This window comes from Mustela lutreola, chromosome 16 (genome assembly GCF_030435805.1).
Source record: "Mustela lutreola isolate mMusLut2 chromosome 16, mMusLut2.pri, whole genome shotgun sequence".
NCBI classification, from domain to species: domain Eukaryota; kingdom Metazoa; phylum Chordata; class Mammalia; order Carnivora; family Mustelidae; genus Mustela; species Mustela lutreola.
In genome coordinates this window covers 63,567,816-63,711,564 of record NC_081305.1, presented here as the reverse complement: position 1 = coordinate 63,711,564, position 143,749 = coordinate 63,567,816, and the positions used below count along the sequence as shown (strand labels likewise).

The 143,749-nt window shown below is 51.0% G+C and overlaps 1 pseudogene; it reads right to left on the bottom strand.

Annotated features, from left to right (window-relative positions):
- Positions 1–111,883: 111,883 nt before the first annotated feature.
- On the bottom strand, positions 111,884–112,000 carry LOC131818995 (U6 spliceosomal RNA; annotated as a pseudogene).
- Between the last annotated feature and the right edge of the window lie 31,749 nt (positions 112,001–143,749).

Genomic DNA, 143,749 nt, shown 5'->3' with positions numbered 1-143,749 from the left:
AGGAGAGGTGACAGGATCCTGCACATCGGCCGTACACTGAATAGGGAGCTTTGGGGGACTGTCCCCACTCCTTCCCCTTAAAACCCGCGCCACCTCCAACTTCCACATCCTGGAGGAAGTCGGCATCTGACTCCCCGTTATTTCGGGGAGCTGTTTCTGCGAGTTTAGGTTAGGCGCCCGGTGGCTAGAGCATGTATGCCCCAGGGACATGTGGCCAAGGAGCTGCTGTCTCCTTGGCCAACAGGCGGAGGAAAGGCATGCTTTCAACCCAGACTCCTTTCTTAGAGTGGAGTATTCCACTGCCATACTCATCCACTCCTGTCTACTTAGCAGCCAGGCTTCCGTCCTGTGCACTGGGAGCGGGTGACACTTGTATTACCACCAGTCGCTGTGCCTCTAAGGGACGGCTCTCCTGCTTTGCAACCGTTTCCAGACCAGAAGGCCATCGGCTCCTGCTCTTCTCCCAGGGCATCGTGCTGCACTTTCCACAGATATGCTCCTGGGGAGTGTAGTGTAAAACGTGTCCCTTTCCTTAAGGCTCTTTCCACAGGCGCAAGCGCGCTTCTCTCTCAGGCAGAGGGGATGCCCAGGCATAGAGGATTTCGCTCAATGCGGGTTTATTACACAGCTCAGGCAACAGGAGAATCCCTCCGACCCGACTCTGATTTCCCAAAGAATGCAGTGCTATCCCAGAGGGGATGCCAGGGCAAAGAGGCTTTCGCTCTATTCGGGATTCTCCCATCCTGCTACGAATACTAGGCTAAGGCAAGCAACAAAAGCAGCCACAGAACGGACTGATTTCCCAGCGACTGCAAAGTTTCACAGATGTTTACAGCTTGGCACGAACCGCACTTCACTGCTTCTTCCTCAGATAGGCTTTGGGTGTTCACTCCGTCGCGGCAGGGATGAAGAGTCGCAGGAGAGCTGGTCTCTTGCGACTTGCTATCCCGGGCTCCATGTTCGCGTCCTGGGTTCACCCTGCCAGGCCCAATTAAGCAGACACATCCACAACGCTGCAGTAGCGTGCGTAGCCTAGGATGGCACTCTATGCACACTACCATCTCCCAGTGTAGGCATCGCTTGGACTTTTACTCTGGCGCTCAGGCGTACTCGCAGACTAGGCCAAGGCTTTCCCCACAGGAAAGGATAGGTGACAGGATCCCTGCACATGGCCCGTGCACTGAATAGGGTGCTTTGGGGGAGTGTCCCTACTCCTTCCCCTTAAACCCCGTGCCTCCTCCCAGCTTCCACATCCTGGAGGAAGAAGGCATCTGACTAACATTATTTCAGGGAGCTGTTTCTGTGAGTTCAGCGTAGGCGCCTGGTGGCTAGAGCATGTCTACCCCAGGGACAGGTCGCCCAGGAACTGCTGTCTCCTTGCGCCCAGAGGCCCAGGACAGGCATGCTTTCTACCCATCCTCGTTCATAAGAGAGGAGCACGTGCCCTTAGCAGCCAGGGTCCGTCTCCTTAGCAGCCAGGCTTCCGTCTCTCTGCTCTGGGAGCCGGTGAAACTTGTATTGCCAACGGCCGCTGTGCCTTCCAGGCAGGCTCTCCTGCTTCTCAACCCTTTCCAGACCAGGAGGCCAACGGCTTCTGCTCTTCTCCCTGGGCAGCGTGCTGCACCTTCCACAGACATGCTCCTGGGGAGTGCAGTGAAAGACGCGTCTCTTTCCTTAAGGCTCTTTCCACAGGCACAAGCGCAATTCTCTCTCAGGCAGAGCGGATGCCCAGGCAAAGAGGATATCGCTACATTCGGGTTTGTTACACCGTGCTGTGGAGACCAGCACAGCGAAACAGGAGTGTCCCACAGACCCGACTCTGATTTCCCAAAGAATGCTGTGCTTTCCCAGAGGGGATGCCCGAGCAAAGAAGCTTTCGCTCTATGCGTTTTTCTCCCATCCTGCGAGGAATACAAGGTAAGGCAAGCAGCCACAGCAGCCCACAGAACCGATTCTGATTTCCCAGAGACTGTTGTGCTTTCGCATAGGTTTTCAGCTTGGCACAAACCGCACTTCACTGCTGCTTCCTCAGCAAGGCTTTGGTCATTCTCTCTGTCGCGTCAGGGAAAAAGAGCTGTGGGAGAGCTGGTGCCTCTTGGGCCTTGCTTTCCCGGGCTCCATGTTCGGGTCCTGGGTTCACCCTGCCAGACAGAACTAAGCAGACACAGCCACAATTCTAAGTTGCGTGCGTAGCCTAGGATGGCACTCTATGCACACTACCATCTCCCAGTGTAGGCATCGCTTGGCGTTTTACTCTGGCGCCAAGGCTGATTCTAAGACTTGGCCAGTGCTTTCCCCACAGGAAAGGAGAGGTGACAGGATCCTGCACATCGGCCGTACACTGAATAGGGAGCTTTGGGGGACTGTCCCCACTCCTTCCCCTTAAAACCCGCGCCACCTCCAACTTCCACATCCTGGAGGAAGTCGGCATCTGACTCCCCGTTATTTCGGGGAGCTGTTTCTGCGAGTTTAGGTTAGGCGCCCGGTGGCTAGAGCATGTATGCCCCAGGGACATGTGGCCAAGGAGCTGCTGTCTCCTTGGCCAACAGGCGGAGGAAAGGCATGCTTTCAACCCAGACTCCTTTCTTAGAGTGGAGTATTCCACTGCCATACTCATCCACTCCTGTCTACTTAGCAGCCAGGCTTCCGTCCTGTGCACTGGGAGCGGGTGACACTTGTATTACCACCAGCCGCTGTGCCTCTAAGGGACGGCTCTCCTGCTTTGCAACCGTTTCCAGACCAGAAGGCCATCGGCTCCTGCTCTTCTCCCCGGGCATCGTGCTGCACTTTCCACAGATATGCTCCTGGGGAGTGTAGTGTAAAACGTGTCCCTTTCCTCAAGGCTCTTTCCACAGGCGCAAGCGCGCTTCTCTCTCAGGCAGAGGGGATGCCCAGGCATAGAGGATTTCGCTCAATGCGGGTTTATTACACAGCTCAGGCAACAGGAGAATCCCTCCGACCCGACTCTGATTTCCCAAAGAATGCTGTGCTATCCCAGAGGGGATGCCAGGGCAAAGAGGCTTTCGCTCTATGCGGGATTCTCCCATCCTGCTACGAATACTAGGCTAAGGCAAGCAACAAAAGCAGCCACAGAACGGACTGATTTCCCAGCGACTGCAAAGTTTCACAGATGTTTACAGCTTGGCACGAACCGCACTTCACTGCTACTTCCTCAGATAGGCTTTGGGTGTTCACTCCGTCGCGGCAGGGATGAAGAGCCGCAGGAGAGCTGGTCTCTTGCGACTTGCTATCCCGGGCTCCATGTTCGCGTCCTGGGTTCACCCTGCCAGGCCCAATTAAGCAGACACATCCACAACGCTGCAGTAGCGTGCGTAGCCTAGGATGGCACTCTATGCACACTACCATCTCCCAGTGTAGGCATCGCTTGGACTTTTACTCTGGCGCTCAGGCGTACTCGCAGACTAGGCCAAGGCTTTCCCCACAGGAAAGGATAGGTGACAGGATCCCTGCACATGGCCCGTGCACTGAATAGGGTGCTTTGGGGGAGTGTCCCTACTCCTTCCCCTTAAACCCCGTGCCTCCTCCCAGCTTCCACATCCTGGAGGAAGAAGGCATCTGACTCCCATTATTTCAGGGAGCTGTTTCTGTGAGTTCAGCGTAGGCGCCTGGTGGCTAGAGCATGTCTACCCCAGGGACAGGTCGCCCAGGAACTGCTGTCTCCTTGCGCCCAGAGGCCCAGGACAGGCATGCTTTCTACCCATACTCGTTCATAAGAGAGGAGCACGTGCCCTTAGCAGCCAGGGTCCGTCTCCTTAGCAGCCAGGCTTCCGTCTCTCTGCTCTGGGAGCCGGTGAAACTTGTATTGCCAACGGCCGCTGTGCCTTCCAGGCAGGCTCTCCTGCTTCTCAACCCTTTCCAGACCAGGAGGCCAACGGCTTCTGCTCTTCTCCCTGGGCAGCGTGCTACACCTTCCACAGACATGCTCCTGGGGAGTGCAGTGAAAGACACGTCTCTTTCCTTAAGGCTCTTTCCACAGGCACAAGCGCAATTCTCTCTCAGGCAGAGCGGATGCCCAGGCAAAGAGGATATCGCTACATTCGGGTTTGTTACACCGTGCTGTGGAGACCAGCACAGCGAAACAGGAGTGTCCCACAGACCCGACTCTGATTTCCCAAAGAATGCTGTGCTTTCCCAGAGGGGATGCCCGAGCAAAGAAGCTTTAGCTCTATGCGGGTTTCTCCCATCCTGCTACGAATACTAGGCTAAGGCAAGCTGCCACAGCAGCCCACAGAACCGACTCTGATTTCCCAGTGACTCCTATGCTTTCGCAGAGGTTTACAGCTTGGCACGAACCGCACGTCACTGCTGCTTCTTCTGCAAGGCTTTGGTCATTCTGTCTGTCGTGGCAGGGAAGAAGAGCTGTGGGAGAGCTGGTGCCTCTTGGGCCTTGCTTTCCCGGGCTCCATGTTCGGGTCCTGGGTTCATCCTGCCAGGCTGAACGAAGCAGGCACAGCCACAATTCTGCAGTAGCGTGCGTCGCCTAGGATGGTCCTCAATGCACACTACCATTTCCCAGTGTAGGCATTGCTTGGCCTTTTACTCTGGCACTCAGGCGAACTCGGCGACTAGGCCACTGCTTTCCCCACAGGAAAGGAGATGTGACAGGATCCCTGCACACCGGGCGTACACCGAATAGGGAGCTTGGGGGACTGTCCCCACTCCTTCCCTTTAAACACCGTGCCTCCTCCTAGCTTCCACATCCTGGAGGAAGTCGGCATTGACTCCCCGTTATTTCAGGGAGCTGTTTCGGCGAGTTCAGCGTAGGCGCCTGTTAGCTACAGCATGCCTGCCCCAGGGCCAGGTGGCCAAGGAGCTTCTGTCTCATTGCCCAACAGGCTCAGGACAGGCATGCTTTCTACCCAGACTCCTTCCTCAGAGTGGAGCACGCGCCTCTGCCCTAGTCGACCCTCATGTCTCCTTAGCAGCCAGGCTTCCATCTCTCCGCACAGGGAGCGGGTGACACTTGTCTTGCCACCGGCCTGCTGTTCGTGCCACGGCAGGCTATCCTGCTTCCCGAGAGTTTCCCGACCCCAAGGACAACGGCTCCTTCTCTTTTCCGGGGGCGGCGTGCTGCGCCTTCCCCACACTTGGCTTCTATCTCAGGCAGAGGGGATGTTAGGGCAAAGGGTATTTCGCTCCATGCGGGTATCTTCCACCGAGATGTGGAGACTAGCTCAGGCAAGCAGCAGCAGCATCCCCAAACCCAACTCTGATTTCCCATGGAATGCTGTGCTGTCCCAGGTGAGATACCCAGGCAATGAGGCTTTCGCTGTATGCGGGTTTCTCCACCCGCGAGACTTGGCTCAGGCAAGCAGCAGCAGCCCGCAGAACATTTCTCAGCGAATGATGTGCTTTCGCAGAGACTTTGGCTTTTAGCGAACAGCACTTCACTGCTGCAACCTCAGCAAGGCTTCAGTCGCGTCAGGGAAGAAGAGCTGCGGGAGAGCTTGTGCCTCTTTGGCCTTGCTTTCCCGGGCTCCATGTTCGCGTCCTGGGTTCACCCTCACGAGCCGAACTAAGCAGACACAGATACCACCCTATAGTGGCGTGCGTAGCCTAGGATGGCATTCTATGCACACTACCCTCTCCCAGTGTAGGCATCGCTTGGCCTTTTACTCCGGCGCACAGGTGGACTCGCGGACTAGGCCAGTGCTTTCCCCACAGGAAAGGAGAGGTGACAGGATCCCTGCACACCGCCCATACACTGAATAGGAACTATGAGGGACTGTCCCCACTCCTCCCCTTAAACCCCGTCCCTCCTCCAAGCTTCCACATCCTGCAGGAAGAAGGCATCTGACTCCCCGTTATTTCAGGAGCTGTTTCTGCGAGTTCAGGGTAGGCGCCTGGTGGCGAGCACATATCTGAACAACGGACAGGTGGCCAAGGAACTGCTATCTCTTTGGACCCAGAGGCTCAGGACAGACATGCTTTCTGCCAAGACTCCTTCCTAAGAGAGGAGCACGCGCCCTGCCCACCTCATGCCCTCCTGTCTCCTTAGCAGCCAGGCTTCCGTCTCTCTGAACTGGGAGCCGGTGACACTAGTATTGCCACCTGTCGCTGTTCCTGTCAGGGCGGGCTCTCCTGCTTCGCAACCGTTTCCAGACCAGAAGGCCAACGGCTCCTGCTCTTCTCAATGTTCCAGAGACATAGTCCTGGGGTGTGCAGTGAAAGACGTGTCCCTTTCCTTAAGGCTCTTTCCACAGGCGCAACCGCGCTTCTCTCTCTGGCAGAGGGGATGCCCTGGCTAAGAGGATTTCGCTCCATATGGGTTTGTTACACCGTGCGGTGGGGACCAGCTCAGCCAAACAGGAGCTACCCACAGACCCGACTCTGATTTCCCAAAGAATGCTGTGCTTTCCCAGAGGGGATGCCCGAGCAAAGAAGCTTTCGCTCTATGCGGTTTTCTCCCATCCTGCGAGGAATACAAGGTAAGGCAAGCAGCCACAGCAGCCCACAGAACCGATTCTGATTTCCCAGAGACTGTTGTGCTTTCGCATAGGTTTTCAGCTTGGCACAAACCGCACTTCACTGCTGCTTCCTCAGCAAGGCGTTGGTCATTCTCTCTGTCGCGTCAGGGAAAAAGAGCTGTGGGAGAGCTGGTGCCTCTTGGGCCTTGCTTTCCCGGGCTCCATGTTCGGGTCCTGGGTTCACCCTGCCAGACAGAACTAAGCAGACACAGCCACAATTCTAAGTTGCGTGCGTAGCCTAGGATGGCACTCTATGCACACTACCATCTCCCAGTGTAGGCATCGCTTGGCGTTTTACTCTGGCGCCAAGGCTGATTCTAAGACTTGGCCAGTGCTTTCCCCACAGGAAAGGAGAGGTGACAGGATCCTGCACATCGGCCGTACACTGAATAGGGAGCTTTGGGGGACTGTCCCCACTCCTTCCCCTTAAAACCCGCGCCACCTCCAACTTCCACATCCTGGAGGAAGTCGGCATCTGACTCCCCGTTATTTCGGGGAGCTGTTTCTGCGAGTTTAGGTTAGGCGCCTGGTGGCTAGAGCATGTATGCCCCAGGGACATGTGGCCAAGGAGCTGCTGTCTCCTTGGCCAACAGGCGGAGGAAAGGCATGCTTTCAACCCAGACTCCTTTCTTAGAGTGGAGTATTCCACTGCCATACTCATCCACTCCTGTCTACTTAGCAGCCAGGCTTCCGTCCTGTGCACTGGGAGCGGGTGACACTTGTATTACCACCAGCCGCTGTGCCTCTAAGGGACGGCTCTCCTGCTTTGCAACCGTTTCCAGACCAGAAGGCCATCGGCTCCTGCTCTTCTCCCCGGGCATCGTGCTGCACTTTCCACAGATATGCTCCTGGGGAGTGTAGTGTAAAACGTGTCCCTTTCCTCAAAGCTCTTTCCACAGGCGCAAGCGCGCTTCTCTCTCAGGCAGAGGGGATGCCCAGGCATAGAGGATTTCGCTCAATGCGGGTTTATTACACAGCTCAGGCAACAGGAGAATCCCTCCGACCCGACTCTGATTTCCCAAAGAATGCTGTGCTATCCCAGAGGGGATGCCAGGGCAAAGAGGCTTTCGCTCTATGCGGGATTCTCCCATCCTGCTACGAATACTAGGCTAAGGCAAGCAACAAAAGCAGCCACAGAACGGACTGATTTCCCAGCGACTGCAAAGTTTCACAGATGTTTACAGCTTGGCACGAACCGCACTTCACTGCTACTTCCTCAGATAGGCTTTGGGTGTTCACTCCGTCGCGGCAGGGATGAAGAGCCGCAGGAGAGCTGGTCTCTTGCGACTTGCTATCCCGGGCTCCATGTTCGCGTCCTGGGTTCACCCTGCCAGGCCCAATTAAGCAGACACATCCACAACGCTGCAGTAGCGTGCGTAGCCTAGGATGGCACTCTATGCACACTACCATCTCCCAGTGTAGGCATCGCTTGGACTTTTACTCTGGCGCTCAGGCGTACTCGCAGACTAGGCCAAGGCTTTCCCCACAGGAAAGGATAGGTGACAGGATCCCTGCACATGGCCCGTGCACTGAATAGGGTGCTTTGGGGGAGTGTCCCTACTCCTTCCCCTTAAACCCCGTGCCTCCTCCCAGCTTCCACATCCTGGAGGAAGAAGGCATCTGACTCCCATTATTTCAGGGAGCTCTTTCTGTGAGTTCAGCGTAGGCGCCTGGTGGCTAGAGCATGTCTACCCCAGGGACAGGTCGCCCAGAAACTGCTGTCTCCTTGCGCCCAGAGGCCCAGGACAGGCATGCTTTCTACCCATCCTCGTTCATAAGAGAGGAGCACGTGCCCTTAGCAGCCAGGGTCCGTCTCCTTAGCAGCCAGGCTTCCGTCTCTCTGCTCTGGGAGCCGGTGAAACTTGTATTGCCAACGGCCGCTGTGCCTTCCAGGCAGGCTCTCCTGCTTCTCAACCCTTTCCAGACCAGGAGGCCAACGGCTTCTGCTCTTCTCCCTGGGCAGCGTGCTACACCTTCCACAGACATGCTCCTGGGGAGTGCAGTGAAAGACGCGTCTCTTTCCTTAAGGCTCTTTCCACAGGCACAAGCGCAATTCTCTCTCAGGCAGAGCGGATGCCCAGGCAAAGAGGATATCGCTACATTCGGGTTTGTTACACCGTGCTGTGGAGACCAGCACAGCGAAACAGGAGTGTCCCACAGACCCGACTCTGATTTCCCAAAGAATGCTGTGCTTTCCCAGAGGGGATGCCCGAGCAAAGAAGCTTTAGCTCTATGCGGGTTTCTCCCATCCTGCTACGAATACTAGGCTAAGGCAAGCTGCCACAGCAGCCCACAGAACCGACTCTGATTTCCCAGTGACTCCTATGTTTTCGCAGAGGTTTACAGCTTGGCACGAACCGCACGTCACTGCTGCTTCTTCTGCAAGGCTTTGGTCATTCTGTCTGTCGTGGCAGGGAAGAAGAGCTGTGGGAGAGCTGGTGCCTCTTGGGCCTTGCTTTCCCGGGCTCCATGTTCGGGTCCTGGGTTCATCCTGCCAGGCTGAACGAAGCAGGCACAGCCACAATTCTGCGTGCGTCGCCTAGGATGGTCCTCAATGCACACTACCATTTCCCAGTGTAGGCATTGCTTGGCCTTTTACTCTGGCACTCAGGCGAACTCGGCGACTAGGCCACTGCTTTCCCCACAGGAAAGGAGATGTGACAGGATCCCTGCACACCGGCCGTACACCGAATAGGGAGCTTGGGGGACTGTCCCCACTCCTTCCCTTTAAACACCGTGCCTCCTCCTAGCTTCCACATCCTGGAGGAAGTCGGCATTGACTCCCCGTTATTTCAGGGAGCTGTTTCGGCGAGTTCAGCGTAGGCGCCTGTTAGCTACAGCATGCCTGCCCCAGGGCCAGGTGGCCAAGGAGCTTCTGTCTCGTTGGCCAACAGGCTCAGGACAGGCATGCTTTCTACCCAGACTCCTTCCTCAGAGTGGAGCACGCGCCTCTGCCCTAGTCGACCCTCATGTCTCCTTAGCAGCCAGGCTTCCATCTCTCCGCACAGGGAGCGGGTGACACTTGTCTTGCCACCGGCCTGCTGTTCGTGCCACGGCAGGCTATCCTGCTTCCCGAGAGTTTCCCGACCCCTAGGACAACGGCTCTTTCTCTTTTCCGGGGGCGGCGTGCTGCGCCTTCCCCACACTTGGCTTCTATCTCAGGCAGAGGGGATGTTAGGGCAAAGGGTATTTCGCTCCATGCGGGTATCTTCCACCGAGATGTGGAGACTAGCTCAGGCAAGCAGCAGCAGCATCCCCAAACCCAACTCTGATTTCCCATGGAATGCTGTGCTGTCCCAGGTGAGATACCCAGGCAATGAGGCTTTCGCTGTATGCGGGTTTCTCCACCCGCGAGACTTGGCTCAGGCAAGCAGCAGCAGCCCGCAGAACATTTCTCAGCGAATGATGTGCTTTCGCAGAGACTTTGGCTTTTAGCGAACAGCACTTCACTGCTGCAACCTCAGCAAGGCTTCAGTCGCGTCAGGGAAGAAGAGCTGCGGGAGAGCTTGTGCCTCTTTGGCCTTGCTTTCCCGGGCTCCATGTTCGCGTCCTGGGTTCACCCTCACGGGCCGAACTAAGCAGACACAGATACAACCCTATAGTGGCGTGCGTAGCCTAGGATGGCATTCTATGCACACTACCATCTCCCAGTGTAGGCTTCGCTTGGCCTTTTACTCCGGCGCACAGGTGGACTCGCAGACTAGGCCAGTGCTTTCCCCACAGGAAAGGAGAGGTGACAGCATCCCTGCACACCGCCCATACACTGAATAGGAACTATGAGGGACTGTCCCCACTCCTCCCCTTAAACCCCGTCCCTCCTCCAAGCTTCCACATCCTGCAGGAAGAAGGCATCTGACTCCCCGTTATTTCAGGAGCTGTTTCTGCGAGTTCAGGGTAGGCGCCTGGTGGCGAGCACATATCTGAACAACGGACAGGTGGCCAAGGAACTGCTATCTCTTTGGACCCAGAGGCTCAGGACAGGCATGCTTTCTGCCAAGACTCCTTCCTAAGAGAGGAGCACGCGCCCTGCCCACCTCATGCCCTCCTGTCTCCTTAGCAGCCAGGCTTCCGTCTCTCTGAACTGGGAGCCGGTGACACTAGTATTGCCACCTGTCGCTGTTCCTGTCAGGGCGGGCTCTCCTGCTTCGCAACCGTTTCCAGACCAGAAGGCCAACGGCTCCTGCTCTTCTCCATGTTCCACAGACATACTCCTGGGGAGTGCAGTGAATGACGTGTCCCTTTCCTTAAGGCTCTTTCCACAGGCGCAACCGCGCTTCTCTCTCTGGCAGAGGGGATGCCCTGGCTAAGAGGATTTCGCTGCATATGGGTTTGTTACACCGTGCGGTGGGGACCAGCTCAGTCAAACAGGAGCTCCCACAGACCCGACTGATTTCCCAAAGAATGCTGTGCTTTCCCAGAGGGAATGCCCAAGCAAAGAAGCTTTCGCTCTATGCGGTTTTCTCCCATCCTGCGAGGAATACAAGGTAAGGCAAGCAGCCACGGCAGCCCACAGAACCGACTCTGATTTCCCAGCGACTCCTATGCTTTCGATTAGGTTTTCAGCTTGGCACAAACCGCACTTCACTGCTGCTTCCTCAGCAAGGCGTTGGTCATTCTCTCTGTCGCGTCAGGGAAAAAGAGCTGTGGGAGAGCTGGTGCCTCTTGGGCCGTGCTTTCCCGGGCTCCATGTTCGGGTCCTGGGTTCACCCTGCCAGGCTGAACGAAGCAGGCACAGCCACAATTCTGCAGTAGCGTGCATAGCCTAGGATGGCCCTCAATGCACACTACCATCTCCCAGTGTAGGCATCGCTTGGACTTTTACTCCGGCGCTCAGGCGGACTCGCGGACTAGGCCAGTGCTTCCCCACAGGAAAGGAGAGGTGACAGGATCCCTGCACACGGCCCGTACACTGTATAGGGAGCTATGAGGGACTGTCCCCACTCCTTCCCCTTAAACCCCGTCCTTCCTCCATGCTTCCACATCCTGGAGGAAGACGGCATCTTACTCCCCGTTATTTCAGGAGCTGTTTCTGCGAGTTCAGGGTAGGCGCCAGGTGGCAAGCACATATCTGAACAACGGACAGGTGGCCAAGGAACTGCTATCTCTTTGGACCCAGAGGCTCAGGACAGGCATGCTTTCTGCCAAGACTCCTTCCTAAGAGAGGAGCACGCGCCCTGCCCACCTCATGCCCTCCTGTCTCCTTAGCAGCCAGGCTTCCGTCTCACTGAACTTGGGAGCCGGTGACACTAGTATTGCCACCTGACGCTGTTCCTGTCAGGGCGGGCTCTCCTGCTTCGCAACCGTTTCCAGACCAGAAGGCCAACAGCTCCTGCTCTTCTCCATGTTCCTCAGACATACTCCTGGGGAGCGCAGTGAGAGACGTGTCCCTTTCCTTAAGGCTCTTTCCACAGGCGCAACCGCGCTTCTCTCTCTGGCAGAGGGGATGCCCTGGCTAAGAGGATTTCGCTCCATATGGGTTTGTTACACCGTGCGGTGGGGACCAGCTCAGCCAAACAGGAGCTACCCACAGACCCGACTCTGATTTCCCAAAGAATGCTGTGCTTTCCCAGAGGGGATGCCCGAGCAAAGAAGCTTTCGCTCTATGCGGTTTTCTCCCATCCTGCGAGGAATACAAGGTAAGGCAAGCAGCCACAGCAGCCCACAGAACCGATTCTGATTTCCCAGAGACTGTTGTGCTTTCGCATAGGTTTTCAGCTTGGCACAAACCGCACTTCACTGCTGCTTCCTCAGCAAGGCGTTGGTCATTCTCTCTGTCGCGTCAGGGAAAAAGAGCTGTGGGAGAGCTGGTGCCTCTTGGGCCTTGCTTTCCCGGGCTCCATGTTCGGGTCCTGGGTTCACCCTGCCAGACAGAACTAAGCAGACACAGCCACAATTCTAAGTTGCGTGCGTAGCCTAGGATGGCACTCTATGCACACTACCATCTCCCAGTGTAGGCATCGCTTGGCGTTTTACTCTGGCGCCAAGGCTGATTCTAAGACTTGGCCAGTGCTTTCCCCACAGGAAAGGAGAGGTGACAGGATCCTGCACATCGGCCGTACACTGAATAGGGAGCTTTGGGGGACTGTCCCCACTCCTTCCCCTTAAAACCCGCGCCACCTCCAACTTCCACATCCTGGAGGAAGTCGGGATCTGACTCCCCGTTATTTCGGGGAGCTGTTTCTGCGAGTTTAGGTTAGGCGCCTGGTGGCTAGAGCATGTATGCCCCAGGGACATGTGGCCAAGGAGCTGCTGTCTCCTTGGCCAACAGGCGGAGGAAAGGCATGCTTTCAACCCAGACTCCTTTCTTAGAGTGGAGTATTCCACTGCCATACTCATCCACTCCTGTCTACTTAGCAGCCAGGCTTCCGTCCTGTGCACTGGGAGCGGGTGACACTTGTATTACCACCAGCCGCTGTGCCTCTAAGGGACGGCTCTCCTGCTTTGCAACCGTTTCCAGACCAGAAGGCCATCGGCTCCTGCTCTTCTCCCCGGGCATCGTGCTGCACTTTCCACAGATATGCTCCTGGGGAGTGTAGTGTAAAACGTGTCCCTTTCCTCAAAGCTCTTTCCACAGGCGCAAGCGCGCTTCTCTCTCAGGCAGAGGGGATGCCCAGGCATAGAGGATTTCGCTCAATGCGGGTTTATTACACAGCTCAGGCAACAGGAGAATCCCTCCGACCCGACTCTGATTTCCCAAAGAATGCTGTGCTATCCCAGAGGGGATGCCAGGGCAAAGAGGCTTTCGCTCTATGCGGGATTCTCCCATCCTGCTACGAATACTAGGCTAAGGCAAGCAACAAAAGCAGCCACAGAACGGACTGATTTCCCAGCGACTGCAAAGTTTCACAGATGTTTACAGCTTGGCACGAACCGCACTTCACTGCTACTTCCTCAGATAGGCTTTGGGTGTTCACTCCGTCGCGGCAGGGATGAAGAGCCGCAGGAGAGCTGGTCTCTTGCGACTTGCTATCCCGGGCTCCATGTTCGCGTCCTGGGTTCACCCTGCCAGGCCCAATTAAGCAGACACATCCACAACGCTGCAGAAGCGTGCGTAGCCTAGGATGGCACTCTATGCACACTACCATCTCCCAGTGTAGGCATCGCTTGGACTTTTACTCTGGCGCTCAGGCGTACTCGCAGACTAGGCCAAGGCTTTCCCCACAGGAAAGGATAGGTGACAGGATCCCTGCACATGGCCCGTGCACTGAATAGGGTGCTTTGGGGGAGTGTCCCTACTCCTTCCCCTTAAACCCCGTGCCTCCTCCCAGCTTCCACATCCTGGAGGAAGAAGGCATCTGACTCCCATTATTTCAGGGAGCTGTTTCTGTGAGTTCAGCGTAGGCGCCTGGTGGCTAGAGCATGTCTACCCCAGGGACAGGTCGCCCAGGAACTGCTGTCTCCTTGCGCCCAGAGGCCCAGGACAGGCATGCTTTCTACCCATACTCGTTCATAAGAGAGGAGCACGTGCCCTTAGCAGCCAGGGTCCGTCTCCTTAGCAGCCAGGCTTCCGTCTCTCTGCTCTGGGAGCCGGTGAAACTTGTATTGCCAACGGCCGCTGTGCCTTCCAGGCAGGCTCTCCTGCTTCTCAACCCTTTCCAGACCAGGAGGCCAACGGCTTCTGCTCTTCTCCCTGGGCAGCGTGCTACACCTTCCACAGACATGCTCCTGGGGAGTGCAGTGAAAGACGCGTCTCTTTCCTTAAGGCTCTTTCCACAGGCACAAGCGCAATTCTCTCTCAGGCAGAGCGGATGCCCAGGCAAAGAGGATATCGCTACATTCGGGTTTGTTACACCGTGCTGTGGAGACCAGCACAGCGAAACAGGAGTGTCCCACAGACCCGACTCTGATTTCCCAAAGAATGCTGTGCTTTCCCAGAGGGGATGCCCGAGCAAAGAAGCTTTCGCTCTATGCGGTTTTCTCCCATCCTGCGAGGAATACAAGGTAAGGCAAGCAGCCACAGCAGCCCACAGAACCGATTCTGATTTCCCAGAGACTGTTGTGCTTTCGCATAGGTTTTCAGCTTGGCACAAACCGCACTTCACTGCTGCTTCCTCAGCAAGGCTTTGGTCATTCTCTCTGTCGCGTCAGGGAAAAAGAGCTGTGGGAGAGCTGGTGCCTCTTGGGCCTTGCTTTCCCGGGCTCCATGTTCGGGTCCTGGGTTCACCCTGCCAGACAGAACTAAGCAGACACAGCCACAATTCTAAGTTGCGTGCGTAGCCTAGGATGGCACTCTATGCACACTACCATCTCCCAGTGTAGGCATCGCTTGGCGTTTTACTCTGGCGCCAAGGCTGATTCTAAGACTTGGCCAGTGCTTTCCCCACAGGAAAGGAGAGGTGACAGGATCCTGCACATCGGCCGTACACTGAATAGGGAGCTTTGGGGGACTGTCCCCACTCCTTCCCCTTAAAACCCGCGCCACCTCCAACTTCCACATCCTGGAGGAAGTCGGCATCTGACTCCCCGTTATTTCGGGGAGCTGTTTCTGCGAGTTTAGGTTAGGCGCCCGGTGGCTAGAGCATGTATGCCCCAGGGACATGTGGCCAAGGAGCTGCTGTCTCCTTGGCCAACAGGCGGAGGAAAGGCATGCTTTCAACCCAGACTCCTTTCTTAGAGTGGAGTATTCCACTGCCATACTCATCCACTCCTGTCTACTTAGCAGCCAGGCTTCCGTCCTGTGCACTGGGAGCGGGTGACACTTGTATTACCACCAGCCGCTGTGCCTCTAAGGGACGGCTCTCCTGCTTTGCAACCGTTTCCAGACCAGAAGGCCATCGGCTCCTGCTCTTCTCCCCGGGCATCGTGCTGCACTTTCCACAGATATGCTCCTGGGGAGTGTAGTGTAAAACGTGTCCCTTTCCTCAAGGCTCTTTCCACAGGCGCAAGCGCGCTTCTCTCTCAGGCAGAGGGGATGCCCAGGCATAGAGGATTTCGCTCAATGCGGGTTTATTACACAGCTCAGGCAACAGGAGAATCCCTCCGACCCGACTCTGATTTCCCAAAGAATGCTGTGCTATCCCAGAGGGGATGCCAGGGCAAAGAGGCTTTCGCTCTATGCGGGATTCTCCCATCCTGCTACGAATACTAGGCTAAGGCAAGCAACAAAAGCAGCCACAGAACGGACTGATTTCCCAGCGACTGCAAAGTTTCACAGATGTTTACAGCTTGGCACGAACCGCACTTCACTGCTACTTCCTCAGATAGGCTTTGGGTGTTCACTCCGTCGCGGCAGGGATGAAGAGCCGCAGGAGAGCTGGTCTCTTGCGACTTGCTATCCCGGGCTCCATGTTCGCGTCCTGGGTTCACCCTGCCAGGCCCAATTAAGCAGACACATCCACAACGCTGCAGTAGCGTGCGTAGCCTAGGATGGCACTCTATGCACACTACCATCTCCCAGTGTAGGCATCGCTTGGACTTTTACTCTGGCGCTCAGGCGTACTCGCAGACTAGGCCAAGGCTTTCCCCACAGGAAAGGATAGGTGACAGGATCCCTGCACATGGCCCGTGCACTGAATAGGGTGCTTTGGGGGAGTGTCCCTACTCCTTCCCCTTAAACCCCGTGCCTCCTCCCAGCTTCCACATCCTGGAGGAAGAAGGCATCTGACTCCCATTATTTCAGGGAGCTGTTTCTGTGAGTTCAGCGTAGGCGCCTGGTGGCTAGAGCATGTCTACCCCAGGGACAGGTCGCCCAGGAACTGCTGTCTCCTTGCGCCCAGAGGCCCAGGACAGGCATGCTTTCTACCCATACTCGTTCATAAGAGAGGAGCACGTGCCCTTAGCAGCCAGGGTCCGTCTCCTTAGCAGCCAGGCTTCCGTCTCTCTGCTCTGGGAGCCGGTGAAACTTGTATTGCCAACGGCCGCTGTGCCTTCCAGGCAGGCTCTCCTGCTTCTCAACCCTTTCCAGACCAGGAGGCCAACGGCTTCTGCTCTTCTCCCTGGGCAGCGTGCTACACCTTCCACAGACATGCTCCTGGGGAGTGCAGTGAAAGACACGTCTCTTTCCTTAAGGCTCTTTCCACAGGCACAAGCGCAATTCTCTCTCAGGCAGAGCGGATGCCCAGGCAAAGAGGATATCGCTACATTCGGGTTTGTTACACCGTGCTGTGGAGACCAGCACAGCGAAACAGGAGTGTCCCACAGACCCGACTCTGATTTCCCAAAGAATGCTGTGCTTTCCCAGAGGGGATGCCCGAGCAAAGAAGCTTTAGCTCTATGCGGGTTTCTCCCATCCTGCTACGAATACTAGGCTAAGGCAAGCTGCCACAGCAGCCCACAGAACCGACTCTGATTTCCCAGTGACTCCTATGCTTTCGCAGAGGTTTACAGCTTGGCACGAAACGCACGTCACTGCTGCTTCTTCTGCAAGGCTTTGGTCATTCTGTCTGTCGTGGCAGGGAAGAAGAGCTGTGGGAGAGCTGGTGCCTCTTGGGCCTTGCTTTCCCGGGCTCCATGTTCGGGTCCTGGGTTCATCCTGCCAGGCTGAACGAAGCAGGCACAGCCACAATTCTGCAGTAGCGTGCGTCGCCTAGGATGGTCCTCAATGCACACTACCATTTCCCAGTGTAGGCATTGCTTGGCCTTTTACTCTGGCACTCAGGCGAACTCGGCGACTAGGCCACTGCTTTCCCCACAGGAAAGGAGATGTGACAGGATCCCTGCACACCGGGCGTACACCGAATAGGGAGCTTGGGGGACTGTCCCCACTCCTTCCCTTTAAACACCGTGCCTCCTCCTAGCTTCCACATCCTGGAGGAAGTCGGCATTGACTCCCCGTTATTTCAGGGAGCTGTTTCGGCGAGTTCAGCGTAGGCGCCTGTTAGCTACAGCATGCCTGCCCCAGGGCCAGGTGGCCAAGGAGCTTCTGTCTCATTGCCCAACAGGCTCAGGACAGGCATGCTTTCTACCCAGACTCCTTCCTCAGAGTGGAGCACGCGCCTCTGCCCTAGTCGACCCTCATGTCTCCTTAGCAGCCAGGCTTCCATCTCTCCGCACAGGGAGCGGGTGACACTTGTCTTGCCACCGGCCTGCTGTTCGTGCCACGGCAGGCTATCCTGCTTCCCGAGAGTTTCCCGACCCCAAGGACAACGGCTCCTTCTCTTTTCCGGGGGCGGCGTGCTGCGCCTTCCCCACACTTGGCTTCTATCTCAGGCAGAGGGGATGTTAGGGCAAAGGGTATTTCGCTCCATGCGGGTATCTTCCACCGAGATGTGGAGACTAGCTCAGGCAAGCAGCAGCAGCATCCCCAAACCCAACTCTGATTTCCCATGGAATGCTGTGCTGTCCCAGGTGAGATACCCAGGCAATGAGGCTTTCGCTGTATGCGGGTTTCTCCACCCGCGAGACTTGGCTCAGGCAAGCAGCAGCAGCCCGCAGAACATTTCTCAGCGAATGATGTGCTTTCGCAGAGACTTTGGCTTTTAGCGAACAGCACTTCACTGCTGCAACCTCAGCAAGGCTTCAGTCGCGTCAGGGAAGAAGAGCTGCGGGAGAGCTTGTGCCTCTTTGGCCTTGCTTTCCCGGGCTCCATGTTCGCGTCCTGGGTTCACCCTCACGAGCCGAACTAAGCAGACACAGATACCACCCTATAGTGGCGTGCGTAGCCTAGGATGGCATTCTATGCACACTACCCTCTCCCAGTGTAGGCATCGCTTGGCCTTTTACTCCGGCGCACAGGTGGACTCGCGGACTAGGCCAGTGCTTTCCCCACAGGAAAGGAGAGGTGACAGGATCCCTGCACACCGCCCATACACTGAATAGGAACTATGAGGGACTGTCCCCACTCCTCCCCTTAAACCCCGTCCCTCCTCCAAGCTTCCACATCCTGCAGGAAGAAGGCATCTGACTCCCCGTTATTTCAGGAGCTGTTTCTGCGAGTTCAGGGTAGGCGCCTGGTGGCGAGCACATATCTGAACAACGGACAGGTGGCCAAGGAACTGCTATCTCTTTGGACCCAGAGGCTCAGGACAGACATGCTTTCTGCCAAGACTCCTTCCTAAGAGAGGAGCACGCGCCCTGCCCACCTCATGCCCTCCTGTCTCCTTAGCAGCCAGGCTTCCGTCTCTCTGAACTGGGAGCCGGTGACACTAGTATTGCCACCTGTCGCTGTTCCTGTCAGGGCGGGCTCTCCTGCTTCGCAACCGTTTCCAGACCAGAAGGCCAACGGCTCCTGCTCTTCTCAATGTTCCAGAGACATAGTCCTGGGGTGTGCAGTGAAAGACGTGTCCCTTTCCTTAAGGCTCTTTCCACAGGCGCAACCGCGCTTCTCTCTCTGGCAGAGGGGATGCCCTGGCTAAGAGGATTTCGCTCCATATGGGTTTGTTACACCGTGCGGTGGGGACCAGCTCAGCCAAACAGGAGCTACCCACAGACCCGACTCTGATTTCCCAAAGAATGCTGTGCTTTCCCAGAGGGGATGCCCGAGCAAAGAAGCTTTCGCTCTATGCGGTTTTCTCCCATCCTGCGAGGAATACAAGGTAAGGCAAGCAGCCACAGCAGCCCACAGAACCGATTCTGATTTCCCAGAGACTGTTGTGCTTTCGCATAGGTTTTCAGCTTGGCACAAACCGCACTTCACTGCTGCTTCCTCAGCAAGGCTTTGGTCATTCTCTCTGTCGCGTCAGGGAAAAAGAGCTGTGGGAGAGCTGGTGCCTCTTGGGCCTTGCTTTCCCGGGCTCCATGTTCGGGTCCTGGGTTCACCCTGCCAGACAGAACTAAGCAGACACAGCCACAATTCTAAGTTGCGTGCGTAGCCTAGGATGGCACTCTATGCACACTACCATCTCCCAGTGTAGGCATCGCTTGGCGTTTTACTCTGGCGCCAAGGCTGATTCTAAGACTTGGCCAGTGCTTTCCCCACAGGAAAGGAGAGGTGACAGGATCCTGCACATCGGCCGTACACTGAATAGGGAGCTTTGGGGGACTGTCCCCACTCCTTCCCCTTAAAACCCGCGCCACCTCCAACTTCCACATCCTGGAGGAAGTCGGCATCTGACTCCCCGTTATTTCGGGGAGCTGTTTCTGCGAGTTTAGGTTAGGCGCCCGGTGGCTAGAGCATGTATGCCCCAGGGACATGTGGCCAAGGAGCTGCTGTCTCCTTGGCCAACAGGCGGAGGAAAGGCATGCTTTCAACCCAGACTCCTTTCTTAGAGTGGAGTATTCCACTGCCATACTCATCCACTCCTGTCTACTTAGCAGCCAGGCTTCCGTCCTGTGCACTGGGAGCGGGTGACACTTGTATTACCACCAGTCGCTGTGCCTCTAAGGGACGGCTCTCCTGCTTTGCAACCGTTTCCAGACCAGAAGGCCATCGGCTCCTGCTCTTCTCCCAGGGCATCGTGCTGCACTTTCCACAGATATGCTCCTGGGGAGTGTAGTGTAAAACGTGTCCCTTTCCTTAAGGCTCTTTCCACAGGCGCAAGCGCGCTTCTCTCTCAGGCAGAGGGGATGCCCAGGCATAGAGGATTTCGCTCAATGCGGGTTTATTACACAGCTCAGGCAACAGGAGAATCCCTCCGACCCGACTCTGATTTCCCAAAGAATGCAGTGCTATCCCAGAGGGGATGCCAGGGCAAAGAGGCTTTCGCTCTATTCGGGATTCTCCCATCCTGCTACGAATACTAGGCTAAGGCAAGCAACAAAAGCAGCCACAGAACGGACTGATTTCCCAGCGACTGCAAAGTTTCACAGATGTTTACAGCTTGGCACGAACCGCACTTCACTGCTTCTTCCTCAGATAGGCTTTGGGTGTTCACTCCGTCGCGGCAGGGATGAAGAGTCGCAGGAGAGCTGGTCTCTTGCGACTTGCTATCCCGGGCTCCATGTTCGCGTCCTGGGTTCACCCTGCCAGGCCCAATTAAGCAGACACATCCACAACGCTGCAGTAGCGTGCGTAGCCTAGGATGGCACTCTATGCACACTACCATCTCCCAGTGTAGGCATCGCTTGGACTTTTACTCTGGCGCTCAGGCGTACTCGCAGACTAGGCCAAGGCTTTCCCCACAGGAAAGGATAGGTGACAGGATCCCTGCACATGGCCCGTGCACTGAATAGGGTGCTTTGGGGGAGTGTCCCTACTCCTTCCCCTTAAACCCCGTGCCTCCTCCCAGCTTCCACATCCTGGAGGAAGAAGGCATCTGACTAACATTATTTCAGGGAGCTGTTTCTGTGAGTTCAGCGTAGGCGCCTGGTGGCTAGAGCATGTCTACCCCAGGGACAGGTCGCCCAGGAACTGCTGTCTCCTTGCGCCCAGAGGCCCAGGACAGGCATGCTTTCTACCCATCCTCGTTCATAAGAGAGGAGCACGTGCCCTTAGCAGCCAGGGTCCGTCTCCTTAGCAGCCAGGCTTCCGTCTCTCTGCTCTGGGAGCCGGTGAAACGTGTATTGCCAACGGCCGCTGTGCCTTCCAGGCAGGCTCTCCTGCTTCTCAACCCTTTCCAGACCAGGAGGCCAACGGCTTCTGCTCTTCTCCCTGGGCAGCGTGCTGCACCTTCCACAGACATGCTCCTGGGGAGTGCAGTGAAAGACGCGTCTCTTTCCTTAAGGCTCTTTCCACAGGCACAAGCGCAATTCTCTCTCAGGCAGAGCGGATGCCCAGGCAAAGAGGATATCGCTACATTCGGGTTTGTTACACCGTGCTGTGGAGACCAGCACAGCGAAACAGGAGTGTCCCACAGACCCGACTCTGATTTCCCAAAGAATGCTGTGCTTTCCCAGAGGGGATGCCCGAGCAAAGAAGCTTTCGCTCTATGCGTTTTTCTCCCATCCTGCGAGGAATACAAGGTAAGGCAAGCAGCCACAGCAGCCCACAGAACCGATTCTGATTTCCCAGAGACTGTTGTGCTTTCGCATAGGTTTTCAGCTTGGCACAAACCGCACTTCACTGCTGCTTCCTCAGCAAGGCTTTGGTCATTCTCTCTGTCGCGTCAGGGAAAAAGAGCTGTGGGAGAGCTGGTGCCTCTTGGGCCTTGCTTTCCCGGGCTCCATGTTCGGGTCCTGGGTTCACCCTGCCAGACAGAACTAAGCAGACACAGCCACAATTCTAAGTTGCGTGCGTAGCCTAGGATGGCACTCTATGCACACTACCATCTCCCAGTGTAGGCATCGCTTGGCGTTTTACTCTGGCGCCAAGGCTGATTCTAAGACTTGGCCAGTGCTTTCCCCACAGGAAAGGAGAGGTGACAGGATCCTGCACATCGGCCGTACACTGAATAGGGAGCTTTGGGGGACTGTCCCCACTCCTTCCCCTTAAAACCCGCGCCACCTCCAACTTCCACATCCTGGAGGAAGTCGGCATCTGACTCCCCGTTATTTCGGGGAGCTGTTTCTGCGAGTTTAGGTTAGGCGCCCGGTGGCTAGAGCATGTATGCCCCAGGGACATGTGGCCAAGGAGCTGCTGTCTCCTTGGCCAACAGGCGGAGGAAAGGCATGCTTTCAACCCAGACTCCTTTCTTAGAGTGGAGTATTCCACTGCCATACTCATCCACTCCTGTCTACTTAGCAGCCAGGCTTCCGTCCTGTGCACTGGGAGCGGGTGACACTTGTATTACCACCAGCCGCTGTGCCTCTAAGGGACGGCTCTCCTGCTTTGCAACCGTTTCCAGACCAGAAGGCCATCGGCTCCTGCTCTTCTCCCCGGGCATCGTGCTGCACTTTCCACAGATATGCTCCTGGGGAGTGTAGTGTAAAACGTGTCCCTTTCCTCAAGGCTCTTTCCACAGGCGCAAGCGCGCTTCTCTCTCAGGCAGAGGGGATGCCCAGGCATAGAGGATTTCGCTCAATGCGGGTTTATTACACAGCTCAGGCAACAGGAGAATCCCTCCGACCCGACTCTGATTTCCCAAAGAATGCTGTGCTATCCCAGAGGGGATGCCAGGGCAAAGAGGCTTTCGCTCTATGCGGGATTCTCCCATCCTGCTACGAATACTAGGCTAAGGCAAGCAACAAAAGCAGCCACAGAACGGACTGATTTCCCAGCGACTGCAAAGTTTCACAGATGTTTACAGCTTGGCACGAACCGCACTTCACTGCTACTTCCTCAGATAGGCTTTGGGTGTTCACTCCGTCGCGGCAGGGATGAAGAGCCGCAGGAGAGCTGGTCTCTTGCGACTTGCTATCCCGGGCTCCATGTTCGCGTCCTGGGTTCACCCTGCCAGGCCCAATTAAGCAGACACATCCACAACGCTGCAGTAGCGTGCGTAGCCTAGGATGGCACTCTATGCACACTACCATCTCCCAGTGTAGGCATCGCTTGGACTTTTACTCTGGCGCTCAGGCGTACTCGCAGACTAGGCCAAGGCTTTCCCCACAGGAAAGGATAGGTGACAGGATCCCTGCACATGGCCCGTGCACTGAATAGGGTGCTTTGGGGGAGTGTCCCTACTCCTTCCCCTTAAACCCCGTGCCTCCTCCCAGCTTCCACATCCTGGAGGAAGAAGGCATCTGACTCCCATTATTTCAGGGAGCTGTTTCTGTGAGTTCAGCGTAGGCGCCTGGTGGCTAGAGCATGTCTACCCCAGGGACAGGTCGCCCAGGAACTGCTGTCTCCTTGCGCCCAGAGGCCCAGGACAGGCATGCTTTCTACCCATACTCGTTCATAAGAGAGGAGCACGTGCCCTTAGCAGCCAGGGTCCGTCTCCTTAGCAGCCAGGCTTCCGTCTCTCTGCTCTGGGAGCCGGTGAAACTTGTATTGCCAACGGCCGCTGTGCCTTCCAGGCAGGCTCTCCTGCTTCTCAACCCTTTCCAGACCAGGAGGCCAACGGCTTCTGCTCTTCTCCCTGGGCAGCGTGCTACACCTTCCACAGACATGCTCCTGGGGAGTGCAGTGAAAGACACGTCTCTTTCCTTAAGGCTCTTTCCACAGGCACAAGCGCAATTCTCTCTCAGGCAGAGCGGATGCCCAGGCAAAGAGGATATCGCTACATTCGGGTTTGTTACACCGTGCTGTGGAGACCAGCACAGCGAAACAGGAGTGTCCCACAGACCCGACTCTGATTTCCCAAAGAATGCTGTGCTTTCCCAGAGGGGATGCCCGAGCAAAGAAGCTTTAGCTCTATGCGGGTTTCTCCCATCCTGCTACGAATACTAGGCTAAGGCAAGCTGCCACAGCAGCCCACAGAACCGACTCTGATTTCCCAGTGACTCCTATGCTTTCGCAGAGGTTTACAGCTTGGCACGAACCGCACGTCACTGCTGCTTCTTCTGCAAGGCTTTGGTCATTCTGTCTGTCGTGGCAGGGAAGAAGAGCTGTGGGAGAGCTGGTGCCTCTTGGGCCTTGCTTTCCCGGGCTCCATGTTCGGGTCCTGGGTTCATCCTGCCAGGCTGAACGAAGCAGGCACAGCCACAATTCTGCAGTAGCGTGCGTCGCCTAGGATGGTCCTCAATGCACACTACCATTTCCCAGTGTAGGCATTGCTTGGCCTTTTACTCTGGCACTCAGGCGAACTCGGCGACTAGGCCACTGCTTTCCCCACAGGAAAGGAGATGTGACAGGATCCCTGCACACCGGGCGTACACCGAATAGGGAGCTTGGGGGACTGTCCCCACTCCTTCCCTTTAAACACCGTGCCTCCTCCTAGCTTCCACATCCTGGAGGAAGTCGGCATTGACTCCCCGTTATTTCAGGGAGCTGTTTCGGCGAGTTCAGCGTAGGCGCCTGTTAGCTACAGCATGCCTGCCCCAGGGCCAGGTGGCCAAGGAGCTTCTGTCTCATTGCCCAACAGGCTCAGGACAGGCATGCTTTCTACCCAGACTCCTTCCTCAGAGTGGAGCACGCGCCTCTGCCCTAGTCGACCCTCATGTCTCCTTAGCAGCCAGGCTTCCATCTCTCCGCACAGGGAGCGGGTGACACTTGTCTTGCCACCGGCCTGCTGTTCGTGCCACGGCAGGCTATCCTGCTTCCCGAGAGTTTCCCGACCCCAAGGACAACGGCTCCTTCTCTTTTCCGGGGGCGGCGTGCTGCGCCTTCCCCACACTTGGCTTCTATCTCAGGCAGAGGGGATGTTAGGGCAAAGGGTATTTCGCTCCATGCGGGTATCTTCCACCGAGATGTGGAGACTAGCTCAGGCAAGCAGCAGCAGCATCCCCAAACCCAACTCTGATTTCCCATGGAATGCTGTGCTGTCCCAGGTGAGATACCCAGGCAATGAGGCTTTCGCTGTATGCGGGTTTCTCCACCCGCGAGACTTGGCTCAGGCAAGCAGCAGCAGCCCGCAGAACATTTCTCAGCGAATGATGTGCTTTCGCAGAGACTTTGGCTTTTAGCGAACAGCACTTCACTGCTGCAACCTCAGCAAGGCTTCAGTCGCGTCAGGGAAGAAGAGCTGCGGGAGAGCTTGTGCCTCTTTGGCCTTGCTTTCCCGGGCTCCATGTTCGCGTCCTGGGTTCACCCTCACGAGCCGAACTAAGCAGACACAGATACCACCCTATAGTGGCGTGCGTAGCCTAGGATGGCATTCTATGCACACTACCCTCTCCCAGTGTAGGCATCGCTTGGCCTTTTACTCCGGCGCACAGGTGGACTCGCGGACTAGGCCAGTGCTTTCCCCACAGGAAAGGAGAGGTGACAGGATCCCTGCACACCGCCCATACACTGAATAGGAACTATGAGGGACTGTCCCCACTCCTCCCCTTAAACCCCGTCCCTCCTCCAAGCTTCCACATCCTGCAGGAAGAAGGCATCTGACTCCCCGTTATTTCAGGAGCTGTTTCTGCGAGTTCAGGGTAGGCGCCTGGTGGCGAGCACATATCTGAACAACGGACAGGTGGCCAAGGAACTGCTATCTCTTTGGACCCAGAGGCTCAGGACAGACATGCTTTCTGCCAAGACTCCTTCCTAAGAGAGGAGCACGCGCCCTGCCCACCTCATGCCCTCCTGTCTCCTTAGCAGCCAGGCTTCCGTCTCTCTGAACTGGGAGCCGGTGACACTAGTATTGCCACCTGTCGCTGTTCCTGTCAGGGCGGGCTCTCCTGCTTCGCAACCGTTTCCAGACCAGAAGGCCAACGGCTCCTGCTCTTCTCAATGTTCCAGAGACATAGTCCTGGGGTGTGCAGTGAAAGACGTGTCCCTTTCCTTAAGGCTCTTTCCACAGGCGCAACCGCGCTTCTCTCTCTGGCAGAGGGGATGCCCTGGCTAAGAGGATTTCGCTCCATATGGGTTTGTTACACCGTGCGGTGGGGACCAGCTCAGCCAAACAGGAGCTACCCACAGACCCGACTCTGATTTCCCAAAGAATGCTGTGCTTTCCCAGAGGGGATGCCCGAGCAAAGAAGCTTTCGCTCTATGCGGTTTTCTCCCATCCTGCGAGGAATACAAGGTAAGGCAAGCAGCCACAGCAGCCCACAGAACCGATTCTGATTTCCCAGAGACTGTTGTGCTTTCGCATAGGTTTTCAGCTTGGCACAAACCGCACTTCACTGCTGCTTCCTCAGCAAGGCGTTGGTCATTCTCTCTGTCGCGTCAGGGAAAAAGAGCTGTGGGAGAGCTGGTGCCTCTTGGGCCTTGCTTTCCCGGGCTCCATGTTCGGGTCCTGGGTTCACCCTGCCAGACAGAACTAAGCAGACACAGCCACAATTCTAAGTTGCGTGCGTAGCCTAGGATGGCACTCTATGCACACTACCATCTCCCAGTGTAGGCATCGCTTGGCGTTTTACTCTGGCGCCAAGGCTGATTCTAAGACTTGGCCAGTGCTTTCCCCACAGGAAAGGAGAGGTGACAGGATCCTGCACATCGGCCGTACACTGAATAGGGAGCTTTGGGGGACTGTCCCCACTCCTTCCCCTTAAAACCCGCGCCACCTCCAACTTCCACATCCTGGAGGAAGTCGGCATCTGACTCCCCGTTATTTCGGGGAGCTGTTTCTGCGAGTTTAGGTTAGGCGCCTGGTGGCTAGAGCATGTATGCCCCAGGGACATGTGGCCAAGGAGCTGCTGTCTCCTTGGCCAACAGGCGGAGGAAAGGCATGCTTTCAACCCAGACTCCTTTCTTAGAGTGGAGTATTCCACTGCCATACTCATCCACTCCTGTCTACTTAGCAGCCAGGCTTCCGTCCTGTGCACTGGGAGCGGGTGACACTTGTATTACCACCAGCCGCTGTGCCTCTAAGGGACGGCTCTCCTGCTTTGCAACCGTTTCCAGACCAGAAGGCCATCGGCTCCTGCTCTTCTCCCCGGGCATCGTGCTGCACTTTCCACAGATATGCTCCTGGGGAGTGTAGTGTAAAACGTGTCCCTTTCCTCAAAGCTCTTTCCACAGGCGCAAGCGCGCTTCTCTCTCAGGCAGAGGGGATGCCCAGGCATAGAGGATTTCGCTCAATGCGGGTTTATTACACAGCTCAGGCAACAGGAGAATCCCTCCGACCCGACTCTGATTTCCCAAAGAATGCTGTGCTATCCCAGAGGGGATGCCAGGGCAAAGAGGCTTTCGCTCTATGCGGGATTCTCCCATCCTGCTACGAATACTAGGCTAAGGCAAGCAACAAAAGCAGCCACAGAACGGACTGATTTCCCAGCGACTGCAAAGTTTCACAGATGTTTACAGCTTGGCACGAACCGCACTTCACTGCTACTTCCTCAGATAGGCTTTGGGTGTTCACTCCGTCGCGGCAGGGATGAAGAGCCGCAGGAGAGCTGGTCTCTTGCGACTTGCTATCCCGGGCTCCATGTTCGCGTCCTGGGTTCACCCTGCCAGGCCCAATTAAGCAGACACATCCACAACGCTGCAGTAGCGTGCGTAGCCTAGGATGGCACTCTATGCACACTACCATCTCCCAGTGTAGGCATCGCTTGGACTTTTACTCTGGCGCTCAGGCGTACTCGCAGACTAGGCCAAGGCTTTCCCCACAGGAAAGGATAGGTGACAGGATCCCTGCACATGGCCCGTGCACTGAATAGGGTGCTTTGGGGGAGTGTCCCTACTCCTTCCCCTTAAACCCCGTGCCTCCTCCCAGCTTCCACATCCTGGAGGAAGAAGGCATCTGACTCCCATTATTTCAGGGAGCTCTTTCTGTGAGTTCAGCGTAGGCGCCTGGTGGCTAGAGCATGTCTACCCCAGGGACAGGTCGCCCAGGAACTGCTGTCTCCTTGCGCCCAGAGGCCCAGGACAGGCATGCTTTCTACCCATCCTCGTTCATAAGAGAGGAGCACGTGCCCTTAGCAGCCAGGGTCCGTCTCCTTAGCAGCCAGGCTTCCGTCTCTCTGCTCTGGGAGCCGGTGAAACTTGTATTGCCAACGGCCGCTGTGCCTTCCAGGCAGGCTCTCCTGCTTCTCAACCCTTTCCAGACCAGGAGGCCAACGGCTTCTGCTCTTCTCCCTGGGCAGCGTGCTACACCTTCCACAGACATGCTCCTGGGGAGTGCAGTGAAAGACGCGTCTCTTTCCTTAAGGCTCTTTCCACAGGCACAAGCGCAATTCTCTCTCAGGCAGAGCGGATGCCCAGGCAAAGAGGATATCGCTACATTCGGGTTTGTTACACCGTGCTGTGGAGACCAGCACAGCGAAACAGGAGTGTCCCACAGACCCGACTCTGATTTCCCAAAGAATGCTGTGCTTTCCCAGAGGGGATGCCCGAGCAAAGAAGCTTTAGCTCTATGCGGGTTTCTCCCATCCTGCTACGAATACTAGGCTAAGGCAAGCTGCCACAGCAGCCCACAGAACCGACTCTGATTTCCCAGTGACTCCTATGTTTTCGCAGAGGTTTACAGCTTGGCACGAACCGCACGTCACTGCTGCTTCTTCTGCAAGGCTTTGGTCATTCTGTCTGTCGTGGCAGGGAAGAAGAGCTGTGGGAGAGCTGGTGCCTCTTGGGCCTTGCTTTCCCGGGCTCCATGTTCGGGTCCTGGGTTCATCCTGCCAGGCTGAACGAAGCAGGCACAGCCACAATTCTGCAGTAGCGTGCGTCGCCTAGGATGGTCCTCAATGCACACTACCATTTCCCAGTGTAGGCATTGCTTGGCCTTTTACTCTGGCACTCAGGCGAACTCGGCGACTAGGCCACTGCTTTCCCCACAGGAAAGGAGATGTGACAGGATCCCTGCACACCGGCCGTACACCGAATAGGGAGCTTGGGGGACTGTCCCCACTCCTTCCCTTTAAACACCGTGCCTCCTCCTAGCTTCCACATCCTGGAGGAAGTCGGCATTGACTCCCCGTTATTTCAGGGAGCTGTTTCGGCGAGTTCAGCGTAGGCGCCTGTTAGCTACAGCATGCCTGCCCCAGGGCCAGGTGGCCAAGGAGCTTCTGTCTCGTTGGCCAACAGGCTCAGGACAGGCATGCTTTCTACCCAGACTCCTTCCTCAGAGTGGAGCACGCGCCTCTGCCCTAGTCGACCCTCATGTCTCCTTAGCAGCCAGGCTTCCATCTCTCCGCACAGGGAGCGGGTGACACTTGTCTTGCCACCGGCCTGCTGTTCGTGCCACGGCAGGCTATCCTGCTTCCCGAGAGTTTCCCGACCCCTAGGACAACGGCTCTTTCTCTTTTCCGGGGGCGGCGTGCTGCGCCTTCCCCACACTTGGCTTCTATCTCAGGCAGAGGGGATGTTAGGGCAAAGGGTATTTCGCTCCATGCGGGTATCTTCCACCGAGATGTGGAGACTAGCTCAGGCAAGCAGCAGCAGCATCCCCAAACCCAACTCTGATTTCCCATGGAATGCTGTGCTGTCCCAGGTGAGATACCCAGGCAATGAGGCTTTCGCTGTATGCGGGTTTCTCCACCCGCGAGACTTGGCTCAGGCAAGCAGCAGCAGCCCGCAGAACATTTCTCAGCGAATGATGTGCTTTCGCAGAGACTTTGGCTTTTAGCGAACAGCACTTCACTGCTGCAACCTCAGCAAGGCTTCAGTCGCGTCAGGGAAGAAGAGCTGCGGGAGAGCTTGTGCCTCTTTGGCCTTGCTTTCCCGGGCTCCATGTTCGCGTCCTGGGTTCACCCTCACGGGCCGAACTAAGCAGACACAGATACAACCCTATAGTGGCGTGCGTAGCCTAGGATGGCATTCTATGCACACTACCATCTCCCAGTGTAGGCTTCGCTTGGCCTTTTACTCCGGCGCACAGGTGGACTCGCAGACTAGGCCAGTGCTTTCCCCACAGGAAAGGAGAGGTGACAGCATCCCTGCACACCGCCCATACACTGAATAGGAACTATGAGGGACTGTCCCCACTCCTCCCCTTAAACCCCGTCCCTCCTCCAAGCTTCCACATCCTGCAGGAAGAAGGCATCTGACTCCCCGTTATTTCAGGAGCTGTTTCTGCGAGTTCAGGGTAGGCGCCTGGTGGCGAGCACATATCTGAACAACGGACAGGTGGCCAAGGAACTGCTATCTCTTTGGACCCAGAGGCTCAGGACAGGCATGCTTTCTGCCAAGACTCCTTCCTAAGAGAGGAGCACGCGCCCTGCCCACCTCATGCCCTCCTGTCTCCTTAGCAGCCAGGCTTCCGTCTCTCTGAACTGGGAGCCGGTGACACTAGTATTGCCACCTGTCGCTGTTCCTGTCAGGGCGGGCTCTCCTGCTTCGCAACCGTTTCCAGACCAGAAGGCCAACGGCTCCTGCTCTTCTCCATGTTCCACAGACATACTCCTGGGGAGTGCAGTGAATGACGTGTCCCTTTCCTTAAGGCTCTTTCCACAGGCGCAACCGCGCTTCTCTCTCTGGCAGAGGGGATGCCCTGGCTAAGAGGATTTCGCTGCATATGGGTTTGTTACACCGTGCGGCGGGGACCAGCTCAGTCAAACAGGAGCTCCCACAGACCCGACTGATTTCCCAAAGAATGCTGTGCTTTCCCAGAGGGAATGCCCAAGCAAAGAAGCTTTCGCTCTATGCGGTTTTCTCCCATCCTGCGAGGAATACAAGGTAAGGCAAGCAGCCACGGCAGCCCACAGAACCGACTCTGATTTCCCAGCGACTCCTATGCTTTCGATTAGGTTTTCAGCTTGGCACAAACCGCACTTCACTGCTGCTTCCTCAGCAAGGCGTTGGTCATTCTCTCTGTCGCGTCAGGGAAAAAGAGCTGTGGGAGAGCTGGTGCCTCTTGGGCCGTGCTTTCCCGGGCTCCATGTTCGGGTCCTGGGTTCACCCTGCCAGGCTGAACGAAGCAGGCACAGCCACAATTCTGCAGTAGCGTGCATAGCCTAGGATGGCCCTCAATGCACACTACCATCTCCCAGTGTAGGCATCGCTTGGACTTTTACTCCGGCGCTCAGGCGGACTCGCGGACTAGGCCAGTGCTTCCCCACAGGAAAGGAGAGGTGACAGGATCCCTGCACACGGCCCGTACACTGTATAGGGAGCTATGAGGGACTGTCCCCACTCCTTCCCCTTAAACCCCGTCCTTCCTCCATGCTTCCACATCCTGGAGGAAGACGGCATCTTACTCCCCGTTATTTCAGGAGCTGTTTCTGCGAGTTCAGGGTAGGCGCCAGGTGGCAAGCACATATCTGAACAACGGACAGGTGGCCAAGGAACTGCTATCTCTTTGGACCCAGAGGCTCAGGACAGGCATGCTTTCTGCCAAGACTCCTTCCTAAGAGAGGAGCACGCGCCCTGCCCACCTCATGCCCTCCTGTCTCCTTAGCAGCCAGGCTTCCGTCTCACTGAACTTGGGAGCCGGTGACACTAGTATTGCCACCTGACGCTGTTCCTGTCAGGGCGGGCTCTCCTGCTTCGCAACCGTTTCCAGACCAGAAGGCCAACAGCTCCTGCTCTTCTCCATGTTCCTCAGACATACTCCTGGGGAGCGCAGTGAGAGACGTGTCCCTTTCCTTAAGGCTCTTTCCACAGGCGCAACCGCGCTTCTCTCTCTGGCAGAGGGGATGCCCTGGCTAAGAGGATTTCGCTCCATATGGGTTTGTTACACCGTGCGGTGGGGACCAGCTCAGCCAAACAGGAGCTACCCACAGACCCGACTCTGATTTCCCAAAGAATGCTGTGCTTTCCCAGAGGGGATGCCCGAGCAAAGAAGCTTTCGCTCTATGCGGTTTTCTCCCATCCTGCGAGGAATACAAGGTAAGGCAAGCAGCCACAGCAGCCCACAGAACCGATTCTGATTTCCCAGAGACTGTTGTGCTTTCGCATAGGTTTTCAGCTTGGCACAAACCGCACTTCACTGCTGCTTCCTCAGCAAGGCGTTGGTCATTCTCTCTGTCGCGTCAGGGAAAAAGAGCTGTGGGAGAGCTGGTGCCTCTTGGGCCTTGCTTTCCCGGGCTCCATGTTCGGGTCCTGGGTTCACCCTGCCAGACAGAACTAAGCAGACACAGCCACAATTCTAAGTTGCGTGCGTAGCCTAGGATGGCACTCTATGCACACTACCATCTCCCAGTGTAGGCATCGCTTGGCGTTTTACTCTGGCGCCAAGGCTGATTCTAAGACTTGGCCAGTGCTTTCCCCACAGGAAAGGAGAGGTGACAGGATCCTGCACATCGGCCGTACACTGAATAGGGAGCTTTGGGGGACTGTCCCCACTCCTTCCCCTTAAAACCCGCGCCACCTCCAACTTCCACATCCTGGAGGAAGTCGGGATCTGACTCCCCGTTATTTCGGGGAGCTGTTTCTGCGAGTTTAGGTTAGGCGCCTGGTGGCTAGAGCATGTATGCCCCAGGGACATGTGGCCAAGGAGCTGCTGTCTCCTTGGCCAACAGGCGGAGGAAAGGCATGCTTTCAACCCAGACTCCTTTCTTAGAGTGGAGTATTCCACTGCCATACTCATCCACTCCTGTCTACTTAGCAGCCAGGCTTCCGTCCTGTGCACTGGGAGCGGGTGACACTTGTATTACCACCAGCCGCTGTGCCTCTAAGGGACGGCTCTCCTGCTTTGCAACCGTTTCCAGACCAGAAGGCCATCGGCTCCTGCTCTTCTCCCCGGGCATCGTGCTGCACTTTCCACAGATATGCTCCTGGGGAGTGTAGTGTAAAACGTGTCCCTTTCCTCAAAGCTCTTTCCACAGGCGCAAGCGCGCTTCTCTCTCAGGCAGAGGGGATGCCCAGGCATAGAGGATTTCGCTCAATGCGGGTTTATTACACAGCTCAGGCAACAGGAGAATCCCTCCGACCCGACTCTGATTTCCCAAAGAATGCTGTGCTATCCCAGAGGGGATGCCAGGGCAAAGAGGCTTTCGCTCTATGCGGGATTCTCCCATCCTGCTACGAATACTAGGCTAAGGCAAGCAACAAAAGCAGCCACAGAACGGACTGATTTCCCAGCGACTGCAAAGTTTCACAGATGTTTACAGCTTGGCACGAACCGCACTTCACTGCTACTTCCTCAGATAGGCTTTGGGTGTTCACTCCGTCGCGGCAGGGATGAAGAGCCGCAGGAGAGCTGGTCTCTTGCGACTTGCTATCCCGGGCTCCATGTTCGCGTCCTGGGTTCACCCTGCCAGGCCCAATTAAGCAGACACATCCACAACGCTGCAGTAGCGTGCGTAGCCTAGGATGGCACTCTATGCACACTACCATCTCCCAGTGTAGGCATCGCTTGGACTTTTACTCTGGCGCTCAGGCGTACTCGCAGACTAGGCCAAGGCTTTCCCCACAGGAAAGGATAGGTGACAGGATCCCTGCACATGGCCCGTGCACTGAATAGGGTGCTTTGGGGGAGTGTCCCTACTCCTTCCCCTTAAACCCCGTGCCTCCTCCCAGCTTCCACATCCTGGAGGAAGAAGGCATCTGACTCCCATTATTTCAGGGAGCTCTTTCTGTGAGTTCAGCGTAGGCGCCTGGTGGCTAGAGCATGTCTACCCCAGGGACAGGTCGCCCAGGAACTGCTGTCTCCTTGCGCCCAGAGGCCCAGGACAGGCATGCTTTCTACCCATCCTCGTTCATAAGAGAGGAGCACGTGCCCTTAGCAGCCAGGGTCCGTCTCCTTAGCAGCCAGGCTTCCGTCTCTCTGCTCTGGGAGCCGGTGAAACTTGTATTGCCAACGGCCGCTGTGCCTTCCAGGCAGGCTCTCCTGCTTCTCAACCCTTTCCAGACCAGGAGGCCAACGGCTTCTGCTCTTCTCCCTGGGCAGCGTGCTGCACCTTCCACAGACATGCTCCTGGGGAGTGCAGTGAAAGACGCGTCTCTTTCCTTAAGGCTCTTTCCACAGGCACAAGCGCAATTCTCTCTCAGGCAGAGCGGATGCCCAGGCAAAGAGGATATCGCTACATTCGGGTTTGTTACACCGTGCTGTGGAGACCAGCACAGCGAAACAGGAGTGTCCCACAGACCCGACTCTGATTTCCCAAAGAATGCTGTGCTTTCCCAGAGGGGATGCCCGAGCAAAGAAGCTTTAGCTCTATGCGGGTTTCTCCCATCCTGCTACGAATACTAGGCTAAGGCAAGCTGCCACAGCAGCCCACAGAACCGACTCTGATTTCCCAGTGACTCCTATGTTTTCGCAGAGGTTTACAGCTTGGCACGAACCGCACGTCACTGCTGCTTCTTCTGCAAGGCTTTGGTCATTCTGTCTGTCGTGGCAGGGAAGAAGAGCTGTGGGAGAGCTGGTGCCTCTTGGGCCTTGCTTTCCCGGGCTCCATGTTCGGGTCCTGGGTTCATCCTGCCAGGCTGAACGAAGCAGGCACAGCCACAATTCTGCAGTAGCGTGCGTCGCCTAGGATGGTCCTCAATGCACACTACCATTTCCCAGTGTAGGCATTGCTTGGCCTTTTACTCTGGCACTCAGGCGAACTCGGCGACTAGGCCACTGCTTTCCCCACAGGAAAGGAGATGTGACAGGATCCCTGCACACCGGGCGTACACCGAATAGGGAGCTTGGGGGACTGTCCCCACTCCTTCCCTTTAAACACCGTGCCTCCTCCTAGCTTCCACATCCTGGAGGAAGTCGGCATTGACTCCCCGTTATTTCAGGGAGCTGTTTCGGCGAGTTCAGCGTAGGCGCCTGTTAGCTACAGCATGCCTGCCCCAGGGCCAGGTGGCCAAGGAGCTTCTGTCTCGTTGGCCAACAGGCTCAGGACAGGCATGCTTTCTACCCAGACTCCTTCCTCAGAGTGGAGCACGCGCCTCTGCCCTAGTCGACCCTCATGTCTCCTTAGCAGCCAGGCTTCCATCTCTCCGCACAGGGAGCGGGTGACACTTGTCTTGCCACCGGCCTGCTGTTCGTGCCACGGCAGGCTATCCTGCTTCCCGAGAGTTTCCCGACCCCTAGGACAACGGCTCTTTCTCTTTTCCGGGGGCGGCGTGCTGCGCCTTCCCCACACTTGGCTTCTATCTCAGGCAGAGGGGATGTTAGGGCAAAGGGTATTTCGCTCCATGCGGGTATCTTCCACCGAGATGTGGAGACTAGCTCAGGCAAGCAGCAGCAGCATCCCCAAACCCAACTCTGATTTCCCATGGAATGCTGTGCTGTCCCAGGTGAGATACCCAGGCAATGAGGCTTTCGCTGTATGCGGGTTTCTCCACCCGCGAGACTTGGCTCAGGCAAGCAGCAGCAGCCCGCAGAACATTTCTCAGCGAATGATGTGCTTTCGCAGAGACTTTGGCTTTTAGCGAACAGCACTTCACTGCTGCAACCTCAGCAAGGCTTCAGTCGCGTCAGGGAAGAAGAGCTGCGGGAGAGCTTGTGCCTCTTTGGCCTTGCTTTCCCGGGCTCCATGTTCGCGTCCTGGGTTCACCCTCACGGGCCGAACTAAGCAGACACAGATACAACCCTATAGTGGCGTGCGTAGCCTAGGATGGCATTCTATGCACACTACCATCTCCCAGTGTAGGCTTCGCTTGGCCTTTTACTCCGGCGCACAGGTGGACTCGCAGACTAGGCCAGTGCTTTCCCCACAGGAAAGGAGAGGTGACAGCATCCCTGCACACCGCCCATACACTGAATAGGAACTATGAGGGACTGTCCCCACTCCTCCCCTTAAACCCCGTCCCTCCTCCAAGCTTCCACATCCTGCAGGAAGAAGGCATCTGACTCCCCGTTATTTCAGGAGCTGTTTCTGCGAGTTCAGGGTAGGCGCCTGGTGGCGAGCACATATCTGAACAACGGACAGGTGGCCAAGGAACTGCTATCTCTTTGGACCCAGAGGCTCAGGACAGGCATGCTTTCTGCCAAGACTCCTTCCTAAGAGAGGAGCACGCGCCCTGCCCACCTCATGCCCTCCTGTCTCCTTAGCAGCCAGGCTTCCGTCTCTCTGAACTGGGAGCCGGTGACACTAGTATTGCCACCTGTCGCTGTTCCTGTCAGGGCGGGCTCTCCTGCTTCGCAACCGTTTCCAGACCAGAAGGCCAACGGCTCCTGCTCTTCTCCATGTTCCACAGACATACTCCTGGGGAGTGCAGTGAATGACGTGTCCCTTTCCTTAAGGCTCTTTCCACAGGCGCAACCGCGCTTCTCTCTCTGGCAGAGGGGATGCCCTGGCTAAGAGGATTTCGCTGCATATGGGTTTGTTACACCGTGCGGTGGGGACCAGCTCAGTCAAACAGGAGCTCCCCACAGACCCGACTGATTTCCCAAAGAATGCTGTGCTTTCCCAGAGGGAATGCCCAAGCAAAGAAGCTTTCGCTCTATGCGGTTTTCTCCCATCCTGCGAGGAATACAAGGTAAGGCAAGCAGCCACGGCAGCCCACAGAACCGACTCTGATTTCCCAGCGACTCCTATGCTTTCGATTAGGTTTTCAGCTTGGCACAAACCGCACTTCACTGCTGCTTCCTCAGCAAGGCGTTGGTCATTCTCTCTGTCGCGTCAGGGAAAAAGAGCTGTGGGAGAGCTGGTGCCTCTTGGGCCGTGCTTTCCCGGGCTCCATGTTCGGGTCCTGGGTTCACCCTGCCAGGCTGAACGAAGCAGGCACAGCCACAATTCTGCAGTAGCGTGCGTAGCCTAGGATGGCCCTCAATGCACACTACCATCTCCCAGTGTAGGCATCGCTTGGACTTTTACTCCGGCGCTCAGGCGGACTCGCGGACTAGGCCAGTGCTTCCCCACAGGAAAGGAGAGGTGACAGGATCCCTGCACACGGCCCGTACACTGTATAGGGAGCTATGAGGGACTGTCCCCACTCCTTCCCCTTAAACCCCGTCCTTCCTCCATGCTTCCACATCCTGGAGGAAGACGGCATCTTACTCCCCGTTATTTCAGGAGCTGTTTCTGCGAGTTCAGGGTAGGCGCCAGGTGGCAAGCACATATCTGAACAACGGACAGGTGGCCAAGGAACTGCTATCTCTTTGGACCCAGAGGCTCAGGACAGGCATGCTTTCTGCCAAGACTCCTTCCTAAGAGAGGAGCACGCGCCCTGTCCACCTCATGCCCTCCTGTCTCCTTAGCAGCCAGGCTTCCGTCTCACTGAACTTGGGAGCCGGTGACACTAGTATTGCCACCTGACGCTGTTCCTGTCAGGGCGGGCTCTCCTGCTTCGCAACCGTTTCCAGACCAGAAGGCCAACAGCTCCTACTCTTCTCCATGTTCCTCAGACATACTCCTGGGGAGCGGAGTGAGAGACGTGTCCCTTTCCTTAAGGCTCTTTCCACAGGCGCAACCGCGCTTCTCTCTCTGGCAGAGGGGATGCCTAGTCAAAGAGGATTTTGTTCCATATGGGTTTGTTACACCGTGCTGTGGAGACCAGCTCAGCCAAACAGGAGCATCCCACAGACCCGACTCTGATTTCCCAAAGAATGCTGTGCTTTCCCAGAGGGGATGCCCGAGCAAAGAAGCTTTAGCTCTATGCGGGTTTCTCCCGTCCTGCTACGAATACTAGGCTAAGGCAAGCTGCCACAGCAGCCCACAGAACCGACTCTGATTTCCCAGCGACTCCTATGCTTTTGCAGAGGTTTACAGCTTGGCACGAACCGCACGTCACTGCTGCTTCTTCTGCAAGGCTTTGGTCATTCTGTCTGTCGTGGCAGGGAAGAAGAGCTGTGGGAGAGCTGGTGCCTCTTGGGCCTTGCTTTCCCGGGCTCCATGTTCGGGTCCTGGGTTCATCCTGCCAGGCTGAACGAAGCAGGCACAGCCACAATTCTGCAGTAGCGTGCGTCGCCTAGGATGGTCCTCAATGCACACTACCATTTCCCAGTGTAGGCATTGCTTGGCCTTTTACTCTGGCACTCAGGCGAACTCGGCGACTAGGCCACTGCTTTCCCCACAGGAAAGGAGAGGTGACAGGATCCCTGCACACCGGCCGTACACCGAATAGGGAGCTTGGGGGACTGTCCCCACTCCTTCCCTTTAAACACCGTGCCTCCTCTTAGCTTCCACATCCTAGAGGAAGTCGGCATTGACTCCCCGTTATTTCAGGGATCTGTTTCGGCGAGTTCAGCGTAGGCGCCTGGTAGCTACAGCATGCATGCCCCAGGGCCAGGTGGCCAAGGAGCTTCTGTCTCGTTGCCCAGCAGGCTCAGGACAGGCATGCTTTCTACCCAGACTCCTTCCTCAGAGTGGAGCACGCGCCTCTGCCCTAGTCGACCCTCATGTCTCCTTAGCAGCCAGGCTTCCATCTCTCCGCACAGGGAGCGGGTGACACTTGTCTTGCCACCGGCCTGCTGTTCGTGCCACGGCAGGCTATCCTGCTTCCCGAGAGTTTCCCGACCCCAAGGACAACGGCTCCTTCTCTTTTCCGGGGGCGGCGTGCTGCGCCTTCCCCACACTTGGCTTCTATCTCAGGCAGAGGGGATGTTAGGGCAAAGGGTATTTCGCTCCATGCGGGTATCTTCCACCGAGATGTGGAGACTAGCTCAGGCAAGCAGCAGCAGCATCCCCAAACCCAACTCTGATTTCCCATGGAATGCTGTGCTGTCCCAGGTGAGATACCCAGGCAATGAGGCTTTCGCTGTATGCGGGTTTCTCCACCCGCGAGACTTGGCTCAGGCAAGCAGCAGCAGCCCGCAGAACATTTCTCAGCGAATGATGTGCTTTCGCAGAGACTTTGGCTTTTAGCGAACAGCACTTCACTGCTGCAACCTCAGCAAGGCTTCAGTCGCGTCAGGGAAGAAGAGCTGCGGGAGAGCTTGTGCCTCTTTGGCCTTGCTTTCCCGGGCTCCATGTTCGCGTCCTGGGTTCACCCTCACGGGCCGAACTAAGCAGACACAGATACAACCCTATAGTGGCGTGCGTAGCCTAGGATGGCATTCTATGCACACTACCATCTCCCAGTGTAGGCATCGCTTGGCCTTTTACTCCGGCGCACAGGTGGACTCGCGAACGAGGCCAGTGCTTTCCCCACAGGAAAGGAGAGGTGACAGGATCCCTGCACACCGCCCATACATTGAATAGGAACTATGAGGGACTGTCCCCACTCCTCCCCTTAAACCCCGTCCCTCCTCCAAGCTTCCACATCCTGCAGGAAGAAGGCATCTGACTCCCCGTTATTTCAGGAGCTGTTTCTGCGAGTTCAGGGTAGGCGCCTGGTGGCGAGCACATATCTGAACAACGGACAGGTGGCCAAGGAACTGCTATCTCTTTGGACCCAGAGGCTCAGGACAGGCATGCTTTCTGCCAAGACTCCTTCCTAAGAGAGGAGCACGCGCCCTGCCCACCTCATGCCCTCCTGTCTCCTTAGCAGCCAGGCTTCCGTCTCTCTGAACTGGGAGCCGGTGACACTAGTATTGCCACCTGTCGCTGTTCCTGTCAGGGCGGGCTCTCCTGCTTCGCAACCGTTTCCAGACCAGAAGGCCAACGGCTCCTGCTCTTCTCCATGTTCCACAGACATAGTCCTGGGGATTGCAGTGAAAGACGTGTCCCTTTCCTTAAGGCTCTTTCCACAGGCGCAACCGCGCTTCTCTCTCTGGCAGAGGGGATGCCCTGGCTAAGAGGATTTCGCTCCATATGGGTTTGTTACACCGTTCGGTGGGGACCAGCTCAGCCAAACAGGAGCTACCCACAGACCCGACTCTGATTTCCCAAAGAATGCTGTGCTTTCCCAGAGGGGATGCCCGAGCAAAGAAGCTTTCGCTCTATGCGGTTTTCTCCCATCCTGCGAGGAATACAAGGTAAGGCAAGCAGCCACAGCAGCCCACAGAACCGATTCTGATTTCCCAGCGACTGCTATGCTTTCGCATAGGTTTTCAGCTTGGCACAAACCGCACTTCACTGCTGCTTCCTCAGCAAGGCTTTGGTCATTCTCTCTGTCGCGTCAGGGAAAAAGAGCTGTGGGAGAGCTGGTGCCTCTTGGGCCTTGCTTTCCCGGGCTCCATGTTCGGGTCCTGGGTTCACCATGCCAGACAGAACTAAGCAGACACAGCCACAATTCTAAGTTGCGTGCGTAGCCTAGGATGGCACTCAATGCACACTACCATCTCCCAGTGTAGGCATCTCTTGGCCTTTTACGCTGGCGCTCAGGCGGACTCGCGGACTAGCCCAGTGCTTTCCCCACAGGAAAGGAGAGGTGACAGGATCCCTGCACACCGGCCGTACACTGAATAGGGAGCTTTGGGGGACTGTCCCCGCTCCATCCCCTTAAACCCCGTGACTCCTCCAAGCTTCCACATCCTGGAGGAAGTCGGCATCTGACTCCCCGTTATTTCAGGGAGCTGTTTCTGCGAGTTCAGCGTAGGCGCCTGGTGGCTTGAGCATGTCTGCCCCAGGGACAGGTTGCCAAGGAGCTGCTGTCTCTTTGGCCAACAGGCTGAGGAAAGGCATGCTTTCAACCCAGACTCCTTTCTTAGAGTGGAGTATTCCACTGCCATACTCATCCACTCCTGTCTACTTAGCAGCCAGGCTTCCGTCCTGTGCACTGGGAGCGGGTGACACTTGTATTACCACCAGCCGCTGTGCCTCTAAGGGACGGCTCTCCTGCTTCGCAACCGTTTCCAGACCAGAAGGCCAACGGCTCCTGCTCTTCTCCCCGGGCATCGTGCTGCACTTTCCACAGATATGCTCCTGGGGAGTGTAGTGTAAAACGTGTCCCTTTCCTCAAGGCTCTTTCCACAGGCGCAAGCGCGCTTCTCTCTCAGGCAGAGGGGATGCCCAGGCATATAGGATTTCGCTCAATGCGGGTTTATTACACAGCTCAGGCAACAGGAGAATCCCTCCGACCCGACTCTGATTTCCCAAAGAATGCTGTGCTATCCCAGAGGGGATGCCAGGGCAAAGAGGCTTTCGCTCTATGCGGGATTCTCCCATCCTGCTACGAATCCTAGGCTAAGGCAAGCAACAAAAGCAGCCACAGAACGGACTGATTTCCCAGCGACTGCAAAGTTTCACAGATGTTTACAGCTTGGCACGAACCGCACTTCACTGCTACTTCCTCAGATAGGCTTTGGGTGTTCACTCCGTCGCGGCAGGGATGAAGAGCCGCAGGAGAGCTGGTCTCTTGCGACTTGCTATCCCGGGCTCCATGTTCGCGTCCTGGGTTCACCCTGCCAGGCCCAATTAAGCAGACACATCCACAACGCTGCAGTAGCGTGCGTAGCCTAGGATGGCACTCTATGCACACTACCATCTCCCAGTGTAGGCATCGCTTGGACTTTTACTCTGGCGCTCAGGCGTACTCGCAGACTAGGCCAAGGCTTTCCCCACAGGAAAGGATAGGTGACAGGATCCCTGCACATGGCCCGTGCACTGAATAGGGTGCTTTGGGGGAGTGTCCCTACTCCTTCCCCTTAAACCCCGTGCCTCCTCCCAGCTTCCACATCCTGGAGGAAGAAGGCATCTGACTCCCATTATTTCAGGGAGCTGTTTCTGTGAGTTCAGCGTAGGCGCCTGGTGGCTAGAGCATGTCTACCCCAGGGACAGGTCGCCCAGGAACTGCTGTCTCCTTGCGCCCAGAGGCCCAGGACAGGCATGCTTTCTACCCATCCTCGTTCATAAGAGAGGAGCACGTGCCCTTAGCAGCCAGGGTCCGTCTCCTTAGCAGCCAGGCTTCCGTCTCTCTGCTCTGGGAGCCGGTGAAACTTGTATTGCCAACGGCCGCTGTGCCTTCCAGGCAGGCTCTCCTGCTTCTCAACCCTTTCCAGACCAGGAGGCCAACGGCTCCTGCTCTTCTCCCTGGGCAGCGTGCTGCACCTTCCACAGACATGCTCCTGGGGAGTGCAGTGAAAGACGCGTCTCTTTCCTTAAGGCTCTTTCCACAGGCACAAGCGCAATTCTCTCTCAGGCAGAGCGGATGCCCAGGCAAAGAGGATATCGCTACATTCGGGTTTGTTACACCGTGCTGTGGAGACCAGCACAGCGAAACAGGAGTGTCCCACAGACCCGACTCTGATTTCCCAAAGAATGCTGTGCTTTCCCAGAGGGGATGCCCGAGCAAAGAAGCTTTAGCTCTATGCGGGTTTCTCCCATCCTGCTACGAATACTAGGCTAAGGCAAGCTGCCACAGCAGCCCACAGAACCGACTCTGATTTCCCAGTGACTCCTATGCTTTCGCAGAGGTTTACAGCTTGGCACGAACCGCACGTCACTGCTGCTTCTTCTGCAAGGCTTTGGTCATTCTGTCTGTCGTGGCAGGGAAGAAGAGCTGTGGGAGAGCTGGTGCCTCTTGGGCCTTGCTTTCCCGGGCTCCATGTTCGGGTCCTGGGTTCACCCTGCCAGGCTGAACGAAGCAGGCACAGCCACAATTCTGCAGTAGCGTGCGTAGCCTAGGATGGCCCGCAATGCACACTACCATCTCCCAGTGTAGGCATCGCTTGGACTTTTACTCCGGCGCTCAGGCGGACTCGCGGACTAGGCCAGTGCTTTCCCCACAGGAAAGGAGAGGTGACAGGATCCCTGCACAAGGCCCGTACACTGTATAGGGAGCTATGAGGGACTGTCCCCACTCCTTCCCCTTAAACCCCGTCCTTCCTCCATGCTTCCACATCCTGGAGGAAGACGGCATCTTACTCCCCGTTATTTCAGGAGCTGTTTCTGCGAGTTCAGGGTAGGCGCCTGGTGGCGAGCACATATCTGAACAACGGACAGGTGGCCAAAGAACTGCTATCTTTTTGGACCCAGAGGCTCAGGACAGGCATGCTTTCTGCCAAGACTCCTTCCTAAGAGAGGAGCACGCGCCCTGCCCACGTCATGCCCTCCTGTCTCCTTAGCAGCCAGGCTTCCGTCTCACTGAACTTGGGAGCCGGTGACACTAGTATTGCCACCTGTCGCTGTTCCTGTCAGGGCGGGCTCTCCTGCTTCGCAACCGTTTCCAGACCAGAAGGCCAACAGCTCCTGCTCTTCTCCATGTTCCTCAGACATACTCCTGGGGAGCGCAGTGAGAGACGTGTCCCTTTCCTTAAGGCTCTTTCCACAGGCGCAAAGGCGCTTCTCTCTCTGGCAGAGGGGATGCCCTGGCTAAGAGGATTTCGCTCCAAATGGGTTTGTTACACCGTGCTGTGGAGACCAGCTCAGCCAAACAGGAGCATCCCACAGACCCGACTCTGATTTCCCAAAGAATGCTGTGCTTTCCCAGAGGGGATGCCCGAGCAAAGAAGCTTTAGCTCTATGCGGGTTTCTCCCATCCTGCTACGAATACTAGGCTAAGGCAAGCTGCCACAGCAGCCCACAGAACCGACTCTGATTTCCCAGCGACTCCTATGCTTTCGCAGAGGTTTACAGCTTGGCACGAACCGCACGTCACTGCTGCTTCTTCTGCAAGGCTTTGGTCATTCTGTCTGTCGTGGCAGGGAAGAAGAGCTGTGGGAGAGCTGGTGCCTCTTGGGCCTTGCTTTCCCGGGCTCCATGTTCGGGTCCTGGGTTCATCCTGCCAGGCTGAATGAAGCAGGCACAGCCACAATTCTGCAGTAGCGTGCGTCGCCTAGGATGGTCCTCAATGCACACTACCATTTCCCAGTGTAGGCATTGCTTGGCCTTTTACTCTGGCACTCAGGCGAACTCGGCGACTAGGCCACTGCTTTCCCCACAGGAAAGGAGATGTGACAGGATCCCTGCACACCGGCCGTACACCGAATAGGGAGCTTGGGGGACTGTCCCCACTCCTTCCCTTTAAACACCGTGCCTCCTCCTAGCTTCCACATCCTGGAGGAAGTCGGCATTGACTCCCCGTTATTTCAGGGAGCTGTTTCGGCGAGTTCAGCGTAGGCGCCTGTTAGCTACAGCATGCCTGCCCCAGGGCCAGGTGGCCAAGGAGCTTCTGTCTCATTGCCCAACAGGCTCAGGACAGGCATGCTTTCTACCCAGACTCCTTCCTCAGAGTGGAGCACGCGCCTCTGCCCTAGTCGACCCTCATGTCTCCTTAGCAGCCAGGCTTCCATCTCTCCGCACAGGGAGCGGGTGACACTTGTCTTGCCACCGGCCTGCTGTTCGTGCCACGGCAGGCTATCCTGCTTCCCGAGAGTTTCCCGACCCCAAGGACAACGGCTCCTTCTCTTTTCCGGGGGCGGCGTGCTGCGCCTTCCCCACACTTGGCTTCTATCTCAGGCAGAGGGGATGTTAGGGCAAAGGGTATTTCGCTCCATGCGGGTATCTTCCACCGAGATGTGGAGACTAGCTCAGGCAAGCAGCAGCAGCATCCCCAAACCCAACTCTGATTTCCCATGGAATGCTGTGCTGTCCCAGGTGAGATACCCAGGCAATGAGGCTTTCGCTGTATGCGGGTTTCTCCACCCGCGAGACTTGGCTCAGGCAAGCAGCAGCAGCCCGCAGAACATTTCTCAGCGAATGATGTGCTTTCGCAGAGACTTTGGCTTTTAGCGAACAGCACTTCACTGCTGCAACCTCAGCAAGGCTTCAGTCGCGTCAGGGAAGAAGAGCTGCGGGAGAGCTTGTGCCTCTTTGGCCTTGCTTTCCCGGGCTCCATGTTCGCGTCCTGGGTTCACCCTCACGAGCCGAACTAAGCAGACACAGATACCACCCTATAGTGGCGTGCGTAGCCTAGGATGGCATTCTATGCACACTACCCTCTCCCAGTGTAGGCATCGCTTGGCCTTTTACTCCGGCGCACAGGTGGACTCGCGGACTAGGCCAGTGCTTTCCCCACAGGAAAGGAGAGGTGACAGGATCCCTGCACACCGCCCATACACTGAATAGGAACTATGAGGGACTGTCCCCACTCCTCCCCTTAAACCCCGTCCCTCCTCCAAGCTTCCACATCCTGCAGGAAGAAGGCATCTGACTCCCCGTTATTTCAGGAGCTGTTTCTGCGAGTTCAGGGTAGGCGCCTGGTGGCGAGCACATATCTGAACAACGGACAGGTGGCCAAGGAACTGCTATCTCTTTGGACCCAGAGGCTCAGGACAGGCATGCTTTCTGCCAAGACTCCTTCCTAAGAGAGGAGCACGCGCCCTGCCCACCTCATGCCCTCCTGTCTCCTTAGCAGCCAGGCTTCCGTCTCTCTGAACTGGGAGCCGGTGACACTAGTATTGCCACCTGTCGCTGTTCCTGTCAGGGCGGGCTCTCCTGCTTCGCAACCGTTTCCAGACCAGAAGGCCAACGGCTCCTGCTCTTCTCCATGTTCCACAGACATACTCCTGGGGTGTGCAGTGAAAGACGTGTCCCTTTCCTTAAGGCTCTTTCCACAGGCGCAACCGCGCTTCTCTCTCTGGCAGAGGGGATGCCCTGGCTAAGAGGATTTCGCTCCATATGGGTTTGTTACACCGTGCGGTGGGGACCAGCTCAGCCAAACAGGAGCTACCCACAGACCCGACTCTGATTTCCCAAAGAATGCTGTGCTTTCCCAGAGGGGATACCCGAGCAAAGAAGCTTTCGCTCTATGCGGTTTTCTCCCATCCTGCGAGGAATACAAGGTAAGGCAAGCAGCCACAGCAGCCCACAGAACCGATTCTGATTTCCCAGAGACTGTTGTGCTTTCGCATAGGTTTTCAGCTTGGCACAAACCGCACTTCACTGCTGCTTCCTCAGCAAGGCTTTGGTCATTCTCTCTGTCGCGTCAGGGAAAAAGAGCTGTGGGAGAGCTGGTGCCTCTTGGGCCTTGCTTTCCCGGGCTCCATGTTCGGGTCCTGGGTTCACCCTGCCAGACAGAACTAAGCAGACACAGCCACAATTCTAAGTTGCGTGCGTAGCCTAGGATGGCACTCTATGCACACTACCATCTCCCAGTGTAGGCATCGCTTGGCGTTTTACTCTGGCGCCAAGGCTGATTCTAAGACTTGGCCAGTGCTTTCCCCACAGGAAAGGAGAGGTGACAGGATCCTGCACATCGGCCGTACACTGAATAGGGAGCTTTGGGGGACTGTCCCCACTCCTTCCCCTTAAAACCCGCGCCACCTCCAACTTCCACATCCTGGAGGAAGTCGGCATCTGACTCCCCGTTATTTCGGGGAGCTGTTTCTGCGAGTTTAGGTTAGGCGCCTGGTGGCTAGAGCATGTATGCCCCAGGGACATGTGGCCAAGGAGCTGCTGTCTCCTTGGCCAACAGGCGGAGGAAAGGCATGCTTTCAACCCAGACTCCTTTCTTAGAGTGGAGTATTCCACTGCCATACTCATCCACTCCTGTCTACTTAGCAGCCAGGCTTCCGTCCTGTGCACTGGGAGCGGGTGACACTTGTATTACCACCAGCCGCTGTGCCTCTAAGGGACGGCTCTCCTGCTTTGCAACCGTTTCCAGACCAGAAGGCCATCGGCTCCTGCTCTTCTCCCCGGGCATCGTGCTGCACTTTCCACAGATATGCTCCTGGGGAGTGTAGTGTAAAACGTGTCCCTTTCCTTAAGGCTCTTTCCACAGGCGCAAGCGCGCTTCTCTCTCAGGCAGAGGGGATGCCCAGGCATAGAGGATTTCGCTCAATGCGGGTTTATTACACAGCTCAGGCAACAGGAGAATCCCTCCGACCCGACTCTGATTTCCCAAAGAATGCTGTGCTATCCCAGAGGGGATGCCAGGGCAAAGAGCCTTTCGCTCTATGCGGGATTCTCCCATCCTGCTACGAATACTAGGCTAAGGCAAGCAACAAAAGCAGCCACAGAACGGACTGATTTCCCAGCGACTGCAAAGTTTCACAGATGTTTACAGCTTGGCACGAACCGCACTTCACTGCTTCTTCCTCAGATAGGCTTTGGGTGTTCACTCCGTCGCGGCAGGGATGAAGAGTCGCAGGAGAGCTGGTCTCTTGCGACTTGCTATCCCGGGCTCCATGTTCGCGTCCTGGGTTCACCCTGCCAGGCCCAATTAAGCAGACACATCCACAACGCTGCAGTAGCGTGCGTAGCCTAGGATGGCACTCTATGCACACTACCATCTCCCAGTGTAGGCATCGCTTGGACTTTTACTCTGGCGCTCAGGCGTACTCGCAGACTAGGCCAAGGCTTTCCCCACAGGAAAGGATAGGTGACAGGATCCCTGCACATGGCCCGTGCACTGAATAGGGTGCTTTGGGGGAGTGTCCCTACTCCTTCCCCTTAAACCCCGTGCCTCCTCCCAGCTTCCACATCCTGGAGGAAGAAGGCATCTGACTAACATTATTTCAGGGAGCTGTTTCTGTGAGTTCAGCGTAGGCGCCTGGTGGCTAGAGCATGTCTACCCCAGGGACAGGTCGCCCAGGAACTGCTGTCTCCTTGCGCCCAGAGGCCCAGGACAGGCATGCTTTCTACCCATCCTCGTTCATAAGAGAGGAGCACGTGCCCTTAGCAGCCAGGGTCCGTCTCCTTAGCAGCCAGGCTTCCGTCTCTCTGCTCTGGGAGCCGGTGAAACGTGTATTGCCAACGGCCGCTGTGCCTTCCAGGCAGGCTCTCCTGCTTCTCAACCCTTTCCAGACCAGGAGGCCATCGGCTTCTGCTCTTCTCCCTGGGCAGCGTGCTACACCTTCCACAGACATGCTCCTGGGGAGTGCAGTGAAAGACGCGTCTCTTTCCTTAAGGCTCTTTCCACAGGCACAAGCGCAATTCTCTCTCAGGCAGAGCGGATGCCCAGGCAAAGAGGATATCGCTACATTCGGGTTTGTTACACCGTGCTGTGGAGACCAGCACAGCGAAACAGGAGTGTCCCACAGACCCGACTCTGATTTCCCAAAGAATGCTGTGCTTTCCCAGAGGGGATGCCCGAGCAAAGAAGCTTTAGCTCTATGCGGGTTTCTCCCATCCTGCTACGAATACTAGGCTAAGGCAAGCTGCCACAGCAGCCCACAGAACCGACTCTGATTTCCCAGTGACTCCTATGCTTTCGCAGAGGTTTACAGCTTGGCACGAAACGCACGTCACTGCTGCTTCTTCTGCAAGGCTTTGGTCATTCTGTCTGTCGTGGCAGGGAAGAAGAGCTGTGGGAGAGCTGGTGCCTCTTGGGCCTTGCTTTCCCGGGCTCCATGTTCGGGTCCTGGGTTCATCCTGCCAGGCTGAACGAAGCAGGCACAGCCACATTTCTGCAGTAGCGTGCGTCGCCTAGGATGGTCCTCAATGCACACTACCATTTCCCAGTGTAGGCATTGCTTGGCCTTTTACTCTGGCACTCAGGCGAACTCGGCGACTAGGCCACTGCTTTCCCCACAGGAAAGGAGATGTGACAGGATCCCTGCACACCGGGCGTACACCGAATAGGGAGCTTGGGGGACTGTCCCCACTCCTTCCCTTTAAACACCGTGCCTCCTCCTAGCTTCCACATCCTGGAGGAAGTCGGCATTGACTCCCCGTTATTTCAGGGAGCTGTTTCGGCGAGTTCAGCGTAGGCGCCTGTTAGCTACAGCATGCCTGCCCCAGGGCCAGGTGGCCAAGGAGCTTCTGTCTCATTGCCCAACAGGCTCAGGACAGGCATGCTTTCTACCCAGACTCCTTCCTCAGAGTGGAGCACGCGCCTCTGCCCTAGTCGACCCTCATGTCTCCTTAGCAGCCAGGCTTCCATCTCTCCGCACAGGGAGCGGGTGACACTTGTCTTGCCACCGGCCTGCTGTTCGTGCCACGGCAGGCTATCCTGCTTCCCGAGAGTTTCCCGACCCCAAGGACAACGGCTCCTTCTCTTTTCCGGGGGCGGCGTGCTGCGCCTTCCCCACACTTGGCTTCTATCTCAGGCAGAGGGGATGTTAGGGCAAAGGGTATTTCGCTCCATGCGGGTATCTTCCACCGAGATGTGGAGACTAGCTCAGGCAAGCAGCAGCAGCATCCCCAAACCCAACTCTGATTTCCCATGGAATGCTGTGCTGTCCCAGGTGAGATACCCAGGCAATGAGGCTTTCGCTGTATGCGGGTTTCTCCACCCGCGAGACTTGGCTCAGGCAAGCAGCAGCAGCCCGCAGAACATTTCTCAGCGAATGATGTGCTTTCGCAGAGACTTTGGCTTTTAGCGAACAGCACTTCACTGCTGCAACCTCAGCAAGGCTTCAGTCGCGTCAGGGAAGAAGAGCTGCGGGAGAGCTTGTGCCTCTTTGGCCTTGCTTTCCCGGGCTCCATGTTCGCGTCCTGGGTTCACCCTCACGAGCCGAACTAAGCAGACACAGATACCACCCTATAGTGGCGTGCGTAGCCTAGGATGGCATTCTATGCACACTACCCTCTCCCAGTGTAGGCATCGCTTGGCCTTTTACTCCGGCGCACAGGTGGACTCGCGGACTAGGCCAGTGCTTTCCCCACAGGAAAGGAGAGGTGACAGGATCCCTGCACACCGCCCATACACTGAATAGGAACTATGAGGGACTGTCCCCACTCCTCCCCTTAAACCCCGTCCCTCCTCCAAGCTTCCACATCCTGCAGGAAGAAGGCATCTGACTCCCCGTTATTTCAGGAGCTGTTTCTGCGAGTTCAGGGTAGGCGCCTGGTGGCGAGCACATATCTGAACAACGGACAGGTGGCCAAGGAACTGCTATCTCTTTGGACCCAGAGGCTCAGGACAGACATGCTTTCTGCCAAGACTCCTTCCTAAGAGAGGAGCACGCGCCCTGCCCACCTCATGCCCTCCTGTCTCCTTAGCAGCCAGGCTTCCGTCTCTCTGAACTGGGAGCCGGTGACACTAGTATTGCCACCTGTCGCTGTTCCTGTCAGGGCGGGCTCTCCTGCTTCGCAACCGTTTCCAGACCAGAAGGCCAACGGCTCCTGCTCTTCTCCATGTTCCACAGACATAGTCCTGGGGATTGCAGTGAAAGACGTGTCCCTTTCCTTAAGGCTCTTTCCACAGGCGCAACCGCGCTTCTCTCTCTGGCAGAGGGGATGCCCTGGCTAAGAGGATTTCGCTGCATATGGGTTTGTTACACCGTGCGGTGGGGACCAGCTCAGCCAAACAGGAGCTACCCACAGACCCGACTCTGATTTCCCAAAGAATGCTGTGCTTTCCCAGAGGGGATGCCCGAGCAAAGAAGCTTTCGCTCTATGCGGTTTTCTCCCATCCTGCGAGGAATACAAGGTAAGGCAAGCAGCCACAGCAGCCCACAGAACCGATTCTGATTTCCCAGAGACTGTTGTGCTTTCGCATAGGTTTTCAGCTTGGCACAAACCGCACTTCACTGCTGCTTCCTCAGCAAGGCTTTGGTCATTCTCTCTGTCGCGTCAGGGAAAAAGAGCTGTGGGAGAGCTGGTGCCTCTTGGGCCTTGCTTTCCCGGGCTCCATGTTCGGGTCCTGGGTTCACCCTGCCAGACAGAACTAAGCAGACACAGCCACAATTCTAAGTTGCGTGCGTAGCCTAGGATGGCACTCTATGCACACTACCATCTCCCAGTGTAGGCATCGCTTGGCGTTTTACTCTGGCGCCAAGGCTGATTCTAAGACTTGGCCAGTGCTTTCCCCACAGGAAAGGAGAGGTGACAGGATCCTGCACATCGGCCGTACACTGAATAGGGAGCTTTGGGGGACTGTCCCCACTCCTTCCCCTTAAAACCCGCGCCACCTCCAACTTCCACATCCTGGAGGAAGTCGGCATCTGACTCCCCGTTATTTCGGGGAGCTGTTTCTGCGAGTTTAGGTTAGGCGCCCGGTGGCTAGAGCATGTATGCCCCAGGGACATGTGGCCAAGGAGCTGCTGTCTCCTTGGCCAACAGGCGGAGGAAAGGCATGCTTTCAACCCAGACTCCTTTCTTAGAGTGGAGTATTCCACTGCCATACTCATCCACTCCTGTCTACTTAGCAGCCAGGCTTCCGTCCTGTGCACTGGGAGCGGGTGACACTTGTATTACCACCAGTCGCTGTGCCTCTAAGGGACGGCTCTCCTGCTTTGCAACCGTTTCCAGACCAGAAGGCCATCGGCTCCTGCTCTTCTCCCAGGGCATCGTGCTGCACTTTCCACAGATATGCTCCTGGGGAGTGTAGTGTAAAACGTGTCCCTTTCCTTAAGGCTCTTTCCACAGGCGCAAGCGCGCTTCTCTCTCAGGCAGAGGGGATGCCCAGGCATAGAGGATTTCGCTCAATGCGGGTTTATTACACAGCTCAGGCAACAGGAGAATCCCTCCGACCCGACTCTGATTTCCCAAAGAATGCTGTGCTATCCCAGAGGGGATGCCAGGGCAAAGAGGCTTTCGCTCTATTCGGGATTCTCCCATCCTGCTACGAATACTAGGCTAAGGCAAGCAACAAAAGCAGCCACAGAACGGACTGATTTCCCAGCGACTGCAAAGTTTCACAGATGTTTACAGCTTGGCACGAACCGCACTTCACTGCTTCTTCCTCAGATAGGCTTTGGGTGTTCACTCCGTCGCGGCAGGGATGAAGAGTCGCAGGAGAGCTGGTCTCTTGCGACTTGCTATCCCGGGCTCCATGTTCGCGTCCTGGGTTCACCCTGCCAGGCCCAATTAAGCAGACACATCCACAACGCTGCAGTAGCGTGCGTAGCCTAGGATGGCACTCTATGCACACTACCATCTCCCAGTGTAGGCATCGCTTGGACTTTTACTCTGGCGCTCAGGCGTACTCGCAGACTAGGCCAAGGCTTTCCCCACAGGAAAGGATAGGTGACAGGATCCCTGCACATGGCCCGTGCACTGAATAGGGTGCTTTGGGGGAGTGTCCCTACTCCTTCCCCTTAAACCCCGTGCCTCCTCCCAGCTTCCACATCCTGGAGGAAGAAGGCATCTGACTAACATTATTTCAGGGAGCTGTTTCTGTGAGTTCAGCGTAGGCGCCTGGTGGCTAGAGCATGTCTACCCCAGGGACAGGTCGCCCAGGAACTGCTGTCTCCTTGCGCCCAGAGGCCCAGGACAGGCATGCTTTCTACCCATCCTCGTTCATAAGAGAGGAGCACGTGCCCTTAGCAGCCAGGGTCCGTCTCCTTAGCAGCCAGGCTTCCGTCTCTCTGCTCTGGGAGCCGGTGAAACGTGTATTGCCAACGGCCGCTGTGCCTTCCAGGCAGGCTCTCCTGCTTCTCAACCCTTTCCAGACCAGGAGGCCATCGGCTTCTGCTCTTCTCCCTGGGCAGCGTGCTACACCTTCCACAGACATGCTCCTGGGGAGTGCAGTGAAAGACGCGTCTCTTTCCTTAAGGCTCTTTCCACAGGCACAAGCGCAATTCTCTCTCAGGCAGAGCGGATGCCCAGGCAAAGAGGATATCGCTACATTCGGGTTTGTTACACCGTGCTGTGGAGACCAGCACAGCGAAACAGGAGTGTCCCACAGACCCGACTCTGATTTCCCAAAGAATGCTGTGCTTTCCCAGAGGGGATGCCCGAGCAAAGAAGCTTTCGCTCTATGCGGTTTTCTCCCATCCTGCGAGGAATACAAGGTAAGGCAAGCAGCCACAGCAGCCCACAGAACCGATTCTGATTTCCCAGAGACTGTTGTGCTTTCGCATAGGTTTTCAGCTTGGCACAAACCGCACTTCACTGCTGCTTCCTCAGCAAGGCTTTGGTCATTCTCTCTGTCGCGTCAGGGAAAAAGAGCTGTGGGAGAGCTGGTGCCTCTTGGGCCTTGCTTTCCCGGGCTCCATGTTCGGGTCCTGGGTTCACCCTGCCAGACAGAACTAAGCAGACACAGCCACAATTCTAAGTTGCGTGCGTAGCCTAGGATGGCACTCTATGCACACTACCATCTCCCAGTGTAGGCATCGCTTGGCGTTTTACTCTGGCGCCAAGGCTGATTCTAAGACTTGGCCAGTGCTTTCCCCACAGGAAAGGAGAGGTGACAGGATCCTGCACATCGGCCGTACACTGAATAGGGAGCTTTGGGGGACTGTCCCCACTCCTTCCCCTTAAAACCCGCGCCACCTCCAACTTCCACATCCTGGAGGAAGTCGGCATCTGACTCCCCGTTATTTCGGGGAGCTGTTTCTGCGAGTTTAGGTTAGGCGCCCGGTGGCTAGAGCATGTATGCCCCAGGGACATGTGGCCAAGGAGCTGCTGTCTCCTTGGCCAACAGGCGGAGGAAAGGCATGCTTTCAACCCAGACTCCTTTCTTAGAGTGGAGTATTCCACTGCCATACTCATCCACTCCTGTCTACTTAGCAGCCAGGCTTCCGTCCTGTGCACTGGGAGCGGGTGACACTTGTATTACCACCAGCCGCTGTGCCTCTAAGGGACGGCTCTCCTGCTTTGCAACCGTTTCCAGACCAGAAGGCCATCGGCTCCTGCTCTTCTCCCCGGGCATCGTGCTGCACTTTCCACAGATATGCTCCTGGGGAGTGTAGTGTAAAACGTGTCCCTTTCCTCAAGGCTCTTTCCACAGGCGCAAGCGCGCTTCTCTCTCAGGCAGAGGGGATGCCCAGGCATAGAGGATTTCGCTCAATGCGGGTTTATTACACAGCTCAGGCAACAGGAGAATCCCTCCGACCCGACTCTGATTTCCCAAAGAATGCTGTGCTATCCCAGAGGGGATGCCAGGGCAAAGAGGCTTTCGCTCTATGCGGGATTCTCCCATCCTGCTACGAATACTAGGCTAAGGCAAGCAACAAAAGCAGCCACAGAACGGACTGATTTCCCAGCGACTGCAAAGTTTCACAGATGTTTACAGCTTGGCACGAACCGCACTTCACTGCTACTTCCTCAGATAGGCTTTGGGTGTTCACTCCGTCGCGGCAGGGATGAAGAGCCGCAGGAGAGCTGGTCTCTTGCGACTTGCTATCCCGGGCTCCATGTTCGCGTCCTGGGTTCACCCTGCCAGGCCCAATTAAGCAGACACATCCACAACGCTGCAGTAGCGTGCGTAGCCTAGGATGGCACTCTATGCACACTACCATCTCCCAGTGTAGGCATCGCTTGGACTTTTACTCTGGCGCTCAGGCGTACTCGCAGACTAGGCCAAGGCTTTCCCCACAGGAAAGGATAGGTGACAGGATCCCTGCACATGGCCCGTGCACTGAATAGGGTGCTTTGGGGGAGTGTCCCTACTCATTCCCCTTAAACCCCGTGCCTCCTCCCAGCTTCCACATCCTGGAGGAAGAAGGCATCTGACTCCCATTATTTCAGGGAGCTGTTTCTGTGAGTTCAGCGTAGGCGCCTGGTGGCTAGAGCATGTCTACCCCAGGGACAGGTCGCCCAGGAACTGCTGTCTCCTTGCGCCCAGAGGCCCAGGACAGGCATGCTTTCTACCCATACTCGTTCATAAGAGAGGAGCACGTGCCCTTAGCAGCCAGGGTCCGTCTCCTTAGCAGCCAGGCTTCCGTCTCTCTGCTCTGGGAGCCGGTGAAACTTGTATTGCCAACGGCCGCTGTGCCTTCCAGGCAGGCTCTCCTGCTTCTCAACCCTTTCCAGACCAGGAGGCCAACGGCTTCTGCTCTTCTCCCTGGGCAGCGTGCTACACCTTCCACAGACATGCTCCTGGGGAGTGCAGTGAAAGACACGTCTCTTTCCTTAAGGCTCTTTCCACAGGCACAAGCGCAATTCTCTCTCAGGCAGAGCGGATGCCCAGGCAAAGAGGATATCGCTACATTCGGGTTTGTTACACCGTGCTGTGGAGACCAGCACAGCGAAACAGGAGTGTCCCACAGACCCGACTCTGATTTCCCAAAGAATGCTGTGCTTTCCCAGAGGGGATGCCCGAGCAAAGAAGCTTTAGCTCTATGCGGGTTTCTCCCATCCTGCTACGAATACTAGGCTAAGGCAAGCTGCCACAGCAGCCCACAGAACCGACTCTGATTTCCCAGTGACTCCTATGCTTTCGCAGAGGTTTACAGCTTGGCACGAAACGCACGTCACTGCTGCTTCTTCTGCAAGGCTTTGGTCATTCTGTCTGTCGTGGCAGGGAAGAAGAGCTGTGGGAGAGCTGGTGCCTCTTGGGCCTTGCTTTCCCGGGCTCCATGTTCGGGTCCTGGGTTCATCCTGCCAGGCTGAATGAAGCAGGCACAGCCACAATTCTGCAGTAGCGTGCGTCGCCTAGGATGGTCCTCAATGCACACTACCATTTCCCAGTGTAGGCATTGCTTGGCCTTTTACTCTGGCACTCAGGCGAACTCGGCGACTAGGCCACTGCTTTCCCCACAGGAAAGGAGATGTGACAGGATCCCTGCACACCGGCCGTACACCGAATAGGGAGCTTGGGGGACTGTCCCCACTCCTTCCCTTTAAACACCGTGCCTCCTCCTAGCTTCCACATCCTGGAGGAAGTCGGCATTGACTCCCCGTTATTTCAGGGAGCTGTTTCGGCGAGTTCAGCGTAGGCGCCTGTTAGCTACAGCATGCCTGCCCCAGGGCCAGGTGGCCAAGGAGCTTCTGTCTCATTGCCCAACAGGCTCAGGACAGGCATGCTTTCTACCCAGACTCCTTCCTCAGAGTGGAGCACGCGCCTCTGCCCTAGTCGACCCTCATGTCTCCTTAGCAGCCAGGCTTCCATCTCTCCGCACAGGGAGCGGGTGACACTTGTCTTGCCACCGGCCTGCTGTTCGTGCCACGGCAGGCTATCCTGCTTCCCGAGAGTTTCCCGACCCCAAGGACAACGGCTCCTTCTCTTTTCCGGGGGCGGCGTGCTGCGCCTTCCCCACACTTGGCTTCTATCTCAGGCAGAGGGGATGTTAGGGCAAAGGGTATTTCGCTCCATGCGGGTATCTTCCACCGAGATGTGGAGACTAGCTCAGGCAAGCAGCAGCAGCATCCCCAAACCCAACTCTGATTTCCCATGGAATGCTGTGCTGTCCCAGGTGAGATACCCAGGCAATGAGGCTTTCGCTGTATGCGGGTTTCTCCACCCGCGAGACTTGGCTCAGGCAAGCAGCAGCAGCCCGCAGAACATTTCTCAGCGAATGATGTGCTTTCGCAGAGACTTTGGCTTTTAGCGAACAGCACTTCACTGCTGCAACCTCAGCAAGGCTTCAGTCGCGTCAGGGAAGAAGAGCTGCGGGAGAGCTTGTGCCTCTTTGGCCTTGCTTTCCCGGGCTCCATGTTCGCGTCCTGGGTTCACCCTCACGAGCCGAACTAAGCAGACACAGATACCACCCTATAGTGGCGTGCGTAGCCTAGGATGGCATTCTATGCACACTACCCTCTCCCAGTGTAGGCATCGCTTGGCCTTTTACTCCGGCGCACAGGTGGACTCGCGGACTAGGCCAGTGCTTTCCCCACAGGAAAGGAGAGGTGACAGGATCCCTGCACACCGCCCATACACTGAATAGGAACTATGAGGGACTGTCCCCACTCCTCCCCTTAAACCCCGTCCCTCCTCCAAGCTTCCACATCCTGCAGGAAGAAGGCATCTGACTCCCCGTTATTTCAGGAGCTGTTTCTGCGAGTTCAGGGTAGGCGCCTGGTGGCGAGCACATATCTGAACAACGGACAGGTGGCCAAGGAACTGCTATCTCTTTGGACCCAGAGGCTCAGGACAGACATGCTTTCTGCCAAGACTCCTTCCTAAGAGAGGAGCACGCGCCCTGCCCACCTCATGCCCTCCTGTCTCCTTAGCAGCCAGGCTTCCGTCTCTCTGAACTGGGAGCCGGTGACACTAGTATTGCCACCTGTCGCTGTTCCTGTCAGGGCGGGCTCTCCTGCTTCGCAACCGTTTCCAGACCAGAAGGCCAACGGCTCCTGCTCTTCTCAATGTTCCAGAGACATAGTCCTGGGGTGTGCAGTGAAAGACGTGTCCCTTTCCTTAAGGCTCTTTCCACAGGCGCAACCGCGCTTCTCTCTCTGGCAGAGGGGATGCCCTGGCTAAGAGGATTTCGCTCCATATGGGTTTGTTACACCGTGCGGTGGGGACCAGCTCAGCCAAACAGGAGCTACCCACAGACCCGACTCTGATTTCCCAAAGAATGCTGTGCTTTCCCAGAGGGGATGCCCGAGCAAAGAAGCTTTCGCTCTATGCGGTTTTCTCCCATCCTGCGAGGAATACAAGGTAAGGCAAGCAGCCACAGCAGCCCACAGAACCGATTCTGATTTCCCAGAGACTGTTGTGCTTTCGCATAGGTTTTCAGCTTGGCACAAACCGCACTTCACTGCTGCTTCCTCAGCAAGGCGTTGGTCATTCTCTCTGTCGCGTCAGGGAAAAAGAGCTGTGGGAGAGCTGGTGCCTCTTGGGCCTTGCTTTCCCGGGCTCCATGTTCGGGTCCTGGGTTCACCCTGCCAGACAGAACTAAGCAGACACAGCCACAATTCTAAGTTGCGTGCGTAGCCTAGGATGGCACTCTATGCACACTACCATCTCCCAGTGTAGGCATCGCTTGGCGTTTTACTCTGGCGCCAAGGCTGATTCTAAGACTTGGCCAGTGCTTTCCCCACAGGAAAGGAGAGGTGACAGGATCCTGCACATCGGCCGTACACTGAATAGGGAGCTTTGGGGGACTGTCCCCACTCCTTCCCCTTAAAACCCGCGCCACCTCCAACTTCCACATCCTGGAGGAAGTCGGCATCTGACTCCCCGTTATTTCGGGGAGCTGTTTCTGCGAGTTTAGGTTAGGCGCCTGGTGGCTAGAGCATGTATGCCCCAGGGACATGTGGCCAAGGAGCTGCTGTCTCCTTGGCCAACAGGCGGAGGAAAGGCATGCTTTCAACCCAGACTCCTTTCTTAGAGTGGAGTATTCCACTGCCATACTCATCCACTCCTGTCTACTTAGCAGCCAGGCTTCCGTCCTGTGCAGTGGGAGCGGGTGACACTTGTATTACCACCAGCCGCTGTGCCTCTAAGGGACGGCTCTCCTGCTTTGCAACCGTTTCCAGACCAGAAGGCCATCGGCTCCTGCTCTTCTCCCCGGGCATCGTGCTGCACTTTCCACAGATATGCTCCTGGGGAGTGTAGTGTAAAACGTGTCCCTTTCCTCAAAGCTCTTTCCACAGGCGCAAGCGCGCTTCTCTCTCAGGCAGAGGGGATGCCCAGGCATAGAGGATTTCGCTCAATGCGGGTTTATTACACAGCTCAGGCAACAGGAGAATCCCTCCGACCCGACTCTGATTTCCCAAAGAATGCTGTGCTATCCCAGAGGGGATGCCAGGGCAAAGAGGCTTTCGCTCTATGCGGGATTCTCCCATCCTGCTACGAATACTAGGCTAAGGCAAGCAACAAAAGCAGCCACAGAACGGACTGATTTCCCAGCGACTGCAAAGTTTCACAGATGTTTACAGCTTGGCACGAACCGCACTTCACTGCTACTTCCTCAGATAGGCTTTGGGTGTTCACTCCGTCGCGGCAGGGATGAAGAGCCGCAGGAGAGCTGGTCTCTTGCGACTTGCTATCCCGGGCTCCATGTTCGCGTCCTGGGTTCACCCTGCCAGGCCCAATTAAGCAGACACATCCACAACGCTGCAGTAGCGTGCGTAGCCTAGGATGGCACTCTATGCACACTACCATCTCCCAGTGTAGGCATCGCTTGGACTTTTACTCTGGCGCTCAGGCGTACTCGCAGACTAGGCCAAGGCTTTCCCCACAGGAAAGGATAGGTGACAGGATCCCTGCACATGGCCCGTGCACTGAATAGGGTGCTTTGGGGGAGTGTCCCTACTCCTTCCCCTTAAACCCCGTGCCTCCTCCCAGCTTCCACATCCTGGAGGAAGAAGGCATCTGACTCCCATTATTTCAGGGAGCTCTTTCTGTGAGTTCAGCGTAGGCGCCTGGTGGCTAGAGCATGTCTACCCCAGGGACAGGTCGCCCAGGAACTGCTGTCTCCTTGCGCCCAGAGGCCCAGGACAGGCATGCTTTCTACCCATCCTCGTTCATAAGAGAGGAGCACGTGCCCTTAGCAGCCAGGGTCCGTCTCCTTAGCAGCCAGGCTTCCGTCTCTCTGCTCTGGGAGCCGGTGAAACTTGTATTGCCAACGGCCGCTGTGCCTTCCAGGCAGGCTCTCCTGCTTCTCAACCCTTTCCAGACCAGGAGGCCAACGGCTTCTGCTCTTCTCCCTGGGCAGCGTGCTACACCTTCCACAGACATGCTCCTGGGGAGTGCAGTGAAAGACGCGTCTCTTTCCTTAAGGCTCTTTCCACAGGCACAAGCGCAATTCTCTCTCAGGCAGAGCGGATGCCCAGGCAAAGAGGATATCGCTACATTCGGGTTTGTTACACCGTGCTGTGGAGACCAGCACAGCGAAACAGGAGTGTCCCACAGACCCGACTCTGATTTCCCAAAGAATGCTGTGCTTTCCCAGAGGGGATGCCCGAGCAAAGAAGCTTTAGCTCTATGCGGGTTTCTCCCATCCTGCTACGAATACTAGGCTAAGGCAAGCTGCCACAGCAGCCCACAGAACCGACTCTGATTTCCCAGTGACTCCTATGTTTTCGCAGAGGTTTACAGCTTGGCACGAACCGCACGTCACTGCTGCTTCTTCTGCAAGGCTTTGGTCATTCTGTCTGTCGTGGCAGGGAAGAAGAGCTGTGGGAGAGCTGGTGCCTCTTGGGCCTTGCTTTCCCGGGCTCCATGTTCGGGTCCTGGGTTCATCCTGCCAGGCTGAACGAAGCAGGCACAGCCACAATTCTGCAGTAGCGTGCGTCGCCTAGGATGGTCCTCAATGCACACTACCATTTCCCAGTGTAGGCATTGCTTGGCCTTTTACTCTGGCACTCAGGCGAACTCGGCGACTAGGCCACTGCTTTCCCCACAGGAAAGGAGATGTGACAGGATCCCTGCACACCGGCCGTACACCGAATAGGGAGCTTGGGGGACTGTCCCCACTCCTTCCCTTTAAACACCGTGCCTCCTCCTAGCTTCCACATCCTGGAGGAAGTCGGCATTGACTCCCCGTTATTTCAGGGAGCTGTTTCGGCGAGTTCAGCGTAGGCGCCTGTTAGCTACAGCATGCCTGCCCCAGGGCCAGGTGGCCAAGGAGCTTCTGTCTCGTTGGCCAACAGGCTCAGGACAGGCATGCTTTCTACCCAGACTCCTTCCTCAGAGTGGAGCACGCGCCTCTGCCCTAGTCGACCCTCATGTCTCCTTAGCAGCCAGGCTTCCATCTCTCCGCACAGGGAGCGGGTGACACTTGTCTTGCCACCGGCCTGCTGTTCGTGCCACGGCAGGCTATCCTGCTTCCCGAGAGTTTCCCGACCCCTAGGACAACGGCTCTTTCTCTTTTCCGGGGGCGGCGTGCTGCGCCTTCCCCACACTTGGCTTCTATCTCAGGCAGAGGGGATGTTAGGGCAAAGGGTATTTCGCTCCATGCGGGTATCTTCCACCGAGATGTGGAGACTAGCTCAGGCAAGCAGCAGCAGCATCCCCAAACCCAACTCTGATTTCCCATGGAATGCTGTGCTGTCCCAGGTGAGATACCCAGGCAATGAGGCTTTCGCTGTATGCGGGTTTCTCCACCCGCGAGACTTGGCTCAGGCAAGCAGCAGCAGCCCGCAGAACATTTCTCAGCGAATGATGTGCTTTCGCAGAGACTTTGGCTTTTAGCGAACAGCACTTCACTGCTGCAACCTCAGCAAGGCTTCAGTCGCGTCAGGGAAGAAGAGCTGCGGGAGAGCTTGTGCCTCTTTGGCCTTGCTTTCCCGGGCTCCATGTTCGCGTCCTGGGTTCACCCTCACGGGCCGAACTAAGCAGACACAGATACAACCCTATAGTGGCGTGCGTAGCCTAGGATGGCATTCTATGCACACTACCATCTCCCAGTGTAGGCTTCGCTTGGCCTTTTACTCCGGCGCACAGGTGGACTCGCAGACTAGGCCAGTGCTTTCCCCACAGGAAAGGAGAGGTGACAGCATCCCTGCACACCGCCCATACACTGAATAGGAACTATGAGGGACTGTCCCCACTCCTCCCCTTAAACCCCGTCCCTCCTCCAAGCTTCCACATCCTGCAGGAAGAAGGCATCTGACTCCCCGTTATTTCAGGAGCTGTTTCTGCGAGTTCAGGGTAGGCGCCTGGTGGCGAGCACATATCTGAACAACGGACAGGTGGCCAAGGAACTGCTATCTCTTTGGACCCAGAGGCTCAGGACAGGCATGCTTTCTGCCAAGACTCCTTCCTAAGAGAGGAGCACGCGCCCTGCCCACCTCATGCCCTCCTGTCTCCTTAGCAGCCAGGCTTCCGTCTCTCTGAACTGGGAGCCGGTGACACTAGTATTGCCACCTGTCGCTGTTCCTGTCAGGGCGGGCTCTCCTGCTTCGCAACCGTTTCCAGACCAGAAGGCCAACGGCTCCTGCTCTTCTCCATGTTCCACAGACATACTCCTGGGGAGTGCAGTGAATGACGTGTCCCTTTCCTTAAGGCTCTTTCCACAGGCGCAACCGCGCTTCTCTCTCTGGCAGAGGGGATGCCCTGGCTAAGAGGATTTCGCTGCATATGGGTTTGTTACACCGTGCGGTGGGGACCAGCTCAGTCAAACAGGAGCTCCCACAGACCCGACTGATTTCCCAAAGAATGCTGTGCTTTCCCAGAGGGAATGCCCAAGCAAAGAAGCTTTCGCTCTATGCGGTTTTCTCCCATCCTGCGAGGAATACAAGGTAAGGCAAGCAGCCACGGCAGCCCACAGAACCGACTCTGATTTCCCAGCGACTCCTATGCTTTCGATTAGGTTTTCAGCTTGGCACAAACCGCACTTCACTGCTGCTTCCTCAGCAAGGCGTTGGTCATTCTCTCTGTCGCGTCAGGGAAAAAGAGCTGTGGGAGAGCTGGTGCCTCTTGGGCCGTGCTTTCCCGGGCTCCATGTTCGGGTCCTGGGTTCACCCTGCCAGGCTGAACGAAGCAGGCACAGCCACAATTCTGCAGTAGCGTGCATAGCCTAGGATGGCCCTCAATGCACACTACCATCTCCCAGTGTAGGCATCGCTTGGACTTTTACTCCGGCGCTCAGGCGGACTCGCGGACTAGGCCAGTGCTTCCCCACAGGAAAGGAGAGGTGACAGGATCCCTGCACACGGCCCGTACACTGTATAGGGAGCTATGAGGGACTGTCCCCACTCCTTCCCCTTAAACCCCGTCCTTCCTCCATGCTTCCACATCCTGGAGGAAGACGGCATCTTACTCCCCGTTATTTCAGGAGCTGTTTCTGCGAGTTCAGGGTAGGCGCCAGGTGGCAAGCACATATCTGAACAACGGACAGGTGGCCAAGGAACTGCTATCTCTTTGGACCCAGAGGCTCAGGACAGGCATGCTTTCTGCCAAGACTCCTTCCTAAGAGAGGAGCACGCGCCCTGCCCACCTCATGCCCTCCTGTCTCCTTAGCAGCCAGGCTTCCGTCTCACTGAACTTGGGAGCCGGTGACACTAGTATTGCCACCTGACGCTGTTCCTGTCAGGGCGGGCTCTCCTGCTTCGCAACCGTTTCCAGACCAGAAGGCCAACAGCTCCTGCTCTTCTCCATGTTCCTCAGACATACTCCTGGGGAGCGCAGTGAGAGACGTGTCCCTTTCCTTAAGGCTCTTTCCACAGGCGCAACCGCGCTTCTCTCTCTGGCAGAGGGGATGCCCTGGCTAAGAGGATTTCGCTCCATATGGGTTTGTTACACCGTGCGGTGGGGACCAGCTCAGCCAAACAGGAGCTACCCACAGACCCGACTCTGATTTCCCAAAGAATGCTGTGCTTTCCCAGAGGGGATGCCCGAGCAAAGAAGCTTTCGCTCTATGCGGTTTTCTCCCATCCTGCGAGGAATACAAGGTAAGGCAAGCAGCCACAGCAGCCCACAGAACCGATTCTGATTTCCCAGAGACTGTTGTGCTTTCGCATAGGTTTTCAGCTTGGCACAAACCGCACTTCACTGCTGCTTCCTCAGCAAGGCGTTGGTCATTCTCTCTGTCGCGTCAGGGAAAAAGAGCTGTGGGAGAGCTGGTGCCTCTTGGGCCTTGCTTTCCCGGGCTCCATGTTCGGGTCCTGGGTTCACCCTGCCAGACAGAACTAAGCAGACACAGCCACAATTCTAAGTTGCGTGCGTAGCCTAGGATGGCACTCTATGCACACTACCATCTCCCAGTGTAGGCATCGCTTGGCGTTTTACTCTGGCGCCAAGGCTGATTCTAAGACTTGGCCAGTGCTTTCCCCACAGGAAAGGAGAGGTGACAGGATCCTGCACATCGGCCGTACACTGAATAGGGAGCTTTGGGGGACTGTCCCCACTCCTTCCCCTTAAAACCCGCGCCACCTCCAACTTCCACATCCTGGAGGAAGTCGGGATCTGACTCCCCGTTATTTCGGGGAGCTGTTTCTGCGAGTTTAGGTTAGGCGCCTGGTGGCTAGAGCATGTATGCCCCAGGGACATGTGGCCAAGGAGCTGCTGTCTCCTTGGCCAACAGGCGGAGGAAAGGCATGCTTTCAACCCAGACTCCTTTCTTAGAGTGGAGTATTCCACTGCCATACTCATCCACTCCTGTCTACTTAGCAGCCAGGCTTCCGTCCTGTGCACTGGGAGCGGGTGACACTTGTATTACCACCAGCCGCTGTGCCTCTAAGGGACGGCTCTCCTGCTTTGCAACCGTTTCCAGACCAGAAGGCCATCGGCTCCTGCTCTTCTCCCCGGGCATCGTGCTGCACTTTCCACAGATATGCTCCTGGGGAGTGTAGTGTAAAACGTGTCCCTTTCCTCAAAGCTCTTTCCACAGGCGCAAGCGCGCTTCTCTCTCAGGCAGAGGGGATGCCCAGGCATAGAGGATTTCGCTCAATGCGGGTTTATTACACAGCTCAGGCAACAGGAGAATCCCTCCGACCCGACTCTGATTTCCCAAAGAATGCTGTGCTATCCCAGAGGGGATGCCAGGGCAAAGAGGCTTTCGCTCTATGCGGGATTCTCCCATCCTGCTACGAATACTAGGCTAAGGCAAGCAACAAAAGCAGCCACAGAACGGACTGATTTCCCAGCGACTGCAAAGTTTCACAGATGTTTACAGCTTGGCACGAACCGCACTTCACTGCTACTTCCTCAGATAGGCTTTGGGTGTTCACTCCGTCGCGGCAGGGATGAAGAGCCGCAGGAGAGCTGGTCTCTTGCGACTTGCTATCCCGGGCTCCATGTTCGCGTCCTGGGTTCACCCTGCCAGGCCCAATTAAGCAGACACATCCACAACGCTGCAGTAGCGTGCGTAGCCTAGGATGGCACTCTATGCACACTACCATCTCCCAGTGTAGGCATCGCTTGGACTTTTACTCTGGCGCTCAGGCGTACTCGCAGACTAGGCCAAGGCTTTCCCCACAGGAAAGGATAGGTGACAGGATCCCTGCACATGGCCCGTGCACTGAATAGGGTGCTTTGGGGGAGTGTCCCTACTCCTTCCCCTTAAACCCCGTGCCTCCTCCCAGCTTCCACATCCTGGAGGAAGAAGGCATCTGACTCCCATTATTTCAGGGAGCTCTTTCTGTGAGTTCAGCGTAGGCGCCTGGTGGCTAGAGCATGTCTACCCCAGGGACAGGTCGCCCAGGAACTGCTGTCTCCTTGCGCCCAGAGGCCCAGGACAGGCATGCTTTCTACCCATCCTCGTTCATAAGAGAGGAGCACGTGCCCTTAGCAGCCAGGGTCCGTCTCCTTAGCAGCCAGGCTTCCGTCTCTCTGCTCTGGGAGCCGGTGAAACTTGTATTGCCAACGGCCGCTGTGCCTTCCAGGCAGGCTCTCCTGCTTCTCAACCCTTTCCAGACCAGGAGGCCAACGGCTTCTGCTCTTCTCCCTGGGCAGCGTGCTGCACCTTCCACAGACATGCTCCTGGGGAGTGCAGTGAAAGACGCGTCTCTTTCCTTAAGGCTCTTTCCACAGGCACAAGCGCAATTCTCTCTCAGGCAGAGCGGATGCCCAGGCAAAGAGGATATCGCTACATTCGGGTTTGTTACACCGTGCTGTGGAGACCAGCACAGCGAAACAGGAGTGTCCCACAGACCCGACTCTGATTTCCCAAAGAATGCTGTGCTTTCCCAGAGGGGATGCCCGAGCAAAGAAGCTTTAGCTCTATGCGGGTTTCTCCCATCCTGCTACGAATACTAGGCTAAGGCAAGCTGCCACAGCAGCCCACAGAACCGACTCTGATTTCCCAGTGACTCCTATGTTTTCGCAGAGGTTTACAGCTTGGCACGAACCGCACGTCACTGCTGCTTCTTCTGCAAGGCTTTGGTCATTCTGTCTGTCGTGGCAGGGAAGAAGAGCTGTGGGAGAGCTGGTGCCTCTTGGGCCTTGCTTTCCCGGGCTCCATGTTCGGGTCCTGGGTTCATCCTGCCAGGCTGAACGAAGCAGGCACAGCCACAATTCTGCAGTAGCGTGCGTCGCCTAGGATGGTCCTCAATGCACACTACCATTTCCCAGTGTAGGCATTGCTTGGCCTTTTACTCTGGCACTCAGGCGAACTCGGCGACTAGGCCACTGCTTTCCCCACAGGAAAGGAGATGTGACAGGATCCCTGCACACCGGGCGTACACCGAATAGGGAGCTTGGGGGACTGTCCCCACTCCTTCCCTTTAAACACCGTGCCTCCTCCTAGCTTCCACATCCTGGAGGAAGTCGGCATTGACTCCCCGTTATTTCAGGGAGCTGTTTCGGCGAGTTCAGCGTAGGCGCCTGTTAGCTACAGCATGCCTGCCCCAGGGCCAGGTGGCCAAGGAGCTTCTGTCTCGTTGGCCAACAGGCTCAGGACAGGCATGCTTTCTACCCAGACTCCTTCCTCAGAGTGGAGCACGCGCCTCTGCCCTAGTCGACCCTCATGTCTCCTTAGCAGCCAGGCTTCCATCTCTCCGCACAGGGAGCGGGTGACACTTGTCTTGCCACCGGCCTGCTGTTCGTGCCACGGCAGGCTATCCTGCTTCCCGAGAGTTTCCCGACCCCTAGGACAACGGCTCTTTCTCTTTTCCGGGGGCGGCGTGCTGCGCCTTCCCCACACTTGGCTTCTATCTCAGGCAGAGGGGATGTTAGGGCAAAGGGTATTTCGCTCCATGCGGGTATCTTCCACCGAGATGTGGAGACTAGCTCAGGCAAGCAGCAGCAGCATCCCCAAACCCAACTCTGATTTCCCATGGAATGCTGTGCTGTCCCAGGTGAGATACCCAGGCAATGAGGCTTTCGCTGTATGCGGGTTTCTCCACCCGCGAGACTTGGCTCAGGCAAGCAGCAGCAGCCCGCAGAACATTTCTCAGCGAATGATGTGCTTTCGCAGAGACTTTGGCTTTTAGCGAACAGCACTTCACTGCTGCAACCTCAGCAAGGCTTCAGTCGCGTCAGGGAAGAAGAGCTGCGGGAGAGCTTGTGCCTCTTTGGCCTTGCTTTCCCGGGCTCCATGTTCGCGTCCTGGGTTCACCCTCACGGGCCGAACTAAGCAGACACAGATACAACCCTATAGTGGCGTGCGTAGCCTAGGATGGCATTCTATGCACACTACCATCTCCCAGTGTAGGCTTCGCTTGGCCTTTTACTCCGGCGCACAGGTGGACTCGCAGACTAGGCCAGTGCTTTCCCCACAGGAAAGGAGAGGTGACAGCATCCCTGCACACCGCCCATACACTGAATAGGAACTATGAGGGACTGTCCCCACTCCTCCCCTTAAACCCCGTCCCTCCTCCAAGCTTCCACATCCTGCAGGAAGAAGGCATCTGACTCCCCGTTATTTCAGGAGCTGTTTCTGCGAGTTCAGGGTAGGCGCCTGGTGGCGAGCACATATCTGAACAACGGACAGGTGGCCAAGGAACTGCTATCTCTTTGGACCCAGAGGCTCAGGACAGGCATGCTTTCTGCCAAGACTCCTTCCTAAGAGAGGAGCACGCGCCCTGCCCACCTCATGCCCTCCTGTCTCCTTAGCAGCCAGGCTTCCGTCTCTCTGAACTGGGAGCCGGTGACACTAGTATTGCCACCTGTCGCTGTTCCTGTCAGGGCGGGCTCTCCTGCTTCGCAACCGTTTCCAGACCAGAAGGCCAACGGCTCCTGCTCTTCTCCATGTTCCACAGACATACTCCTGGGGAGTGCAGTGAATGACGTGTCCCTTTCCTTAAGGCTCTTTCCACAGGCGCAACCGCGCTTCTCTCTCTGGCAGAGGGGATGCCCTGGCTAAGAGGATTTCGCTGCATATGGGTTTGTTACACCGTGCGGTGGGGACCAGCTCAGTCAAACAGGAGCTCCCCACAGACCCGACTGATTTCCCAAAGAATGCTGTGCTTTCCCAGAGGGAATGCCCAAGCAAAGAAGCTTTCGCTCTATGCGGTTTTCTCCCATCCTGCGAGGAATACAAGGTAAGGCAAGCAGCCACGGCAGCCCACAGAACCGACTCTGATTTCCCAGCGACTCCTATGCTTTCGATTAGGTTTTCAGCTTGGCACAAACCGCACTTCACTGCTGCTTCCTCAGCAAGGCGTTGGTCATTCTCTCTGTCGCGTCAGGGAAAAAGAGCTGTGGGAGAGCTGGTGCCTCTTGGGCCGTGCTTTCCCGGGCTCCATGTTCGGGTCCTGGGTTCACCCTGCCAGGCTGAACGAAGCAGGCACAGCCACAATTCTGCAGTAGCGTGCGTAGCCTAGGATGGCCCTCAATGCACACTACCATCTCCCAGTGTAGGCATCGCTTGGACTTTTACTCCGGCGCTCAGGCGGACTCGCGGACTAGGCCAGTGCTTCCCCACAGGAAAGGAGAGGTGACAGGATCCCTGCACACGGCCCGTACACTGTATAGGGAGCTATGAGGGACTGTCCCCACTCCTTCCCCTTAAACCCCGTCCTTCCTCCATGCTTCCACATCCTGGAGGAAGACGGCATCTTACTCCCCGTTATTTCAGGAGCTGTTTCTGCGAGTTCAGGGTAGGCGCCAGGTGGCAAGCACATATCTGAACAACGGACAGGTGGCCAAGGAACTGCTATCTCTTTGGACCCAGAGGCTCAGGACAGGCATGCTTTCTGCCAAGACTCCTTCCTAAGAGAGGAGCACGCGCCCTGTCCACCTCATGCCCTCCTGTCTCCTTAGCAGCCAGGCTTCCGTCTCACTGAACTTGGGAGCCGGTGACACTAGTATTGCCACCTGACGCTGTTCCTGTCAGGGCGGGCTCTCCTGCTTCGCAACCGTTTCCAGACCAGAAGGCCAACAGCTCCTACTCTTCTCCATGTTCCTCAGACATACTCCTGGGGAGCGGAGTGAGAGACGTGTCCCTTTCCTTAAGGCTCTTTCCACAGGCGCAACCGCGCTTCTCTCTCTGGCAGAGGGGATGCCTAGTCAAAGAGGATTTTGTTCCATATGGGTTTGTTACACCGTGCTGTGGAGACCAGCTCAGCCAAACAGGAGCATCCCACAGACCCGACTCTGATTTCCCAAAGAATGCTGTGCTTTCCCAGAGGGGATGCCCGAGCAAAGAAGCTTTAGCTCTATGCGGGTTTCTCCCGTCCTGCTACGAATACTAGGCTAAGGCAAGCTGCCACAGCAGCCCACAGAACCGACTCTGATTTCCCAGCGACTCCTATGCTTTTGCAGAGGTTTACAGCTTGGCACGAACCGCACGTCACTGCTGCTTCTTCTGCAAGGCTTTGGTCATTCTGTCTGTCGTGGCAGGGAAGAAGAGCTGTGGGAGAGCTGGTGCCTCTTGGGCCTTGCTTTCCCGGGCTCCATGTTCGGGTCCTGGGTTCATCCTGCCAGGCTGAACGAAGCAGGCACAGCCACAATTCTGCAGTAGCGTGCGTCGCCTAGGATGGTCCTCAATGCACACTACCATTTCCCAGTGTAGGCATTGCTTGGCCTTTTACTCTGGCACTCAGGCGAACTCGGCGACTAGGCCACTGCTTTCCCCACAGGAAAGGAGAGGTGACAGGATCCCTGCACACCGGCCGTACACCGAATAGGGAGCTTGGGGGACTGTCCCCACTCCTTCCCTTTAAACACCGTGCCTCCTCTTAGCTTCCACATCCTAGAGGAAGTCGGCATTGACTCCCCGTTATTTCAGGGATCTGTTTCGGCGAGTTCAGCGTAGGCGCCTGGTAGCTACAGCATGGATGCCCCAGGGCCAGGTGGCCAAGGAGCTTCTGTCTCGTTGCCCAGCAGGCTCAGGACAGGCATGCTTTCTACCCAGACTCCTTCCTCAGAGTGGAGCACGCGCCTCTGCCCTAGTCGACCCTCATGTCTCCTTAGCAGCCAGGCTTCCATCTCTCCGCACAGGGAGCGGGTGACACTTGTCTTGCCACCGGCCTGCTGTTCGTGCCACGGCAGGCTATCCTGCTTCCCGAGAGTTTCCCGACCCCAAGGACAACGGCTCCTTCTCTTTTCCGGGGGCGGCGTGCTGCGCCTTCCCCACACTTGGCTTCTATCTCAGGCAGAGGGGATGTTAGGGCAAAGGGTATTTCGCTCCATGCGGGTATCTTCCACCGAGATGTGGAGACTAGCTCAGGCAAGCAGCAGCAGCATCCCCAAACCCAACTCTGATTTCCCATGGAATGCTGTGCTGTCCCAGGTGAGATACCCAGGCAATGAGGCTTTCGCTGTATGCGGGTTTCTCCACCCGCGAGACTTGGCTCAGGCAAGCAGCAGCAGCCCGCAGAACATTTCTCAGCGAATGATGTGCTTTCGCAGAGACTTTGGCTTTTAGCGAACAGCACTTCACTGCTGCAACCTCAGCAAGGCTTCAGTCGCGTCAGGGAAGAAGAGCTGCGGGAGAGCTTGTGCCTCTTTGGCCTTGCTTTCCCGGGCTCCATGTTCGCGTCCTGGGTTCACCCTCACGGGCCGAACTAAGCAGACACAGATACAACCCTATAGTGGCGTGCGTAGCCTAGGATGGCATTCTATGCACACTACCATCTCCCAGTGTAGGCATCGCTTGGCCTTTTACTCCGGCGCACAGGTGGACTCGCGAACGAGGCCAGTGCTTTCCCCACAGGAAAGGAGAGGTGACAGGATCCCTGCACACCGCCCATACATTGAATAGGAACTATGAGGGACTGTCCCCACTCCTCCCCTTAAACCCCGTCCCTCCTCCAAGCTTCCACATCCTGCAGGAAGAAGGCATCTGACTCCCCGTTATTTCAGGAGCTGTTTCTGCGAGTTCAGGGTAGGCGCCTGGTGGCGAGCACATATCTGAACAACGGACAGGTGGCCAAGGAACTGCTATCTCTTTGGACCCAGAGGCTCAGGACAGGCATGCTTTCTGCCAAGACTCCTTCCTAAGAGAGGAGCACGCGCCCTGCCCACCTCATGCCCTCCTGTCTCCTTAGCAGCCAGGCTTCCGTCTCTCTGAACTGGGAGCCGGTGACACTAGTATTGCCACCTGTCGCTGTTCCTGTCAGGGCGGGCTCTCCTGCTTCGCAACCGTTTCCAGACCAGAAGGCCAACGGCTCCTGCTCTTCTCCATGTTCCACAGACATAGTCCTGGGGATTGCAGTGAAAGACGTGTCCCTTTCCTTAAGGCTCTTTCCACAGGCGCAACCGCGCTTCTCTCTCTGGCAGAGGGGATGCCCTGGCTAAGAGGATTTCGCTCCATATGGGTTTGTTACACCGTTCGGTGGGGACCAGCTCAGCCAAACAGGAGCTACCCACAGACCCGACTCTGATTTCCCAAAGAATGCTGTGCTTTCCCAGAGGGGATGCCCGAGCAAAGAAGCTTTCGCTCTATGCGGTTTTCTCCCATCCTGCGAGGAATACAAGGTAAGGCAAGCAGCCACAGCAGCCCACAGAACCGATTCTGATTTCCCAGCGACTGCTATGCTTTCGCATAGGTTTTCAGCTTGGCACAAACCGCACTTCACTGCTGCTTCCTCAGCAAGGCTTTGGTCATTCTCTCTGTCGCGTCAGGGAAAAAGAGCTGTGGGAGAGCTGGTGCCTCTTGGGCCTTGCTTTCCCGGGCTCCATGTTCGGGTCCTGGGTTCACCATGCCAGACAGAACTAAGCAGACACAGCCACAATTCTAAGTTGCGTGCGTAGCCTAGGATGGCACTCAATGCACACTACCATCTCCCAGTGTAGGCATCTCTTGGCCTTTTACGCTGGCGCTCAGGCGGACTCGCGGACTAGCCCAGTGCTTTCCCCACAGGAAAGGAGAGGTGACAGGATCCCTGCACACCGGCCGTACACTGAATAGGGAGCTTTGGGGGACTGTCCCCGCTCCATCCCCTTAAACCCCGTGACTCCTCCAAGCTTCCACATCCTGGAGGAAGTCGGCATCTGACTCCCCGTTATTTCAGGGAGCTGTTTCTGCGAGTTCAGCGTAGGCGCCTGGTGGCTTGAGCATGTCTGCCCCAGGGACAGGTTGCCAAGGAGCTGCTGTCTCTTTGGCCAACAGGCTGAGGAAAGGCATGCTTTCAACCCAGACTCCTTTCTTAGAGTGGAGTATTCCACTGCCATACTCATCCACTCCTGTCTACTTAGCAGCCAGGCTTCCGTCCTGTGCACTGGGAGCGGGTGACACTTGTATTACCACCAGCCGCTGTGCCTCTAAGGGACGGCTCTCCTGCTTCGCAACCGTTTCCAGACCAGAAGGCCAACGGCTCCTGCTCTTCTCCCCGGGCATCGTGCTGCACTTTCCACAGATATGCTCCTGGGGAGTGTAGTGTAAAACGTGTCCCTTTCCTCAAGGCTCTTTCCACAGGCGCAAGCGCGCTTCTCTCTCAGGCAGAGGGGATGCCCAGGCATAGAGGATTTCGCTCAATGCGGGTTTATTACACAGCTCAGGCAACAGGAGAATCCCTCCGACCCGACTCTGATTTCCCAAAGAATGCTGTGCTATCCCAGAGGGGATGCCAGGGCAAAGAGGCTTTCGCTCTATGCGGGATTCTCCCATCCTGCTACGAATCCTAGGCTAAGGCAAGCAACAAAAGCAGCCACAGAACGGACTGATTTCCCAGCGACTGCAAAGTTTCACAGATGTTTACAGCTTGGCACGAACCGCACTTCACTGCTACTTCCTCAGATAGGCTTTGGGTGTTCACTCCGTCGCGGCAGGGATGAAGAGCCGCAGGAGAGCTGGTCTCTTGCGACTTGCTATCCCGGGCTCCATGTTCGCGTCCTGGGTTCACCCTGCCAGGCCCAATTAAGCAGACACATCCACAACGCTGCAGTAGCGTGCGTAGCCTAGGATGGCACTCTATGCACACTACCATCTCCCAGTGTAGGCATCGCTTGGACTTTTACTCTGGCGCTCAGGCGTACTCGCAGACTAGGCCAAGGCTTTCCCCACAGGAAAGGATAGGTGACAGGATCCCTGCACATGGCCCGTGCACTGAATAGGGTGCTTTGGGGGAGTGTCCCTACTCCTTCCCCTTAAACCCCGTGCCTCCTCCCAGCTTCCACATCCTGGAGGAAGAAGGCATCTGACTCCCATTATTTCAGGGAGCTCTTTCTGTGAGTTCAGCGTAGGCGCCTGGTGGCTAGAGCATGTCTACCCCAGGGACAGGTCGCCCAGGAACTGCTGTCTCCTTGCGCCCAGAGGCCCAGGACAGGCATGCTTTCTACCCATCCTCGTTCATAAGAGAGGAGCACGTGCCCTTAGCAGCCAGGGTCCGTCTCCTTAGCAGCCAGGCTTCCGTCTCTCTGCTCTGGGAGCCGGTGAAACTTGTATTGCCAACGGCCGCTGTGCCTTCCAGGCAGGCTCTCCTGCTTCTCAACCCTTTCCAGACCAGGAGGCCAACGGCTCCTGCTCTTCTCCCTGGGCAGCGTGCTGCACCTTCCACAGACATGCTCCTGGGGAGTGCAGTGAAAGACGCGTCTCTTTCCTTAAGGCTCTTTCCACAGGCACAAGCGCAATTCTCTCTCAGGCAGAGCGGATGCCCAGGCAAAGAGGATATCGCTACATTCGGGTTTGTTACACCGTGCTGTGGAGACCAGCACAGCGAAACAGGAGTGTCCCACAGACCCGACTCTGATTTCCCAAAGAATGCTGTGCTTTCCCAGAGGGGATGCCCGAGCAAAGAAGCTTTAGCTCTATGCGGGTTTCTCCCATCCTGCTACGAATACTAGGCTAAGGCAAGCTGCCACAGCAGCCCACAGAACCGACTCTGATTTCCCAGTGACTCCTATGCTTTCGCAGAGGTTTACACCTTGGCACGAACCGCACGTCACTGCTGCTTCTTCTGCAAGGCTTTGGTCATTCTGTCTGTCGTGGCAGGGAAGAAGAGCTGTGGGAGAGCTGGTGCCTCTTGGGCCTTGCTTTCCCGGGCTCCATGTTCGGGTCCTGGGTTCACCCTGCCAGGCTGAACGAAGCAGGCACAGCCACAATTCTGCAGTAGCGTGCGTAGCCTAGGATGGCCCGCAATGCACACTACCATCTCCCAGTGTAGGCATCGCTTGGACTTTTACTCCGGCGCTCAGGCGGACTCGCGGACTAGGCCAGTGCTTTCCCCACAGGAAAGGAGAGGTGACAGGATCCCTGCACAAGGCCCGTACACTGTATAGGGAGCTATGAGGGACTGTCCCTACTCCTTCCCCTTAAACCCCGTCCTTCCTCCATGCTTCCACATCCTGGAGGAAGACGGCATCTTACTCCCCGTTATTTCAGGAGCTGTTTCTGCGAGTTCAGGGTAGGCGCCTGGTGGCGAGCACATATCTGAACAACGGACAGGTGGCCAAAGAACTGCTATCTTTTTGGACCCAGAGGCTCAGGACAGGCATGCTTTCTGCCAAGACTCCTTCCTAAGAGAGGAGCACGCGCCCTGCCCACGTCATGCCCTCCTGTCTCCTTAGCAGCCAGGCTTCCGTCTCACTGAACTTGGGAGCCGGTGACACTAGTATTGCCACCTGTCGCTGTTCCTGTCAGGGCGGGCTCTCCTGCTTCGCAACCGTTTCCAGACCAGAAGGCCAACAGCTCCTGCTCTTCTCCATGTTCCTCAGACATACTCCTGGGGAGCGCAGTGAGAGACGTGTCCCTTTCCTTAAGGCTCTTTCCACAGGCGCAAAGGCGCTTCTCTCTCTGGCAGAGGGGATGCCCTGGCTAAGAGGATTTCGCTCCAAATGGGTTTGTTACACCGTGCTGTGGAGACCAGCTCAGCCAAACAGGAGCATCCCACAGACCCGACTCTGATTTCCCAAAGAATGCTGTGCTTTCCCAGAGGGGATGCCCGAGCAAAGAAGCTTTAGCTCTATGCGGGTTTCTCCCATCCTGCTACGAATACTAGGCTAAGGCAAGCTGCCACAGCAGCCCACAGAACCGACTCTGATTTCCCAGCGACTCCTATGCTTTCGCAGAGGTTTACAGCTTGGCACGAACCGCACGTCACTGCTGCTTCTTCTGCAAGGCTTTGGTCATTCTGTCTGTCGTGGCAGGGAAGAAGAGCTGTGGGAGAGCTGGTGCCTCTTGGGCCTTGCTTTCCCGGGCTCCATGTTCGGGTCCTGGGTTCATCCTGCCAGGCTGAATGAAGCAGGCACAGCCACAATTCTGCAGTAGCGTGCGTCGCCTAGGATGGTCCTCAATGCACACTACCATTTCCCAGTGTAGGCATTGCTTGGCCTTTTACTCTGGCACTCAGGCGAACTCGGCGACTAGGCCACTGCTTTCCCCACAGGAAAGGAGATGTGACAGGATCCCTGCACACCGGCCGTACACCGAATAGGGAGCTTGGGGGACTGTCCCCACTCCTTCCCTTTAAACACCGTGCCTCCTCCTAGCTTCCACATCCTGGAGGAAGTCGGCATTGACTCCCCGTTATTTCAGGGAGCTGTTTCGGCGAGTTCAGCGTAGGCGCCTGTTAGCTACAGCATGCCTGCCCCAGGGCCAGGTGGCCAAGGAGCTTCTGTCTCATTGCCCAACAGGCTCAGGACAGGCATGCTTTCTACCCAGACTCCTTCCTCAGAGTGGAGCACGCGCCTCTGCCCTAGTCGACCCTCATGTCTCCTTAGCAGCCAGGCTTCCATCTCTCCGCACAGGGAGCGGGTGACACTTGTCTTGCCACCGGCCTGCTGTTCGTGCCACGGCAGGCTATCCTGCTTCCCGAGAGTTTCCCGACCCCAAGGACAACGGCTCCTTCTCTTTTCCGGGGGCGGCGTGCTGCGCCTTCCCCACACTTGGCTTCTATCTCAGGCAGAGGGGATGTTAGGGCAAAGGGTATTTCGCTCCATGCGGGTATCTTCCACCGAGATGTGGAGACTAGCTCAGGCAAGCAGCAGCAGCATCCCCAAACCCAACTCTGATTTCCCATGGAATGCTGTGCTGTCCCAGGTGAGATACCCAGGCAATGAGGCTTTCGCTGTATGCGGGTTTCTCCACCCGCGAGACTTGGCTCAGGCAAGCAGCAGCAGCCCGCAGAACATTTCTCAGCGAATGATGTGCTTTCGCAGAGACTTTGGCTTTTAGCGAACAGCACTTCACTGCTGCAACCTCAGCAAGGCTTCAGTCGCGTCAGGGAAGAAGAGCTGCGGGAGAGCTTGTGCCTCTTTGGCCTTGCTTTCCCGGGCTCCATGTTCGCGTCCTGGGTTCACCCTCACGAGCCGAACTAAGCAGACACAGATACCACCCTATAGTGGCGTGCGTAGCCTAGGATGGCATTCTATGCACACTACCCTCTCCCAGTGTAGGCATCGCTTGGCCTTTTACTCCGGCGCACAGGTGGACTCGCGGACTAGGCCAGTGCTTTCCCCACAGGAAAGGAGAGGTGACAGGATCCCTGCACACCGCCCATACACTGAATAGGAACTATGAGGGACTGTCCCCACTCCTCCCCTTAAACCCCGTCCCTCCTCCAAGCTTCCACATCCTGCAGGAAGAAGGCATCTGACTCCCCGTTATTTCAGGAGCTGTTTCTGCGAGTTCAGGGTAGGCGCCTGGTGGCGAGCACATATCTGAACAACGGACAGGTGGCCAAGGAACTGCTATCTCTTTGGACCCAGAGGCTCAGGACAGGCATGCTTTCTGCCAAGACTCCTTCCTAAGAGAGGAGCACGCGCCCTGCCCACCTCATGCCCTCCTGTCTCCTTAGCAGCCAGGCTTCCGTCTCTCTGAACTGGGAGCCGGTGACACTAGTATTGCCACCTGTCGCTGTTCCTGTCAGGGCGGGCTCTCCTGCTTCGCAACCGTTTCCAGACCAGAAGGCCAACGGCTCCTGCTCTTCTCCATGTTCCACAGACATACTCCTGGGGTGTGCAGTGAAAGACGTGTCCCTTTCCTTAAGGCTCTTTCCACAGGCGCAACCGCGCTTCTCTCTCTGGCAGAGGGGATGCCCTGGCTAAGAGGATTTCGCTCCATATGGGTTTGTTACACCGTGCGGTGGGGACCAGCTCAGCCAAACAGGAGCTACCCACAGACCCGACTCTGATTTCCCAAAGAATGCTGTGCTTTCCCAGAGGGGATACCCGAGCAAAGAAGCTTTCGCTCTATGCGGTTTTCTCCCATCCTGCGAGGAATACAAGGTAAGGCAAGCAGCCACAGCAGCCCACAGAACCGATTCTGATTTCCCAGAGACTGTTGTGCTTTCGCATAGGTTTTCAGCTTGGCACAAACCGCACTTCACTGCTGCTTCCTCAGCAAGGCTTTGGTCATTCTCTCTGTCGCGTCAGGGAAAAAGAGCTGTGGGAGAGCTGGTGCCTCTTGGGCCTTGCTTTCCCGGGCTCCATGTTCGGGTCCTGGGTTCACCCTGCCAGACAGAACTAAGCAGACACAGCCACAATTCTAAGTTGCGTGCGTAGCCTAGGATGGCACTCTATGCACACTACCATCTCCCAGTGTAGGCATCGCTTGGCGTTTTACTCTGGCGCCAAGGCTGATTCTAAGACTTGGCCAGTGCTTTCCCCACAGGAAAGGAGAGGTGACAGGATCCTGCACATCGGCCGTACACTGAATAGGGAGCTTTGGGGGACTGTCCCCACTCCTTCCCCTTAAAACCCGCGCCACCTCCAACTTCCACATCCTGGAGGAAGTCGGCATCTGACTCCCCGTTATTTCGGGGAGCTGTTTCTGCGAGTTTAGGTTAGGCGCCTGGTGGCTAGAGCATGTATGCCCCAGGGACATGTGGCCAAGGAGCTGCTGTCTCCTTGGCCAACAGGCGGAGGAAAGGCATGCTTTCAACCCAGACTCCTTTCTTAGAGTGGAGTATTCCACTGCCATACTCATCCACTCCTGTCTACTTAGCAGCCAGGCTTCCGTCCTGTGCACTGGGAGCGGGTGACACTTGTATTACCACCAGCCGCTGTGCCTCTAAGGGACGGCTCTCCTGCTTTGCAACCGTTTCCAGACCAGAAGGCCATCGGCTCCTGCTCTTCTCCCCGGGCATCGTGCTGCACTTTCCACAGATATGCTCCTGGGGAGTGTAGTGTAAAACGTGTCCCTTTCCTTAAGGCTCTTTCCACAGGCGCAAGCGCGCTTCTCTCTCAGGCAGAGGGGATGCCCAGGCATAGAGGATTTCGCTCAATGCGGGTTTATTACACAGCTCAGGCAACAGGAGAATCCCTCCGACCCGACTCTGATTTCCCAAAGAATGCTGTGCTATCCCAGAGGGGATGCCAGGGCAAAGAGCCTTTCGCTCTATGCGGGATTCTCCCATCCTGCTACGAATACTAGGCTAAGGCAAGCAACAAAAGCAGCCACAGAACGGACTGATTTCCCAGCGACTGCAAAGTTTCACAGATGTTTACAGCTTGGCACGAACCGCACTTCACTGCTTCTTCCTCAGATAGGCTTTGGGTGTTCACTCCGTCGCGGCAGGGATGAAGAGTCGCAGGAGAGCTGGTCTCTTGCGACTTGCTATCCCGGGCTCCATGTTCGCGTCCTGGGTTCACCCTGCCAGGCCCAATTAAGCAGACACATCCACAACGCTGCAGTAGCGTGCGTAGCCTAGGATGGCACTCTATGCACACTACCATCTCCCAGTGTAGGCATCGCTTGGACTTTTACTCTGGCGCTCAGGCGTACTCGCAGACTAGGCCAAGGCTTTCCCCACAGGAAAGGATAGGTGACAGGATCCCTGCACATGGCCCGTGCACTGAATAGGGTGCTTTGGGGGAGTGTCCCTACTCCTTCCCCTTAAACCCCGTGCCTCCTCCCAGCTTCCACATCCTGGAGGAAGAAGGCATCTGACTAACATTATTTCAGGGAGCTGTTTCTGTGAGTTCAGCGTAGGCGCCTGGTGGCTAGAGCATGTCTACCCCAGGGACAGGTCGCCCAGGAACTGCTGTCTCCTTGCGCCCAGAGGCCCAGGACAGGCATGCTTTCTACCCATCCTCGTTCATAAGAGAGGAGCACGTGCCCTTAGCAGCCAGGGTCCGTCTCCTTAGCAGCCAGGCTTCCGTCTCTCTGCTCTGGGAGCCGGTGAAACGTGTATTGCCAACGGCCGCTGTGCCTTCCAGGCAGGCTCTCCTGCTTCTCAACCCTTTCCAGACCAGGAGGCCATCGGCTTCTGCTCTTCTCCCTGGGCAGCGTGCTACACCTTCCACAGACATGCTCCTGGGGAGTGCAGTGAAAGACGCGTCTCTTTCCTTAAGGCTCTTTCCACAGGCACAAGCGCAATTCTCTCTCAGGCAGAGCGGATGCCCAGGCAAAGAGGATATCGCTACATTCGGGTTTGTTACACCGTGCTGTGGAGACCAGCACAGCGAAACAGGAGTGTCCCACAGACCCGACTCTGATTTCCCAAAGAATGCTGTGCTTTCCCAGAGGGGATGCCCGAGCAAAGAAGCTTTAGCTCTATGCGGGTTTCTCCCATCCTGCTACGAATACTAGGCTAAGGCAAGCTGCCACAGCAGCCCACAGAACCGACTCTGATTTCCCAGTGACTCCTATGCTTTCGCAGAGGTTTACAGCTTGGCACGAAACGCACGTCACTGCTGCTTCTTCTGCAAGGCTTTGGTCATTCTGTCTGTCGTGGCAGGGAAGAAGAGCTGTGGGAGAGCTGGTGCCTCTTGGGCCTTGCTTTCCCGGGCTCCATGTTCGGGTCCTGGGTTCATCCTGCCAGGCTGAACGAAGCAGGCACAGCCACATTTCTGCAGTAGCGTGCGTCGCCTAGGATGGTCCTCAATGCACACTACCATTTCCCAGTGTAGGCATTGCTTGGCCTTTTACTCTGGCACTCAGGCGAACTCGGCGACTAGGCCACTGCTTTCCCCACAGGAAAGGAGATGTGACAGGATCCCTGCACACCGGGCGTACACCGAATAGGGAGCTTGGGGGACTGTCCCCACTCCTTCCCTTTAAACACCGTGCCTCCTCCTAGCTTCCACATCCTGGAGGAAGTCGGCATTGACTCCCCGTTATTTCAGGGAGCTGTTTCGGCGAGTTCAGCGTAGGCGCCTGTTAGCTACAGCATGCCTGCCCCAGGGCCAGGTGGCCAAGGAGCTTCTGTCTCATTGCCCAACAGGCTCAGGACAGGCATGCTTTCTACCCAGACTCCTTCCTCAGAGTGGAGCACGCGCCTCTGCCCTAGTCGACCCTCATGTCTCCTTAGCAGCCAGGCTTCCATCTCTCCGCACAGGGAGCGGGTGACACTTGTCTTGCCACCGGCCTGCTGTTCGTGCCACGGCAGGCTATCCTGCTTCCCGAGAGTTTCCCGACCCCAAGGACAACGGCTCCTTCTCTTTTCCGGGGGCGGCGTGCTGCGCCTTCCCCACACTTGGCTTCTATCTCAGGCAGAGGGGATGTTAGGGCAAAGGGTATTTCGCTCCATGCGGGTATCTTCCACCGAGATGTGGAGACTAGCTCAGGCAAGCAGCAGCAGCATCCCCAAACCCAACTCTGATTTCCCATGGAATGCTGTGCTGTCCCAGGTGAGATACCCAGGCAATGAGGCTTTCGCTGTATGCGGGTTTCTCCACCCGCGAGACTTGGCTCAGGCAAGCAGCAGCAGCCCGCAGAACATTTCTCAGCGAATGATGTGCTTTCGCAGAGACTTTGGCTTTTAGCGAACAGCACTTCACTGCTGCAACCTCAGCAAGGCTTCAGTCGCGTCAGGGAAGAAGAGCTGCGGGAGAGCTTGTGCCTCTTTGGCCTTGCTTTCCCGGGCTCCATGTTCGCGTCCTGGGTTCACCCTCACGAGCCGAACTAAGCAGACACAGATACCACCCTATAGTGGCGTGCGTAGCCTAGGATGGCATTCTATGCACACTACCCTCTCCCAGTGTAGGCATCGCTTGGCCTTTTACTCCGGCGCACAGGTGGACTCGCGGACTAGGCCAGTGCTTTCCCCACAGGAAAGGAGAGGTGACAGGATCCCTGCACACCGCCCATACACTGAATAGGAACTATGAGGGACTGTCCCCACTCCTCCCCTTAAACCCCGTCCCTCCTCCAAGCTTCCACATCCTGCAGGAAGAAGGCATCTGACTCCCCGTTATTTCAGGAGCTGTTTCTGCGAGTTCAGGGTAGGCGCCTGGTGGCGAGCACATATCTGAACAACGGACAGGTGGCCAAGGAACTGCTATCTCTTTGGACCCAGAGGCTCAGGACAGACATGCTTTCTGCCAAGACTCCTTCCTAAGAGAGGAGCACGCGCCCTGCCCACCTCATGCCCTCCTGTCTCCTTAGCAGCCAGGCTTCCGTCTCTCTGAACTGGGAGCCGGTGACACTAGTATTGCCACCTGTCGCTGTTCCTGTCAGGGCGGGCTCTCCTGCTTCGCAACCGTTTCCAGACCAGAAGGCCAACGGCTCCTGCTCTTCTCCATGTTCCACAGACATAGTCCTGGGGATTGCAGTGAAAGACGTGTCCCTTTCCTTAAGGCTCTTTCCACAGGCGCAACCGCGCTTCTCTCTCTGGCAGAGGGGATGCCCTGGCTAAGAGGATTTCGCTCCATATGGGTTTGTTACACCGTGCGGTGGGGACCAGCTCAGCCAAACAGGAGCTACCCACAGACCCGACTCTGATTTCCCAAAGAATGCTGTGCTTTCCCAGAGGGGATGCCCGAGCAAAGAAGCTTTCGCTCTATGCGGTTTTCTCCCATCCTGCGAGGAATACAAGGTAAGGCAAGCAGCCACAGCAGCCCACAGAACCGATTCTGATTTCCCAGAGACTGTTGTGCTTTCGCATAGGTTTTCAGCTTGGCACAAACCGCACTTCACTGCTGCTTCCTCAGCAAGGCTTTGGTCATTCTCTCTGTCGCGTCAGGGAAAAAGAGCTGTGGGAGAGCTGGTGCCTCTTGGGCCTTGCTTTCCCGGGCTCCATGTTCGGGTCCTGGGTTCACCCTGCCAGACAGAACTAAGCAGACACAGCCACAATTCTAAGTTGCGTGCGTAGCCTAGGATGGCACTCTATGCACACTACCATCTCCCAGTGTAGGCATCGCTTGGCGTTTTACTCTGGCGCCAAGGCTGATTCTAAGACTTGGCCAGTGCTTTCCCCACAGGAAAGGAGAGGTGACAGGATCCTGCACATCGGCCGTACACTGAATAGGGAGCTTTGGGGGACTGTCCCCACTCCTTCCCCTTAAAACCCGCGCCACCTCCAACTTCCACATCCTGGAGGAAGTCGGCATCTGACTCCCCGTTATTTCGGGGAGCTGTTTCTGCGAGTTTAGGTTAGGCGCCCGGTGGCTAGAGCATGTATGCCCCAGGGACATGTGGCCAAGGAGCTGCTGTCTCCTTGGCCAACAGGCGGAGGAAAGGCATGCTTTCAACCCAGACTCCTTTCTTAGAGTGGAGTATTCCACTGCCATACTCATCCACTCCTGTCTACTTAGCAGCCAGGCTTCCGTCCTGTGCACTGGGAGCGGGTGACACTTGTATTACCACCAGTCGCTGTGCCTCTAAGGGACGGCTCTCCTGCTTTGCAACCGTTTCCAGACCAGAAGGCCATCGGCTCCTGCTCTTCTCCCAGGGCATCGTGCTGCACTTTCCACAGATATGCTCCTGGGGAGTGTAGTGTAAAACGTGTCCCTTTCCTTAAGGCTCTTTCCACAGGCGCAAGCGCGCTTCTCTCTCAGGCAGAGGGGATGCCCAGGCATAGAGGATTTCGCTCAATGCGGGTTTATTACACAGCTCAGGCAACAGGAGAATCCCTCCGACCCGACTCTGATTTCCCAAAGAATGCTGTGCTATCCCAGAGGGGATGCCAGGGCAAAGAGGCTTTCGCTCTATTCGGGATTCTCCCATCCTGCTACGAATACTAGGCTAAGGCAAGCAACAAAAGCAGCCACAGAACGGACTGATTTCCCAGCGACTGCAAAGTTTCACAGATGTTTACAGCTTGGCACGAACCGCACTTCACTGCTTCTTCCTCAGATAGGCTTTGGGTGTTCACTCCGTCGCGGCAGGGATGAAGAGTCGCAGGAGAGCTGGTCTCTTGCGACTTGCTATCCCGGGCTCCATGTTCGCGTCCTGGGTTCACCCTGCCAGGCCCAATTAAGCAGACACATCCACAACGCTGCAGTAGCGTGCGTAGCCTAGGATGGCACTCTATGCACACTACCATCTCCCAGTGTAGGCATCGCTTGGACTTTTACTCTGGCGCTCAGGCGTACTCGCAGACTAGGCCAAGGCTTTCCCCACAGGAAAGGATAGGTGACAGGATCCCTGCACATGGCCCGTGCACTGAATAGGGTGCTTTGGGGGAGTGTCCCTACTCCTTCCCCTTAAACCCCGTGCCTCCTCCCAGCTTCCACATCCTGGAGGAAGAAGGCATCTGACTAACATTATTTCAGGGAGCTGTTTCTGTGAGTTCAGCGTAGGCGCCTGGTGGCTAGAGCATGTCTACCCCAGGGACAGGTCGCCCAGGAACTGCTGTCTCCTTGCGCCCAGAGGCCCAGGACAGGCATGCTTTCTACCCATCCTCGTTCATAAGAGAGGAGCACGTGCCCTTAGCAGCCAGGGTCCGTCTCCTTAGCAGCCAGGCTTCCGTCTCTCTGCTCTGGGAGCCGGTGAAACTTGTATTGCCAACGGCCGCTGTGCCTTCCAGGCAGGCTCTCCTGCTTCTCAACCCTTTCCAGACCAGGAGGCCAACGGCTTCTGCTCTTCTCCCTGGGCAGCGTGCTACACCTTCCACAGACATGCTCCTGGGGAGTGCAGTGAAAGACGCGTCTCTTTCCTTAAGGCTCTTTCCACAGGCACAAGCGCAATTCTCTCTCAGGCAGAGCGGATGCCCAGGCAAAGAGGATATCGCTACATTCGGGTTTGTTACACCGTGCTGTGGAGACCAGCACAGCGAAACAGGAGTGTCCCACAGACCCGACTCTGATTTCCCAAAGAATGCTGTGCTTTCCCAGAGGGGATGCCCGAGCAAAGAAGCTTTCGCTCTATGCGGTTTTCTCCCATCCTGCGAGGAATACAAGGTAAGGCAAGCAGCCACAGCAGCCCACAGAACCGATTCTGATTTCCCAGAGACTGTTGTGCTTTCGCATAGGTTTTCAGCTTGGCACAAACCGCACTTCACTGCTGCTTCCTCAGCAAGGCTTTGGTCATTCTCTCTGTCGCGTCAGGGAAAAAGAGCTGTGGGAGAGCTGGTGCCTCTTGGGCCTTGCTTTCCCGGGCTCCATGTTCGGGTCCTGGGTTCACCCTGCCAGACAGAACTAAGCAGACACAGCCACAATTCTAAGTTGCGTGCGTAGCCTAGGATGGCACTCTATGCACACTACCATCTCCCAGTGTAGGCATCGCTTGGCGTTTTACTCTGGCGCCAAGGCTGATTCTAAGACTTGGCCAGTGCTTTCCCCACAGGAAAGGAGAGGTGACAGGATCCTGCACATCGGCCGTACACTGAATAGGGAGCTTTGGGGGACTGTCCCCACTCCTTCCCCTTAAAACCCGCGCCACCTCCAACTTCCACATCCTGGAGGAAGTCGGCATCTGACTCCCCGTTATTTCGGGGAGCTGTTTCTGCGAGTTTAGGTTAGGCGCCCGGTGGCTAGAGCATGTATGCCCCAGGGACATGTGGCCAAGGAGCTGCTGTCTCCTTGGCCAACAGGCGGAGGAAAGGCATGCTTTCAACCCAGACTCCTTTCTTAGAGTGGAGTATTCCACTGCCATACTCATCCACTCCTGTCTACTTAGCAGCCAGGCTTCCGTCCTGTGCACTGGGAGCGGGTGACACTTGTATTACCACCAGCCGCTGTGCCTCTAAGGGACGGCTCTCCTGCTTTGCAACCGTTTCCAGACCAGAAGGCCATCGGCTCCTGCTCTTCTCCCCGGGCATCGTGCTGCACTTTCCACAGATATGCTCCTGGGGAGTGTAGTGTAAAACGTGTCCCTTTCCTCAAGGCTCTTTCCACAGGCGCAAGCGCGCTTCTCTCTCAGGCAGAGGGGATGCCCAGGCATAGAGGATTTCGCTCAATGCGGGTTTATTACACAGCTCAGGCAACAGGAGAATCCCTCCGACCCGACTCTGATTTCCCAAAGAATGCTGTGCTATCCCAGAGGGGATGCCAGGGCAAAGAGGCTTTCGCTCTATGCGGGATTCTCCCATCCTGCTACGAATACTAGGCTAAGGCAAGCAACAAAAGCAGCCACAGAACGGACTGATTTCCCAGCGACTGCAAAGTTTCACAGATGTTTACAGCTTGGCACGAACCGCACTTCACTGCTACTTCCTCAGATAGGCTTTGGGTGTTCACTCCGTCGCGGCAGGGATGAAGAGCCGCAGGAGAGCTGGTCTCTTGCGACTTGCTATCCCGGGCTCCATGTTCGCGTCCTGGGTTCACCCTGCCAGGCCCAATTAAGCAGACACATCCACAACGCTGCAGTAGCGTGCGTAGCCTAGGATGGCACTCTATGCACACTACCATCTCCCAGTGTAGGCATCGCTTGGACTTTTACTCTGGCGCTCAGGCGTACTCGCAGACTAGGCCAAGGCTTTCCCCACAGGAAAGGATAGGTGACAGGATCCCTGCACATGGCCCGTGCACTGAATAGGGTGCTTTGGGGGAGTGTCCCTACTCATTCCCCTTAAACCCCGTGCCTCCTCCCAGCTTCCACATCCTGGAGGAAGAAGGCATCTGACTCCCATTATTTCAGGGAGCTGTTTCTGTGAGTTCAGCGTAGGCGCCTGGTGGCTAGAGCATGTCTACCCCAGGGACAGGTCGCCCAGGAACTGCTGTCTCCTTGCGCCCAGAGGCCCAGGACAGGCATGCTTTCTACCCATACTCGTTCATAAGAGAGGAGCACGTGCCCTTAGCAGCCAGGGTCCGTCTCCTTAGCAGCCAGGCTTCCGTCTCTCTGCTCTGGGAGCCGGTGAAACTTGTATTGCCAACGGCCGCTGTGCCTTCCAGGCAGGCTCTCCTGCTTCTCAACCCTTTCCAGACCAGGAGGCCAACGGCTTCTGCTCTTCTCCCTGGGCAGCGTGCTACACCTTCCACAGACATGCTCCTGGGGAGTGCAGTGAAAGACACGTCTCTTTCCTTAAGGCTCTTTCCACAGGCACAAGCGCAATTCTCTCTCAGGCAGAGCGGATGCCCAGGCAAAGAGGATATCGCTACATTCGGGTTTGTTACACCGTGCTGTGGAGACCAGCACAGCGAAACAGGAGTGTCCCACAGACCCGACTCTGATTTCCCAAAGAATGCTGTGCTTTCCCAGAGGGGATGCCCGAGCAAAGAAGCTTTAGCTCTATGCGGGTTTCTCCCATCCTGCTACGAATACTAGGCTAAGGCAAGCTGCCACAGCAGCCCACAGAACCGACTCTGATTTCCCAGTGACTCCTATGCTTTCGCAGAGGTTTACAGCTTGGCACGAAACGCACGTCACTGCTGCTTCTTCTGCAAGGCTTTGGTCATTCTGTCTGTCGTGGCAGGGAAGAAGAGCTGTGGGAGAGCTGGTGCCTCTTGGGCCTTGCTTTCCCGGGCTCCATGTTCGGGTCCTGGGTTCATCCTGCCAGGCTGAATGAAGCAGGCACAGCCACAATTCTGCAGTAGCGTGCGTCGCCTAGGATGGTCCTCAATGCACACTACCATTTCCCAGTGTAGGCATTGCTTGGCCTTTTACTCTGGCACTCAGGCGAACTCGGCGACTAGGCCACTGCTTTCCCCACAGGAAAGGAGATGTGACAGGATCCCTGCACACCGGCCGTACACCGAATAGGGAGCTTGGGGGACTGTCCCCACTCCTTCCCTTTAAACACCGTGCCTCCTCCTAGCTTCCACATCCTGGAGGAAGTCGGCATTGACTCCCCGTTATTTCAGGGAGCTGTTTCGGCGAGTTCAGCGTAGGCGCCTGTTAGCTACAGCATGCCTGCCCCAGGGCCAGGTGGCCAAGGAGCTTCTGTCTCATTGCCCAACAGGCTCAGGACAGGCATGCTTTCTACCCAGACTCCTTCCTCAGAGTGGAGCACGCGCCTCTGCCCTAGTCGACCCTCATGTCTCCTTAGCAGCCAGGCTTCCATCTCTCCGCACAGGGAGCGGGTGACACTTGTCTTGCCACCGGCCTGCTGTTCGTGCCACGGCAGGCTATCCTGCTTCCCGAGAGTTTCCCGACCCCAAGGACAACGGCTCCTTCTCTTTTCCGGGGGCGGCGTGCTGCGCCTTCCCCACACTTGGCTTCTATCTCAGGCAGAGGGGATGTTAGGGCAAAGGGTATTTCGCTCCATGCGGGTATCTTCCACCGAGATGTGGAGACTAGCTCAGGCAAGCAGCAGCAGCATCCCCAAACCCAACTCTGATTTCCCATGGAATGCTGTGCTGTCCCAGGTGAGATACCCAGGCAATGAGGCTTTCGCTGTATGCGGGTTTCTCCACCCGCGAGACTTGGCTCAGGCAAGCAGCAGCAGCCCGCAGAACATTTCTCAGCGAATGATGTGCTTTCGCAGAGACTTTGGCTTTTAGCGAACAGCACTTCACTGCTGCAACCTCAGCAAGGCTTCAGTCGCGTCAGGGAAGAAGAGCTGCGGGAGAGCTTGTGCCTCTTTGGCCTTGCTTTCCCGGGCTCCATGTTCGCGTCCTGGGTTCACCCTCACGAGCCGAACTAAGCAGACACAGATACCACCCTATAGTGGCGTGCGTAGCCTAGGATGGCATTCTATGCACACTACCCTCTCCCAGTGTAGGCATCGCTTGGCCTTTTACTCCGGCGCACAGGTGGACTCGCGGACTAGGCCAGTGCTTTCCCCACAGGAAAGGAGAGGTGACAGGATCCCTGCACACCGCCCATACACTGAATAGGAACTATGAGGGACTGTCCCCACTCCTCCCCTTAAACCCCGTCCCTCCTCCAAGCTTCCACATCCTGCAGGAAGAAGGCATCTGACTCCCCGTTATTTCAGGAGCTGTTTCTGCGAGTTCAGGGTAGGCGCCTGGTGGCGAGCACATATCTGAACAATGGACAGGTGGCCAAGGAACTGCTATCTCTTTGGACCCAGAGGCTCAGGACAGACATGCTTTCTGCCAAGACTCCTTCCTAAGAGAGGAGCACGCGCCCTGCCCACCTCATGCCCTCCTGTCTCCTTAGCAGCCAGGCTTCCGTCTCTCTGAACTGGGAGCCGGTGACACTAGTATTGCCACCTGTCGCTGTTCCTGTCAGGGCGGGCTCTCCTGCTTCGCAACCGTTTCCAGACCAGAAGGCCAACGGCTCCTGCTCTTCTCCATGTTCCACAGACATACTCCTGGGGTGTGCAGTGAAAGACGTGTCCCTTTCCTTAAGGCTCTTTCCACAGGCGCAACCGCGCTTCTCTCTCTGGCAGAGGGGATGCCCTGGCTAAGAGGATTTCGCTCCATATGGGTTTGTTACACCGTGCGGTGGGGACCAGCTCAGCCAAACAGGAGCTACCCACAGACCCGACTCTGATTTCCCAAAGAATGCTGTGCTTTCCCAGAGGGGATGCCCGAGCAAAGAAGCTTTCGCTCTATGCGGTTTTCTCCCATCCTGCGAGGAATACAAGGTAAGGCAAGCAGCCACAGCAGCCCACAGAACCGATTCTGATTTCCCAGAGACTGTTGTGCTTTCGCATAGGTTTTCAGCTTGGCACAAACCGCACTTCACTGCTGCTTCCTCAGCAAGGCTTTGGTCATTCTCTCTGTCGCGTCAGGGAAAAAGAGCTGTGGGAGAGCTGGTGCCTCTTGGGCCTTGCTTTCCCGGGCTCCATGTTCGGGTCCTGGGTTCACCCTGCCAGACAGAACTAAGCAGACACAGCCACAATTCTAAGTTGCGTGCGTAGCCTAGGATGGCACTCTATGCACACTACCATCTCCCAGTGTAGGCATCGCTTGGCGTTTTACTCTGGCGCCAAGGCTGATTCTAAGACTTGGCCAGTGCTTTCCCCACAGGAAAGGAGAGGTGACAGGATCCTGCACATCGGCCGTACACTGAATAGGGAGCTTTGGGGGACTGTCCCCACTCCTTCCCCTTAAAACCCGCGCCACCTCCAACTTCCACATCCTGGAGGAAGTCGGCATCTGACTCCCCGTTATTTCGGGGAGCTGTTTCTGCGAGTTTAGGTTAGGCGCCTGGTGGCTAGAGCATGTATGCCCCAGGGACATGTGGCCAAGGAGCTGCTGTCTCCTTGGCCAACAGGCGGAGGAAAGGCATGCTTTCAACCCAGACTCCTTTCTTAGAGTGGAGTATTCCACTGCCATACTCATCCACTCCTGTCTACTTAGCAGCCAGGCTTCCGTCCTGTGCACTGGGAGCGGGTGACACTTGTATTACCACCAGTCGCTGTGCCTCTAAGGGACGGCTCTCCTGCTTTGCAACCGTTTCCAGACCAGAAGGCCATCGGCTCCTGCTCTTCTCCCAGGGCATCGTGCTGCACTTTCCACAGATATGCTCCTGGGGAGTGTAGTGTAAAACGTGTCCCTTTCCTTAAGGCTCTTTCCACAGGCGCAAGCGCGCTTCTCTCTCAGGCAGAGGGGATGCCCAGGCATAGAGGATTTCGCTCAATGCGGGTTTATTACACAGCTCAGGCAACAGGAGAATCCCTCCGACCCGACTCTGATTTCCAAAGAATGCTGTGCTATCCCAGAGGGGATGCCAGGGCAAAGAGGCTTTCGCTCTATGCGGGATTCTCCCATCCTGCTACGAATACTAGGCTAAGGCAAGCAACAAAAGCAGCCACAGAACGGACTGATTTCCCATCGACTGCAAAGTTTCACAGATGTTTACAGCTTGGCACGAACCGCACTTCACTGCTTCTTCCTCAGATAGGCTTTGGGTGTTCACTCCGTCGCGGCAGGGATGAAGAGTCGCAGGAGAGCTGGTCTCTTGCGACTTGCTATCCCGGGCTCCATGTTCGCGTCCTGGGTTCACCCTGCCAGGCCCAATTAAGCAGACACATCCACAACGCTGCAGTAGCGTGCGTAGCCTAGGATGGCACTCTATGCACACTACCATCTCCCAGTGTAGGCATCGCTTGGACTTTTACTCTGGCGCTCAGGCGTACTCGCAGACTAGGCCAAGGCTTTCCCCACAGGAAAGGATAGGTGACAGGATCCCTGCACATGGCCCGTGCACTGAATAGGGTGCTTTGCAGGAGTGTCCCTACTCCTTCCCCTTAAACCCCGTGCCTCCTCCCAGCTTCCACATCCTGGAGGAAGAAGGCATCTGACTAACATTATTTCAGGGAGCTGTTTCTGTGAGATCAGCGTAGGCGCCTGGTGGCTAGAGCATGTCTACCCCAGGGACAGGTCGCCCAGGAACTGCTGTCTCCTTGCGCCCAGAGGCCCAGGACAGGCATGCTTTCTACCCATCCTCGTTCATAAGAGAGGAGCACGTGCCCTTAGTAGCCAGGGTCCGTCTCCTTAGCAGCCAGGCTTCCGTCTCTCTGCTCTGGGAGCCGGTGAAACTTGTATTGCCAACGGCCGCTGTGCCTTCCAGGCAGGCTCTCCTGCTTCTCAACCCTTTCCAGACCAGGAGGCCAACGGCTTCTGCTCTTCTCCCAGGGCAGCGTGCTACACCTTCCACAGACATGCTCCTGGGGAGTGCAGTGAAAGACGCGTCTCTTTCCTTAAGGCTCTTTCCACAGGCACAAGCGCAATTCTCTCTCAGGCAGAGCGGATGCCCAGGCAAAGAGGATATCGCTACATTCGGGTTTGTTACACCGTGCTGTGGAGACCAGCACAGCGAAACAGGAGTGTCCCACAGACCCGACTCTGATTTCCCAAAGAATGCTGTGCTTTCCCAGAGGGGATGCCCGAGCAAAGAAGCTTTCGCTCTATGCGGTTTTCTCCCATCCTGCGAGGAATACAAGGTAAGGCAAGCAGCCACAGCAGCCCACAGAACCGATTCTGATTTCCCAGAGACTGTTGTGCTTTCGCATAGGTTTTCAGCTTGGCACAAACCGCACTTCACTGCTGCTTCCTCAGCAAGGCTTTGGTCATTCTCTCTGTCGCGTCAGGGAAAAAGAGCTGTGGGAGAGCTGGTGCCTCTTGGGCCTTGCTTTCCCGGGCTCCATGTTCGGGTCCTGGGTTCACCCTGCCAGACAGAACTAAGCAGACACAGCCACAATTCTAAGTTGCGTGCGTAGCCTAGGATGGCACTCTATGCACACTACCATCTCCCAGTGTAGGCATCGCTTGGCGTTTTACTCTGGCGCCAAGGCTGATTCTAAGACTTGGCCAGTGCTTTCCCCACAGGAAAGGAGAGGTGACAGGATCCTGCACATCGGCCGTACACTGAATAGGGAGCTTTGGGGGACTGTCCCCACTCCTTCCCCTTAAAACCCGCGCCACCTCCAACTTCCACATCCTGGAGGAAGTCGGCATCTGACTCCCCGTTATTTCGGGGAGCTGTTTCTGCGAGTTTAGGTTAGGCGCCCGGTGGCTAGAGCATGTATGCCCCAGGGACATGTGGCCAAGGAGCTGCTGTCTCCTTGGCCAACAGGCGGAGGAAAGGCATGCTTTCAACCCAGACTCCTTTCTTAGAGTGGAGTATTCCACTGCCATACTCATCCACTCCTGTCTACTTAGCAGCCAGGCTTCCGTCCTGTGCACTGGGAGCGGGTGACACTTGTATTACCACCAGCCGCTGTGCCTCTAAGGGACGGCTCTCCTGCTTTGCAACCGTTTCCAGACCAGAAGGCCATCGGCTCCTGCTCTTCTCCCCGGGCATCGTGCTGCACTTTCCACAGATATGCTCCTGGGGAGTGTAGTGTAAAACGTGTCCCTTTCCTCAAGGCTCTTTCCACAGGCGCAAGCGCGCTTCTCTCTCAGGCAGAGGGGATGCCCAGGCATAGAGGATTTCGCTCAATGCGGGTTTATTACACAGCTCAGGCAACAGGAGAATCCCTCCGACCCGACTCTGATTTCCCAAAGAATGCTGTGCTATCCCAGAGGGGATGCCAGGGCAAAGAGGCTTTCGCTCTATGCGGGATTCTCCCATCCTGCTACGAATACTAGGCTAAGGCAAGCAACAAAAGCAGCCACAGAACGGACTGATTTCCCAGCGACTGCAAAGTTTCACAGATGTTTACAGCTTGGCACGAACCGCACTTCACTGCTACTTCCTCAGATAGGCTTTGGGTGTTCACTCCGTCGCGGCAGGGATGAAGAGCCGCAGGAGAGCTGGTCTCTTGCGACTTGCTATCCCGGGCTCCATGTTCGCGTCCTGGGTTCACCCTGCCAGGCCCAATTAAGCAGACACATCCACAACGCTGCAGTAGCGTGCGTAGCCTAGGATGGCACTCTATGCACACTACCATCTCCCAGTGTAGGCATCGCTTGGACTTTTACTCTGGCGCTCAGGCGTACTCGCAGACTAGGCCAAGGCTTTCCCCACAGGAAAGGATAGGTGACAGGATCCCTGCACATGGCCCGTGCACTGAATAGGGTGCTTTGGGGGAGTGTCCCTACTCCTTCCCCTTAAACCCCGTGCCTCCTCCCAGCTTCCACATCCTGGAGGAAGAAGGCATCTGACTCCCATTATTTCAGGGAGCTGTTTCTGTGAGTTCAGCGTAGGCGCCTGGTGGCTAGAGCATGTCTACCCCAGGGACAGGTCGCCCAGGAACTGCTGTCTCCTTGCGCCCAGAGGCCCAGGACAGGCATGCTTTCTACCCATCCTCGTTCATAAGAGAGGAGCACGTGCCCTTAGCAGCCAGGGTCCGTCTCCTTAGCAGCCAGGCTTCCGTCTCTCTGCTCTGGGAGCCGGTGAAACTTGTATTGCCAACGGCCGCTGTGCCTTCCAGGCAGGCTCTCCTGCTTCTCAACCCTTTCCAGACCAGGAGGCCAACGGCTCCTGCTCTTCTCCCTGGGCAGCGTGCTGCACCTTCCACAGACATGCTCCTGGGGAGTGCAGTGAAAGACGCGTCTCTTTCCTTAAGGCTCTTTCCACAGGCACAAGCGCAATTCTCTCAGGCAGAGCGGATGCCCAGGCAAAGAGGATATCGCTACATTCGGGTTTGTTACACCGTGCTGTGGAGACCAGCACAGCGAAACAGGAGTGTCCCACAGACCCGACTCTGATTTCCCAAAGAATGCTGTGCTTTCCCAGAGGGGATGCCCGAGCAAAGAAGCTTTAGCTCTATGCGGGTTTCTCCCATCCTGCTACGAATACTAGGCTAAGGCAAGCTGCCACAGCAGCCCACAGAACCGACTCTGATTTCCCAGCGACTCCTATGCTTTCGCAGAGGTTTACAGCTTGGCACGAACCGCACGTCACTGCTGCTTCTTCTGCAAGGCTTTGGTCATTCTGTCTGTCGTGGCAGGGAAGAAGAGCTGTGGGAGAGCTGGTGCCTCTTGGGCCTTGCTTTCCCGGGCTCCATGTTCGGGTCCTGGGTTCATCCTGCCAGGCTGAACGAAGCAGGCACAGCCACAATTCTGCAGTAGCGTGCGTCGCCTAGGATGGTCCTCAATGCACACTACCATTTCCCAGTGTAGGCATTGCTTGGCCTTTTACTCTGGCACTCAGGCGAACTCGGCGACTAGGCCACTGCTTTCCCCACAGGAAAGGAGAGGTGACAGGATCCCTGCACACCGGCCGTACACCGAATAGGGAGCTTGGGGGACTGTCCCCACTCCTTCCCTTTAAACACCGTGCCTCCTCCTAGCTTCCACATCCTGGAGGAAGTCGGCATTGACTCCCCGTTATTTCAGGGAGCTGTTTCGGCGAGTTCAGCGTAGGCGCCTGGTAGCTACAGCATGCCTGCCCCAGGGCCAGGTGGCCAAGGAGCTTCTGTCTCGTTGCCCAACAGGCTCAGGACAGGCATGCTTTCTACCCAGACTCCTTCCTCAGAGTGGAGCACGCGCCTCTGCCCTAGTCGACCCTCATGTCTCCTTAGCAGCCAGGCTTCCATCTCTCCGCACAGGGAGCGGGTGACACTTGTCTTGCCACCGGCCTGCTGTTCGTGCCACGGCAGGCTATCCTGCTTCCCGAGAGTTTCCCGACCCCAAGGACAACGGCTCCTTCTCTTTTCCGGGGGCGGCGTGCTGCGCCTTCCCCACACTTGGCTTCTATCTCAGGCAGAGGGGATGTTAGGGCAAAGGGTATTTCGCTCCATGCGGGTTTCTTCCACCGAGATGTGGAGACTAGCTCAGGCAAGCAGCAGCAGCATCCCCAAACCCAACTCTGATTTCCCATGGAATGCTGTGCTGTCCCAGGTGAGATACCCAGGCAATGAGGCTTTCGCTGTATGCGGGTTTCTCCACCCGCGAGACTTGGCTCAGGCAAGCAGCAGCAGCCCGCAGAACATTTCTCAGCGAATGATGTGCTTTCGCAGAGACTTTGGCTTTTAGCGAACAGCACTTCACTGCTGCAACCTCAGCAAGGCTTCAGTCGCGTCAGGGAAGAAGAGCTGCGGGAGAGCTTGTGCCTCTTTGGCCTTGCATTCCCGGGCTCCATGTTCGCGTCCTGGGTTCACCCTCACGGGCCGAACTAAGCAGACACAGATACAACCCTATAGTGGCGTGCGTAGCCTAGGATGGCATTCTATGCACACTACCATCTCCCAGTGTAGGCATCGCTTGGCCTTTTACTCCGGCGCACAGGTGGACTCGCGAACGAGGCCAGTGCTTTCCCCACAGGAAAGGAGAGGTGACAGGATCCCTGCACACCGCCCATACATTGAATAGGAACTATGAGGGACTGTCCCCACTCCTCCCCTTAAACCCCGTCCCTCCTCCAAGCTTCCACATCCTGCAGGAAGAAGGCATCTGACTCCCCGTTATTTCAGGAGCTGTTTCTGCGAGTTCAGGGTAGGCGCCTGGTGGCGAGCACATATCTGAACAACGGACAGGTGGCCAAGGAACTCCTATCTCTTTGGACCCAGAGGCTCAGGACAGGCATGCTTTCTGCCAAGACTCCTTCCTAAGAGAGGAGCACACGCCCTGCCCACCTCATGCCCTCCTGTCTCCTTAGCAGCCAGGCTTCCGTCTCTCTGAACTGGGAGCCGGTGACACTAGTATTGCCACCTGTCGCTGTTCCTGTCAGGGCGGGCTCTCCTGCTTCGCAACCGTTTCCAGACCAGAAGGCCAACGGCTCCTGCTCTTCTCCATGTTCCACAGACATAGTCCTGGGGATTGCAGTGAAAGACGTGTCCCTTTCCTTAAGGCTCTTTCCACAGGCGCAACCTCGCTTCTCTCTCTGGCAGAGGGGATGCCTATTCAAAGAGGATTTTGCTCCATATGGGTTTGTTACACCGTGCTGTGGAGACCAGCTCAGCCAAACAGGAGCATCCCACAGACCCGACTCTGATTTCCCAAAGAATGCTGTGCTTTCCCAGAGGGGAAGCCCGAGCAAAGAAGCTTTCGCTCTATGCGGTTTTCTCCCATCCTGCGTGGAATACAAGGTAAGGCAAGCAGCCACAGCAGCCCCCAGAACCGATTCTGATTTCCCAGCGACTGCTATGCTTTCGTTTAGGTTTTCAGCTTGGCACAAACCGCACTTCACTGCTGCTTCCTCAGCAAGGCTTTGGTCATTCTCTCTGTCGCGTCAGGGAAAAAGAGCTGTGGGAGAGCTGGTGCCTCTTGGGCCTTGCTTTCCCGGGCTCCATGTTCGGGTACTGGGTTCACCCTGCCAGACAGAACTAAGCAGACACAGCCACAATTCTAAGTTGCGTGCGTAGCCTAGGATGGCACTCTATGCACACTACCATCTCCCAGTGTAGGCATTGCTTGGCGTTTTACTCTGGCGCCAAGGCTGATTCTAAGACTTGGCCAGTGCTTTCCCCACAGGAAAGGAGAGGTGACAGGATCCTGCACATCGGCCGTACACTGAATAGGGAGCTTTGGGGGACTGTCCCCACTCCTTCCCCTTAAAACCCGCGCCACCTCCAACTTCCACATCCTGGAGGAAGTCGGCATCTGACTCCCCGTTATTTCGGGGAGCTGTTTCTGCGAGTTTAGGTTAGGCGCCTGGTGGCTAGAGCATGTATGCCCCAGGGACATGTGGCCAAGGAGCTGCAGTCTCCTTGGCCAACTGGCTAAGGACAGGCATGCTTTCTACCCAGACTCCTTCCTAAGAGTGGAGCACACGGCCTGCCATACTCATCCCCTGCTGTCTCGTTAACAGCCAGGATTCTGTCTCTCTGCACTGGCAGCGGGTGACACTTGTATTACCACCAGCCGTTGTGCCTGTCAGGGCGGGCTCTCCTGCTTCACAACCGTTTCCAAACCAGAAGGCCAACGGCTCCTGCTCTTCTCCCCGGGCAGCCTGATGCACCTTCCATAGATATGCTCCTGGGGAGGGCAGTGAAAAACGTCTCCCTGTCCTTAAGGCTCTTTCCACAGGCGCAAGGGCGCTTTTCTCTCTGGCAGACGGGATGCCTAGGCACAGAGGATTTCGCTCCATATGGATTTGTTACACCATGCTGTGGATACCAGCTTAGCCAAACAGGAGCATGCCACAGACCCGACTCTGATTTCCCAAAGAATGCTGTGCTTTCCCAGAGGGGTTGCCCGAGCAAAGAAGCTTTCGCTCTATGCGGTTTTCTCCCATCCTTCTACGAATACTAGGCTAAGGCAAGCAGCCACAGCAGCCCACAGAACCGACTCTGATTTCCCAGCGACTGCTATGCTTTCGCTGTTTTCAGCTTGGCTCGAGCCGCATTTCACTGCTTCTTCTTCAGCAAGGCTTTAGTTATTCGCTCTGTTGTGTCAGGGAAGAAGAGTGTGGGAGAGCTGGTGCCTCTTGGGCCTTGCTTTCCCGGGCTCCATGTTCGGGTCCTGGTTTCACACTGCTAGGTCGAACAAAGCTGGCACAGCCACAATTCTGCAGTAGCGTGCGTAGGCTAGGATGACACTCTAGCACACTATAATCTCCCAGTGTAGGCATCGCTGGGTCTTTGACTCTGGCGCTCAGGCGGATTCTCGGACTAGGCCAGTGCTTTCCCCACAGGAAAGGAGAGGTGACAGGTTCCCTGCACACCGGCCGTACACTGAATAGGGAGCTTTGGGGGACTGTCCCCACTCCTTCCCCTTAAAACCCGTGCCACCTCCAAGCTTCCACATCCTGGAGGAAGTCGGCATCTAACTCCCTGTTATTTCAGGGAGCTGTTTCTGCGAGTTCAGCGTAGGTGCCTGGTGGCTAGAGCATGTATGCCCCAGGGACAGGTGGCCTAGGAGCTGCTGTCTCCTGTGCCCACAGGCTCAGGACAGGCATGCTTTCTACCCAGACTCTAATCTAAGAGTGGAGCACGCGCCCTGCCATACTCATCCCCTCCTGTCTCCTTAGCAGCCAGGCTTCTCTCTCTCTGCACTGGCAGCGGGTGACACTTGTATTACTACCGGCAGCTGTGCTTGTCAGGACGAGTTCTCCTGCTTCGCAACCGTTTCCAAACCATAAGGCCAACGGCTCCTGCTCTTCTCCCAGGGCAGCGTGCTGCACCTTCCACAGATATGCTCCTGGGGAGCACAGTGAAAAATGTGTCCCTTTCCTTAAGGCTCTTTCCACAGGCGCAAGCGCGCTTCTCTCTCAGGCAGAGTGGATGCCAGGGAATAGAGGTTTCGCTCTATGCGGGATTCTCCCATAGTGCTGTGAATACTAGGCTAAGGCAAGGAACAAAAGCAGCCCAAAGAACCGACTCTGATTTCCCAGCAACTGCCATGCTTTCGCAGAGGTTTTCAGCTTGGCAGGAACCGCACTTCGCTGCTGCTTCCTCAGAAAGTCTTTGGGTGTTCACTCTGTCGCGGCAGGAAAGAAGAGCCGCGGGAGAGCTGTTGTCTCTTGGGACTTGCTTTCCCGGGCTCCAAGTTCACGCCCGGGGTTCACCTTTCTATGCTGAACTACGCAGACACAGTCACATTCCTGCAGCAGTGTGCGTGTCCTAGCATGGCACTCTATGCCTATTACCATCTCCTGGGGTTACGTAAGGCTTTCCCTTTTGCTCTTGCGCTCAGGCAGACTCGGGGTCTAGGCCAGTGCCTTCACCACAGGAGAGAGGAGGCGACAGGATCCCTGCACCCGGCCCGTGTACTGGGATGGGGAACTGTGGGGCACTGTCTCCACTCCTTCCCCGGCACACCCCCTGCCACCCACATCGGTGCCACACTTGGTGGAATACGGCATCCGACTGCCCATTTCTCCATGGGGTTGTTTCTGCGAGTTCCGGGTATGGCACCTGGTGGCAAGCCCAAGTCTGCCGTTGGGATAGGTGGCCGAGGTGATGCTGCCCCCTTGGGACCAGAGGCACAGGACAGGCCTGTCTTCTGTCCAGACTACTTCCTCAGAGTGGAGCACGCGCCTCTGCCCTAGTCGTCCCCTCATGTCTCCTTAGCATCCATGCTTCCATCTCTCCGCACAGGGAGCGGGTGACACTTGTGTTGCCACCGGCCTGCTGTTAGTGCCACGGCAGGCTATCCTGCTTCCCGAGAGTTTCCCGACCCCAAGGACAACGGCTCCTTCTCTTCTCCGGGGGCGGCGTGCAGCGCCTTCCCCACACTAGGCTTCTGTCTCAGGCAGAGGGGATGTTAAAGCAAAGGGTATTTCGCTCCATGCGGGTATCTTCCACCGGGATGCGGAGACTAGCTCAGGCAAGCAGCAGCAGCAACCCCAAACCCACTCTGATTTCGCATGGAATGCTGTGCTTTCCCAGGGGAGATGCCCAGGCAATGAGGCTTTCGCTTTTTCGGGTTTCTCCCACCGCGAGACTGGGCTCAGGCAAGCAGCAGCATCCCGCAGAACATTTCTCAGCGAATGATGTGCTTTCACAGAGACTTTGGCTTTTAGGGAACAGCACTTCACTGCTGCATACTCAGCAAGAATTCTGTCGCGTCAGGGAAGAAGAGCTGCGGGAGAGCTGGTGCCTCTTGTGCCTTGCTTTCCCGGGCTCCATGTTCGCGTCCTGGGTTCACCCTGACGGTCCGAACTAAGCAGACACAGCTACAACCCTATAGTAGCGTGCGTAGCCTAGGATGGCACTCTATGCACACTACCATCTCCCAGTGTAGGCATCGCTTGGCGTTTTACTCCGGCGCTCAGGCGGACTCGTGGACTAGGACAGTGCTTTCCCCACAGGAAAGGAGAGGTGACAGGATCCCTGCACACCGCCCGTACACTGAATAGGGAGCTATTAGGGACTGTCCCCACTTCTTCCCCTTAAAACCCGTCCCTCCTCCAAATTTCCACATCCTGCAGGAAGAAGGCATCTGACTCCCCGTTATTTCAGGAGCTCTTTCTGCGAGTTCAGTGTAGGCGCCTGGTGGCTAGCATATATCTGACCCACGGACAGGTGGCCAAGGAGCTGCTATCTCTTTGGATTCAGAGGCTCAGGACAGGCAAACTTTCTGCCAAGAGTCCTTCCTAAGAGAGGAGCACGCGCCCGGCCCACCTCATGCCCTCCTGTCTCCTTAGCAGCCAAGCTTCCGTCTCTCTGAACTGGGAGCCGGTGACACTTGTATTGCCACCGGCCGCTGTGCCTGTCAGGGCGCGCTCTCCTGCTTCCCAACCGTTTCCAGACCAGAAGGCCAACGGCTCCTGCTCTTCTCCCTGCTCCACAAACATGTTCCTGGTGAGTGCAGTGAAAGACGTGTCCCTTTCCTTAAGGCTCTTTCCACAGGCGCAGGGGCGCTTCTCTCTCAGGCAGAGGGGATGCCTAGGTAAAGAGAATTTCGCTCCATATGGGTTTGTTACACCGTGCGGTGGAGACCAGCTCAGCCAAACAGGAGCATCCCACAGACCCGACTCTGATTTCCCAAAGAATGCTGTGCTTTCCCAGAGGGGATGCCTGAGCAAAGAAGCTTTCGCTCTATGCGGTTTTCCCCATCCTGATACAAATAGTAGGCTAAGGCAAGCAACAAAAGAAGCCCACAGAACCGACTCTGATTTCCCAGCGACTGGTATGCTTTTGCAGATGTTTTCAGCTTGGCACAAACCGCACTTCACTGCAGCTTCTTCAGCAAGGCTTTGGTCATTCTCTCTGGCGCTTCAGGGAAGAAGAGCTGTGGGAGACCTGGTGCCTCTTGGGCCTTGCTTTCCCGGGCTCCATGTGCGGGTCCTGGGTTCACCCTGCCAGCCAGAACTAAGCAAACACAGCCACAATTCTAAGTTGCGTGCGTAGCCTAGGATGGCACTCTATGCACACTACCATCTCCCTGTGTAGGCATCGCTTGGCCTTTTACTCTGGGGCTCAGGCGGATTCTCGGACTAGGCCAGTGCTTTCCCCACAGGAAAGGAGTGGTGACAGGATCCCTGCACACCGGCCGTACACTGAATAGGGAGCTTTGGGGGACTGTCCCCACTCCTTCCCCTTAAATCCCGTGCCACCTCCAAATTCCACATCCTGGAGGAAGTCGGCATCTGACTCCCCGTTATTTCAGGGAGCTGTTTCTGCGAGTTCAGCGTAGGCGCCTGGTGGCTAGAGCATGTATGCCCCAGGGACAGGTGGCCAAGGAGCTGCTGTCTCTTTGGCCAACTGGCTGAGGACAGGCATGCTTTCTACCCAGACTCCTTCCTACGAGTGGAGCTCACAGCCTACCATACTCATCCCCTGCTGTCTCGTTAGCACCAGGATTCTGTCTCTCTGCACTGGCAGGGGGTGACACTTGTATTACCACCAGCCGTTGTGCCTGTCAGGGCGGGCTCTCCTGCTTCACAACCGTTTCCAAACCAGAAGGCCAACGGCTCCTGCTCTTCTCCCCGGGCAGCCTGCTGCACCTTCCATAGAAATGCTCCTGGGGAGCCCAGTGAAAAACGTGTCCCTTTCCTTTAGGTGCTTTCCACAGGCGCAAGCGCGCTTCTCTCTCAGGCCGAGGGGATGCCCAGGCATAGAGGATTTCGCTCCATGCGGGTTTACTACACAGTGCTGAGGAACCCAGCTCAGGCTACAGGAGAATCCTTCAGACCCGAATCTGATTTCCCAAAGAATGCTGTGCTTATCAACAGGGGATGCGAGGGCAAAGAGGCTATCGCTCTATGCGGGATTCTCCCATAGTGCTGGGAATAATAGGCTAAGGTAAGCAACAAAAGCAGCCCACAGAACCGACTCTGATTTCCCAGCGACTGCTATGCTTTCGCAGAGGTTTTCAGCTTGGCACGAACCGCACTTCGCTACTGCTTCCTCAGAAAGGCTGTGTGTGTTCACTCTGTCGTGGCAGGGAAGAAGAGCCGAAGGAGCGCTGGTGACTCTTGGGACTAGCATTCCGGGGTCCAAGTTCACTCCCGGGGTTCACCTTGCTATGCCGAACTAAGCAGACACAGTCACATCCCTGCAGCAGCGTGCGTGTCCTAGCATGGAACTCTATGCCTATTACCATCTCCTGGGATACATAAGGCTTTACTTTTTGCTCTTGCGCTCAGGCAGACTCGGGGTCTAGGCCAGTGCCTTCACCACAGGAGAGAGGAGGCGACAGGATCCCTGCACACGGCCCGTGTACTGGGATGGGGAACTGTGGGGGACTGTTTCCACTCTTTCCCCGGCACAGCCCCTGCCACCCACATCGCTGCCACATCTTGGTGGAAGACGGCATCTGACTGCCCGTTTCTCCATGGGTTTGATTCTGCGAGTTCCGGGTATGAAACCTGGTGTCAAGCCCAAGTCTGCCCTTGGGACAGGTGGCCGAGGAGATGCTGTCCCCTTGGTACCAGAGACACAGGACAGGCTGGCCTTCTGCCCAGACTCCTTCCTCAGAGTGGAGCACGTGCCTCTGCCCTAATCGTCCCCTCATGTCTCCTTAGCATCCAGGCTTCCATGTCTCCGCAGAGGGAGCGGGTGACTCTTGTCTTGCCACCGGCCTGCTGTTCGTGCCACGGCAGGCTATCCTGCTTCCCGAGCGTTTCCCGACCATAAGGCCAACGGCTAATTCTGTCCTCCGGGGGCGGCGTGCTGCGCCTTCCCCACACTTGGCTTCTCTCTCAGGCAGAGGGGATGTTAGGGCAAAGGTTATTTCGCTCCATGCGGGTATCTTCCACCGAGATGTGGAGACTAGCTCATGCAAGCAGCAGCAGCATCCGCAAACCCAAGTCTGTTTTCCCCTGGAATGTTGTGCTTTCCCAGGGGAGATGCCCAGGCAATGAGGCTTAAGCTCTATGCGGTTTTCTCCCACCGCGAGACTGGGCTCAGGCAAGCAGTAGCAACCCGCAGAACATTTCTCAGCGAATGATGTGCTTTCAGAGAGACTTTGGCTTTTAGCGAACAGCACTTCAATGCTGCATCCTCAGCAAGGCTTCAGTCGCGTCAGGGAAGAAGAGCTTCGGGAGAGCTGGTGCCTCTTGGGCCTAACTTTCCCGGGCTCCATGTCGCGTCCTGGGTTCACCCTGCCAAGCCGAACTAAGCAGACACAGCTACAGCCCTATAGTAGCGTGCGTAGCCTAGGATGGCACTCTATGCACACTACCATCTCCCAGTGTAGGCATCGCTTGGCCTTATACTCCGGCGCTCAGGCGGACTCGCGGACTAGGCCAGTGCTTTCCCCACAGAAAAGTTGAGGTGACAGGATCTCTGCACAACCCCGTACACTGAATAGGGAGCTAAGAGGTACTGTCCCCACACTTTCCCCTTAAACCCCGTCCTTCCTCCAAGCTTCCACATCCTGGAGGAAGACTGCATCTGACGCCCCGTTATTTCAGGAGCTGTTACTGCGAGTTCAGGGTAGGTGTCTGGTGGCTAGCGCATGTCTGACCCAGGGACAGGCGGCCAAGGAGCTGCTATATCTTTGGACCCAGAGGCTCAGGACAGGCATGCTTTCTGCCCAGCCTCCTTCCTAAGAGAGGAGCACGCGCCCTGCCCACCTCATCCCCTCCTGTCTCCTTAGCAGCCAAACTTCCGTTTCTCTGAACTGGGAGCCGGTGACACTTGTATTGCCACCGGCCGCTGTGCCTGTCAGGGCGCGCTCTCCTGCTTTGCAACCGTTTCCAGACCAGAAGGCCAACGGCTCCTGATCTTCTCCCTTTTCCACAGACATGCTCCTGGGGAGCGCTGTGAAAGACCTGTCCCTTTCCTTAAGGGTCTTTCCACAGGCGCAAGGGCGCTTCTCTCTCAGGCAGAGGGGATGCCTAGGCAAAGAGGATTTCGCTCCATATGGGTTTGTTACACCATGCTGTGGAGACCAGCTCAGCCAAACAGGAGCATCCCACAGACCCGACTCTGATTGCCCAAAGAATGCTGTGCTTTCCCAGAGGGGATGTCCGAGAAAAAAGATTTTGCTCTATGCGGTTTTCTCCCATCCTGCTACAAATACTAGGCTAAGGCAAGCAGCCACAGCAGCCAACAGAACCGATTCTGATTTCCTAGCGACTGCTATGATTTCGCAGAGGTTTTCAGCTTGGCACGAACCGCATTTCACTGCTGCTTCCTCAGCAAGGCTTTGGTCATTCTCTCTGTCGCGTCAGGGAAGAAGAGCTGTGGGAGAGCTGGTGCCTCTTGGGCATTGCTTTCCCGGGCTCCATGTACGGGTCCTGGGTTCGCCCTGCCAGACCGAACTAAGCAGACACAACCACAATTCTGCACTAGCGTGCGTAGCCTAGGATGGCACTCTATGCACACTACCATCTCCCAATGTAGGCATCGCTTGGCCTTTTACTCTGGTGCTCAGGTGGATTCTCGGACTAGGCCAGTGCTTTCCCCACAGGAAAGGAGAGGTGACAGGATCCCTGCAAACCGGCCGTACACTGAATAGGGAGCTCTGGGGGACTGTCACCACTCCTTCCCCTTAAGACCCGTACTCCTGCAAGCTTCCACATCCTGGGGGAAGTGGGCATGTGACCCCCCCGTTACTTCAGGGAGCTGTTTCTGCGAATTCAGCGTAGGCGCCTGGTGGCTAGAGCATCTCTGCCCCAGGGACAGGTGGCCAAGGAGCTGCTGTCTCCTTTTCCCACAGGCTCAGAACAGGCATGCTTTCTACCCAGACACCTTCCGAACATTGGAGCACGCACCTGCTATACTCATCCCCTCCTGTCTACTTAGCAGCCTGGATTCCGTCTCTCTGCACTGGGAGCGGGTGACACTTGTATTACCAACGGCCGCTGTGCCTGTCAGGGACGGCTCTCCTGCTTCGCAACCTTTTCCAGCCCAGAAGGCCAACGGCTCCTGCTCTTCTCCCCGGGCAGCGTGCTGGACCTTCTACAGATATGCTCCTGGGGGAGCGCAGTGTAAAACGTGTCACTTTCCATATGGCTCTTTCCATAGGGGCAAGCGTGCTTCTCTCTCAGACAGAGGGGATGCCCATTCATAGAGGATTTCGCTCCATGCGGGTTTATTACACAGTGCTCAGGAGACCAGCTCAGGCAACAGGAGAATCCTTCAGACCCGACTCTGATTTCCCAAAGAATGCTGTGCTTTCCCAGAGGTGATGCCAGGGCAAAGAGGCTTACGCTCTATGCGGGATTCTGCCATAGTGCTGCGAATACTAGCAACTAAAGCAGCCCACAGAACCGACTCTGATTTCCCAGCGACTGCTATGATTTAACAGAGGTTTTCAGCTTGGCAAGAACCGCACTTCGCTGCTGCTTCCTCAGAAAGGCTTTGGGTGTTCACTATGACGCGGCAGGGAAGAAGAGCCGCGGGAGAGCTGGTGTCTCTTGGGACTTGCTTTCGCGGGCTCCAAGTTAACGCCCGGTGTTCACCTTGCTATGCCGAACTAAGCAGACACAGTCACAACCCTGCAGCAGCGTACGTGGCCTAGCATGGCACTCTATGCCTATTACCAGCTCCTGGGGTATGTAAGGCTTTCCCTTTTGCTCTTGAGCCTAGGCAGACTCGGGGTTTAGGCCAGTGCCTTCACCACAGGAGAGAGGAGTCGACAGGATCCCTGCACCCTGCCCGTGTACTGGGATGGGGAACTGTGGGGGACTGTCTCCACTCTTTCCCCGGCACACCCCCTGCCACCCACATCGCTGCCACATCTAGGTGGAAGACGGCATCTGACTGCCCGTTTCTCCATGGGGTTGTTTCTGCGAGTTCCGGGTATGGCACCTGGTGGCAAGCCCAAGTCTGCCCTTGGGACAGGTGGCCGAGGAGATGCTGTCCCCTTGGGACCAGAGGCACAGGACAAGCCTGCCTTCTGCCCAGACTCATTCCTCAGAGTGGAGCCCGCGCCTCTGCTCTAGTCGTCCCCTCATGTCTCCTTAGCAGCCAGGCTTCCATCTCTCCGCACAGAGAGCGGGTGACACTTGTCTTGCCACCGGCCTGCTGTTCGTGCCATGACAGGCTTTCCTGCTGCCCGAGCGTTTTCCGACCCCAAGGCCAATGGCTCCTTCTCATCTCCGGGGGCGGCATGCTGCACCTTTCCCACACTTGGCTTCTCTCTCAGGCAGAGGGGATGTTAGGGCAAAGGTTATTTCGGTCCATGCGGGTATCTTCCACTGAGATGTGGAGACTAGCTCAGGCAAGCAGCAGCAGCATCCCCAAAACCAACTCTGATTACCCATGGAATGGTGTGCTATCCCAGGGGAGATGCTAAGGCAATGAGGCTTTCGCTGTATGCGTGTTTCTCCCACCGCGAGACTGGGCTCAGGCAAGCAACAGCAGCCCGCAGAACATTTCTCAGCGAATGATGTGCTTTCACAGAGACTTTGGCTTTTAGCGAAGAGCACTTCACTGCTGCATCCTCAGCAAGGCTTCAGTCGCGTCAGGGAAGAAGCGCTGCGGGAGAGCGTGTGCCTCTTGGTCCTTGCTTTCCCGGGCTCCATTTTCGGGTCCTGGGTTCACCCTGCCAGGCCGAACTAAGCAGACACAGCTACAACCCTACAGTAGCGTGCGTAGCCTAGGATGGCACTCAATACACACTACCATCTCCCAGTGTAGGCATCGCTTGGCCTTTTACTCTGGCGCTCAGTCGGACTCGCGGACTAGGCCAGTGCCTTCCCCACAGGAAAGGAGAGGTGACAGGATCCCGGCACACTGCCTGTACACTGAAGAGAGAGATTTGGGGGACTGTCCACTCTCCTTCCTTTTAAACCCCGTCCCTCCTCCAAGCTTCCACATCCTGGAAGAAGACGGCATCTGACTCCCCCTTATTTCAGGAGCTGTTTCTGCGAGTTCAGGGTAGGCGCCTGGTGGCTAGCGCATGTCTGTCCCAGGGACAGGTGTCCAAGGAGCTGCTATCTCTTAGGACCCAGAGGCTCAGGACAGGCATGCTTTCTGCCCAGACTCCTTCCTAAGAGAGGAGCACGCACCCTGCCCACCTCATGCCCTCCTATCTCCTTAGCAGCCAGGCTTCCGTCTCTCTGAACTGGGAGCCAGTGACACTTGTATTGCCACCGTCCGCTGTGCCTGTCAGGGTGGGCTTTCCTGCTTCGCAACCATTTCCAGACAAGAAGGCCAACGGCTCCTGCTCTTCTCCCTGGGAATCGTGCTGCACCTTCCACAGATATGCTCCTGGGGAGCGCAGTGAAAAACGTGTCCCTTTCCTTAAGGCTCTTTCCACAGGCGCAAGCGCGCTTCTCTCTCAGGCAGAGGGGATTCCCAGGCATAGAGGATTTCGCTCCATGCGGGTTCATTACACAGTGCTGAGGAGACCAGCTCAGGCAACAGGAGAATCCCTCAGACCCGACTCTGATTTCCCAAAGAATGCTGTGCTTTCCCAGAGGGGATGCCAGGGCAAAGAGGCTTTCCCTCTATGCGGGATTCTCCCATAGTGCTGCGAATACTAGGCTAAGGCAAGCAACAAAAGCAGCCCACAGAACCGACTCTGATTTCCCAGCTACAGCTATGGTTTCGCAGAGGATTTCAGCTTTGCAGGAACCGCACTTCGCTGCTGCTTCCTCAGAAAGGCTTTGGGTGTTCACTCTGTCGCGGCAGGAAAGAAGAGCCGCGGGAGAGCTGGTGTCTCTTGGGACTTGCTTTCGCGGGCTCCAAGTTCACGCCCGGGGTTCACCATGCTATGCAGAACTAAGCAGACACAGTCACAACCCTGCAGCAGCGTGCGTGGCCTAGCACGGCAGTCTATGCCTATTACCATCACCTGGGGTATGTAAGGCTTTCCCTTTTGCTCTGGCGCTCAGGCAGACTCGGGGTCTAGGCCAATGCCTTCACCACAGGAGAGAGAGGGGACAGGATCCCTGCACCCGGCCCATGTACTGGGATGGGGAACTGTGGGGGACTGTCTCCACTCTTTCCCCGGCACACCCCCTGCCACCCACATCGCTGCCACATCTTGGTGGAATCCGTCATCTGAATGCCCATTTCTCCATGGGGTTGTTTCTGCGAGTTCCGGGTATGGCACCTGGTGGCAAGCCCAAGTCTGCCCTTGGGACAGGTGGCCAAGGACATGCTGTCTCCTTGGGATGTGAGGTACAGGACAGGCCTGCCTTCTGCCCAGACTCATTCCTCAGAGTGGAGCACGCGCCTCTTCCCTAATAGTCCCCTCATGTCTCCTTAGCATCCAGGCTTCCATCTCTCCGCACTGGGAGGGGGTGACACTTGTGTTGCCCCGGCCTGCTGTTCGTGCCACGGCAGGCTATCCTGCTTCCTGAGCCTTTCCCGACCCCAAGGCAGACAGCTCCTTCTCTTCTCCGGGGGCCGCGTGCAGCGCCTTACCCACACTTGGCTTCTCTCTCAGGTAGAGGGGATATTAGGGCAAAGGTTATTTCGCTCCATGCGGGTATCTTCCACCGAGATGTGGAGACTAGCTCAGGCAAGCAGGAGCATCATCCCCAAACCCAACTCTGATTTCCCATGGAATGCTGTGCTTTCCCAGGGGAGATGCCCAGGCAATGAGGCTTTCGCTGTATGCGTGTTTCTCCCACCGCGAGACTGGGCTCAGGCAAGCAGCAGTAGCCCGCAGAACATTTCTCAGCGAATGATGTGCTTCGCAGAGGCTTTGGCTTTTAGCGAACAGCACTTCGCTGCTGCATTCTCAACAAGGCTTCAGTCGCGTCAGGGAAGAAGAGCTGCGGGTGAGCTGGTGCCTCTTGGGCCTTGCTTTCCCGGGCTCCATGTTCGCGTCCTGGGTTCACCCTGCCAGGCCGAACTAAGCAGACACAGCTACAACCCTACAGTAGCGTGCGTAGCCTAGGATGGCACTCTATGCACACTACCATCTCCCAGTGTAGGCATCGCTTGGCCTTTTACTCTGGCGCTCAGGCGGACTCGCGGACTAGGCCAGTGCTTTCCCCACTGGAAAGGAGAGGTGACAGGATCCCTGCACACCGCCCGTACACTGAATAGGGAGCTTTGGGGGACTGTCCCCACTCCTTCCCCTTAAAACCCGTGCCACCTCCAAGCTTCCACATCCTGGCGGAAGACGGCATCTGACTCCCCCTTATTTCAGGAGCTGTTTCTGCGAGTTCAGGGTAGGCACCTGGTGGCTAGCGTATGTCTGCCCCAGGGACAGGTGGCCAAGGAGCTGCTATCTCTTTGGACCCAGAGGCTCAAGACAGGCATGCTTTCTGCCCAGACTCCTTCCTAAGAGAGGAGCACGTGCCCTGCCCACCTCATGCCCTCCTGTCTCCTTTGCAGCCAGGCTTCCGTCTCTCTGAACTGGGAGCCGGTGACACTTGTATTGCCACCGTCCGCTGTGCCTGTTAGGGCGGGCTCTCCTGCTTCGCAACCATTTCCAGACCAGAAGGCCAACGACTCCTGCTCTTCTCCCTGTTCCACAGACATGCTCCTGGGGAGCGCATTGAAAGACGTGTACCTTTCCTTAAGGCTCTTTCCACAGGTGCAAGCGCGCTTCTCTCTCAGTTAGAGGGGATGCCTAGGCAAAGAGGATTTCGCTCCATATGGGTTTGTTACACCGTGCTGCGGAGACCAGCTCAGGCAACAGGAGCATCCCTCAGACTGGACTCCGATTTCCCAAAGAATGCTGTGCTTTCCAGAGGGGATGCCAGGGCAAAGAGGCTTTCGCTCTATGCGCGTTTCTCCCATAGTGCTGCGAATACTAGGCTAAGGCAAGCAACAAAAGCAGCCCAAAGAACCGACTAAGATTTCCCAGTGACTCTATGCTTTCACAGAGATTTTCAGCTTGTTCCGAACCGCACTTCGCTGCTGCTTCCTCAGCAAGTCCATGGTTGTTTGCTCTGTCGCATCAAGGAAGAAGAGGTGCGGGAGCGTCGGTGTCTCTTGTGGCTCGCTTTCCAGGGCTCCATGTTGGCGCCGTGGGTTCTCCCTTCCAGGTCGAACTAAGCAGACACAGTCACAACCCTGCAGCAGCGTGTGTGGCCTAAGATGGCACTCTATGCACACTACAATCTCCCGGTGTAGGCAACGCTTGGCCTTTGGAACTGGACCTCAGGCGGACTCGCGGACAAGGTCAGTGCTTTCCCCACAGGAAAGGAGATGTGACAGGATCCCTGAACACCGCCCGTTCACTGGAATGGGGAGCTTTGGGGATTGTCTCCACTCCTTCTCCCTTAAATCCCCTGCCACCAAAAACGCTGTCAAATGTTGGAGGAATATGGCATGTGACTGCCCGTTTCTCGAGGGAGCTGTTTTTGCGAGTTCCGGGTATGGCACCTGGTAGCTAGCCCGTCTGCCCTACGGACAGGTGGTCAAGGAGATGCTCCCCTTGGGACCTGAGGCACAGGACAGGCCTGCCTTCTGCCCAGACTCCTTCCTCATCGTGGAGCACGCGTCCCTACCCTAATCGTCCCCTCATGTCTCCTTAGGAACCAGGCTTTGTCTCTCCGCACAGAGGGCGGGTGACACTTGTCTTGCCACCGGCCTACTGTTCCTGCCATGGCAGGCTACCCTGATTCCCGTCCTTTTCCCGACCACAAGGCCAACGGCTCCTTCTCTTCTCTGGGGGAGGCGTGCTGCGCCATCCCCAGACTTTCTCCTGGGGAGTGTAGTGACAGATGTGTGCAACCACGCTTCTCTCTCAGATCTCAAATACACAACGTAACCCTACACCTAAAGGAGTTGGAGAAAGAACAACAAAGAAAGCCTAAACCCAGCAGGAGAAGAGGAATAATAAAGATCAGAGCAGAAATCAATGAAATAGAAACAAACAAACAAACAAAAACCACAAAAAACCACCACCAACAAAAAAACCATAGAAAAAATCAACGAAATTAGGATCTGGTTCTTTGAAAGAATTAATAAGATTGATAAACCCCTTTACAGACTTATCAAAAAGAAAAGAGAAAGAACCCAAATAAATAAAATCATGAATGAAAGAGGAGAGATCACAACCAACACCAAAGAAATACAAACAATTATAAGAACATACTATGAGCAACTCTACGCCAACAAATTCAACAATCTGGAAGAAATGGATACATTCCTAGAGACATATAAACTACCACAACTGAACCAGGAAGAAATAGAAAACCTGAACAGACCCATAACCAGTATGGAGATTGAAACAGTCATCAAAAATCTCCAAACAAACAAAAGCCCCGGGCCAGATGGCTTCCCAGGGGAATTCTACCAAACATTTAAAGAAGAATTAATTCCTATTCTCATGATACTGTTCCAAAAAAATAGAAATGGAAGGAAAACTCCCAAACTGTTTTTTTTTTTTCCTGAGGCCAGCATCACCTTGATCCCAAAACCAGACAAGGTTCCCATCAAAAATGTGAACTACAGACCAATATCCTTGATGAACACAGATGCGAAAATTCTCACCAAAATACTAGCCAATAGGATTCAACAGTACATTAAAACGATTATTCACCACGACCAACTGGGATTTATTCCAGGGCTACAAGGTTGGTTCAACATCTGCAAATCAATCAAATTGATACAACACATCAATAAAACATATGATACTCTCCATAGATGCTGAAAAAGCATTTGGCAAAGTGCAGTATCCCTTCCTGATTAAAACTCTTCAAAGTGTAGGGATAGAGGGCACATATTATCAATATTATCAAAGCCATCTGTGAAAAACTCACTGCAAATATCATTCTCAATGGAGAAAAACTGAATACTTTTCCGCTGAGGTCAGGAACACGGCAGGGATGTCCGTTATCACCACTGCTATTCAACATCGTACTAGAAGTCCTAGCCTCAGCAATCAGAAAGCAAAAAGAAATTAAAGGCATCCAAATTTTGCCAAATTGGCAGAAGAGAAGTCAAACTATCCCTGTTTGCAGATGATATGATAATGTATGTGGAAAACTTAAAGGACTCCACTCCAAATCTGCTATAACTTGTATAGAAATTCTGTAAAGTGTCAGGAAATAAATCAATGAACAGAAATTGGTTGCATTTTTTTATACCAACAAGACTGAAAAAATAGAAATTAAGGAGTGAATCCCATTTACAATTGCACCCAAAATCCTACAATACCTAGGAATAAACCTAACAAAGAATCTATACTCAGAAAACTCTAAAGTACTCATAAAAGAAATTGAAAAAGACACAAAGAAATGGAAAAATGTTCCATGCTCCTGTATTGGAAGAACAAATATTGTGAAAATGTCTATGCTACCTAAAGCAATCTACACATTTAATGCAACCCCTATCAAAATCCCATCCATTTTTTTCAAAGAAATGGGACAAATCATCCTAAAATTTATATGGAACCAGAAAATACCTCGAATAGCCAGAGAAATATTGAAAAAGAAAGCCAATGTTGTTGGCATCACAATTCCAGACTTCAAGCTCTATTACAAAGTTGTCATCATCAAGATAGTAGGGAACTGTCCCCAAAACAGACATAGATCAATGGAACAGAATAGAGAGCCCAGAAATACACCCTCAACTCTATGGTCAACTAATCTTCAACAAAGCAGGAAGGAATGTCCTATGGAAAAAAGACAGCCTCTTCAACAAATGGTGCTGGGAAAATTGAACAGCCACATGCAGAAAAATGAAATTGGACCATTTCCTTATACCATACATGAAAATAGACTGGAAATGGATGAAGAAGCATAATGTGAGAAAGGAATCCATCAAAATCCTTGAGGAGAGAACAGTTAGCAACCTCTTTGACCTCAGCAGCAGCAACTTCTTCCTAGGAACATCGCCAAAGGCAAGGGAAGCAAGAGCAAGAATGAACTATTGGGATTTCATCAGATCAAAAAGCTTTTGCACAGCAAAGGAAACAGTTAACAAAGCCAAAAGATGACTGTCAGAAGTTATCTGGGAGAAGATATTTGCAAATGACATACCAGATAAAGGGCCAGTATCTATCCAAAATCTATAAAGACCTTATCAAACTCAACACCCTAAGAACAAATAATCGAATGAAGAAATGGGCAGAGGACATGAACAGACATTTCTGCAAAGAATACATCCAAATGGCCAACAGATACATGAAAAAATGCTCCACATCACTCGGCATCAGGGAAATACAAATCAAAACCAGAATGAGATACCACCTCACACCTTTCAGAATGGCTAAAATGAACAAGTCAGTCAATGACAGATGCTGGTGAGCATGTGGAGAAAGGGCAACCCTCCTACACTGTACGTGGGAATGCAAGCTGGTGCAACCACTCTGGAAAACAGCGTGGAGGTGCCTCAAAAAGCTGAAAAGAGAACTACCCTATGACCCAGTGATTGTAGTACTGGATATGTACCCTAAAGATACAAACGTGGCATTCTGAAGGGGCACATGCACCCAAATGTTTATAGCAGCAATGTCCACAATAGTTAAACTATGGAAAGAACCTAAATGTCCTTCAACAGATGAATCAATAAATAAGATGTGGTATATATGTTCAATGGGGTACTATGCAGCCATCAAAAGAAATGAAATCCTGCTATTTGTGATGACATGGATGGAACTAGAGGGTATTATGCTTGGCGAAATAAATCAATCTGAGAAAGACAACTATCATATGATCTCCCTGATATGATGAAGTGGAGATGCAACATAGGCGGTTTCGGGCGTACGAAAAGAAAAATAAAAGAAGATGGGATTGGGAGGGAGACAAACCATAAAAGACTGAATCTCACAAAACAGACTGAGGGTTGCTGGGGGGAGGTGTGTTGGGAGACGATGGTGGGGGTATGGACATTGAGGAGGGCAGGTGCTATGGTGAGTGATGGTGAGTGCTGTGAAATGTGTAAACCTGGTGATTCACAGACCTGTGCCCCTAGGGATAAAAACACATTATATGTTTATAAAAATTTTTAAAAATAATTTTAAAAATCCATTAAAGAAAAAACACATATTGAAAGCCTAGAGCTAATCTCATATTCAATCAAAAAAGTTTGAAAGTTTTCCCCTTAAAGATCAGAAAAAACACAAGTGTGTCCACTTTCACTACTCTCATTTGACATAGTACTGGATGTCCTAGCCAGAGAAACAAGGAACACAAATAAATAAAAGACTCCAAAAGAAAAAAAGGAAGAAGTAAAATTTTCTTTTTTTTGGATAACATGAACTTACATGTAAAAAAATCCTAAAAAATTCACAAAAAATTTTGAATAAACAAATTTAATAAAGCTTCCAAATACAAGATCAATATATAAAAGACAAGAATTTTGTTTTGTTTCGTTTTTTAAATAGTTTTTCATGTCATCCTTGCTCAGTGATCACGCTAATCTTCTCTGCATCATTCCAATTTTAGTATATGTGCTGCCAAAGTAAGCACAAGACAGGAGCATTTTAACACTCTAATGATGAACTATCTGAAGAAATAAAGAGAACAATCTAATTCACAATAGCATCAAAACTAATAAAATACTTAGGAAAAGATTTAACTAAGAAGATGAAAGATCTGTACCACATAAACTATGACATTAATAAAGAAATTGAAGGAGACATAAATGGAAAGATAGCTCATATTTATGAATGGTAAGAATTAACATTGTTAAAATGTCCATACTACCAAAAAACATCTGTAAATTCAATTCCTATCAAAAATCCAATGTTAGGGGCGCCTGGGTGGCTCAGTGGGTTAAGCCTCTGCCTTCGGCTCAGGTCATGATCCCAGGGTCCTGGGATCGAGCCCTGCATCAGGCTCTCAGCTCAGCAGGAAGCTGCTACCTCTTCTCTCTCTGCCTGCCTCTCTGCCTGCTTGTCATCTCTCTCTGTGAAATAACTAAATAAATAATCTTTTAAAAAAATCCAATATTTTTTTTTTACAGAAGTAAGTAAAGAATCCTAAAATTTATATGAGACCATAAAAGACAACAAATAATTAAAGCAGTTCTGAGAAAGAATGAAGAAGCAAAATTACACTTCTTTATTTGAAACTATACTACAAAGCCCTCATGCTCAAAACAATAAAGTATACTGGCATAAAAACAGACCAATAAACAAGTAGAACGGAATTGAGAATCCAGAAATAAATCCTTTCATACAGTCACCTAATATTTGACAGGGGCCAACATATATAATGGGTAAAGATAGTCTGTTCAATAAATGATATTTAAAACTGAATAGTCACATAAACCAGAATGAAACTGGAACCTTATATCACTCATAAATATTAACTTGATATAGATTAAAGACTTAAATGTGATGCATGAAACTAAATTTCCTAAAGGAAAACATAGGAAAAATTCTCCTTGACATTGGTCTTGCCAATAGTTTTTTGGATACCAGGCCAAAAACACAAGCAAAAGAAGCAAAAATAAATAAATGGTATTACATCAAAGTAAAGTTTCTGCATTGCCAAAAAAAAAAGGGGGAATGAAAACACAATCCACAGAATGGAAGAAAATACTTACAAATCTTATATCTGAAAAGAGGTTAATAACCAACAGATACAAATAGAAAAAAATATATAATTAAAAAATAGCAAAAAGATCTCAATAGACTTTTTTTTCAAAAAAGTTATATAAATGACCAACAGGAGCATTAAAAAGTGCTCAACGTAAAAACTCAGGGCAAAGTCATTATGTTGTTGTTGTTGTTTACCTCTGAAAAACACAACAAGATATTACTACCTATTAGTTTATATATTACTTAAAAATTAAAACTAACAAATTTTGGTAAATATTGGGGAAAATGGGGAACTTATGCACTGTGATAGGGATATAAATTTGTATGGAAAACAGTATGGAGATTATTCATATTATTAAAAGTAAAATTACCATATGATTCAGTAATCCCACCTCTAGGTATATATCTAAAGGAAACGAAGTCACTATTCGAAGACATATCTGCACTCTTATGTTCATTATAAAATTGTTAACTCTAAGCAAGAGATGGAAATAACTTCAGTATCCATTAATGGATGAATGAATAAAATAAGTATGGTAAATATATACTATGGAATACTACTTAACCATGAAAAATTAAGAAATACTGCCATTTACAACAGCATGGATGGATCTTGAAGGTATTATACTAAGGGAAATATTTCAAAGATTTTATATATATATTTTTAATTTATGTATTATGATATCCCTTACATACAGAATCTGAAGAAAAAGCAAACTAATGGAAACTTAGAGTTGAGTTGACAAGAGGTGAACCTGGGGTGGAATAAGGTGGTCAAAGGGTACAAACTTGCAACTATAATATGAAAAAGTTCTGGGGATCTAATGTACAGCATGATGATCATAGTTAATAATATATACATACATTTTTATTGTGCTTCCCTTTATTAAACTTTGCATATATCACATTCTTACAAGTTGAAAGTTTATAGCAATCTTGTATAAAAGAGGTCTGCTGCCACCATTTTTCTAACAACATTTGTTCATTTTGTGTCTCTCTGTCACATGTTTGTAATTTCTTGCAATATTTAAAGTTTTTTCATTATTATTGTATTTGTTATGGTTATCTGTGATCAGTAATTATGACCCACTGAAAACTCAGAACTAGTTTACTTAAGGTATATACATTGTTTTTCCTTAAAGACATAATGCTTTTGAACAGTACAGTATAGTGTTTATTTTTTATATGCACTGGGAAACATAATTTTTTATTTGCACTGGGAAGCCAAAAAAAAATAATTTGACTTAGTTTATTGAGATAATCACTTTATTGAGGCGATCTGGAACAAAACCCACAAGACCTCTGAAGTTTATCTCTACTGTACTACATACATAAAAGTCGCTAAGAGAGTAGATCTTAAAATTCCTTACCATACATGCATAAAAAACAGTGGCAACTATATGAGATAGTAGATGTATTAACATTTTTATGTAGATTATATTGCAATACAGATGTATGCCAATTTATCAAATTGTACAAAATTTACACTATGTTAAAAGTTTGCAATGTTATAAGAAACCATTTCTTATATTTACAAATTATAATGTGTCGATTATTTTTCAATAAAGCTGGAAAAAACTTTTTGTAGAATTAATCTATTTTTCAAAAAAGGAAGTAAGGAAGTAGAAACTGCAACTAACTCTGAAATAATAGAATATAAAATCCATTTTAGTTATATACACTGTGACAAAAACTATTACTTAGTTTACAATGAAGGAGTACTTATGAAGCATGAAGGATGGTCTATAAATAAGGCTGAAAGAGCTCAGTTTTAAGGTTTAAATTTAAAATCTTCTTTTGAAATAATAAACTCACCACCCATTTTTCCAAACATAAATGTCTTAACTGCATGAATTTATTTCATACAACTCTATAATCTAGTTTCATAAGAAAGCAGCATGCAAATCTTGATAAGACAGACTTGCTTAGGTTTCTTTATGTTCAACAGTAAAGGATACTTCCCTAAAAAGAAGAAAAATCAGCATATTTATTATGATAATTATTATTCATAATGAGATTCATATTGAATTAGGGAATATATATCCTCAGAGGGGGTAAAGTAAAATAAAATTTATTTTGGTAAATGTGTCTATGAATAGTCAATACAATGCCTCAATATAAATGAATATTATCATTTTGAACAATTTAATTACTATTATTAGAATTATTAAAAGTATAAAAATAGCTATCATTTTAGCATGGAATATGAGACTCTCATGCTCCATGCTTCATTACATCCACACAACAACTCTGTATAATAAGTATTATCATCACCATTTCATGGGTGAAACAACTGAGGCTAACACATTTAGATAACTGGTTTATGATTACATGGCTGATAAAGATGCATCACACTAATTTAGGCTTTATGATTTCAGAATTGTACTCTTTCCACTGCACATTCTATTACTCTGTAAATACTTGGCTTGTTTTCATTTAGTTCTTTAATTTTATTCATGTGGTGATGGCTTAAAGCTTCATTTAAAGGAAGCTTAAAAAATTCATTTAACCAAAAGCTCCCAAGAATTAAAAATGTCATGGATCTAATGTAGACATGGATATCATTAGTTAATGGGTAACTATATATTTTCCACTCTAGTGAGATAACAATCAGAGTATTTTTCTAAGTTTTAGTCTCTGAGTGTTCAAAAGGACTTTGTTAAAATAGAAATATTTAGACAAAAGTGATCAAAAGTCTGGATCAGGTCACCTTAAGATAAATACTAGGAAAATGAGGAAACAAATGGAGATTTGAACACTGAGCTATGATATAATGAATGGTTTAAAGTATTTAGTAGAGCATAGAAAAGCCCTTTAAAGCCTGGTCTTAGCCTAGCATTGCAGCTTCTGGGATATCTGTCTATCATCTACCTATCTATCTATCTATCTAGATATAAATTTGAAAACTTTTTTAACTAAAAGATTTTGAGAAATAGAACATAATTAGCACCATAGAAGATCTGTTTATGATAACAACCTAGCCCCTCCTCCCAGTTTGTTAATATTCACTCTTATTTAATGTAACATTGTGCAAATTACCACTACTGATCTGCCGTTATGAATGAAATAACTATAATCATCTGTTTGCATATCCTGGTGAAAATATTCATTTAGTTCCATGTTGTATTTCTAGGAATGGACCAATTTTTTTTTTAATTTTTAAGTTTTCTAAATATTGTCCAACTTACCTCATATGTTTTTATTATGTGCACTGTCATTCCTTCACATTCTTGCAAGTCATTTTCACTGTTGCCCAATATGGTAAGTGTGTAATAGTATGTCATTCTAGGTTTTAATTTATTTTTAATTTAATTCCAGATTAATAATAAAGATAAACAGTTTTTATATATGAGTGGCTATTTGGATTACCCTTTCTGTAAAGTACATGCTCAAATCTTTTGATATCTTAACGTGTCATACTGACTTCTTTAATAGTAGATTTTCTGAATGAACTTTTAGCTGTGTAGGTCTTCTCTATTTTATTTTGAACTTGTTTTCATTTCAAAATCTTTATATTTATTTTCATAATCTGCTTTTATTTTGCTTTGTTTATTATCTATCTATCTATCTATCTATTTGCATTCAAGAGAGAGCGAGCAAGTGAAAGCGCAGGGAGGGATAGAAAAAGAAGGGAAAAGAATCTTAAGCAGGCTCCAGGCTCAGCACAGAGCCCAACTCTGGGCTCTATTTCACAACCCTGACATCATGACCTGAGAAAAAAATGAAAGAAATAAAATAAAATTAAGGTTAAAAAAAAAAGGAAAAAGAATTGGAGGTTTAATTAAGTGAGCCACCCAGGCACCCCTGTGGTATCTTAAATTAGCTGTCATATCTTTAAAGTTCTAGAGTATCCATTTAATTCATTTATAAAATCTTTCTCAATATCATTTTTAGTTTCAGTTTTTTGTTCAATTTGCTTCCCCTCTCATTTCTTTGAGCAGAGTAATCAAGCCATTATACAATCTTTATTGATCATTTTAATATAATACTTAATCCCATTTTGTCTATCAAATCTTCTTAATGGTTTTTCTTTGTGTGCTTTGTTACATTTTGCTATGTTCAAGACATTATATTTGAAACTCTTATTGAGTAGGGATAATTAAGAGCTATAATAATGGTATGGTCCTCCTTGGCAGGATTTTCTCTTATATCTGAGACTCTACAAGACAATCATATTCCAAATTCAGTGATTGACTTTCTCAGTTTACACAGAAGGCAAGATAGACTATAGTCTTATTTCTGCTTCTCCTTGTGCTTTGGGGGTCTCAACTTAAATTTGGGTTGTACCAAAGTCCTCAAATTTGATTGCTGCTGGATTTTGAATTTTGTTTCTCTAGTATCAAGTGTCTATTAAAAACACAGCTCAGTGTGTTTTAGCAGTTTCAAATGCTCTCATAGCTAAAATGGCTTCAGGCATATATCTCTAGACTCTCATTGTGTTTCGTATTTTGGCCCAGTAATCCCTCACTTATTTTTATAATCATTCTGATATTTTTAACTTTAAAAGCTATTTTGTCTGTATTTTTAAGTTGTCTTAAGTAGGAGTTTTTAGATCACCATTACTAGAAGCAACAACAAATATACATGAAAATATCTGCAGTAGTTTTATCACATCTTTATGGCTTTGAACTTCCATAAGTCGAGGCATCCTTCTCTAATCACTTAGGCAAACTCCAATTTACCCTTTAAAACAACACAAGAATTGCTTCATTTAAGAACATGTTCAGGGATGACTCTTCCCCACTGTTCTTACCAACATTCCCACACACTCTTGGCTACCCACACCTTGTTTATGAACTTTCATTAGGTATATCAGCGTCACCAGAATTTTGCTCTATTGTATTTTTGTCCTTTAGAGCTTTAATTAAATATTAATTCCATAGAAAGTCTGTCCCTTTTCTTTCAAACCTGGGTTAGTTATTTCTTCTCATTCTTTGTCAGAAGTTACTTTATTAGAGAAACTTACAGCTGTATTGTGACTTTGGAGCCTTTACAGTTTTTTGACTGGAAAAATCACCCATCCCTGAGATTTTTACGCCGCTTCCTAGCTGATATTATTCAGAAATCTGTTCAAAACAGACTTTTTCAGGAAGGCCCTTTCGGACCACTCAGTTACAAAACCTCTTCTCAATCACTGCTCTTTTTAAAATGTGCTCATTTAGTTCAAATATGCATCACTATTAAAGAAAAACAAGTACGATTTTTTTCTTTTTAAAGTTGGCTTAGCTATTATCTATCTCTCCCATTAAAATGATTCCTCTGGGCTGGGGTTTTGTGGTGCTCATCATAGGCCAGGCACTCAATAAATTGTCTCTGAATGATTGAATTGTTTGACTCCCTTGCTAGATTCTCAACTTCATGAGGCCAAGGATTGTTCTATTCAGTCCTTCTTTATCCTCAATGTCTTGTATATTGCAGTCACTTAAGTGACTAAAAGGGAAAATCACAGAAAGAAAGAGTTAAAACTACAGAAAAACCCCGTAGGTTCAATAACACAAAGCTTTCTAAAATTATTTGGCCCAAGAATTGAATACTGGCTGCACTTTGATTTTTTTAAAATGGTATTGAATTTTATTTAAATGGAAATACTTGAATGGTAGAATAATAAAAAAAATTGTAAAAGCAACTTGCTCCTTAAAGTAAGAATTATATAGGGCATCTCTTCTAGAAGCAAAATTTTCAAATGTCAAACATCTGAAAGCATAGGAGAAGTAAGAGTGTGAATTGTACTTCAATGCTCTTTTCTTTATATTCAGCAAACAGCTTCATTCACACCTTTCAAATTTTTTCAACTCTTTTGACAAAGCCTTCAGAGGAGTTACTGCTGATGACAACCATCACAGCCTGACAGGAGAAATTTGATAAAGAAAAATAATAGCATGTTTTTCCCAAATTGTTAAGGATATGGTGAAGCTCTGTCGGATTCAAAGGAGGAATGTGCAATTCCATGCTATATATAATAACAACTTATTTTAATAGTGGCTTTGCAATTTTTCAGATATATCCATTTACTGAAACCACTATGAAATAAACAAAAACAAACAAATTAACAGGGGTTCGAGACAGGAATTATCTAATCTAAAAATAGCACATGTTCACAGAATACACAACGCATATCCCAAGTACTACTATGGGTTTCAAGTAATAGTCAAAACAATAGTAAACATGATTCAGACCCTACCAGTGAAATCATAAATGGGACCTTAACTGTAAATCCTTATCTTTAGATCAAAGCAGGTAATTGGGTGCTGAAGATATATTATAGATCTAATATCTTATAGAACTCCTCTGAAATGAGTCATTTATTCCATCACTTTTCCTGCACAGCTGCTGACCCATGTTTTGGTTCCTGGAAATAGCTGCTACCCTGTCATACTTCTTAAAAGCACATATATTGATAACTCTACTCATTCCTCCATTCCTCTGTGACTGTCACTGTGTTAAAATGTGGAGTCAGCTGACTCACTTGTGGTGGTAATAAAGTAGATGAGTTTGCAAAGTATTTTGTTATTTCTAAAAATGCAAAAACCAAATTACATTGAAATCATAAGGGGTGTTTCAGGGAGAGCTGTAGGATGTGGTTTCTTGTGTAATCCACAGAGATTAGCTCCAACACATATTTAAACTCTCCTCTAGGAGCAACCTTAGTGGTAAAACAAGAAGATAAACAGATGTATACACACCCTGGCACAAAATTATCACTTATGTTTGGCTTCCTATTCTCCTCGTGTTACTTATTTATCTGAACTTCTCTCTGAAATCAGGGAACACAGAATCTCAATCAGTTGACATTTTTCTACTGAATTATCCAATAGTCTGATCATATCCCTAAGATTTTTTAAAATTATTTCACTCATAATCCCAAATCTGCTTTGCTTCCTCATCTTAGTACACTGTAATTTGATTTCAAAATGAGGACAGTTGTCAGTAATGCCACATTCATTAATCTATTTTACAATTCCATGTACTTAGAACTATGAAAATATGTTAATAACATCCATTCCAATAAGCCACCCTAAATTTATTATCATGAAACAAGACCTCAAGAAAAAGAATTCAAAATCATCCATGTATTTGCAATTTATTTCAATAAAACCTTTATCAATAGACTTCCCTGTGCACATGGTGGTCAAATTGCTGGTGAAAACCAGCCAGATCTGTTACAAGCTTTCTCATGGCTTCTAGGTAACCCAAGTGAGCCTTTATTGATACTGGGAAGGGATAAAGCAGGAAGGGATAAACAGTGATGTAATAATTGGCTAGATAAAAGTAATGACTCTCATTACAAAGTGAGTATTTTAAAGCAAAAGAGCCTGTTGGGAATATTGTTTTATAAAATAGTGGTTTTTTTTTTAAAAACCTTTAAAAATTCAATTAGTTAGCATATAGTGTACCATTAGTTTCAAATGTAGATTTCAGTTATTCATCCATAGCATATAATAGCTAATGCTCAGTACTTACTGTTATAGCTTCTTGAAAGCAGAATTTTAACCCACTGAGCCACCCAGGTGCCCTAAAAAAGCAGAATTTTAGATCATATTTTCTGATTACTTCCATGTAGTACAACACTTTCCTGCTAGCAACCTTCAAATCATACTGTTTGTTAGAGGAATTTCTTTAATAATAAATAAATAGGAATTTATTTAAATTTATAAATATATAAAATAAATAGGAATTTATTTAAATTTATTTAAATATTGCACACTGTTTCATTGTTCATAAATAAGGTGATGATATTATAGACATTAGTTGGTAGCACTGATATATCACTTTGTTTTTATTTCTCAGTGCATTCTCTTTGCACAAAATAGATATATATTTTAAAAGAATCTGAATCTGTGGCAAACTTTTAAAAAACCTTATATAGTAAAGTTTATCATTTTAAGTAATCTCAATTATCTTCCTCAACTGTGATAGTATATCCTTCTATCTAGGCCAGATATTGTATGAGGGATTTGAAGAGACATACTTTTCTAAATTTCACTTTTCTCATTTGCAAAATGCTGATCATGATCCTACAATAAAATACACTTACAATTTTTTGATGAAAATTTATTTATTTATTTTAAGATTTTATTTATTTATCAGAGAGAGTGGGCGAGAGAGCAAGCACAGGCAGACAGAATGGCAGGCAGAGGCAGAGGGAGAAGCAGGCTCCCGGCCGAGCAAGGAGCCCAATGTGGGACTCGATCCCAGGACGCTGGGATCATGACCTGAGCCAAAGGCAGCTGCTTAACCAACTGAGCCACCCAGGCGTCCCTTTTGATGAAAATTTAATCTGTATAAACAATATATTTGCTGTAATGCGTGGTTCATGAAAAACATCTTATTTAATTATAAGCAACAACAGTATTAGAAATTAAGTAAATTTGTCTATAATATTTAAAGTTTTAACACATAATTCCAGTACTTTGCCTTATTTTCTCAAATCCCTTTACCACTTTCACTGACAGAGTCAAATGTACTTTTTCTACTAGTAGCCAGCTCTTTGTCTTTTGTCAGAAAGTTGCCCTTGTGAATTATTTATAATAGAGATATTAGCAATAATAATAATAATAAATAGCAATGAAAATGTTAAAAAAGGTTTTCTTAACTAATTAGGGTTCTTAGACATCAATTAGAGGAACCACCTCTGGAAAGCAAATTAATCTGCAAGACATTCCCAGAATTAACAAGTCAGTCAGATACAGGGTTGTCCGTAGACTGAAAGGTGAAGCAAAAGGACTAGGTTTGGAAAATAGGTAAAGACAGTGAAAAAAATGATCAAATTTTTGGTCAAAATAAATTCTTAGGTGTCCTTTCAATGGAGTCCTGGGCATTATGTAGCAGAAACTCTGGAGATTATCTCAATCCATTGGAGTCACCCCGTTTATTAGCTTGCTATTGACAAAGTTATTTACAAACTGTAGAGCAAGAGGTTATAATGTAGAAAACTGATGGTAATGCACAAGATTCTTGTTAACAATAATGCAAGTTAGTGATTTTTCATTAGAAAACATAAATGCTATATCCCAAATTATGGGCGCAGAGCACTTCTGCTGCACAACTCTGCTTATATCCCAAATAACCATGTGAACTAGTTTTAATATCTGCTTCTCTTATTAATTTTTGAATAAAAATTCTTGACCCAAGTATTTTATAATTGTGTGATAATCATGCATTTAATTTCTTGGAGAACAAAACACACTTTAGCATAACTATGTTCTTTCACAGAACCAGCCTTGATAACACACTTCTATATGTTAGAAATGATGTAATAAATGTAGAATATTGGGCACTCGTTTGGTATTCTTTGCCATGTTCTGCACTATCTAAAAAGAGATCAGTGAACTTGGACTGGAGTTAGTAGACATGGAAGAAAATAAAATATTACAGAGAAGAATACTCTGTGGTCCACAACCTAAACGGGCTGGGATTCCCATCATTTGGATCCCTGTAGCTTTACAAAAGTCAATTAAATTTTTGTGTCTCCTATTAAAGGTGATTCCCCAGTACTTTTTCAAACATCTCTTGTAAAGTATTGTTTCCAGAAAGAAAGGGATTTTGCACATGTATCTGCCTTTGTCTCTGGTCATGATCTCAGTCAGGATCCTGGGATCGAGCTCCATATCGAGCTTCCTGCTCATTAGGGAGTATACTTCACAATCTCTCTCTGCAGCTACCTCCCCCTGCCCCACTCATGCTCTCTCTCTAAAATAAATAAATACAATCTTTAATTATTTAATTAAAAATAAGATAAATAAAATAAAAAAAAAGTCTGGTCTTACTGCCCCACTTAGCTCCTTTTTTTTTTTTTGAGTTGTATTTAAAGCAGCATGAGAGAAGATGAGGCTTTTTTTTTTTTTAAAGGAAATAATTGAGTTTCGTTAGGATTTAAGATCTTGTCTGCTAGACAAAAACGTAGGCTTTGTTAACATGTGAAAATTAATAAAAGAGAATAAGATAGAATTCTAATAATTTTTGTAGAAATTAAAAATTTCCTCCAACCCAATTACATACAGACCCATTAAGTAAATTCATTCCAATGTCCCAAACCAACCTTTTCTAATAGCAATTCATCTGTGTAAACAGGGTCAACCCAAGGAATAAATAAATATTATTATTTTTTTCCTGTCTCTTCCACAGTCACATCTGGGTATATTGGTAGCAAGCCAATTATCTATCTTATAAGACATGATATCATAAGGAAGCGTATTCTGTACATTTGGAACAACTGAAAATCATTGTAATTTTATCTTGGTGCAGTAACTTGAGATGGCACAGTGTGGGTTATGAATATATATATATATATATATATATATATTTTTTTTTTTACTGGGAAGAAGAGATTATAGAGATATTGGTTATCCAAGAGAGATTGACAGGTGTTGAGAGTTGCCAGGTCAATATCCATCTAATTTTTCCTTTAATATCAGAAAGCACTGAGGGATTGACAACAAGGAAACTTAAAACAAAATCAAATATTTTATTGTCTCTTTTCTAGTGATTTTGTAACCATATGCAAAGTATCAGTCGTACAATCTATCATGCTCTTTTACCTCTGTCTTTCTGCCAGAAATGTGGGCTTAATAGTGAGAACTCCAACAGCAATTTTTGCAACTGTGAATAAAAAGCCATGAAAACCTCTAAGATAGTTCACTTGACTTTCTTAAGACTCTGAACCAACACCAGAAAACACTCTCTGTAGTCTTCTTGTTAAATGAAAAATTATGGTTAAACCACTTTTGAAAGTCTACTACATACAGCAAAATGTAAATCTTAATTGAAATATGTCCTCTCAGCTGTGCTTAAGCAACTGAGTCCTGAGCTTTTCAGGTTTTCAGTCTGAAAGAGTACACCTCTGGTGCTCTGAAAGGGAAGAGAAAGGACACCCTGTTCTCCATATAAATTAAAGAAGAGAAATCTGTGCATTTAAGTGGGCCATAAAAAATTTACCAAGCAATTATCTCCTAACTCCTTCCTATCCAAATTACCTGATATGCTCTCCCTACTCCTTTATTCCACGTTACTGCCTTTTCCAGGATTCTGTCTCACATCACAACATGTCTTCTGTTATTTCCTTCTTGCAAGCTAGTTTTGTTTTCTCCATCTAAAAAAAATCAACAATCATTGTGTATTTCAATTCCCACTTCCCTCAAATGCATTGATTCTTCTTATCTATTACTCTTTTCTCATACTCAGTGTCTTTGTCTTTATGGGGTTTGTACTTTGCTTTTCCCCATCCTTTACTGCAATTATATAATCAAATCTAATAACTTCTTAGAGAAAGTTAAAAATTCCTGCATAGCCACACGTGAACACAAAGTCACTGATATTTAGCAAACCTATAAGATAGTCAGACATCCATTCAATTTCTTTTTTTTTTAAGATTTTATTTATTTATTTGACAGAGAGAGATGACAAGCAGGCAGAGAGGCAGGCAGAGAGAGAGGAGGAAGCAGGCTCCCTGCTGAGCAGAGAGCCCGATTTGGGGCTCAGTCCCAGGACTCTGGGATCATGACCTGAGCCAAAGACAGTGGCTTAACCCACCGAGCCACCCAGACGTCCCTCCATTCAATTTCTTAACTGAGTCTCAAATGCATCCTGAGTTCTAACCTAAACCTAAGTTCTACTTATTACACGTTGTTATATGACCAAATTCTTTCAGTTCAGTATTTTGTAACATTTAAATATTAATCAATTGATGCTTTGTCTGTGTATTTCTATGAAAATAATTGGAATACTGTAGATTTATTGTTATATTTATAGATTTATAATCAAAGTTTCATCAGTTGAAGTTTTTCGAAATTTCAGATATAATGATTAACCTAAAATTATTCTGCCTCAAATCCCTCTGATATCAAGGCCCAACACCTGATTATAGCCAAACCTGTGGTGGATAGTTCCATGGGAAATTGCAGTTACTTAACACTGATAGCATCTCATGTTCTCTCTCTCATTTTAGAATGTCTCCAACACAACCCAAAAGTGTAGGAGGAGAGTTAATGTCCTCTGAGGACAGCTCTCAGTGAAGTGGAAATAAGAACCATAGATAAAATTGTCAGTTTTCAATTCTTCATGAGGACAACGTAAAGAAGTTTCTCAGGACCTTTCAGTAAAAGCAAGACGTCATTTTCTTTCAACAACAATTATATCAACAATGTACCTCTTTGACAAAGTTGCTTCTTCACTGTATCACTTTCCCATTCTTTTCTACCTTAGATAATCTCCCAGATAAACTAACAGTACTCAAATCCTTTGTCCTACTCTTTGCTCTCAGGATAAATGGAGCCAAAAGACTTAGATTAATATCAAGTTCTGAATGAGATCTTAGAGCTATTTCTGTCCAGATTTTCATAAACATAGGGACCTTTGAATTATCAGGCTATAAAGTTCTAAATGGAGGGGGCAAAAGCAAAAAGTAGAAAGTTTTATGTTTGATTTTTAATCATGATTAATTGACTTTATTGATTACTAAAAATACTAACATTATAAAAGTGTGGATCTTTGTAAAACAATGTCATAATGTAAGAAATAGGTTGCATAGTCCTTTGGAGAATATTAAACCAAGTGTTCAGGTGCCATCTAATTTCTTGTTTAATCCAGAACTTTGGTGTGCATTATCTTGAGGAATAGGATTTTGAAGTCCAGACAGACTAACAGAAAACTGACCCAAATGTGTGTGCATATATTTCTGCTTTTGTTGTAAAAATCAAAGTGTGATTGCTGGTTTAAAATGGTAAAACTAATAATGTTCATGGACTCTACTATAAATTTTCTAATTGTATGGGAAGAATCCAATAAACATAGAATTAATTGATTTGCAAATCCTCAAAGATCTACAGGATCAGTAGTGGTATGTTTTGATTCAACAGCATCATAATGCAGCATTTTATATATGTGGCTACCGGATATTTTCATGAATGTTTGCTAGCTAGTCAGCCAATACAGAGAAATATTAGGTAGGGTAATTACTCACAGTTGTATTTAATAAAATGAGAGAAAATTATCAAATGACACTAATAATAATAATCCTATAGCAGGCTAAATAATTCAATGATAATTACAAGAATTAATCTAGCTTTCTTACCTGTTTGTGACTCTTCTCTCCTCTATCCTAATGGGAGTAGCAGATTGTCTGCAATGAATTGTGAAAACCCAGCAGTGACTTTGGCAATGAAGGCCTCCCATCAATTCTGATAGGTTAAAATGATTCTGGTTGGCCTTGAGCAAATGTGTCAATTATTTTTTCTGTGTGTGTCATAAAAGAAAGAAGCAATAGTAAATTCTTGCTGTTATTCCATGGAGCCAATAAAATCATACTGCCAACAAGAGGCTGTTGACACTGTAAGTGTAGTTAACTGTCTTGAAATACTAGGCCCCGAAATAAAATTCCAATATTTCACATAACCTCTTTTTTTTAAAGAAAAAAACAAAACAAAACAAAACAAAACAACTATACTGCTTACATTTATGGCCCTGCTGTTGTGCAACTATTTTTGAACATGTCTACTGTAAGTGTATATATATATATTTTTTCTGTGCAATAAAGTCATTTAGAGATAAATTTGGATTGCAAATTATTTTGGGGGAGGCATGGTATTTGTGGCTAGTCTTACAAGTAAAAAGGACTAAAAGAAAGAAGAAAAACATTTTTTATTACAGCTTATTTACATCTGTCCAAAGTACTTATTTACTATAGTACTGACTAATGTATAATACTGTACACAAAGTAAGAAGTTAAATGAGTTATAATTCAGTTGAAGCATAGCTGGCCATTTTAAAACTTACCACTGAATCTTTCTGGTATGAAAAGTGATATCTGGCAATCTGGTCCAGTTCATTACATCAGGTCATTTGTATGTTCTTATTACCATTTTGATAGCATAGCACATTTTATAACCCAGACATTTTACAATGGAACTAGGTTGCATGTATTTTCAAAAGTATAGACATACATGAAGCTATGAGGTCAAAAGTGATGAATGTCCGTAGTACCATATAGACTCAACAAATAAAAGTGTCAAAGGCTTTGAGTGAGAGTTATGAATATTGTGTAAGATTAGGCCAACATGTGGTTTTGATATAAATCATCTGTTCTTAAATTAGAATTACAATCGTTGAGTACAGTGTTGAAAATGGCAGATAGATTTTAGCTATCGTTGCTCAATAGGGAAAATGGAAAAATGTTTAGTTTGGTCAGATTTTCACTTAACTTCTGAAAAATCTTACGTTTGAGAGAACCCTTCTGAAATAAGAATCCTTAAAGACATAACCCCTTTGGCACAAGTTTTCAAGAAACTTGTTTGATGTTGTAGACAATTATATGGCACACGTACTGTTCTAGATGTTTCATGCCAACAATATGTAAGCCATACCAAGGCTACATAAACATATAGAGATGTTCCTCAGCTTACAAGGGGGCTATGTACAGAGAAACACATAAAAAATTGAAAATGCATTTAATACCCCTAAACTATCAAATATCATAGCTTACTTTAAGCTTATTTAAACATACTCAGAACACTTACATTTGCCTGAATTTGGGCAAAATCATCTTAAGCAAAGCCTATTTTATAACAAAGTATCAAATATCACATGCAATTTATTAAATATTACACTAAAAAAAAGAAGAATGGTTATATATAAAATGGTTGTAAGAATATCAGTTGTTCACCCCTGTAATCTTCTAGCTGACTGGTTGCTGTGGCTCACTGCCCCTGCCCAGCATCACAAGACGGCACCATACCACATGTCACTGGCCCTTTTTATAAAGACCCAAATTCAAAATTCAAAGTACAGTTTCTACTGAATCACTTTCACTTTCACATCATTGCCAAATATATCATAAGTTGAATCATTGTAAATCAGGAGCCATCTGATTTGAATGTTAAATCACAGTCACCCATATACACACAAAAAAAGGCCTTCATGTAGGGCCATCTATGTATCTCTAAACAACATAGCATGACATATCAACGGCAAAAAATGGATGTGAAGGGGACAATTGCTTTGCGTCAGTACTCTGAGCAGTAACATACATGGCCTTACTCACCTAGCAGAACTCCAGAGCTAGCTGATGGCAAGGAATTTTACAAATGTTTGCTGAACAGCTTAGGCACTATTATTTTTAACTTAGTGTGCATATCTGTTTTCTAAAGATATGTTAATTTATTTTATTGACTTATTACAAAACCAAATTATTTCCTCTTATTTAAGTGGCAGGTAAATAGAATTCTTTTTAATTTAAATCAAATGGCTTTTTAGGGAAAATATACTAAAAATTCTGAAACTTGTATTGCTTATGAATCTTTTATTGGAATCCTTATCAAGATATATTTTTCAAGTTTTTCCTAAATAATCTTCAATGAATTGAAAATATTTTTTGGATTTTATTCAAGGCTATTAACACACAATTTCACTTTGTTAAATATAGTGCTAAACATTCAACCAAAACGTTGTCTTTTATTTTCCAACACCACATCCTCCATCTACTGACTGGATTCTCTCCCCAACTAGCACATATATACCATTATCTATCTTTAGGATAAGTAAGGGTCATCTTTTGTCTTTATTCTATTCCTTGTATGCTTCTGAACTTGTTGAATTTTAATATAGTCACACCATAAGCATCACATATTTGATTCCCCTTTCAATAGTAAACAGTGCACAACCAGAGCATACCTTCAAAGCTATCAATAGACTTACTCTGATATATTATATTTGTATTTTTGTAAATTAAAATAATTAAATTATAGAACAAGAGTTTCAGGTGGTAGGTGTTGTATGTTTTACCCAAACTGACTTTTGTCAAACTCGTTTTTGTCATCATATATGTCAAGTAGTGTTCTCAGGTTTATTTTTAGAATATCCTTGTATAATGAATATTTAACACTGATATCTAGTATAAAAATCTTGCAATTTATTTTAGAAACATTAAGATATTGAAAATCAATCTATTTCTTTAATTCATTAAAGACATTTTTGGCTTCTTTCCAGTACTTTCTTACTGGTTAAAAAATGAATTTGAAGTAGTCTGAATTTCATTATTATATGGCACTTTCCCTTTGATGAATACAAAGACGATATTCTATATTAGCTATCTGAGAAGAATTCATTTTTTTAAGTTTATTTATTTGTAAGAGAGAGAGTGAGAGAGAGCACAAGCAGGGGGAGCATCAGGGTGAGGGAGAAGCAAACTCCCGGCTAAGCAGGGAATCTGTTGCAGAACTGAGTCCCAGGACCTGAGCTAAAGGCTCAGGCGTTTAACTGACTGAGCCACCCAGGTGTCCCAATCTGAGAAGAGTTCTGTATGTTATTCCTATTCACATGAAGTTTAAAGTCTAGGTAATTAACTTAATATTTTAGTGGCTATTACATAGATAGCACTATGTTCCAGGCAGAGAGTAAGAAAGAAATATTAAATCAACCATATTCTATGCATTCTAAATGAAAATAATTAATCAATCATAATAAATCCTTCTATTTATGGAATATCAACTTATAAGCTTTCCTCCATATGAACAATGCCAAATACCAGAATAAAGGGTCATCTAATACAAATAAAGGATAGAATTAAAGAATTCTGGTAAGCCATTTAATTTTGAAAAATGGTGCTATATTGTTGCTGAGTTGTGGTTTTCAGTTACATAATATCTGATAAGTGTAGAAGTAACATGAGTGTTACGTGAGATGAGAAATGGTATATAATTAAGATATTTTTAAAGGTACAGATAAATACAAATTTGTAAACATAGCATTATGGAGGAATAAAAATAAATGATAGCTACACACTCTAAAGTGAATAAATCTTGGAAAGTTAATACAGAAGAAAAATAAGGACAGTGCAAAAAGTATGGTACATTTTTATGAAGTTCAAACAAATTCTGTGAAACCATAGATGGACTTAAAGATACTATTATGTATCAAATATTGTAAAAATTAAGCAAGGAAGTAGCAAACATGAAATAACCAAAGCATACAAACTTGGGTAGATACAATAGGTGTGATCATGTTCTACTTCACAAAGAGATGAGTTAATAGATAAATAAAAGTAACTAGACTTTTTAGAAGTTAATAAAACTTTGCCTGTTACTTCTTAGCAATATAAAATATATGGTTTTCTAACAAAAATGCTTATCTTAAAAATATTTAAAAATAAATTTCAGGGTACTCATAAGGTTATATTTACTTTTCGACTGAAGGAAAAGCTGGTTGTTGTAGTTGTAGTTGTTTGATTGTTTTAGTCTCCTCCTAGTTTTTATTATTATAATGTGGAATGAGGAATGTTAAATTGAAAAGTGAATTATTTTATAGAAAAAAATCATTACTTGATTCACCTCCTGGTACAGCAGATGGAACTCCTGAAAATATGCCCTTTTGCCTTATGGAAGAGTAACAGTTATGCTTACTTCTGAAACATACTTGGTGGTGGCCCTAAATAGTGACACCATAGTAAACATTTTGAATATTTGCAATTAATTTTTATAGTCATAGGGCTCCAAAAGGAACTGCTGGTATCTTCACAGGTATTTCAATAAAGCTAAAAGTTGCCTGACTGTTTAAAAATATTAACAAGGCACAAAACATGGCAGAAGTAGTCCTCAGATATTATTTTTTTCCATATGCTCCTGATTCCAGACATGAAAGTTATTTTTTAAAATTTTTGTTATTAAAAATTTTATTTATTCATTTCACAGAGATCACAAGTAGGCAGAGTCAGGCAGAGAGAGAGGAGGAATCAGGCTCCCTGTTGAGCTGAGAGCCCGATGTGGGACTTGATACAAGGATCCTGGGATCATGACCTGAGCCGAAGGCAGAGGCTTTAAACCACTGAGCCACCCTGCGCCTGCATGACAAGTTATTTTTGATAGATATATATACAATGTATTTTCCAGTTATAAGAAAAATGGTTCTGCTATTTTTAACCTTTTAAAAAAATTACATAATTTTTTTAAATTAAAATTTTATTTTTTAATGTTTTACTTTTCTTTTCTTTTTTTTAAAGATTTTATTTATTTATTTGAAAGACAGAGATCACAAGTAAACAGAGAGGCAGGAAGAGAGAGAGAGAGAGAGGGAAGCAGGCTTTCTGCGGAGCAGGGAGCCCAATTCAGGGCTCGATCCCAGGACCCTGAGATCATGACCCGAGCCAAAGGCAGCAGCCCAAACCACTTAGCCACTCAGGCGCCCCAATGTTTTACTTTTCAATATACTACTTAGAATATAAAACCTATTCCAGTTGGTAAGAAGTTTACCGTTTAAAAAATGGTAATTTTCTCATTGTGTCTTCCCCTCTCATTGCTTTATTTTGAATAAAAAATTTCACAATAAACATAACTGATGCTTTCCTTTTGATAGTCCCTCTGTTGGTCATATTGTATATGAGCTATGACAATAAGTTTTACAAAATTTATTCATGTTTGTTGATATGTTTTATCATAACTAATTTTTCCTCCCTTATCTAGATTCCCCAGCTTTCAGACAGGTGGACACTTCAATAAACCATACCCAAGGGATGTATCAAGTACTTCTTAGACATCTCTCAGATCCTTGAGGTCTCATTTTGTTTAATATTAACAAACTTATTTTAAAGTTTATATGGAGAGGCAAAGACTCACAATATTCAACATAGTGTTGAAGGAGAACAAAGACTGAGGACTGACTTCAAAGTTTACCATAACGATAGGGCGCCTGGGTGGCTCAGTGGGTTAAGCCTCTACCTTCGGCTCAGGTCATGATCCCAGGGGCCTGGGATCGGGTTCGCATAGGGCTCTCTGCTCAGCAGAGAGCCTGCTTCTCCTCATCTCTCTCTCTGTCTGTCTCTCTGCCTATTTGTGATCTCTCTCTCTGTCAAATAAATAAATAAAATCTTTTTAAAAAAGTATACCATAACGATAATTGTAAGCAAGATATTGTAATACCACAGAAAGACTAGATTAAAGGAGCAGAATATATATTATCAATTATATTTTATATTTAATATAAAAGCAAAAGCAATACAAGAGAGCAAAATACAATCTTTTAAACAAATGGTTCTGGAGTAATGGTGAAGCTAAATGTAAAAATATAAAATAAAAATAAAATAAAATAATAAAATAAAAAAAAATAAAAAAAAATAAATCCAGGCTGATATAATACACTCTTCACAAAAATTAACTCAGATTGGATTATAGATCTAAACATGAAACATGTAGAAGGTAATATGGAAGAAAATTTAAATGACCTTGGTTTTGGAAACAACTTTAACTACAAAAGCACAAGCACGAATTTAAAAATGTCTACTCTGTGAAACAATGCCAAGAGAATGAAAAGGCAAAGCACAGACTATGAGAAAAAATTTGCAAAATACACATCTGGCAAAGGACTCTTAATCAAAAATACACAAAGACCCCTTAAAACTCAATAATGGGGGAAAAACCGATTAAAAATGAGCCAAAGACCTTAGCAGATACCTCACAAAAGAAAATATTACAGATGGCAAATAAGCATATAAAAAGATGCTTCACATCATATGTCATCAGGAAAATGCAAATTTAAACAAAAAAAGACACCAGTACATACCCAGAATCCAGAACACTGACAACAGAACACGAAATGTTGGTGAGGATGTGGAGCAACAGGAATGTTCTTCCATGTCTATTGAGAATAAATAATGGAAAACAACTTGGCAGTTTCTTACTAAACTAAACATATTCTTGCCAGATGATTCAGCAGTAGAAGTTCTTGGTATTTGTCCAAAGAAGATGAAATCTATACCCACAAAGATGTCTATAGCAGTTTTATTCATAACTGACAAAAGCTAGGAAGCAACCAAGATATCCTTCCATAGGTGAAAGGTCAAATAAAGTGTAGTACATGCAAACAATGGAATATTATTTAATGCTAGAGAAATGAATTTCCACACCATGAAAAGATATGGATATAAATATTTAATAAATATATGATTTTAGGCTTCTACCAGTCTATCAATAGTATTAGTATATTTTAACAGTGAATGCTCAGCATTCATGAATTTACCTAATAAAATATTTTGGGTTCAATATTTTAAATACTTCAACCTCTATGATTATATACTAATAATTTTGAATTGGGGTAAATAAACCTTAATTTTTTGTAACTTGTTTCTTATTGCAAAAGAGCTCAATGAAATTTTAGAAAATAAAAATTTACAAAAAAAAGTTTACTTTACTATTGCCAAATAATTTAAAACTTTACCATATATTCAAATACATATATTTTTCTAAATTGATTTATATGCTACTAAAACCAAAAACTTTTAGTTATATTAGATTTCATATCATGCAATCAATGCCAGAAAGCCATCTGGCGATGACTTGTCTTAAATAGTTAAGATGGGTGTTATTACAATGCAAGATGGAAACAAAGATAGTATAACAATTGAGTGTTACATAACTTTTCTGTTTCGATCAAGTTACTAATCTACAAAAGGCTTTTATCGGTGACAGACTTGGGAATTTAACAAAACTTTTAAACTAGCATGTGCGACTCATTCCTAGAAAACATCACAATCAATAACACTTTATTTAGATTAAATCATGACTATTTCTGCATTTGAATAAAAAAGGTAGCAACCCCAATAAGTTTATTGAACAGGAAAAGTTGAAATGCTATAATGCTCCTAAGGAATTAAATGATCCAGTCATGAATTACAAAAAAGGATATAAATTACCAAAGTGTTTGTATAATTGGGATGTACAACTGCCCATTATCGTTCAATAGTGTCGGCTTGTACAAGAACTCTATAAAAGAACTCCACTTCTAAACCGTGGAAAATATGTTCCCTTTCCCCCTATATACAACTATTAAGCCATTCATTTAGCTTTTAAAATATCCACTTAATACAGGCTTTTTACTCATTTGAACAGGCAGCAGGGCTCTATTCTTATTGCTTACATCTGAAGAATAGACGTCTAGCGTAAGAGGTAAAGCCCATAAAGGACCACAATAATAACAACAAAATACAGTTTAGTGAGCCCTTACAATCTGCCAGCTACCTTTCTGAGAATACTTCAATTAATAAAACATATAAAAGACCTGACCACAAAGAGCTTACATTCTTTTGAAATATAATAGTGAAATAAACCAATAATAGAGGGGCACCTTTGTGGCTCAGTCCATTGAGTGACTGCCTTTGGCTTGGGTCATGATCTCAGCGTCCTGGGATGTAACTACCCAGCAGGCTTTCTAGGCAGTGGGGTGTTTTCTTCTCCCTCTGCGCCCCCTCCCAATTCTCTCTCTCTCTGTCTCCAATAAGAAAATAAACCAGTAATAGAATAATGATTGATGGTTGATGGTGATAAGTGTTACAAAGAAATACAAGAAAGGTAAAAGCCATTGGAGAATGCTGGGAGGAAAGTTAATTTTATTTTGTGTTGGGTGGTTATATCTCATTTATGAGATGTTATTTGCACAAAGACCCAGGAAGTGAAGGAGGGTGTTATACATATATTAAAGGAAAAGATTGCTCTAGGCAGAGCAAGTAAGTATATAGACTTTGTGTGAGCAGCTGGTCTGTTACTTTTGAGGAAAAGCAAGGAGGCCAATGAGGAGTTCATAGTGGTGGAGAGAGGAAGAACGTATTGATGCGTGACCTTCTAGTACATTTAAACGCCATCAGTTTTTATTTAATATGAAAGGGGAAGATACCAAAAGACTTTCAACAGCAGAATAAAATCATCTGACTTGATTTTAGGTCAAGTTGCTGTACCTAAATAAATTTGCAGGGAGAAAGGAGTGCAGTATGTGTGGAAGTGGGGTTATCAATCAAGTCAATAATTCAGGAACATATGATGGTGTTTTTAGCATGCTGGGTGGTAATAGAAGTGGTGAGGTATGGTTTTTATTTTGTATATATTTTGATGGTGAATATTCTGGTGAACAGGATGGAGTATGTGCAGGACAGACAATATCAACATTTATTTTGCCTACACAAACAGAAGGGTGGAGTCTTCATTCCCTGATATGGAGAGAGCTCTGAGTTCAAATATTCTTCCTGATTAAATGGCATAGTGATGATGAGGATTTAGTCAGACAGTGAAAGAGAGCAGTAAGCATAGTGTTAAGCGGTAAAACGTTATAATACATTTGAACATCAAAAAACGTTGTGTTGGATTATCTGTTTATGTGAGTAAGTAAATAAATAAAGCTTCCTGGGGTTCTGATAGAGGTAAAGAAGACTACTATATGATCCAAAGGGGCACGTGCACCAAATGTTTATAGCAGCAATATCCACAATAGCCAAACTATGGAAAGAACCTAGATGTCCATCAACAAATGAATGGTATATATATATATATATATATATATATATATATATATATATATATGATGGAATACTACACAGCCATCAAAAGAAATGAAATCTTGCCATTTGCGATGACATGGATGGAACTAGAGGGTATTATGCTTAGCAAAATAAGTCAACCAGAGAAAGACACTATCATATGATCTCCCTGATATGAGGAAATGGAGGTGCAATATGGGGGACAGGAAAAGAGTAAATGAAACAAGATGGGATCGGGAGGGAGACAAACCATAAGAGACTGTTAATCTCACAAAATAAACTGAGAGTTACTGGGGGGTGGGGAGGGTAGGGAGAGGGTGGTGGGGTTATGAACATTGGGGAGGGTATGTGCTTTGGTGAGTGCTGTGAAGTGTGTAAACATGGCGATTCACAGACCTGTACCCCTGGGGCTAATAATGCATTATATGTTAATTAAAAAAAACGTAGAAGACTACTATAAATCAAATGCTATGGTTTTCAGCAAAGAGTGTGTAATCAGGCATATTTTATTAAAGTAACCAAGTAAAATGATGGTCGAAAATTGGAATAACAGAAAACATAAAAATCAGAGATTTTAAAAAGAGATATGGGACAGTTTAGAGAATATAGTCAATATTATAATAGTGTTATATGGTGACAGATGGTGGCTATATTTGTAGTGATCATAGAATAATGTATGGCGATATTGAAAACCTGAAACCAATGTAACACTGAATATCAACTATACTCAAGTAAAAGAATAGTAAAAATAAAACATTTTAATTTAAAAAGATAAAAAGAGGTACAAGAATTTGAAAAGTGAATTTCAAAAAGAGTAAAGATGAGGCTAAGACATACTCTGAACCTTGAGGAAAACACCATTTTGAAAATTCTTCCCATTTTGAGAAAACTCCAATGAATCAATACCATAAAAGAACCCATTTCAACTGAGAGATGTAATGAATGCTCAAGAAATAATTTTATGACAGGATAATTCTTCCCTATGAAACAGCATACAGAAACCAGGGGAAACACCTGGAAGCAAAATAAACTATACTGAAAATAAGAATTAGGAAAAAGATAAATGATGAAAGATAAGAAAATTAGACCTGCGACAGAGACCTAGTGAAGAGAATTTTTAGCTTGTGGTTTAATGTTTTTGAGGATAATCTAGAGTTCATAACTGCCTTGAGGCAGGCTGGTTGTAGGCAGTTTAGGCAGACCCCTAAGACAGGCCTACTTTGGGCAGGTGGTGTTGGAGGAGGCCATTGGGCTAGACAAAGACAAATCCAACCATTTGACTAAAGTGTCTGTGAAGATGTTGAAGTCAGATGCAACAGAGAAAGACCTGTCAAACCTAATCTCAGAAATGGAGATGATGAAGATGATTGGACAGCACAAGGACACCATCAACCTGCTGGGTCCGGCACACAGGATGGTCCTTCGTACACTGTCATGGAATATGCCTCCAGGGACAACATACAGGATTACCTGCAGGCCCAGAGGCCTCCTGACCTGGAGTACTGTTACAATATCAGCCACAATGCAGCAGAGCAACTCTCCTCCAAGGACCTGGTATCCTGTGCCTATCAGGTAGCCTGAGGCATGGAGTACCTTGCCTCCAAGAAGTGCATACACCAAGACCTGGCCACTAGGGAAGTGCTGGTGACAAAGGACAACATGATGAAGATCTCAGACTTCAGCCTTGCCAGAGATATCACCACATCAGTTACTATAAAAAGACAACCAACAGTGGACTGCCTGTGAAGTGGATGGTCCCTAAGGCCATGTTTGACCAGATCTACGTCCACCAGAGTGACTTCTGGTCTTTTGGGGTGATCCTGTGCAAAATCTTCACTCTGGAAGCCTCCCATATCCTGGAGTGCCTGTGGAGGTGGTTTTCAAGCTGCTGAAGGAGTCATTTGATGGATAAGCCAATAAGTGCACCAGAGAGTTATACACAATAATGAGGTGTGGCTGGCATGTGGTACCTTCAAGCTGGTGGTAGGAGACCTGGATCATACTGTGGCCTTAACCACCAACCAGGAGTACCCGGAACTGTCTTTGGCCCTGGAACAATACTGTCTATGCTTTCCCAACACCCAAAGCTCCACCTGCTCCTCAGAGAATTCCACCTTCTCTCATGTGCCGTTGCCCAGGGAAGCCTATCAGCCCTGACACCCAGCCCAGCTTGCCAATGGTGGACTCAAATGACTAGTATCCCCAATACTCCTGTCCAGATTCCGTCATAAGCTGTAACCCTTACCCCCCACGCTCCCTGCAAGACTCACTGCCTTCTCCTTTGTCCCTTTCCTACTGGCAGGAGCCAGATGCCTACCTGAGGTCTTCACCCCTTGAAGTTCACCTCTCTTCCCCTTCCTCTTCCTCCTCCTTACAACCTGCTCATGAAAGAAAGGGACAGAGAGGCAGGTACTTGCACGTGGCTACTTCCTTCCCTCCCATATGTTGGACCAAGACCCCTCCCTGGCATCTGGTACTGACTGGACGTCGAGGGAGTGGGAGATGAGGCATGCCAGTGAAAGGTGTGGGAGCTTTCCTGTTTTGGTTTTGTCTGCTTAGCATAACATGTAAGACTGAGTTCTGGTGGCAGGGACCTAGTCCTTGGGGCTATAGCACTAGTGAGGGGAGGTCAACTGCTCTGTGCCTTGGCTAAGAGCAACCCCTGCTCAGAGATATGGTGCCAAGGGCTTATTAATTTTGATACTTATTTGCTTTGCTGACCAAATACCTGGTATCAAAAGATGGGAAGGCAAAGACTGGAAGCAGTGTTGTGACCATGGGGTCCAGCCCCAAACTATGAAGAAAACACAAAGTGTATAAATCTGAGTAAGAATATATTTACACACCTTTTTAAATAGGTTGTTATCAAAGATTTAATCAATGGGTAATATGCTCCTCGTGGCTGGGAAGCATCAGTTGCCATATATTAAAACAAAGAAAAGAGGTGTCTGGGTGGCTTCCTCCATAAGTGTCCCTTCTTTTCAGGTCATTATCTCAGGGTCCTGGGATGGAGCCCCACATCAGGCTCTCTGCTCAGTGGGAAACCTGCTTCTCCTTTTCCCTCTGCCCTGCTTATAGTTCCTCTTCCTGTCTCTCTGTCTGTCAAATAAATAAAATATTTTTAAAAAAGAAAGAAACAAAATGTTTTTAAAAGGTCTTTTTTTTTTTAAATTTTCTAGGAGTGCCTGGGTGACTCAGTTGTTTAAGCAGATGTTTGCCTTTGGCTGAGGTCATGATTCCAGTGTACAGGGATCCAGCCCTGCATGGGACTACTTACACCCCAAGGAGCTTGCTTCTTCCTCTCCCTTTGCATGTGATAACCCCCGCTTGTGTGCTAACTCTCTCTCTTTCTCTCTCTCTCTCTCTCGCTGTCAATAAACAAAATAAAATCTTTTACTAAATAAATAAATAAAATTCTAAACCTACTTTCAATTTAGGTCCCTTAACAAAAATTTGTACTGATTCATTAAAAAAAAAAAAGAATAGATAATTTAGAAAAATGCTTCCAGAGCTAAAAAGCTGTTTATTTTTTTCAGGATTAAATATAGAAGTGATTTATAAAGTAAAGGAAAAAATATGCTATATTAACTCTAATCACACTATAACTTTGGTGGTTATATCAAGATAATGAAAAGTGATTTTAAAGCAAATTTCATGGGCGCCTGGGTGGCTTAGTGGGTTTAGCCGCTGCCTTCGGCTCAGGTCATGATCTCAGGGTCCTGGGATCGAGTCCCATATCGGGCTCTCTGCTCAGCAGGGAGCCTGCTTCCTCCTCTCTCTGCGTGCCTCTCTGCTTACTTGTAATTTCTCTCTGTCAAATAAATAAATAAAATCTTTAAAAAAAAATAAAGCAAATTTCATTATCAGACATAAAGATCAAGTCAAAATTACAGAAGAGTAAACGGATGAATTCATCAGGGAGTATAATAATTCTTGACTTTTAATACTTAATAACAGATTTGGGGATATATAGGGAAAAACTAAGAACAAAAATCATAACTTCTACCTTAGAAGAGAAATGGAAAAAAATTGCAACACCTTTATTTTAAGATTATATAGACAAATGGTCATCAAATTGGTAAGATATGTAGGACTTGAACAAAATTATCAACTAACTAGATATGCTTGATATTACAGAACACTCCCAACAGCTGCAAACTACATATATCTTAAGCCATGATTTTCTTTGCAAAGGTCAACATTGATAATGTTCTATTCATACCTCCGTGTACCAGGAAAGAAGTAGCATATTTCTTGAAAGACACAGCTATCAAAGCTCCATTGAGAAACCGTAAAGATGGAGAAGGGATTTGCAAATTATATATCTGATAATGGACATCTACTCTGATTATTAATAAAATGAATAAAAATAAAAAACCTTACTAATAACCAAACAGAGTATCCAATTTTACATGTGAGGAAAATTATTGAAGAGACATGTCACCAAAAGGATATAAGCACATGACAAATTTCTCAACATTTATATATTAAAGAAATACAAATTAAAATCATGAGACATGCTTACATATCTATTAGAATGGCTAAATTTATAAAGGCTAATTGTACTTCGTCTGAGCTAGATTGAGAAGCAACAAAAAAACCAAACTGTTGTTGACATATATCATGATACCACCACTTTGGAAAATAGTTTGAAATTTTTTTTAAATGCAAAATATGTTGCAGTTACACAAATAGCCATTTTAATTCTAGGCATTTAACCAAGAGATTACTATTCAACATCAAGATGAACTATTTACAATTGGAGATTCTCAAAGTAATCATGCTGAGAAAAGAAAAGCCAGGCAATGAATAGTATATACTGTGTGATTCCATGACTATAAAAAAATCTAGAAAATACAAATTTATATATAGTCACAGTCATCAAATATATTGGTGTGATTTTAGTGCCTTCTTCTGTTGCCCATAGATTCCTACACTTGGATCTCCGAGCATTTGTTACACCATCTGAAAATATGAACTCTTTTTCTGTATTCTGTCTTACAAGAAAAAGAATCCTTGAAATTTTATGGACATTTGAACTCTCAGTTATTAGCAGAAATTCTATCACACAGTAAGTTTCCAAATATAAAAGCCAGAGTTTTACAATGACTTCTAAGCTTTTACATGATCTAGCCACTCATTTAACCTCTGTGACCTCTTTCCCTGCTACTCTTCAGTCCCTCACAGTGGCCTCCTTGCTATTCCTCAGATATGCCAGGCACGATCCAACCTTATGGCCTTCAAGATAGCCAATTCCTTTGTCTGGAGTGACCTTATTGCTGATAGTTCTGGGCAAATTCATCACCTTTCCATACCTTTGTTCAATTGTCAGTTTCATTGTAACTACCCTGATCTTCCTATTAAAATTCTTAACTCCCTATCCCTGCCTAGCAACCTTGATTTTTCTCACCCTGATCTAATTTTTCGTTTTTCCCCTTTGTACTCATCATTTTTGAATACACTATGCAATTTCTGTTAAGGTTTATAGCTTTCAATTGTCTCACCCTTTAAAATAAATGTTCTACAAAGCCAAGTATTTCATTTACCAGTATAGTCTGAAGTTTTATCTGCCATATAATAGGTTCATTAAACAATTGGTAAATTTCAGAAAAAATTAATGTTGAGAGTATACTGAATTTCATAAGTCATTTCAATATTTTTTTCCAAAAAATAAACTACGTAAAACATACCTTAAATTTACTTTCAAAATATCTTATAGCATATAATGGACAATATACATAAGCCTTAAAGAAACAATCATATAAATAACCATTTTATACCTACTTAAAAATTGCATAGTACCATACTTTTAGATCCTCTCTGAATGCTCTAAAATAACCCTTCAAAGGAAATACATTTTTAAAAATAACAGATTTTTTGACAAATAATTTAATAAAATAAAAGTTTCATTCATCTATGTAGATCATAATAAATGTTTTTAATAAGCATGAAATTATAACTCTGAAGTGTGCTAAAATGAAACCACCTGCTAAGGGTGAGAGAACAAAAATAAACATCATTTTTCCAAATAAGAGGAATTTATTACCTTTGATTCAAAGCATGTGGATTTGTTCAAACTGGCAATAAAGGAATATGGAAACACAAACCATAGAATGTCATATTTTAGATTTCTAAAAGACTTCAAAGTGAAGAGTATACATTTTATAAATGCTACATAATGCTACATAATGACAAGATGACAGGGTGTGACAAATAGCATTTTAAAAGCTCTACTCCTAATGGAACGGAAGGTGTCATTTCCCTATAATTTTATATATGTCATTAATTTACTATATCTGGATATAACATATTACCAAACAGATGTTCATCAAAGACTAAATCATTTTTAATGGAACATAATATTTTGAACCTACATCTATCAATCATTTTTTCAATCTAACATTTATAGTCTCGCTAAACAATTTATCAGTTGTCGACAAAATTAAAAAAAATAGGATAAAAAGTCGTGTTTGGAAAAGTAGATTTTCTTTGAAATTTGCATTTAAATGAAAATATTTGCTGATATTTTTAAAACTTTAAATGTAATTTTATATATATCTGACCTATCAGATGATATAAAATTTTTGGAGAAAATATGACATATTTTTTGATCTTGGTTGAAGGTATTTATAAAAAGCAACTGTTTGTGTTATTTGTATTGTGATATCTTAGTTAATAAACATGAATAACTAGTATAAAATATGTTTTTTTTTAATTTTATTTTTTACTTGACAGAGATCACAGGAATGCAGAGAGGCAGGCAGAGAGAGAGGAATGGAAGCAGGCTCCCTGCTGAGAAGAGAGCCCACTGTGGGACTCAATCCCAGGAACCTGAATTCATAACCTGAGCCGAAGGCAGAGATTTTAACTCACTGAGCCACACAGGCGCTCTAAAATATGTTCTTTTTTTATATAGAATTATAGTTCTTGCCAAAATATGGAAGTAGCTGGAACTGAATGCCTCCTTCAAAGTCAGCTCTGGAGAAATTATGCAAGTGTAATATAGAAATATTTTGAATATGAACCAAAAACAAAGAAATGATGATAAATTCCTTAAAAAGACTGAAAGTTGCTCTTGACGGGTATGTTTCAAGCTCTATTCCTGGTTTGAGGACAGTTTTTAACAGGCCTGTCACTGTAGAAATCAGCTGGATGTTTAGAAGCGATCAGAACTGTGCAAAAACCTTGAAGGGTTAAAGACTTGAAAATTCTTTAGAGAGATCAGCTCCCTAAGGCATTATTAATCCACACATTTTCCTCCAAACAATTAAGACTGATGGATGAGGGGCACCTGAGGGGCTCTCTCATCACGTGGGTGGTGGCTTGAGCCTCTGCCTTCATCTCAAGTCATGATCTCTGGGTCCTGGGATCCAGCCCCACATCGGGCTCTGCTCAAAAGGAAGCCTGCTTCCCTCCCTGCATGCCTGCCTCTCTGCTTACTTGTAATCTCTCTCTCTCTCTCTCTCTGTCCAATAAATAAATAAAATTTTTTTAAAAAGGCTGATGGATGATAAATTATGAAAACTGCTCCCTCCAAATGATGCTTCTTTATAAGGATTTAAGAATTTAAAATTGTAAGAATTTAAAATTAAAACTTGATCGTAGGATTTATCTTATAGTATAACATCAAGTGAAGGCAGTTATTATTAGATCTGAAGTATTTGTGATTCTGAGTTCATGGCCTCATTAGTAAATTTATTTTTAAATTCTCCCATGGAGTGGTGATTGGCCCTCAGTCTTTCATTCATGTACATCGTTGGGTCAAATGAGATGTGTGTGCCCAGAACTATATATAATCTTCTTTGTATTTCACTGGAGATGGCATTTCTGAGTTTTGTTCAATTTAATTTGGACAGATGTTTTAATAGTCACTTCTAGAGTTGGCCCTGGAGAATATCTTCCATTTTTTTTTTCTCTGCCCGATTCTCTGAAAAACCCTGACTAATTCACATTATCGCAGTGATATCACAATTCAAGTTTTTCCAAACACTATAGCTGCAAAATAGAAGGAAGCTACTCAGAATGTAATGCTATTGTGAATGATTGAGAAAGAAAACATTATTATAATTAAGCTACCAGGTTTCAATGTATTTTATTGTTGCTTAGAAAATCCTAGCATACCCAGACTTTACAGAGATTTGATGATCCTAAGAGGACCTGAACTCATGGAACAAAATAACTATGCACATAAAAAGTACAATTACATACCTAAAAAAGATGATGTGGTTAACTTTATACGGCAATCCAAGAGTTATTGGAACAGGAATTTAAAAAATAGCTTAGGGGCGCCTAGGTGACCCAGTGGATTAAGACACTGCCTTCAGCTCAGGTCATGATCTCAGGGTCCTGGGATAAAATCCTGCATCAGGCTCTCTGCTCAGCAGGGAG